General features: G+C 40.8%; 1 protein-coding gene and 1 non-coding gene across 4 annotated transcripts; one reads left to right on the top strand and one right to left on the bottom strand.

The window, feature by feature from the left end:
- The first annotated feature begins 57,091 nt into the window (after positions 1-57,091).
- PAPSS2 (3'-phosphoadenosine 5'-phosphosulfate synthase 2) lies at positions 57,092-136,930 on the top strand. 3 transcript variants are annotated; one of them, XM_057531411.1, is made up of 13 exons: positions 57,092-57,329; positions 108,052-108,169; positions 112,043-112,278; positions 113,872-114,010; positions 114,562-114,680; positions 114,813-114,926; positions 117,193-117,304; positions 123,582-123,787; positions 130,172-130,225; positions 131,391-131,526; positions 132,869-133,137; positions 134,218-134,447; positions 135,025-136,930. In XM_057531411.1, exons 1-13 carry the CDS (start codon positions 57,300-57,302, stop codon positions 135,164-135,166), a joined length of 1,905 nt encoding a protein of 634 aa, XP_057387394.1. In that variant the 5' UTR covers positions 57,092-57,299; the 3' UTR covers positions 135,167-136,930. The 3 variants fall into 3 exon arrangements, with proteins under 3 accessions (XP_057387394.1, XP_057387396.1, XP_057387395.1); XM_057531412.1 differs by lacking the exon at positions 57,092-57,329 and adding an exon at positions 86,357-86,398; XM_057531413.1 differs by lacking the exon at positions 130,172-130,225 and having other exon boundaries at positions 57,094-57,329.
- Positions 129,227-129,353, bottom strand: LOC114237608 (U6atac minor spliceosomal RNA). The gene has a single exon (XR_003623137.1). It is a non-coding gene; the product is annotated as a U6atac minor spliceosomal RNA (small nuclear RNA).
- Positions 136,931-144,179: the final 7,249 nt, after the last annotated feature.

The following is a 144,179-nucleotide window of genomic DNA, read 5'->3' as shown; positions in this document are numbered from 1 at the left end:
AAGGGCAAAAAGAACTTCAAAGAAACTTAAATTATATTCAGTAGCCCCATTGTTAGTGGTTATATTGGTTTCTCTAAAACACACATATTTAATAGCTCTGTCTACTGAGGCCTAAAAATAATGACAACCCAGTAGTAAAGACTAGATTGTGTTCTCCAAATGCCATCTCCCACTAGAAGGAGCCAGGGCACATTGGAGAAATGGCTGATTCCTGGTCTGGGGCAGGATGTACAAGATGATCCTGACATATTTTTTGTGCCCAAAGCAAGGAAGTTCTCAAAGACCAATAGGATCATGTCAAAAGGACTGGAGCCAACCTACAGGGGCTTTTAACTGGCAGGAGATGAGACAGTTTGGGCACCAAAAAGAATAACTGTAATTGATTGAAACACATTGAACGTAGAAAATTTGAGTTCATAATGATACTTTTAAAAATTCAAAAATGAAAAAAAACATTCACCATTGAAGGTAGTCGGCACACTAACACCATACTTTGAAAACTGGTCATTAAAAAGAAAGAATTAGACATTTACCTTGCCTTGTACCAACTGCAGTCTTATTTGCAGAGTTACCACGCAAGCCTGGGACTGCCCACTTTTGGAATTCTTCTACATGCAAGAAAAACCCTTCTATGTTTAACTCCCTTTATGGGGGTTTCTGTTATGTACAACCACACGTGATCATAACTGATACAACTTATATAAATGAAACTCTACATTTTCTTGACTATTGAGGTTGCTTTCTTCCCAAATACCTAGACCTCCTTCAATCCTTGCTCACTGTACAGTTCCCTCTGTCAATCCCTTCTTTGAAATAATAATTATAGATCAGGGATGCATACTTTCAGCTCAGAAGAGGAACTGGACAGACTCTTGGTCCACAACAATAAAACAGACACAATGTCCATGGCAGCCTTTCCATGCTGAATGTATCCAGAAGAGAAATAAAAAATATTTTCAGGATGATGAGGAGGAGGAGAAGAGAAAGATGGTAACGAGAATTTTGTGAAATAGTGACTCGTGTAAAAGTAGATGAAAGACCACACTCTAGTAGCCATGCTTTGAAAGGACCTGGGGTATCAACTTCAGATTCCACTTAATCAAAAGGCTCTGGGTCAGTCCTAGGGTAGAGGATTTCACATATTTTATCTGATTTAATCACCACTGTTGTAATCTCAGGTCTATATTTTAGCCATGAGTTTCCCCCTCCATCAAGCTCTTATCAATTTTAAATAAATGTCAACATTTACTACCTTTTTTTTTTTTTTATCATCAGTCTTCTCTGGAAGTGCTAATGAATAGTTAATGTAGCCAGAAGCAAAACAAGAGAAACCTGTTTGTAGTAGAAGGAATAATGGAACTCCAAAGATGGCTATGTTCTAATTCCTAAAACCTATTAGGTCATATGGCAAAGGGGAATTAAGGTATCAGATAGAATTAAGGTTACTAACAAACTGACCTTAAGAGAGAGCGTGTAGCCTGGATTATCCAGGTGGGCCCAATATAATCACATGTGTTCTTAAATGTGGAAGAGGAAGGCAGAAGGGAAGGTCAGAGTGATGCAACGTAATGAGAACTCGGCCAACTGTTGTTAGCTTTGAAGATGGAAGGGGGCCATGTTCCAAGGGATACGGGCGGCCTTGAGAACCTGGAAAGAGCAGGAAAACAGATTCTCCCTTAGAGCCCCCAGAAAGGACTGCAGCCCTCGTGACACCTTGATTTATCCCGGTGAAACCCATTTCAGACTTCCAGCCTCCAGAACTGTAAGATAATAAATTTGAGTGGTTTTAAGCCACCAAGTTTGTGCTAATTTGTTATAGCAGCAATAGCAAACTAATATACCTGTTTGTGGTCACAAACTGAAAACAAAAATCACTACAAATGATCCAGCAGATTGGGTGCCTCAAAAGTGTGATGACAGAGGAGTTCAGAGCAGTCAATCTGATGGTGGCCTGGTCTTTACTGAACCTGATTGTGAAGATATAATGTGCACTAGCTGGTAACAGCATTGGTGAAAGGTCATTCATTCTTGGCAGAGGACAGAGGGAAAAGGCAAGCAGGTCAAAGGAGTCTAAGAAGCTATTAGAGATACTGGGTATAACTTGAGTCCTAGATCCAGGACTTGCTTTGACAAGGAATTACTGTAATAGCTCAAACTTTAACACCCTTTCTACAGCCCACCTTCCTGTCTATGACTTCATCTCTACATGAGAGGTAAAGAAAATGTCTCATTTTATGCCTATAGTTTTCCCTCTGTAGGTCAGTTGTTTCTCCTGTATGTAGGGCACTTCAAAATTTTTTGAAACTAAAAGAAAATTTAAACAATATGTCTAGGTGTTCATTTTTTTCTTACTTTTCATGTTCGGGTATATGATGGGCTCTTGAATTCCACGAACTGTGATACATCTTCATATCAGCAAAGTTTTCTATTGTTAATTTGTTGCTTATGTTTATTCTGGCTTGTATTTTAGGAATAATTATTATCTTGAATCTCTAGTCTCTGCTGTACATATTTTCACTCTCAGTTTTTTCTTTTTTCTTTTTTTTTTTTTTTTTTGACCGCACCACGCGGCACATGGAACTTCCCGGACCAGAGATCAAACCCGTGCCTCCTGCATTGGAAGCACGGAGTCTTAACCACTGGACCAGCAGGGAAGTTCTCAGTTTTTTCTTGTTCCCTTTTTGTTTTTTTTTAAACTTGAGTAACCTTCTCTACTCCACTTCCTCCCACATACATGCCTTCCTCTCAGAAACACTGTCCCCAGTGTCCCAAGAGCCACAGAGTTAAGATAACAGATATTCAGGGGGATAGCACTGCTAATGGGTCATTCTGAAGTTAACAGTGCAACATTCACATTTGCACATGGTGAGGAAAACAAATGCCATAGAGTGAAGCTTGATTAATAATTATAAAATCAAGGAGTTGAGAGCACACACTGAGAATGAATACTGAATTTCCAGCCAGTAGATCTTTTAGGTAGAAAACAGATGAAAACAATGAACAAATAAACAGATGAAAATCAAACCATTCATAAAAAAAATTGGTTATCTCTGTTTTTTCTTATGCTTCTTTCTTCTCAAGCTCATTCTCCAAATCACTGCTTCAGTTTTCTTTCCTGTCAATGTGTGACTAATTCTGTGATTGTATTTATAACTTTTTTTTTTACAATAGTCCCGTCCTCTCATACAGCTTTTGATTTCTGATTCCATCTCAGCTAGCTCCTTTTTTAGTCTGTTTATTTTCTTACCCATAGTTCATCTTTTATTTCAAACATCCATATTTTCCTAAATCTTATTCAGGGTACAAACCTGATGTTTTCTAAAATTAGGTTTCCTGTAGGAATATTTTCCAAACACAAGTTATTCGGAAAACCTCAAGTGCCAAATTCTCTGTCATTTATGTTACGAAATGTTTCATAGGCTCCCGCTACCACATTTTAAGTATTGATTATCCTTGAAAAAGGAGAACTGTATTCAGCTCTGGTGAATGCCTGTAAACATGGGGCAATGGTCAGTGTTAGAATCCTCTGGCTGCATCTTAGACTGGAGGACGGGATGGGCAAACCCCCTAGCCCATCTTTCTGTTAGCTTGCTGATTCCATTTTATTCTGAATCTGTTCACTCTAAGGGATAAATCCCCTGGCCCTTACAAGATAGGGCTTCCAATCTTCAAAACTGATCCCCCCACCCTCGGGGGGCAATCATCTCTAGCAGTCTATAGTTCTGCCCATATTCACCATCCCACGTTTCCCTACTTAGAGCCCCTCGGTTATGTCCCCGGGCTTCTCATTCCAGGCTTCCTTCCATAAACGTTCTTCCTGACATCTGACAGATGGCTGGGCAGCATTTCTAGTTTGTAATGCCACTGTAACTTTTTCATCTCCTCTCTTTGGGTTTGTGAGTATTTTATTGATAATAGGAAACAGGAGAAGGATAATCAGTATTGCTTGGCTTCTGCTCTCTGGAAGCTTTGGTTGAGAATCAATGGAGACTTTCCTGCTGGGCTTTCAGAAACTTTCCCCACTTTCTAATTTGCCTTGTCTCCCAAATAGGAATCCTGTGCTTCAGATCTCCTGGTTTCTTCCTCTCCTCTCTGAAACACCACCCTTATTCGTAGCCACCCTCTTCATAGTAGTTTCCTAAGATGGGCTCCCGCAAAGCTGACTCCAAGATGGAGCTTAGGGTGCAGGGGGTTACTAAAGAGAGCTTGAGATCAACACCTATGGAAGGGACACAGGGAAGCAGGATTAAGCAGAAGTTGAACTAAGACACAGTCCCAGCGAAGACCTCAGGAGCTCTGGGGATGGAATGGCCCTTTAGATATCCCACATTGGGGCAAGAGGGGCAGGATTTTATATCCTCAAATGATCATTCTTCAGATGTGGTATGTCCTCGGAGAAGACATGACCTTGGGTGAGGCAGTTTAAATAGGGTTGACAGCTGAAGACATCTTCCAACAGCACTCCCAGCATCTGAGGGAATAAATCCCTCATTCCTGAAGGGGAATCTGGGTACCGTAGCCCAGGGTCTACCTCAGGCAGTCGTTGGTTAACACAGCAATACTTTGGCCTCTCGAGTCTTAAGGAACCAAATTGAAATAACACAGAGTGCCATCTTTCATTGGGTTGATTTAGGTAAAAGGCACGATTATAGGGGCTTCCCTGGTGGCGCAGTGGTTGAGAGTCTGCCTGCCAATGCAGGGGACAAGGGTTCGAGCCCTGGTCTGGGAAGATCCCACATGCCGCGGAGCAACTAGGCCCGTGAGCCACAGCTACTGAGCCTGCACGTCTGGAGCCTGTGCTCCTCAGCAAGAGAGGCAACGATAGTGAGAGGCCCGCGCACCGCGATGAAGAGCGGCCCCCGCTTGCCGCAACTAGAGGAAGCCCTCGCACAGAAACGAAGACCCAACACAGCCAAATAAATAAATAAATAAATAATAGTTAAAAGTGCTAATAATTAAAAAAAAAAAGGCACGATTATAAAGTTCTTGCAATCAATTAGAGTAAGACGACAACCAGATGGCCTTAGATTAGAACCAGAATTGTTTAGAGCACTTCAAGCTAAAAACATTTTTAAAAAATTTTTATGAGGTATAATTGACATATAACATTATATTTGTTTCAGGTTACAACATATGATTCCACATTTGTATATACTGCAAAATGATCACCACAGTCTAGTTTAACATCTATCACCTTACACAGTTCCAAAAAAATTTTTTTCTTCTGATGAGAACTTTAAAGATCTACTCTCATAGCAACTTTCCAATATGCAATACAGTGTTATTAACTATATTTATATTATTATAACTATATATGTTTATATTATTTACTAAAGACATATTTTATGACAATTGTTAAAGAAACTACAGAATAGTATTAGATAAATGTAATTCTCCAGTGGTAAGTAGTTAAAACTAATTAGGAATTGCCTGTTTTGAGAGAAGACCAAGAATTAATACAAAGACTCGTGGTTTTGCAAAGAGAATTTATGTTGTCTCTATAATCTCCCTTCCTGTTATACAAGAGCCTGAAAGTAAAATGATCACAAATTTTAAATACCTATGGAAGAGATTTTTGTTTCATTCAACTGTGAAGCGAATCCCCCATTTATGTCCTGTCACCTTACAAGTCAGCAAGGCCACATGAATGGAAACTATGACTTAGTTACTTGGTATATGCTTCCTCAGAGACAGTTAATGACTAGAGATCAAAATAATTCGAATCAGGGATTACAAACCACATGCCTGCAGAAGACTGGGAATGGAATGGCAGTGCCTTTGATTTTTCAAGAGAAGCTAGAAATCCAGATTTCTATGTGAAATTTCCAGATTTTTTAGTGTGGGAAATTAATTCAAACTTTAAAAAAGCACCATGTGAGTCAAACAATAAATGTTATAAGGTGAAATCAGCTATGTAGGCTGCCAGACTGTGACCTCTGAGTTCAGCCTTTCATCAGAATCCTTTTTGGTGAGGTTAATGAAAGTTGCGATACAAACAGAATGATGCTGTAGTTTATTATAATAGCATTTCCTTCAAAAACTTTGTTATAATGTTACCTTGGCCCCAGGATATTGTTGTTTAAATAGACAAACAACATCAAGAATATCACTAATATGCATTAAGATTATAAGTATATATTCCTTTGTATTTGGCAATAGTTCGGGTGAGTAAAAACCTTTAAGGCTTTTGACCGAAGGCCATTATAAAACTCTTAGAGACCAAAAATCTGGTAACTTTTGCTCTTCAAAGTTAGTACTGACATGGACTCATACTATTTCATATTATCAGTATCTCCTTTTTCCCCTGGCAATAACATTTCCCTATTCTTGAGAACCACTCTTCCTTTTTCAGTCATGTGATTCCATTGGGAGCTGCCATGTTTTTGTCTTGTGCTGATTTCCTGTTCACTATTAATTGGTCAAGTCCTGAGTGTCTGACCCAAGGCAGATGAATCAGAGTTCCCTGAGAAAAGGAGTCAGGCCCTCTCTGGTGGCAGGAGCTGGCAGAAGCCGTGTGGAAGAAGCTGGTCTGCAATGAGAGAGAAGAAAGCCTAGCTCACCTGCAGAGAAAAGCAGAGCAGGGGGACTTCCCTCGTGGACAGTGGTAAAGAATCCGCCTTCCAATGCAGGGGACACAGGTTCCATCCCTGGTTGGGGAACTAAGATCCCACATGCCCGGGGCAACTAAGCCTGCGAGCCTCAACTAGAGAGCCTGCATGCCGCAAACAGCAGAGCCCACGCGCTCTGGAGCCTGCACACCACAGCTAGAGAGAAGCCCGCGCGCCGCAACGCACGACCCCGCATGCCGCAACGAAGACCCGACACAGCCAAAAATAAATAAATAAATAAATTTAAAACAAATAAATGTGCTTTCCTTTAAAAAAAGAAAAGAAAAGCAGAGCAGGTGATGGGGAAAGAGAGAGGGAGTCTTGGCTGCACTTGTAACCCTGGCTCCAGTTGTTTCTGAGACCTCGCTGCATCCCTATACTACCTTCAGTCTGATTGTTCACAAAAAGATGCTCAACAGCACTTGTCACTAGGGAATACAAATCAAAACTACAATGAAATACCTCTTCACAAACACTAAGGGGCTATAATAAGAAAAAGACAGACAATAGCATGTTTACGTGAGAATGCGCAGAAATTGGAACTCACATTGATGGTGGGATTGTAAAATGGTGCAGCCACTTTGGAAAACAGCTTGGAATTTCCTCAAAAAGTTAACCATAGAGTTATCATATGACCCAGCAATTCCACTCCTAGGTATATAACCAAGAAAATTGGAAATGTATGTCCACACAAAACTTATACATGAACGTTCATAGCAGCATTATTCATAATAGCCCAAAAGTGGAAACAACCCAAATATCTATCAACTGGTGAATTGACAAATAAAATGTGATAAATTCATACAATGGAGTCCTATTCAACTTTGAAAGAAATGCAGTACTTAACCATGCTACAGTGTTTATTAACCTTGAAATCATTATGCTAAGTAAAAGGATCCATTCACAAAAGATCACTGATTATATGAATGCACTTATATGAAATGTTCAGAATAGACATATTCATAGAGAAAGACCCAGAAGATTAGTGGTAGCTAGAGGCTGGAAGGAGGGGAGAGAGGAGAGTGAATGTTTATGAATATGGAGTTTCTTTTGGGGTGGAAAATATTCTAAAGTATTGTGGCAATAATGGGTTCCATAACTCTGAATATACTAAAAACTACTGAATTGTACACTTTAAAAGGATGAATTTTATGTTATAAGAATTATATCTCAATTAAGCTGTTATAAAAAGCAACTAGGTATAATTGCTTCACAATAATTTTGTCTCTTTTTCAGAAAATGACAGTATGTCATTTAACCAGCCTATAAGAAATCTAATAACTAGCAAGAATCAACAAATTCATATAATAACCATCAGCAGTTACAACGTTTATCACATAGAATGAAGAATGCGGTAGATGAAAGGCTGGGAATATAAAAAGGGGCTTAAAAAGACTTAGAAGGTGGGGTTCAAACAAAGTCCCTGCCCCAGGTGTGGTCTGGTTCAGGAAGGAGGCTCTGTGTCAGGGCCACCTCATCCGGCTCTGTACACGGTTCACTGCACAAGGGCACAAAGCTAACAGGGAAAAAGGGTTGAGCTTGGTCTGTTCTCTGCCTCCAAAGCCACGTGCTCTGATGTACCTCAGGGCGTATCTGTCCAGAGAGGGCACTTTTTCCTAATCTTCACAAAGATGCCATGTTTCCTAGTGGCTGCCCTCAATAAAGAATATAATAAAGCAAGAGGCAAGTGGTGACAGACACCAAAGAGGGTAGTCACCAAGTTAAGGAAGTCTTCCTGAAAAAAGGTGAGATTGAATTGGACCTTGGGGAAAAGGTCTGATTTGGATACAAAAATAGGTCCAGGGGGAGTGAGGGGGACATTGGAGTCATTGAGAGAGGTGATAGAAGCTAAATGAGGAAGCTGGAATGCACAGAGCATAGTCAGGGGAGGTATGGGGCCCCGTCCATCCACTTAGCAAATGCTTACTGAGCACCACTGGGGGCCAGGCCCTGCGCTAAGCCCTGGGACCAAAACATAGCTGAGGCACAGCCTCTGACCAAACATCTGCTAGGAGAGAGGAACCAACAGTCACACCACAGTGAGATAAATGCTGACGGTGGAATGTTTAAAAGCTTCTAGGTTCTCTACAAACAGAGAAAGAATGATCTAGGTAAGGAGTACTTTTTATTCTGCAGATGGTCAGGAGAAAATCTTGGCCAGTGAGTGCAGCAGGAAAAAAATATAACTGGAAGTGCTTTCCTATGTAAATAAAACTGATTAGGAACTCTGATTGGAACTCTGATGGATGTTAGACCTGGGAAATAGGCTCTCTGAGGCTGATTTATTTTATGGCTATTTAATTGTCCCCAGGCTATTGTCTCAGATCAAATTGGGTATGAAAACACTCTATAAATGGCATGTCCTGTGTTTCATTTTTGCTTGAAGAAGTTGATTTTTTAAAAATTCTTCTTCCAACAAAGATCGTGTGGCCCAGACTCTGAGGTGGAAAAATAGATGGCATCTCTATGCAGGGCTGGGGAATGGCAAAGTAGAAATGTTGAAGAGTCAGAGGAATGAGGAATCTAGCAATGAGTCAATTTTTTTTTTTCATTATTTATATCCTGGAAGTTTTCAAAAATAAATTTTAACACATTATGGAAATGTGTGAGCATATTTAATTCAGCATGAAAGGGAAGGCAAATGAAGCAAAAATATAGGTGATGAATATGAAAGCTGAATTAAGATGCTTTGGGATGCATGTGGTAAAAACCCATCTAATCTAATTTTAACCAAAAGGGTGATTGAATGACTCAAGTAGGTAAGAAGTCCAGGAGTGTATCTAACATCAGGTAAGGCTGAATCCAGGAGCTCAGAAAATGTCACTAAGGCTAAGTCTTTTTTTCTCTTGACTCTTTTTTTCCCTTTCTCTAGTCCTGTCTTTTATTGTATTGACTGCATTTCTTTTTTCCACATTTCCCTCTTCTACTGTTTTATATATGGGTGTGCATGTAAGTGGTTACTTTAAAATATTTAAACACATAATTTACTCAGTATCTCTATTCTCCAAGCACAAAAAGACACAACTTACTTTTACTTCTCTCTACACTATTCCTCCCAACTCCCGTGTTACTACTCTCTGAAATTTTGGTTCCAGCTTGTTTTTAAACACATAATTTTAAAAACTTATTCATTTTGATTTAATACTATATTTCTGATGATTTATTTGCTCACTGTGACTTTTGCACCCTTCCTTTCGATTTACTTTTCTTCTTGCGGGAAGTACACCCTAGTATATTTTATTCAAAGAGAATCTTTGGAGAGTAAACTTTCCAAATATTCATATGTCTGAAAATGTCTTTATTTTGTCTTTCCACTTGGATAATAATTTGGCTAGATACAGAATTCTGGGTCCAAAATTATTTTCCTTTAGCACATTGACTGCTGACCTCCAGTGTTGCTGATAATCTCATTCTCATTCCTTCCTTGTATTATTATGTCTTTTCCCTCTGATAGCTTTTAGAATGTTCACTTTATCTTGGATGCTCTGGAATTTTACATGATATACCTAAGAGTGTGTTCTTAATTTATTCTCTTATACCCTTGATGGGAATTTTCTATCTAAGAACTCATTTTCTCCCTACAGTTTTGGGACGTTCTTCCTAGTATCTCTTCAGTATTATCTCTTCACTATTTCTTCTGTTCTCTGCTTCTGACACTCTATTATATAGGTATTGGAGGGTTTGGATGTGTCCTCTTCTCTTTGAACTCTTCTTTAACATTTTCATTCTCTTTATTCTGGGAGATAATCTTTGTTTGACCTTCCAGTTTACCCATTCATTCTTCAGCAGTAAAGAAGCTGCTATGAAGCTCACTTTTAAATTTTTTATTTCAATAACTATATTTTTGTTTTAACATTTCTAGTTGATTCTAGTTCTAGCATGTTCTAGTTTCAAACTTTCTCTTGTTTTATGGATTTTATTCCCATCTAAATTTGTTTCTTTGAGGATTTTGAGAATATCCTCATTGGGGAGCTCCCCCTTCCCACTCCCAGTATTCATTGATACTGAACAATAAAAGTATGTCTATGAATAGATTAAATTGAAATAAATGTCCCAAGAACTAGAAGCTTCTAAGGGTTGGAGAACCAAGAATATTCTCCTCTCCTCTCTTTCTAGTTTCCATCTTCTCAAAGGATAGCACTTGGGAATGAAATAGAGAGGTTTCTAAAATGAATTTGACCCACTTAGAAATAGTTATAAGAAATTATATTCCTCCAGAGAAGAACTAGGAAGTTATTTTCCTTTTTCTCTTTCCTTTCCAATCTTGATAAAAAGCACAAAGGACACATAAATCAAGATCAAAAGTTTGCAGATGAAATATTATGACAAGGCAGACTAAGACAACAAACATACAGAATCACAATGACCAGTACTCTTGGCATCCACAAGTTTGCAATCTGAAGCTTAAAGAGTGACACAAAACCAGTTACAAGATGTGAGAGTAAATTGTGTCTTTAACATTTGAAATCGGAGATCAATAATCAGGTAAAACTGTAATTTGGATTTGGAAGAGATTTAGCTTCTCCGCCTTAATAATTCTATTTGAAACCTGAACTTTGCTGGGAGGGCTAAGTAATTTGAGTTTCTTAAGGCTACACTGAGAAGCCTTGAGTTTTGCTTAATTGTTTCTCAATATGGAACAAAAAAAAACCCATGAAACAACTGGTTTTGATTAGGTGGAGTGAACATTTAGACCTGCTAATGTGGAAACATTCTATTACAGCCCAATAAAACGAACTGTCACTTAGATAATTTCATCATTGCTAATTATATTTCCCATTTCTCCTTTTGCTCCAAACAGTATTTTACTCTCCAAAGTTCATTTTTCTTACAGTTTGACTTGTTCCTTCTTTCAGAGATAAAACATTTAGGAATAATCATTGATAAATATAAATTTGTCTGACATCTTAGAAATATCATGGAGCAGGATGGAAAACCTCTGAACTATTTAGTTTGCTAGGTGTTTTTTAGCTTATATATTGTTCAAGTAACCTACCTCCTGCATCACTTTAAAAAAGTAATGCATTTTGCTAACAATAAATTAGCCATTGTCAGTGTTAAATGACAGACTTAAGTAATTTTTGTTTTGTTTCGTTTTGTTTTCTATGTGTCTTTTGCAAGAATTGTTCTTTCATGATGTCATGGAAGAGAAAAAAAAGTTATCAAGAAGCTTGGAAGCTTGCTTTGAGTTATAACCAGAACCACTATCAAAATATGTTTGTTCACTGGAAAACCTGTTTTACAAGTGGATTTTCATTGTGTTTTGGGGAAACCTTTTGTGCCAAATGAGTCAGCAAAAACATTTTCTAAATCCTGTTGGAACCACAACCTGAAGTTACAATGATATTTCAAAATCACATTTTGTTAAGAAATACCTTGTACAGTAAAAATGATGGATGTATGTTAAATATATTTATAATTTCATCTATTTAAATGAACCACTGTGCTATATAAACCGCTGGTCTTAGGCACCGGGTTAGAACACAGCTTTTCAAAAATTTATTTCAAAGCCTGAGAAGGGCTTCCCTGGTGGCGCAGTGGTTGAGAATCCGCCTGCCAATGCAGGGGACACGGGTTCGAGCCCTGGTCTGGGAGGATCCCACATGCCGCAGAGCGGCTGGGCCCGTGAGCCACAATTGCTGAGCCTGCGCATCTGGAGCCTGTGCTCCGCAGCGAGAGAGGCCGCAATAGTGAGAGGCCTGCGCACCACGATGAAGAGTGGTCCCCGCTTGCCACAACTGGAGAGAGCCCTCGCACAGAAACGAAGACCCAACACAGCCATAAATAAATAAAAATTAAAAAAAAAAAAAAAAAAAGAAAAACATGCCTTTAAAAAAAAAAAAAAAAAAAAAAAGCCTGAGAAAATCAAACATACCCATTACTGAAATCCGTCCTTTTAGTCTGTGAAATGAATTGCTTCATTGAAACCTAGTTGTTTCTACCAAATCCCCTTGTTATCCTTTGGCTTTAAATGGATAGACAGTTTTAGAATTTTCCAAAAGTGATCACAGAACTGACTCAAGCCTTCTGAATCTGTTGGACTAGTGGTGTTTTGTGGTCTGGCTCACAAACGTTAAGGTTACTCCAGTCTTCACTAGAACCACAAGTCTTGCCCTTGGCAGATTTAAATATTCAATTCAATTTTTCAAACATGTGCTAGAAGAAGAAGGGAGAAAGGTGATAGGAATAATCCGTGCCCAAGGTCCACAATTACCTCTCACAATACCTTGTTAAAACAGAGTGTCCTTCTGATTTTGGCAACGTGCTGGATTGTGCTAATGCCAGATAAAAAACAAACATTCTGGTATCAGATAAATTTCCTAATTACCATTTAGATGGTATAGTCCATATGACTCTCTAAAATATTTGCCTCTCTAAAATGTGTAGGTAGAGAGGGGCCACATTATTTTTAAAACAAACACACAAGCAAACAAATAAATAAATAAACAAGCTATGGGATTACCATGAGAATCTCAATAAGCACTCATGTATGAGCATAGTGCTAGATACTTATTAAGCACATAATAATTGGTTAAATACCAGTCCAGTGCCTTATGCTTTATAGGTGATATCAATTAGCTATTGCTGTATAACAAACTATCTCAAAACTCAGTGGGTTAAAACAGTGACCATTTACTGTTGTTCAGGAGTTTATTAATCATCTGAATGGTTCTTTGGTTGTGGATGGACTCATTCATGTATTTGTAGTCAGCTGTGGTGCGCTTGTAGACAGCTTTTCAGATTTTTGGATGGGCTCATTCATAGGTTTGAGAGTCAGTAGGGTGCTGGTCTAAGATGGACCTGACTGGAATGAATCACTCTGCTCCATGTGGCCTCCCATCCTTCAGCAGGTTAGCCTGGGCTTGTTCACATGGCAGTCACAGGGCCCCAGGAGATAGATCAGAAGCAGGCAAAGCCATTTGGGGCCTAGGCTTTGAACAGATACATCATTGCTTTGACCAAATTCTGTTGTCAGAATTTTTGCCAGAGCAAATCACAAAGTCAACCTGTATTAAGGAGGTTGGGGAAATATTCTCCATCTTTTGGTGGGAGTGACCAAGTTACATTGCAAAGTACATGGATACGTGGAAGGGTGGATAATTGGAGCTAGTTTTGCAATTAGGCTGCTACATAGATTTTCAATTAATGTGAGAGAATATGTGAAAGTAAGGGAGTTCACTTATAAGCTGCTGAATAATCATGTTTGTATTTGGGGTTTCCATTTCCTTTAAATTTTAGGTTTGAAGTTTGGGTTCTTTGATTCTTTGGTGGTGTGCAACAGAAACTGTAGGTAGCAGGACAAAAAAAAAAAGAAAAAAGAAAAGAAAGAAGAAGATATATAGAATATAGGATAGCTCACAGAATCTAAGGATGAGCTTCAGCAAGGACAGGAACCCTGGATCACCTAGAATTTAGATAGCAAGAATTAATCCATTCAGGGCACTGCCTTGGGTTTCAGATTTCCTGGAGAGAAAGTCCAGTTGGCCTCTGGATTAGCTGCCCAGGCCTTGGTCAAAGGAAGGCCAGATACCTTGATTCTAAAGTCTTACCAAGAGTGCAAGAAAAGAGGCTGGACAGTTCTCCAAGATAAAATGGAATTCACTACCAGATGAAGGGAATTCAGGGCAGGCAAATACAACAGTATCCTCTACAAAGTTTAAACAGCTTAATCCTAGAAAAGCAGATCTGGTAGTGGTTAAATCCCTACTGGTGTGGGCATGGAGGAGTCAGCTGTCATGTCCTTTCTTATCACTCTTCCCAGTAAGTAAAATTTAGGAAGTAGCCAGAGGCAAAGGGTGCAGATTATGCAGAGAGGGAAGATAAATTAGAGGTGGCTTTCCTCTACCCATTCAACGACAGGCAACCACTTACTTCTTTAATTTAATTCTTCATCTGCCCTGGCCTGATCAAAGCATAGTCTACAGATAGCAGCCTTTGCTCTGCTTCAAAGAACGTGGGAAATGTATGGCCAAAGAGAGAAGATACTTAGGAGTCGTATTAATTTAGGAATGCTTCTGGCTGCTGGTGACTTTACTCATAGGACACTTATTGTTACTGAGTAGGAAGTCCCAAAGTAGTGGTCCCAGGGTGGGCCCAGAAACTCAGCAGAGTCCTCTAAGGACCCCATCCTAGTGTAGCAGCAGTGTCTCCTCATAGCTACAAGATGGCTGCTGCAGCTCCCAGCATCATGTTCTCACAGGACAGCATCTCTAGCAGAAAGGAGAGAGGAAAGAGAAAAAAAAAGCTTTTGCTTTGCTTGACTCCCTTTAATTAACACCCTTCAGTGTTATCCTTTAACACCCTTACATCTTATTGTCCAGAACATCACCATCCTTAAACCAGTTACTATAGAAGTGGAAAGAGGTCACCACAACGGGCTTAGACCAATTTTAGTTCAATCTCTCAGGTTGGGCACATTGCCTCCGACATTTATGGTGCCTCCACTCACATTTACTTGGCCTTGTCCCTAATTCCAGCCCCAAAGGGGGTCAGGGCTGGCTTCATGGGACATGGGACCTGTGTAGTTGCACAAGGCCTCTAGTTTAGAAGGGCTTGGTTTAATGCTCTTCTGTTGCTGTCTTGAAATTCTTAATAATTTTTTAACAGAGAACCCAGCCTTTTCATTTTGCACTGGATCCCACAAATTATCTAGCCAGTCCTGGCTGGGGTGGGCATAGGCCTTGACTCAATTCTCCCCGACAGCCCTTGCTGCAAGCAGGCACCCATGGGTGTGCTCAGTCAGCTGGTGGACATGCATAGCTTGGAAGGGTGGTGGGCTAACACCCCCAAACTCTAACTACTGCAGCACAGAAACAATGGAGAAATGCTCACGCGTCCCATCCTTCAGGGGCATTCTGCACGCTTCTTAGAAGGTCCTGGTGGAATCCACCTCCATTGCCCACAGCAGTGACCTTGATAACATACTCTTCTATTGACTTTTCTTCTTTCTCTGTCCAACTCTACTCAGGCCCTCATTCCTAGTCCCTGGAATCACCTTCCAAATAAATACTTGCACACTAGTCTTGTCTCAGGCTCTGCCTTCGGGAGAATCCAAGCTCAAACACCATCCAAAAAAATCATGGTTTGGGACTTCCCTGGTGGCCCAGTGGGTAAGACTCCACACTCCCAATACAGGGGGCCTGGGTTCTATCCCTGGTCGAGGAACTAGATCCCACACGCATGCCGCATCTAAGAGTCCGCATGCCACAAATAAGAGCCCACATACCGCAATGAAGATTCCGTGTGCCACAATTAAGACCCAGCACAGCCAAAATAAATAAATAATAAATAAATAAATAAATAAATAAATATTTTAAAAAAGAAATGTTTAAAAAAAAAATCATGGTTTCCTGTCAAGAAGAAGTGTATATGGCTGTTTGTCCTTTGGTTAAGCAACACCAACAATGTCAGTGATAGTTCTTGTGGGATAATAAAGGGGAATCACCCCAGATCCTGTATCCCTGACTTGCAAAAAATAAATCTAACGTTTGTTGAGTATCTACTGTGTGCCAGACACTGTGCTGTTTTTAGATCTATTCTCTTATTTCAGCTGCACAACAGCCATATGCAGTAGTTGTCCTTATCTCCATTTTACAGATGAGAATACCAAGGATCAGAGAAGTTGAGTGATTCCCCAAGGCCAGTAGGTGGAAGACCAGGAATTCAAACACAACTTATCTGGGTAGTCTTCCCACGGTGTCACCCTACTGAAAGGAAAGACATTAGATCTATGGGCCAACTAACCGGCAATGTGGGGATATGTGTGCAGCCATGCTCTGAGCTTTGTGATCACTCATACAGTACAAAGCACTTCCTGAAGAACAGCTAGTGGGCAGGTATGCCAGCAAAGGGGCAGGCTTTCCTCTTAGTTTTTTTTTTTTTAATAAATTTATTTATTTTATTTATGTATTATTTGTGGCTGCGTTGGGTCTTCGTTGCTACTCTACGTTGCGCTGCATGGGCTTCTCACTGCAGTGCCTTCTCGTGGAGCATGGGCTCTAGGCACACGGGCTTCAGTAGTTGTGGCACGCTGGCTCAGTAGTTGTGGAGCCCAGGCTTAGTTGCTCCGCGGCATGTGGGATCTTCCCAGACCACGGCTCGAACCCATGTCCCCTGCATTGGCAGGCGGATTCTTAACCACTGCGCCACCAGGGAAGCCCTTTCCTCTTAGTTTTTGATTCTTCTATAAAATTTCACAGCACTGTTTCAGGAACAGAGGGTGGTGGCCGGCACATTGCTCATGCATTTTCTCCAAACCAGTAGGAACCTGGCAAGTGTATTTTCCAAGCCTGGCTAGACAGATCGTTCTATTTTGCTTTGTCACTTTCAAGAGAGTATTCTGCTCCTTCACAGACTCAGGGCTGTGTAGCAGACTACATTTATAGAGTGTTCTGGATAATGAGGTCAGGCAAACATTTGAAGAGACAGATCACAGACTACAGGGACACCACTGTCTTTTTCCAGGGCAAGTGGAGAAAAGAAATTGGACACTGGACCAGACAACGTCTGCGGTACCAGCTGAATTGGTAAAGTGAGCCAACGCCTGGCTAGCAGTCAGGGACACAACTGAAGAAAGAACTGTAACATTATTATTCTCGAAGGATGTATTTTTAGTACACAGTATATAAGGTGTGACCCTCTCCTGTGGAGACATACAGAATGGAAATTTGCTTAGTACCAAATTGCCACCACATGATGAAGAACTGAAATGAGTTAAAATTATAACTTCAGAGAGTTTTCCAGTAGAGACTTTCAGATTAGCTTTTATTTTAATCATGTATATAAATTCCTTTGGTATTCTTTTTTTTTTTTTTATAAAGGATATTTATTTTACTTTTTTTTTTTAAAGGAATTCCTTTTATTTTTATTATTTATTTATTTAGTTAGTTTTGGCTGTGTTGGGTCACACTGTGTTTATGTGCGAGGGCTTTCTCTAGTTGCGGCAAGCGGGGGCCACTCTTCATCGCGGTGTGCGGGCCTCTCACTATCGCGGCCTTTCGTTGAGGAGCACAGGCTCCAGACGCGCAGGCTCAGCAATCGTGACTTACGGGCCCAGTTGCTCCGCGGCACGTGGGATCCTCCCAGACCAGGGCCCGAACCCGTGTCCCCTGCATTAGCAGGCAGACTCTCAACCACTGCGCCACCAGGGAAGCCCTGGTATTCTTAATATAAACTAAGATTTGATATGTCAGTACCTCTTGCTGATTTTCTTATATCCATTTCCCTGAGGTTTCTTTCCTGACTGGCATCTAACAAGACACCAAAGCAGCGACCTCTAGCTTTGTTGACTGTGGTCCACATCCCTAAAAGCCCTCGTGTATTATTAATATCCAATATATGTATATTTACATATTTAGAAACTATATCCCTGTCCTGCTGCATTACTATTTTATGTACAATATGAAATAGGCCAGAATTAAAATTTAAAGGATAAGATAAAGGTTAAACTGTCTTAAAGGTACTTTTAAATTACATTTTAATTAGTGACAGTACAAAAAATTGTTTTTGCTAGTGAGAGCAAGATGATTAAATACACTTCTTTCTTTAAAAAAAAAAAACAGTTTGTGGACTTCCCTGGTGGTCCAGTGGTTAGTACTCCGAGCTTCTACTGCAGGGGGCGCGGGTTCAATCCCTGGTCGGGGAACTAGGGTCACACATGCCGTGCAGTGCGGCCAAAAAATAAAACAAACAAACAACAAAAAAACACAGTTGTGACTCTGTGATGCTGCAGTTCAAAATTTTGGACCAGTTCAGTTTATTACAATACTTGTATTTTTTAAATCTTTTAAAAATTGAGATATAATTCACATACCATAAAATTCACCCTTTTAATTTATACAATTCAGTGGTTTTTAGCACATTCACAAAGTCATGCAACGATCACCACTATCTAATTTTAGAATATTTTCATCACCTCCAAAAGAAACCCCATACTCATCAGCAGTCACTCCAATTTCCTTCTCCCACTGGCCCCTGGCAACCACTAATCTATTTTCTGTCTTCATGGATTTGCCTATTATGGACATTTCACATAAACGGATTCGTACAATATATGGCTTTCTGTGTCTGGCTTCTTTCACTTAGCATAATGTTTTCAAGATTCATCCATGTTGTAGCATGTATCAGTACTTCATTCTGTTTGATGGCCATATAATATTGTATTGTATAGATATACTACATTATTTCTTCATCAGTTGTTGCACATTTGGGTTGTTTCCACTTTTTGGCTATTATGAATAATGCTGCTATGAACATTTATGTACAAGCTTTTGTGTGGACTTAAAAAATTGCCTGTGCAAGCTTTTGTGTGTACTTAAAAAATTGCCTGTGCAAGCTTTTGTGTGGACTTAAAAAATTGCCGAGTCATGTGCTAACTCTATGCTTAACCATTTGAGGAAATGCCAGATGGTTTTCCAAAGTGGGTGCACCATTTTACAATCCCACCAGCAGTCTTATGAGGGTTCCAATTTCTCCATACCCTCACCAGCCTTATTACTGTCTGTCTTTTTATTATAGCTGTCTTAGTGAGTGTGAGTGGTATCTCACTGTGGTTTTGATTTCCATTTCCCTAATCACTAATGACGCTGAGCATCTTTTCATGTGCACGTTGGTAGTTTGTATATCTTCTTTGGAGAAATGTCTATTCAAATTCTTTGTTCATTTTTAAGTTGAGTTATTTATCTTTTTATTGTTGAGTAATAAATTATATATTCTGGACACTAGACCCTTATTGAATATATGATTTACAATTTTTTTTTTACCTTGTGGGTTATCTTTTCACTTTTTTTTTTTTTTTAATTTTTATTTATTATTTATTTATCTATTTATGGCTGTGTTGAGTCTTCGTTTCTGTTCGAGGGCTTTCTCTAGTTGCGGCGAGCGGGGGCCACTCTTCATCGCGGTGCGCAGGCCTCTCACTATCGCGGCCTCTCTTGTTCCGGAGCACAGGCTCCAGACGCGCAGGCTCAGTAGTTGTGGCTCACGGGCCTAGTCGCTCCGCGGCATGTGGGATCTTCCCAGACCAGGGCTCGAACCCGTGTCCCCTGCATTGGCAGGCAGATTCTCAACCACTGTGCCACCAGGGAAGCCCCTCTTTTCACTTTTTTGATAGTGGCCTTTGAAGAACCAAAGTTTTTATTTTGATGAAGTCAATTACCTCTTATGTTTCTTTGGTTTCATATGCTTTTGGTGTCATATCTAAAAAACTAGTGCCTAATCCAAGGTCCTAAAGCTTTACATCTATGTTTTCTCCTAAGAGTTTTATACGTTTAGTTATTACATTTAGGTCTTCAATCCGGTTTGAGTTCATTTTTGTATATGGTGTGTGGAAGGAGTTCAACTTTATTCTTTGAATGTGGATAGCTAGTTGTGCCAGCATATTGGTTGAAAACACTATTCTTTCCTTCATTGAATTGTCATGGGAAGCTTGTCAAAAATCAACTGAACCCAGGGACAGGACAGGAATAAAGACACAGACATAGAGAATGGACTTGAGGACACGGGGAGGGGGAAGGGTAAGCTGGGACAAAGTGAGAAAGTAGCACTGACATATATACACTACCAAATGTAAAACAGATAGCTAGTGGGAAGCAGCCGCATAGCACAGGGAGATCAGCTGGGTGCTTTGTGACCCCTTAGAGGGGTGGGATAAGGAGGGTGGGAGGGAGACGCAAGAGGGAGGGGTTATGGGGATATACGAATGCATATAGCTGATTCACTTTGTTATACAGCAGGAACTAACACAACATTGTAAAGCAATTATACTCCAATAAAGATGTTAAAAAAAAACCAACTGACTGTAAATGTATGTTTTTTTTTAACTCTCAATTCTCTTCCATTGATCTATATGTCTCATTACCTGGTTCTTAATGTATGTCTCTGCTGAAACAATAACTCACAAAGATTCTTAGATCAAATGGAAAAAAAAAATTCATCATTGGCTCCTTTTACTCATAATTTTCTATCACATTCACCAGTTGTGCAAATGTTTGGCTGAAGATCTGGCTAGTGAATTTCCATCTTTTCTGATGTCTGTGAGTTGTTCTTGCAAACCAATAGTTACACATTGCATTTTTCCCCTTTTTAACACATATATACAAAACTCACTAAAACTCTTCATTTAGAAGATTTTTAAAACAGGTTAGCAAATTCTCCTTCCATATTTTCAAAAGTGCAACTGTGAGAGTATTTAGACAGTGTTATTACATTTATGTAATTTTAGCAACAAAAACTGCAGGACAATGGATACATTTTCAAAGATTCCTTTACAAAATGTTCTTTCCATACCTCACGTTTACTAGCTTGCTGTTTAGAGGGGACCTAATTTCTTTCTGTAAAGATTGTACTAGGAAGTGTGAGAAATGTCAGCTCTTCAATTTTATTGTTACTTGTGTTTACATTATTAGTATCCTCTTCAACCTGTGGTTTCTTTGCAGTAAATATTTTTAAGCTAATGTCCACTTTGAGAGTATGTTAGTTAAAACTTCATAATATAATCTGTTGGGTTTTTTCTTTTTATTTCATTAGTTTCTTCTACTTTTATTATTTCCTTCTTTCTAGATTTTTAGGGGTCATTCTGGTGTTCTTTCTCAAACCTACCAAGTTGGGTGTTTTTAACTTTTAACATTTCTTTTTTCTAATGTGTTTAACTTTTCTTCAAAGAGTGGCTTTATTTGCATCTACAAATTTGGATAGTATTTTTAATATTACTCGTTTTCAAGTATTTTCTAATTTCCATATAATTTCTATGTTGATCCATAAACTACTTAATAGTACAATTTTAAAATTCCTAATATATGGGGGGGGTCTTTATTTGTTGTTTATATTGATTTTTAATATGGACGCATTGTTGTCAGAAAAAGTGATCTTCGTATTACTAATTCTTGCACTTTGTTGAGACATGTTCTGCAGCTTAATACCTGGTGGATTTTTGTAAATATTTGCCCAGAGTTAGCCCTACTGCAAAGTTTGAGGGCCCAGTTTCCACAGAAGACTGCCCTCACTTCCCACACCCACTCTAAGGAGTTTCAGCCAACTACAAAGTTAACAGGAACAGTCCCCAAGATTGCTCTCACTTCTGACACCAACTGCAACTTCAGAGGATCCCAAAATCACTCTCAGATTTAATACCTTGCGCAGAGAACTCATAGAACTCACTGAAAGTTCTTATGCTTATGGTTATGGTTTATTACAAGGAAAGGATTAAAATCAGCTAAAGAAAGAGACACATTGGGCAGAGTTTGAGGGGTACCCAATGCAAAGCTTCCATTGTCCTCTCCTGTGGAGTCAGGATGCCTTACCCTCCTGGCATCAATGTGTGACAGTGTGCAAAGAGTGTTGCCAACCAGAGAAGCACATCAGAACCACAGTGTTCAGAGGTTTTTAAATTTTTTAATTTAATTTTTAAAAAAGTTTCAGATGTACAATGTATTGATTTAAGAAGTATTCAGGGACTTCCCTGGCAGTCCAGGGGTTAAGACTCTGTGCTTCCACTACAGGGGGCACGGGTTCAATCCCTGGTGGGGGAACTAAGATCCAGCATGCCGGACAGCGCAGCCAAAAAAAAAAAAGAAGTATTCAGAGTTTTTATTGGGGCTCCATTGTGTAGATGTGATTGATTGATAGATTGATTGATTGCCCACATAGTTGAACTCAGCCTTCAGGTCGACCTTTACCACGTGATGCAAAGCGCCCACTCTACGTGTTCTGAGAAACAACAGGAGTAAAGCTTAGGAGTTAAGTCTTGGAATTTTCTCATTTCTAGAAACCTTCGTTTAACCAACTGAATCTGGCCCAAGTTTTTCTGGCCCAGGTCCTACTCTCCCCAGTGGATAAAAAGTCTCTTGAATTACTCTCAGTTTGAGAGCAGACTTTCTTTTGTAAACCTGATCAATAAAGAAACTAGATCTTTGTAAGAAAAGCCAGTCCCTGTCAAATTCTTTTAGCTTTACAGCAAACATAAAATAATACTTTCTCCTGTGGCCCTTTTTTCTGACCTTCAGTTTGAATAATTTCCTCTTCGCTGTATGCTTCATAAAAACTTTGCTGCTGGGTTAGAGCACTTATCAGATTCTGTTTTCCTTTGTGGTTGTTTATTTACTCTTCACTAGACCGTGATTTCCTACTTTATTTATTTTTGTATCTGTGGTACAGCCTAATCCAGAGCAATGACTACTGTACTGAATGAACTGGAGCTTTGAGATACAAAGGACTGGCAGGAATAAGAAAAAGTCACGGTTGGTACAAAGTTTATCTAGATCAAGTCACTGGTATTTCTATAAGAAGGTGGACTCCAAGATAACACAGAGAAATTATCTTTTTTTTTTTTTTAAGATTTATTTATTATTTATTTATTTATTTTAGTTACTTTTGGCTGTGATGGGTCTTAGTTGCAGCACGCGGGATCTTTGTTGAGGCATGCGGGATCTTTCGTTTTGGCGCGTGGACTCTTCGTTGTGGTATGCGGGCTTCTCTCTAGCTGTGGCGTGCAGGTTTGCTTTTCTCTAGTTGTGGCGCACAGGCTCTAGGGCACATGGGCTCTGTTGTTGTGGCACGCGGGTTCCAGAGCGTGTGGGCTCTGTAGTTTGTGGCACGCGGGCTCTAGTTGAGGCACGCAGGCTCAGTAGTTGTGGCGCACGGGCTTAGTTGTCCCGCGGCATATGGGATCTTAGTTCCCCGACCAGGGATTGAACCTGCATCCCCTGCATTGTAAGGCGGATTCTTTACCCCGGACCGCCAAGGAAGTCCCGAGAAATTAGCTTTAGATATGTGTCACAATTTAAAGAAACATTTTGCTGTTGTAAACCTGACACTAACAGTATTATAAATCTACTATACCTCAATAAAAAAAAAAAAGAAAAAAAAAAAAAAAGGAAAGGACACCTCAAAAGAAATAAAATAGGAAGAGTGGAGATGTCATATTGACCTCTTCATGGTAAGGTTAAATATTGCCCCCATCTTCTATTCTTCTTGGAATTATTTTTCCTGTTAATGTTTAATCATCTGTGTTCCTACAACACGTAATTCCTCAAAAACCTATAAACAATAAACATCTATATGAAAAAATAGGTTTTTAAAAATATAGAAATATTTTGGAAGAGGCAGCAAACAGATTGTCCAAATTCTTGAGGTCAAGTCGTAGTTTCTGCAATCCATGTCTTTAAAAAAATATATTTTTACAACTAGAAAAAAATACATAGACTCATTTAAACTTGCTTTCCATTCTATAAAAGGGGACAATAAGTTCTATTAAGTTTGTTAAAATATTCTTTTCTTATAATCACTTCTTGTATTTTAAGGGCAGTTTTTTAAAGTTTCTGTTTAGGAATTTAGGAGATACTAATCAAACAGTCAATGTCTGACTACATACTCAGAACATGTGTGGTGTAAGTGCCTAATATTAAACTTTTTGATTGTAATGTAAGTGCCTGACATTAAGCTTTTGGTTGCTGAGGCATCCATTTCAAAGACATTCATCTCCGATAAACATATTGCCAGCTGTGTGAGGAACTTATTATAGAAACAACTAGATAAGGAACCAGGTTGAGCACCACCCCCATCCATGAATTCCCCCCTTTATTAATATATTTTTAAAAAAATTTTAATTTTAATTTATTTTTGGCTGTGTTGGGTCTTGGTTTCTGTACGAGGGCTTTCTCTAGTTGCGGCAAGTGGGGGCCACTCTTCATCACAGTGCGCGGGCCTCTCACTATTGCAGCCTCTCTTGTTGTGGAGCACAGGCTCCAGTCGCGCAGGCTCAGTAGTTGTGGCTCACGGGCCTAGTTGCTCTGCGGCATGTGGGATCCTCCCAGACCAGGGCTTGAACCCATGTCCCCTGCATTGGCAGGCAGATTCTCAACCACTGCGCCACCAGGGAAGCCCGAATTCCCCCTTTTAGAAAGCCCTGGGTGACCTAGATAACTGACCACTTGAGGGGTCTGCTTCTCCCTTCCCACACCTTATTCCTACTCTTATGCCTTAACTTTGCCAAAAAAAGAGTGAACTCATGATACCTTTGGTACCCCACCCTTGAGCACTAATAAAAGCAGAACCCCAGGTCCATGCTCCCTCCCTCTCTCTCTACCCACGACCTTGTGTGGCCTTGTAGCACGCCCTGTACCCTCCAGGACCTGTGAGTAATAAATCTTGTTCGTCAAAGTTCCCTGATGGTTTTGCTGAGATGTGTCCTGCAATCATAATAAGAACCAAAGAAGGCAGTCCGGTCACAACATTGGCCCTGGTGATGGGGGGTGGGGGAACGTCTGGCCAGTCTGGAGACTGAATTCAACCATGTGGGTGATCAGTCAATCAACCAGTCATGTCTACATAATGGAGCCCCAGTGAAAACCCTGAGGCTCGGATGAGCTTCTCTGGTTGGCATTACTCCATGCACATTGTCACACATCAATGCAAGATTGTAAATCCAGCAAGAAGCAAAGGATGCAAAGCTAGGTCCTAGGCAGGAGCGATTCAGGCCACCCTTCCAGAACTGGAGCCAGGCCACAGACCCCTGTGAGGACCCCGTAGGTATGAGTTTCAGAGCTCTTAGGGGCATATGTTTGGCCCCACGGGCATGGGACAGAGGCCATAGAACACTCTTCAGAGAAGAAAACAGATACATGGCCAAGTGGGTGTCAGTCCAGGTCCTAGACCAAAAGGGACTTAGAAAATTTCAAGGAAGGCACTTCAAAGTGTGGGAGCCTGAAGGGGCAGGGCTGGGGTAGAGGCCCCTCTTGCTCTGGTGTGAGGGCAGTTACCACTACCGAGAAACTGTTTCTTTCAGAAATGCTTGCCTTTTGCATTAGTTGAGTTCTAATAGCATCATTCCGCACCTCCCCCTTGGAATTTCTGTGAATGTATGCTAATTAAATTGGAAAGCTGAGTACAGCAAAAATAGAGATTTTTAAACACTAGGCTATAAAATCCTTATCTTCTCTAATTCTTTGAGTTGTTAACCTCTAGTCAGCTTTCAAACTTTCAACTGTATGCTCTAGGGCCTTTCACATCTGCAAATCCTCTTTCTAGAATCTTTTATGCGCTATACAGATCAAATTTCCCTAGAAGGATCCTTCCTTGCCTATGTTATTTCCATTTCCGGGAAGTGTTTTACATCTGCGTTGCAAAATAGCAGTCATGCCTCCTCTCACTTACCATCCCAGGATAAATGTTACTTTCCTGACAAGCAGTTTGGATGCCTTCCAACCCCCAAGGCTCTATGCATCAGTCCTTACGGAAATCCTTTTCCCTTCCAGACAAGATTGTCTTCTCCAGTACAAAACGGATTTTGTACTCTTTTGCCCTATCTCAAACTGCCTTCCCCCATATTCTCTAGAGGTCCAATTCTTCTAGCAAGGAGGTGGAATAAACCATTTCTGACCTGCCACAATCATCCTCTCCCACACCCTTGCTGGATTACTATTTCCCCTGTCTCCCTGCTTCCACGCCTTTGATCATGTTCTTGCTTGCACCTGGAATTCCCTCTCCGTTACTCCCCTTCCCCTCAAGTCACCTCAAAGGAAGAAGAGCACCAGTTTATTCACAAGGCCAAGTTAAAGTACTGTCTTTCCAAAAGCATGATTGTGACCATTTACCTTTCAGAAGAGTCTAATAAAAAAAAAGCACAGAATTTCTCCACATGTCAGTAAAGATTTCCAGCTTTAACCAGCCCACATGCTCCAGGCCAGCAGATAGAAGTTGAAAGGGACACAGGTTTGTACCCAGCTACCAGCTGAACTTGGTGGCAGGGTATTGGAAAAAAAAAAAAAAAAAAAGGGCACAAATCACATGGAAGGATGTGTGGGAGGGGCGAAAAATAAAAGACTGCCTTCTCATAGAAATGTGTTCTTAAAATTTCTACAGGTAGAGCTGTCAGGACTGCATATCAACTTTCATGGGCCCGACACATTTTGGGCCTATGGGTCTCCTCCTACCGTAATGCATGTTCATGGGTGCTAAAACTTTCCTTTTTCTCTGATATAAGAAAAATAATTATTTTCTTCAATCCCAAGTTCATTTTTTTCTTTTGATTTTAAAAGAAATTTAAACAATTTAGTGAGCCTCTAAAGTATTGTGGAGGTCTAGAAATTATGCTTAATGGATAGTTAGCCCTGAGACTGTATCTTACAATGTAGCATAAAAGACATGATTTGGTATAGTGTTTTAGAGCTGTAATCCAGGATCCAGGCTGTCTGGGTTTGAATCCTGTCTCTGCCCTTCTCTAGCTGTGTGACCTCAGAGGAGTTATTGAATATCTGTCTTTGTGACTCAGTTTCCTCATCTGTAGAATAGGGATAATACTATCATAGTTTATTGGGTTATGGCTAAGGTTAAATGGGCTAATATGTGCTAAGACCAAAAACTGACACACAGTACTATATGAGTACTATAAGTGTTAGCTATTATCATTATTAATTATTGTCAATGTTAGGTGCTTAATCAATATATATTTAATGAAACAACAAATATTCTTCTTATGCCAAGGTATTATTTTCAGCAACATCAAGCCACGTTAAAAGAAGGATTTTAAATCTGGACATAATTATTTCTATTTTTGAGAAAGAGGAAAAGAAAACAAAACCCTCTGGGAGATGAGGCAAACCCTTGACAATATATGAATGCATCTTGTTCTGAACATTATTGAAATCCCAAACTCTTTTAAGCTGGAAGCATTTAAGAGGCCATCCTTGATTTATATTAAATTAGTGAGCAACTAAACTCTCTAGGTCCTTTTTATATGAAAAATGATCAAACCAGGTTTTCTCCATTTTTTACTTCCACAGTTCATTTTATAAACCTGGTTGGAGAGCTTTACCTTATTATGACTACTTCACATCTCACTATTAGACTAATAGCTGTCTATTAAATCTTGATTTTCTTTTAGCAATCACATTAGTTTTCCCACCCATCCTTTTACCATATAAAAACTTGATAAGCATAGTTTCTCTGATCTCATGTAAATCATTAACATATATCTTATCTAGGGCAGGGTCAGACCACTCATCTAAGAGATTGCTTCTGGGTTGACATATTTTGGAGATACAGTTACCCAAACAGTTTTAAATGTCCTGATTACCATCATTTAGCTCAAATGTTTTGATCTTAGCTACAGTGTAATCAGGAAAGACTTTGTAACAGGCCGATTCACATCCACATTTAGCTTGTCTAGGCCAGTAGTTTGCCCAGACATCAAAATTGCCTTTCAGAATCTCCTCCTTTAAAACATAGATTCCGAGGCCCCACTCCTCTGACTCTTGAGTCAGTAGGTTCTAAGTGAGTCCTGAGAATTAGTACTTCCGTTACGGCCAGCGCCTGGGAACACAATGCTCTTCCTAATCCTAGTGTGGTTTGTAGATCCGCAGCAGCAGCTGGAAGCTGGTTGGAAAGACAGAATCTCCTCTCCTACCTCAGACCTCTTGAATTGGAATCTACCGATGATAGATCCCCAAGTGATTTGTAGGCACCTCAAAGTTTGAGGAGCACTATGTAAGCCATTCCCATAAGTTAGCTTTCTAGTTACTCAAGAAGAAGGAGAAGGAAAGGGGGGAGGGGGCGGGAGAGACGTTCTCCCTCCTCCGCTTGTTTTACATTTGGACTTGGACAAATTATTTCACCTCCCTTTACCTCAGTTCCTTTGTCTATCAAATGGGCATGGTAGTCATCCCTACCTCACAAGGATGTTGTAAAGATTAAACGAGTTAATGTGAAACACTGAGAACAGTCCCTGCCCACAGTAAGCTCTCAGTGTATCTGTTCTGGGTTAAAATGTTCCCCGCCCCCCCACTCCCAAAATATATTGAAGTCCTGACCCTTGGTGTCTGTGAATGTGACCTTATTTGGAAATAGAGTCTTTGCAGATGTGATCAAGCTAAGATGAGGTCATTAGGGTGGGCCTTAATCCAATATAATAGGTGTCTATAAGAGCAGGAAAATGTCACCAAGGACTGACAGCCACCACCAGAAGTTAGGAAGAGACAAGGAAGGATTCCCCTACAGGTTTCAGAGGGAACATGGTCCTGCCAACACTTTGATTTTAGACTTCCAGCCTCCAGAACTGTGAGACAACTCTGTGAGATCCAGTTTGTGGGACTTTGTTACAACAGCCTTGGGAAACTAAAACAGTATCTTAGGTATAGTAATTATGGTTGTTACTATTATTACTACCAAGTGCTGGCACTGGGGAGACTGTGGTGAAGAAGACCCAGTCTCTGCCCTCAGTTAGATTATAACCCAGAACTGTGCTGGGAGTATAGTGATGAATGGCTTGATACCCATCTGGGGTTCGGAGGAGAACCACAGTGGGAGAACAGCTGGGAAGGCACTAAGCATTCTTGAGGGTCTAGAAAGACTTTCCAGGGGAGATGCGATCTCTGCTGAGGGGCCGGTAAGGTCAGGTAGGTAAGAAGGCTACTTATACTGTTCCAGGCAGACGGACGGTGTTTGAAGACCCTGAGATGAAAGAGATGACATAACATCTCTGAAACCACATCTGCCATTTCTTTCAGCCTTTGGTCTTGTAGGTCACCTGGAGATGAGAAAATGAGTTCCTTTTACATGGCCAAGTATCCTCACTTTTTCTTTTCCACCTGGAGCATCAGTTCTCCTCTTTAGAGTGAGTGCCCTTCACACTTCACTTGAAGACTTTTGTTGGAAAGAGGACTGTAAAACGGTGCTTGAGTGATTCTGTCATCTCACTTTGGCCCTCCCTCTTTCCCTCTCTTGTTCCAGCATCGTGCTGCCATGTCCTTCTGTCTACTTTAGTATTTTCATGCAATCTGGGTTATAGTCTCCCGATACTTTTCTGATAAGGGATATATTGGTTTTGGGGATTTGTCCTTAGTTAAGCAATACATCTTGACTCTTCTAGGTTTCTGTTGTGCGTGTTCTTTCAAAAATGTTCCCTCATTAGAAAGCTACCTATTTGGCCACACTTTTTTCTTTAGAACTATCAAGAAAATTGCTTTTATTCTCATTGAACTCATTTGCAGCTTTATTTTTAGTATTTTCATTTTACTATTTTCATTTTTAGAAACTTGCATGCCTGTTGAATATATTATTCTCTTTGGGGGCTTCCAACCATAGATTCATATATGTCTTCTCTATAAGAAGACATATATGTTCATTCAGTGAACATATATGTTCATTGTTCATTCATTCAATTAGTATTTATTGAGCATCTACTGTGTAACAGGCGCATAGAACCCTGAACAAAGTGATCCACATCCTTGTAGAGATTACAGTCCAGTGAAGATTTGTGTCTGGTTGGGTCATGCATTCTTAGGGGGGGTTGTTTTTCAATATTATGAACCCTAAGGTGGCACAGAGTCTCTGTCAGGATCCTAACAGCCAAGGAATACAATAACGAGATGGTGTCCTTGAGGATAGTCTATGAAGGGACTGTTTACAAGGTTGTGGACAGGGTGAAAAAAGCTAAGGACTAGCAACAGCAGGACATCAGTTACCACTCCTGTGTCGAGGTCAAGGAGAGAGCTGTAGCTGAAGGTCAGGGCCTGCCAACAGGAACAGTGCAGCCAGTACCAACCTGCAGCCTGGCAGGGAGGGAGCAAAGGCAATAAGTACTGTACCTGTGATGGTTAATTTTATGTGACAACTTGGCTAGGCCGTGGTACCCAGTTTTTGGTAAAAGAGCAGTCTTGATGTTGCTAGGAAGGTATTTTTTTAGATGGGATTAACACTGAAATCAGTAGACTTGGAGTAAAGCAGATAAGCCTCCATAATGTAAGTGGGCCTCATCTAAGTAGTTGAAGGCCTTAGAGGGAAGAAGACTGAGTTTGCCAGAGGAGGAAGGATTCTGCCTCCAGACTGCCCTCAGACTCAAGACTGTAGCAGCTCTTCCCTGGGTCTCCAGCCTGACGGCCTGCCCTGCAGATTTTGGACTTGCCAGCCCCTACAATCATGTGAGGCTCGCTCGCTCTCTCTCCCTCTGTCTCTTCATATACATATATATATAACACATACATATACACATATATATAAACACATGGGTAATACATATATGCATATATATACATACATATATAATTACATATTTGCACATATGGTTCTGTCTCTCTGGAGAGCCCTGAATAATACAGTACCTAACCACTCCTTCTCCCTTTGGCTTCCCACCAGCGCTTGCCAAACACAACAAGCGAGCTGGGGGAAAAGGAACCCGTGGATGCTGTCTGCAGAGGTCAGCATCCTGAGGCACAGAGTAGGGAGGAGAGGGTGGATCTGATCTGGAAGGCCAAATCCAGATTGTCAAGACAGCTACTTTCCCACAGAGAGGCCTTTCAGAGTACCAATCTGGCCATGCTACAAATGGCTTAAGTATCTTTCACAGAATGGAGCAAAGCTGAAGCTTCTGGCCCACATGGCTGGCTGCATCTTTTATGACCTCGGCCCTTCCTTTCGCACCAGCCTAGCCTCCTGCCTCTCCACCACCTTCTACTTTATGTTTCCGTGGTAATTCCCTGAAGCACTTATAATTCCCTACCCTGAGCAGGTGTTCTCACGCTGCTGTGCCTCTCTGTACACACCACTCCATCTGCCTGGGCTGCCCTATGCCCCCCATCCACTGGCAGAGTCTTGCTTATCCTGCCAAATCCAGCTCACGTGTCACATGCCTTGTGAAATCTGTGAAGTCTGTCCTGTTTGCTTGGTCCCAGAATTCCCGCAGCTTCCCTCTCTGTTACCTCCGTGGCATACACAGGATTCACCGATCACCCAGAATTCAGTTATTTGTAGAGCGCTCTGCCTTCCCCTGCACTGCAGCACAGTGAGGACAGAGGTGCGTGTGGTCCCTCTCCACGCCCCAGCTTCCAGCTCAAAGCCTGCAAACGACAGAGGAGGTGAGCGCCAGCCCCCTGTGAAGAGGCTCCTGGGCTTCTCGCTGAGATGTTGGATGTTCCCCTCTTCTTGGAACAGTTTCCAACGACAACTCTAGCTTTTTAAAACCCGTCCATTCTGAATGTACCTGCATTTCTGCACATCCTACATTTTGAGGCAGCCTAGGAAATGCACTGCAGATTTCTTCATTGGCAAGTATCTGATGTCAACCTCACTCATACCAACTACCCACAGTGTGTAATGAAACACACTGAGCTACATTCTTCAGCTGCTTCTGGCAGAGTGAAGTGCATAAAAAGCAATTCAACAGTTGGACAAGGCTCTCTTGGTTCATCTCGTCCTGAGGTCTCAGCACCGAGTCGAGCTGTTCTAAAGCCCTTTTCAAAACTGTTTCGTCAGTTGGACACTAGAGATTCATTTCATGGGGTTCTGTTAAGGGAAGGGTTGCACTCGACACACAGATTTCTGTGTGTGTTGGGGGAGTGTGAGGGGAAAACATAACACGTTTATTTAGTTCAGTTTTTTTTAGTACAAGCCTTATTCATGTTTCCTTGAAATAAAATATAATGTCCAATTTCAAATCAGTTTCCAGAATCTCTCTAAGCATAATGTGGAATTTCCCACTGCCAGTAAATGCTGAAAGGCTGTATTTCAAGCTGAAGTTCATTACAAACACCACCCCACCCACCAAGAATGAGCCTCTTTTTGATTGCTTAGGAAGGCTGGGCTTAAGAACAGAATGGCTAAAATAACGACATAACAACGGAGAATAAATTAAATACAATCCTGCTAGGTTAGTAAATTTTGTACCATTTCACGTGTTTAATACCTGAAAAATATTATTCCACAGACATTTAACTGGTGATGTGCATGTACTAGACACAGAGCTGGTAGATGAGAGGACGCCCAGTGAGATGTTTGTTTCAGGGCACAGGGACATCTGGCACCTCACAGTCAAGTATAACTTAAACAGGAGGAAGGAGAGATTTGCTGAGATAAGCTTGGAAAGCTTTGCAGAGAGAGTGACATTTGAGCCTCGAAAAATGGTAGTGTTTCAACAAGTAGAGATAGGGGAGAATGTCATTCTAGAAAATGGGAACAATGTGGGCCAAGGTATAGAGTGGGTCACATGTGGGGACCCCTCAGTGTAAGGGGGCTGTGTCTACAGCATTAGGTGCATTGGGACAGGTTACTTTGGGGAGATAAGGCTCGAAATATGGCTTTGCAATCACATCTTCAGGGACCCGAATGCCTCTATAAAGAATTGTAGTCAGGAGGCAGTAGGGAGCCATGAAAAAGTTTGGGCAAGGACATGGCATGATCTGATTTGTGCTTGGGGTCAGCGACTCTGGGAGATAGGAAGTGTAATGGATGGATTTAAAGAAGGGTAAGTGGGGAGTTCCCTGGTGGTCTAGTGGTTAGGATTCCAGGCTTTCACTGCCGTGGGCCGGATTCAGTTCCTGGTCAGGGAACTGAGATCCCACAAGCCGCGCAGTGCGGCAAAAAATAAAATAAAATAAAGAAGGATAAGTTGAAGAGCTCTCTTCATGTTTATAACGTTTCTTTTTAATACCTTACTGCTTAGACTTTATAGCTTGTTACACATTAACAGGTACAAGTTGTGTATCCATGTCCTCCTTCCTCTCTCCAAAGGCAGGAATTCTGCCTCAGTGAAATTATTCCCTCCTCCTCTCCTTAGGATGATAATCCCTACTATTATAATACATGTAGCTTCTTGTGTGCAACTGACTTGAGTTTTGTGCCCCTTCTAGTAAAAGTTAAGTTTGTGTTGTAAAATATTTACCTATTTGGCTTAAAATTGAAATGTGAACTTTTATTTTAAGATATGTGAATTCTTTGATCTAGCAATTCCATGGATGGAAATTTGTCCTAAAGAAATAATCAGGATGGCCACAGAGATTTATCTCTAAGGGCATTCATCTCTGTATCGCATATAATAGTAATAAACTGGAAGCAGCCTAAGCATCCAAGAGGAGATTGGTTATGCAGCCAATTAAATATTTTTTGAAAAATGTCTAATAATATAGGTAAATGTTATAATGTAGTGTTGAATTTAAGAAACAGATAACGAATAAATATGATTCCTTTTTTTTTTTTAATTTATTTTATTTATTTTTGGCTGTGTTGGGTCTTCATTGTTGTGCGTGGGCTTTCTCTAGTTGCAGCGAGCAGGGGCTACTCTTCTTTGCGGTGTGCGGTTTCTCATTGCGGTGGCTTCTCTTGTTGCGGAGCACGGGCTCTAGAGCGCGGGCTCAGTACTTGTGGTGCAGGGGCTTAGTTGCTCTGCGGCACGTGGGATCTTCCCGGACCAGGGCTCGAACCCATGTCCCCTGCATTGGCAATCGGATTCTTAACCACTGCGCCACCAGGGAAGTCCCTGATTCCATTTTGAAAAAAAATTTTTTTAAAGAATTCATGGAGAAAGATTGAAAGAGTATTGACCAAAATTTTAACAGTGGATATCCTTGGTTGATGAGTGAGTAACATGGGTGATTTTTATGTTATTCTTTGGCTTTTCTTATATTTTCTAAATTTTCTATAATGAGTATGTATAATTTTTAGTTATTAGGAAAAAATGCTACTTAAAAATTGCTTTCATGCTAGAGGGTAGATTACAGTTCAGAACCATTCTTAGTTCCTTTGCATCTCTTGAATGAGTCTGGGCTTCAGAGTCTTTATTTGAATGAGAGGATTAGTTCCATAAACTCTAATACCATTTACAACTCTAAGATGTCTCACCACATTTTCTGTGCCTTTCTGTGTTCCCACAGCACCAGGTACCTACCTTGTCATAGCACCACCCATCACAAAGTAACTTAATTCTTATTTAGTTACCTTATGTCTGCTTCTTCCAGAAGGACCCAAGCATCTTAGAGGAAGGAACAGTTTTGTATCACCTCTATTTGCCAGGAGCATTCTGGTTTCAAGTGACAAATATATTACTCAAACTGACTTAAGCAAAAAAAAAAAAAAAAAAAGAAAACTAATATTAGTTCCTAATGCTAAAAAGTCCAGGGGGCGATCTAGTTTGGGTGTAGCTGGATCTAATATCCAAATGATGGTACCCAGACTCTGTCTCTCTCTGCTCTACTTTTGTTTCTGTTGGTCTCCTTGTCAAGCTACTGGCCCCCTCACATTCTCATAGCTTCAGTCTCCTTTGGAGGGAGGTCTTTATCTCCTTGATAGTTCCACAGAAGTCCCAGATTGCTTTTCTTGAGTTCCATGCACAGCACTGTGGCCAGGGGCTTAAAATTTCCAGTTACTCCTCCTGTACCTGTGGTTGGTGGTGGTCATGGGGGGCAGGGTGCAAGGCTAGTCGCTCTTGAATGAACCACATGAACCAAGAATACGGAATGAGTGTTTTCCCAAAGGAAAATCAAGATGCTGTCATCAGGAAAGGGAGAAATGGATTCTGGGTGAGTAAAAATGACAGCTATATCTCCTTCCATTTGTATCTCTAGCACCTTGCACTGTCCCTGGCTTCAACTGGGTGAGGACTCAGTAAAGACCTTGTAGAATGAATGAAGGATCAATGTAAATTGTCATTTTTTCCCCCCTCAGAGAAACTTAAATCTCACCCAATTCTGATCAGCTGGGTGTACTCATGTTTTCTATGATTGTAAATTCTGGCTCGGACAGTTTTTCAAATAGTTTTTAGTCTTCACTACTAATAGAAATTTGAAGTTGTTTTTATGAAATCATTTGCCTCTTCAGCCTTTATTACATATTCATTTTCTAAGAATCAAGTGAGAGTTTCTGTTGGATTAATGTAAAATGAGCATGACCATTGTAACTCTAAGTTCCAATCCAGGCACAATTATTAACTGATTCATACTTTGTCTTTGAAAGACTGTTGGAAAATTGTTTTCAATAGTATGTGGGAAACAGTCTAACTCAAATATGGACTACTTTACTTAAAGACTGCAAAACTTTCTTGCCGGAAAAGAAAAAACAAAACAAAACAAAACAAAAAACCCCAAAGAATAATAGGAATTCTATTGCTCACCACTCTGCTTTAATACAGCTTTAATACAGGTGAGATGCAGGAGTTTTTTTCTCTTGTAATTGGACTTCCTTTTTTTTTTTAATTTTTGGCCTCACCACGCAGCATGTAGGATCTTAGTTCCCCAACCAGGGATCAAACCTGTGGTTAAGGGAGTCTTAACTGCTAGACAACCAGAGAAGTCCCCATATTATTATTTTTTTAAGTTTAATACAAGCACATGTAAAAAAAAAATCAAACAGTACAAAAGAACATGCAATGAAAGCAAGTCTTCTATCCCTGATTCCTCTTCAAAGAGGCAACCACTACTAATAGTTTTTTATGCATCTTTCCAGAGATATTCAATACAAATATGTATAAGCATATCTGTATGTACTTATCTCCATAGCTCCCCTTTCCCTTTTTACATAAATGGTAGTATCAGTGTACTTGTCATGTTCCTGGTTTTGTTCACTGAATACGTCTCACAGAGAGTTCTATATTAGAAGATGGCTCCACCTTGTTCTTTTTAATGACTGCCTAGTATTTTAATAGAAGACTATACCATAATCCTCTTAGCCATTCCTCTACTGATGGGCATCTAAGTTGTTGCAGTCTTTTGCTACCTCGCCAATGAAGGCTTTCTGCTTCAGCTGACACAAAGTGTTTGCCTTTTATTAAAAGGCATCACTGGGGAACATCCCAAAGACTAAATAAAAATAACAGTAACAAAGAATCTAAAGCCATGGCATTGGCAAAGTACCACTTTGTAGTTCCAGGTAAAGTTCTGAATGCTCTAGTTTTCCTGGCAAATGGTACCTCTGTCCTCCCACTCTATTTCTACCTATTCCTGTTAGATGTTAAGGGGAGGGGTATTTTATTCTTCCTGAGGTAATTACCAACCTCAAGTTCTGGAACCCTGCTACTCCCCAGAGCAGACCCTGACACTCTAGAACCAACTGATTGAACTGAACTGCTCTTCTGGGCACCCAGCTGACCATGGCATGCTGGAGTGTAAATGTTGACAGTTGGTTGTGTCTTTTTGTTTTTTGTTTTTTGTAACGCAAGTACCTGACCTTAAGCTTTGATTGCCACAGAGAGGCATCCACTTCAAAGATGGCTATCTGGAATAAACACATCGCCAGCCACAGTTAGTTAAAGAGCCAGACCACCTCTCCCTGTTGAGGCTCCTTTGTTTTAGAGATCTTGGTTGATTTTGATAACTATTTGCGCCATTTGTTTTTCTCTTTCCATGCTTTAAATTCCGCTCTTATGTTTTAAATTCACCAATAAGGAATCAGACCTCAAAACCCTAGGCCTTGACCACAGGAAAAGCAGAATCCCAGGCCCTCACACTCTCTCTCACTTTCCCTACCCGTGACCTTGCTGTGTGTTCTTAAGTGTGCTGTGTAATTTCCAGGTCCTGTAAATAATAAACCTTTATTTTTTAAGCGTTTCCTGGTGGTCATTGCTGAAGGACATCTTGCAATCATAATAAGAACCACAAGGGCTGGTCCAACCACAACATCGGTTATTGATAATGTGCTGAGACCAGCACATTAACACATGCCAATCATTGATCTGTGTATGAAATGATAGGCCAGGTGGGGCAGACCTGGACAGACTTCCAGAACAGTGGCCGTGGGAGAGTCATCAAAGTGGGACCAATTCCAGAGTTGTGAACTGGGCTCTGCACTCTCGAACGCTACTCTTCCCTTGGGAGGGGAACTTATGAGCTGCCACCTCAATCACAAAAAGATTCAGGGGGCTTTGACCTCTTCTTGGACCTGTCTGAGGGTCTTTCTACTGAAGCTTACTCAGCCCTCTGTAAGTGGTTTAGATACTTCACAATGGAGTCATAACATACACACATTTACCTTGCAAGAATTCTATCGCGTGTCTCATGTGTCCTTAGCAAAAAGAGAAAGAGAATTCAAATAATGCATGAAACGGCCCTGCTAGTCTACCTGATGAGTATCCGCCCAGAAGTAGATACAGCTGTGCCTGAAAACAGCAATGCTTGTCATCTGAAAACTTCAGGAAGACTGTGGGAGTGACTGCAAGGGTTTGAGCCAAAAAGTCAAACTGTTGTTCCTGGTGTTGGTATGAGAGTGGCAATAGAAGAAAGAGGGAGGAATTCATTGAGAGTAATCAATGAAGAGTTAGAGAATCTGTTAAAATTATCTTCAACACTGACCACACCAAACCATGTATTTTTATGGAATTGTACTTGGTTTTGCATTTGAAGGATTTTCAAAGTTACCATTGACTAGATATGAAACGTACCCTTAATGTGGTTGAACTTAAAGCACATTAGGTCTGACCCCACCATATCTCGTTGGAACTTCTCTGAGCCTCACAGGGATAAAGTAGCATGCCAAAATTCATAAGCCAATACGTGTCCAGAATTCAAACTGGTGCTGCCAGCAAGGCCTGAAGACGTAGCCTCTGCACTTTACTGTGTCCTCATTTATAATTCTATTACCTACATAACTGGGAGTATGTGGGTGGCTCTGGGGTGAATAACCGACTGGGTTTACCCAGGACTAAAGGGTTTCCCAGGACTTAAAATTAGGACATTCCCAGGCTAATTGTGATGGCCAGTTACCCAATTTGGGTTTTGAAAGGCTCTGAGTCACATGATGTGACCATCCCATTTCATTGATCTATCTATTTGGCATGCTTCCTCTGATATTCTGTGACTGGACCTTGTTCTGAGTGATAGGCTCAAGAATAATGCCTTGAAGTTTAAAATGGGCCCTTTAGAGTCTATGAGACCTAAGACAAGCCATTTGCAATGGACTTTGAGCTCTCTTCAAGTTTTTACTGAAGTCTTGAACTCTGTTAAAATCAATACTTTGATAATGCATGTAATCACTGACTGATTCATATGCTTTATAAATCTGTTCCCATGATTTGCTAGAGGTTGTGTTTTGTAACAAGGTGAACAAAGCCAGTGACAGGTGTTGTATTGCAATACCTTTCCCGTGAGAGGGGAAACTAAAGCAGATAAAAAACTATGTGATGGGGCTTCCCTGGCGGCGCAGTGGTTGAGAATCTGCCTGCCAATGCAGGGGACACGGGTTCGAGCCCTGGTCTGGGAAGATCCCACATGCCGCGGAGCAACTAGGCCCGTGCATCACAACTACTGAGCCTGTGTGTCTGGAGCCTGTGCTCACAAGAGAGGCCACGACAGTGAGAGGCCCGCGCACCGCGATGAAGAGTGGCCCCTGCTCGCCGCAACTAGAGAAAGCCCTCGTACAGAAACGAAGACCCAACACAGCCAAAAATCAATCAATCAATCAATCAATCAATCAATCAATTTATTAAAAAAAAATACTATGTGATGGATAGGAAGTTCTACAAAGAAGTTATACAAATGGCCAATAAGCACATGAAAAGATGTTCAACATCATTAGCCATCAGGGAAATGCAAAGCAAAACCACAACGAGATACTCCTTCACACCCACCGGCACGGCTCTAATAAAAAAGATGGACAGTAACAAGTGTTAGCCAAGATATGGAGAAATTGGAACCCTCACACCTTGTTGGTGGGAATGTAAAACAACGCAGCCGCTTAAGAAAACAGTCTGGCAGTTCCTCAACTCATTAAACATACAGTTAGCATATGACCCAGCAATTCCACTCCTAGGTGTGTACCCAAGAGAAATGGAAAGATATGTCTACACAAAAACTCACACATAAATGTTCATAGCAGCACCATTCACAATGGCCAAAAGGTGGACACTACCCAAATGCCCATCAATAATGGGTAAAGAAAAAGTGGTATTTTCATACCATGGCGCCATGAAAAGAAATGAAGTACTGATGCATGCTGCAACATGGATGAACCTTGAAATATTACGCTAAGTGAAAGAAACCAGACTCAAAAGGCCACATATTTTATGACTCCAGTTGTATGAAATATCCAGAATAAGCAAATCCGTAGAGATAAAAAGTTGATTAGTGGTCGCCCACTGGAGGATGGGGGAATTATGGGGTGATGGCCAACGAGTGTGGGGTTTCTTTGGGGGATAATGAAAATATTCTAAATTTGATCTTGGTGATGGATGTACAGCACAACTCTGTGAATACACTAAAGTCCATGGAATTGTACACTTTGAATGGGTGAATTTTATGCTATGTGAATTATATTTCAAAAAGTTGTTAAAAAAAAAAAAAAGAAAGAAAGAGGAGATTGTTCTAAGCCTTGCTTCTGTCTCACGGCACAGCCAAGACCACATTGCAAACCTCCTGACTCAACGAGGTTACATCAAACTCAAGTGCAACAAGTTGCCACCTCATCAGCCCCTCCCTCCGTGTCGGCTGGGGAAGTTCCAGGGATTTTAAGTTCCTTTCACTATGGAGTAAAAGTAAGTGATGAATCACCTACCCTCCTACCACAGGCAATGGCAAGCCTGAAAAGAACTCTTGTTTGCTGAGTTTTTATCATTTTCCAGTGCTTTGGTTGAATCTATAGGAATATCTTTAAAGAACTCTCCCAGGAAGGAGAGTTTATTTATGATTTTAAAATAATGCTTAATTTATTCTCTGTACCCTGGAAGCTAGCAAGGAAAGAAGTTTGGTCAATAAAAGGCTCTGATGCCTGCTTTTCTATAGAAGTCAAGCTTCTTCCTTTGGACTGATATGAGATTTCTGATTATTCAACCTGGGCAGGGCTCAAGATATAAGTGCAAAAACACCATCTCCAATAAAGGGTTTGCTAAGCAAACTGACATTATGAACACATTTTCAAGGACTCATAAACCGACTTAAGAGAACAAGTTGTCTTAAAAGTTCTCCAGATGAACATATGCGAACAAAGCTAGTAAATAAAAATGCCCCTTCCCTAGTGGGTGTCTGTCTGGACACATAGTACAGGAGCTGGGAGTTAGTTCTTGTTGTTGGAGGCACTTGAAAAAATTTCAAAGGAATATCTTTTAAAGCTTTAAGATAAAAAATTATTGATAGTCTCTAAAGCCACTTAGTTTCCTCTTTTCACTTATGCAGAATGACTTTTCTACTAACAACTCCAAGGTAGTGAACATTGTTGTTTAATACTTTTTATTAAAAGGGTATTTCATGGACGTCTCTTGTGGTCCAGTGGTTAAGACTCCACTCTTCCAACGCAGGGGGCGGGGTTTCTATCCCTGGTCGGGGAACTAAGATCCCACATGCCGTGTGGTATGGCCAAAAAATGATAATAATAAATAATATATTAAATAAATGAAAATAATTTTTTAAAAAAGAGTATTTCATGCACAGGCATGGGAGGGGTTGCATGCATAGCCAGATTCTCTGGATTTGAATCCTGATTCTGCCATTTACTTAGGTACTTAACTTCTTTGTGCCTCATTTCCTCTTCTAAAACAAAGAACATAGCAATATTACCTGCTTTATTGGTTGTCCTGAAGGTTAAGTAAGTTAATATATATGTACAGCACTTAGGATAGTGTCCAGTGCTATGTGCATTAGCTTCATTGTCATGACTTAGCCAACTGTACGGTGGGCCTAAAACAACAAATTAATCTTAGCAACTCAACCTCACTTTTTTTGCACCACCTTGGGAATTTGTATTTGTAAAAAAACCCAATAATTAGACCATCAATGTGTTTAGCTAATGCTTTCTCATCAGAATTCTAATATGAAAAAAGGTGTCTATGGCCAAACGGATTAAGGAATAGAATGGGTAAGTAGGACTAAGTTTGAGAATGTTATTTTTTTAGGCAGGGAAAAGTTTACAGAATCCCACAGATGATTTTTTTCCATACTTACTTGGAAAATGTCCTAGGAATTAGTTTGAGACCCTCAAAACTCCACCATTTTGGGGAATGTTTGTATCTGGTGTGAATCTGCTACCTAAGTCAACATCGCTGAGCTTGTCATGTGACAAATGAGGTAAAATAATTGCTTCCTATTAGAATAGCATTTAAAGATTTTAGATATAATAATTTCGAACTCCTATTAGACACAGGTGCTTTTTATGTTGCAAGTACATACATGTTCAACTTATTAGCATTTTATTTTTGGTTCTATTCAAAAAACATCCCCAAGATGGCTGGCTCATTTTAATGGAGGCAAACATTTCACATACCAGTGTGAACAGAGAAGTGAGTAGTGAGTATGGGTGGAAAACATTTAATAATTAACTGAGATAGGAGGACCAGATTCTCATTTTGTTAAAGCCCTCTTTGCACTTCATGATGCAGTAACATTTCGGGATGGAATGAATATTGTTGATATCACAACTCCTTTGGGTGCTTTCACTCATCTGTTTTTTCTATAAGGCTTACTCTGAATATGGAGTGATCCAGTGTTTATGCTGCAAGTCTGAAATAATACCATTCTTTTCAACTACTTGAAAATATAGAAATATCTTTTGTTCAGAACTCAGAATATGTGAGAGTGATATATTTCATCCAGAAAGAAAAAAAATTCAATGTTCTAATCCCCACATTTGAAAAAACTGGTTGTTTTTCTGAAAGGACCATGCAAATAAAATTACAGGGAATGCAGGTATAGTTATAACTGAGTTAACAATTTACCCAAGAGGCAAAGAGGGGTAAGTTGCTTTGAAATTTCATGGATCTGAGATAGTGATCTGATGCATTGCTAACCGTTAGAACTGAAGTATGTTATTGTTTCAAGCCACTGAGGCCGTGGCAATGGAGTGAAGAGGGAGCACAGATCTGGGCTGGAATCCCAGCTGAGGATGGTGGGTCTGTTTGACTATAGAAATGGGCAAATGCTATAATCAAGGCTTGCTTTGTTTGTCCAGAGCAGAGGTCAGGAACCTTTTTCTGTAAAGTATCAGAGAATAAATATTTTAGGTTTGCAGGCCATACAATCTCTGTTGCAACCACTCCATTCTGCCATTATAGTCAAAAGCAGACCTAGAAAATATATAAGTGAATGACTGTGGGTGGGTTTCAATAAAACTTTACTTACATATACCAAAATTTGACTCTCGTATAATTTTTCACATCACAAAATGTTATTATTCTTTTGATTATTTTCAACTATTTTAATTTATAAAAACCATTCCTAGTTTGGGCCATACAAAAATATGCAGGCCATATTTTGCTGATTTCCAGTCTAGATTTAAGATAATAATGGTGAAAATTTTAATAATGAATACTAAACTTAAAAATTAGTCATGTTTGTAGGAGTTGATTGGTGTCTTGTGGGGCTGAGGTGAAAGGACCCTTTGCTGACATTCAGAGCTTCTGATCTGAGAGTCTGCTGGGTGATGGAAAAGTCTCCTGGAATTTCTTTGAGATGCACACTGCAGATGCAGCAGCCTGGCATCAGAGGTCCTTTGTTCCCTGCTCCAGAGAATCTGATATTCTTGTGACAGTTTTTCTAGGTCTGTGCTTCTACAGTGTCTGTGCTTCTTTACCTCAAACCTCTACTTCCTCGTGAATTCCATTGCTTCATGGCAACTGCTTAATGGCTTTTCTTGGTTTTTCTTTCCACTTCTGCTGCCAATACTGAATTCCTCTCTGTCTCACATTTAAAGTTTTGCCTTCTCCAAATTAGGAGCAGTTGCCTGGCCCTGTCCCGGGCTGCGTAGTTCTGGGTGTGCAGGCACGTTGGACCTAAAGTTCCCACATGGTCCTTTTTTCTGAGCATGGGCAGAGCTCAGGGCCATCCTTATGCTCCTTCACTATTAATTCCAATTATAATATCTCTTTCTCATTAAAAAATGGTCACATGCTCACATGCTTTTTAATCATTCCTCTTTCTTTTTTGTCTCTTTCTACCTCTTCTTTTCATTTTAGACTCCAAATAACAAAATAAAATATGACTCTTAACCAAGAGAGTGATAGCAAGGAATACTGCTAGTGATACACTTTTTATAATTATTATTATTTTTTACTGAAGTATAGTTGATTTACAATGTTGTGTTAATTACTGCTGTACAGCAAAGTCATTTAGTTATACATATATATACATTCTTTTTTGTATATTCTTTTTCATTATGGTTTATCATAGGATATTGAATATAGTTCTCTGTGCTATACAGTAGGACCTTGTTGTTTACCCATTCTATAGATAAAAGCTTACGTCTGCTAACACCAACCTCCCACTCCATCCCTCCTCCAACCCCCTCCCCCTTGGCAACCATCAGTCTCTTCTCTATGTCTATGATTCTGTTTCATAGATAGGTTCATTTGTGTCATATTTCAGATTCCACATATAAGTGATATCATATGGTATTTGTCTTTATTTTTCTGACTTACTTCACTTAGTGTGATCATCTCTAGTTGCAGCCATGTTGCTGCAAATGGCATTATTTTGTTCTTTTTTATGGTGGAGTAGTATTCCATTGTATGTATGTACCACATCTTCTTTATCCATTCGTCTGTCGATGGACATTTAGGTTGTTTCCATGTCTTGGCTATTGTGAATAGTGCTGCTATGAACATATGGGTGCATGTATCTTTTTGAATTATAGTTTTGTCCAGATATATGCCCAGGAGTGGGATTGCTGGGTCATATGGTAGCTCTATTTTTAGTTTTCTGAGGAACCTTCATACTGTTTTCCACAGTGGCTGTACCAACTTACATTCCCACCAACAGTGTAGGAGGGTTTCCTTTTCTTCACACCCTCTCCAGCATTTGTTATTTGTGGACATTTTTAAAATATAAATTTATTTATTTATTTATTTATGGCTGCGTTGGGTCTTCGTTGCTGCACGCAGGCTTTCTCTAGTTGCAAGAGTAGCAGGGGCTACTCTTCATCACAGTGAGCGGGCTTCTCATTGCAGTGCCTTCTCTTGTTGCACAGCACGGGCTCTAGGCGCACAGGCTTCAGCAGTTGTGGCACGCAGGCTCAGTAGTTGTGGCTCGTGGGCTCTAGAGCTCAGGCTCAGTGGTTGTGTTGCACGGGCTTGCTCCGCGGCATGTGGGATCGTCCCTGACCAGGGATCGAAACCATGTCCCCTGCATTGGCAGGTGGATTCTTAACCACTGCGCCACTGGGGAAGTCCTGTGGACTTTTTAATGATGGCCATTCTGACTGGTGTGAGGTGATACCTCACTGTACTTTTGATTTGCATTTCTCTAATTATTAGTGAAGTTGAGCATCTTTTCATGTGCCTGTTGACCATCTGTATATCTTTGGCAAAATGTCTATTTAGGTCTTCTGCCCATTTTTGGATAGAGTTGTTTGTTCTTTTGTTGTTGAGCTATATGAGCTGTTTGTATATGTTAGAAATTAAGCCCTTGTTGGTCGCATCATTTGCAAATATTTTCTCCCATTCTGTAGATTTTCTTTTCATTTTGTTTATGGTTTCCTTTGCTGTGCTAAAGCTTGTAAATTTGATACACTTTTATTAATTTTTAAATTTTGAAATAAATTTAGACTTACAGAAAGATTATAAAAATTAGTGCAGAGAGTTCCCATATATTCCTCACCCAGCTTTCTGTAATGTTACTATCTTACATAACCATAATACAATTATCAGAACTAAGAAATTAACATTGGTTATATCTAAATAAAAAGAGAGAGAGACAGAGACAGAGGGAAAGAGACCAGAGAGCTCTCTCTCTACACACACACACACGCACACACACACACACACACACACACACACACACACACACACACACACACACCAAAGAAAAGCCCTGTGAGGACACGGTATGAAGCCAAGAAGAGAGCGCTCACCAGAAATTGCACCCAACTGGACCTTGATCTTGCCCTTTCCAGCTTCCAGAACTGTGAGAAAATACATTTCTGTTGTTTAAGCCACACACACAAAAGAAAAGCAAAGACAGAAAAGAAAAAAAGAAATTAACACTTGTACAAAAACTATTGACTTTATTAGGATTTCATTAGTTTTTTGACAAATGTCCTTTTTTTTTTTTTTAAATTTATTTATTTATTTTATTTATTTTTGGCTGTGTTGGGTCTTCGTTTCTGTGCGAGGGCTTTCTCCAGTTGCGGCGAGCGGGGGCCACTCTTCATCGCGGTGCGCGGGCCTCTCACTATCGCGGCCTCTCTTGTTGCGGAGCACAGGCTCCAGACGACGCGCAGGCTCAGTAATTGTGGCTCACGGGCCCAGTTGCTCCGCGGCATGTGGGATCTTCCCAGACCAGGGCTCGAACCCGTGTCCCCTGCATTAGCAGGCGGATTCTCAACCACTGCGCCACCAGGGAAGCCCTACAAATGTCCTTTTGATGTTTCAGGATCCAATTGAGGATCCCACATATCATTCACTGGTCATAGCTCCTGTATAGGTGTCCTATGCTGTGTAACAAATTACCACAAATTTAGTAATTTAACACATATTTATTACCTCACAGGCCGCTTATAGGAGTCATGGCTTAGCTGGGTCTCTGCTTAGAGTCTCACAAGGCTGCAATTAAGGTATCGTTAAGGCCTGGGTTCTTATCTGGAGGTTCAACTGGGAAAGAATCCTCTTCTCAGCTCCCTCAAGTTGTTAGCAGAATTCATTTTCTTGTGGTTGTAGGATTCATGGCAGCTGGCTTCTTCAAAGCCAGAAAAATAGAGAGAGACTCCATTGCAAGACAGAGGCTGCATTTGTATATAATCACAGGGACATAGCCAGAATCACATACCTCCCATCACTTTTACCACATTCCATTGGTTAGAAATAAGTCACAGGTCCTGCCCACACTCAAGGGGAGGGGATTACACAAAGGCATAAATACCAGAGGGAAAACTATGGGGGCCACCTTGAAGTCTGTCCAACACATCTCCTTAGTCTCCTTCATCTGTGATGGTTCCTCAATTTGTCCTTGTCATTCATGACCTTGACCCTCTAGAAGAGTACTGATCAGTTATTTTGTAGAATGGTCTCAATTGTGTTTGTCTGATGTTTCCTCATTAGACTGAGATTATGGATTTTTGGCAAGAATACCACAGAAGCAATATGCCCTTTTCACTGCATCAGATGAGGAGGTACAAGATGTTGATGTTTTATTGCTTGTTATGATAACCTAGATCATATGGTTAAAGTGGTGTCTACTGGATTTGTCCACTGTAAAATTACTAATTTTTCCCCTTTTTAATTAATACATATCTTGGGATGTAAACTTTGAGACTATACAAATATCTTATTTTCCCCTTGAATTTCCAAACACTAATTTAAGCATTCTTTGGTGGATTTGTCTGCAACAATTATTATTGTGATGTTCCAATGGTGATTTACTATTTCCTTCATTCTTTATACATTTATTATTTGGAATCTCTCTGAAAGAAAGGTTTGCCTCTTCTCCCCCATTTACTTATCCAATAATTTATTTATGTTAGTATGGGCTCTTAGATATTTATTTTTTCCTATGAGTTATAATCTAACACTATCATTATAGATTTTGTAGCTCAAATTGTTCCAGCTTTGTCCATTAGGAGTTCTATCAAGTGGTTCCCATGTCTTTTTTTTTTTTTTTTTTTTTTTTTTTAATTTTATTTATTTATTTATGGCTGTGTTGGGTCTTCGTTTCTGTGTGAGGGCTTTCTCTAGTTGCGGCAAGTGGGGGCCACTCTTCATCGCGGTGCGCGGGCCTCTCACCATCGCGGCCTCTCTTGTTGCGGAGCACAGGCTCCAGACGCGCAGGCTCAGTAACTGTGGCTCACAGGCCCAGTTGCTCCGTGGCATGTGGGATCTTCCCAGACCAGGGCTTGAACCCGTGTCCCCTGCATTGGCAGGCAGATTCTCAACCACTGCGCCACCAGGGAAGCCCTCCCATGTCTTTTTAACATGCCCTTTTCTTTCTGTCTCTCTCCTTCCCTCCCTCCCTCCCTCTCTCTTTCTTTCTTTCTCCCTCCTTCCTTCCTTCCTTCTTTCCCCCCTCCCTTCCTCCCTTCCTTCCCTCCTTCCTTTCTTTCTTTCTTTCTTTCTTTCTTTCTTTCTTTCTTTCTTTCTTTCTTTCTGTTCTTCTTTTAGCACTTCCTTACTTTCTGGCACCATAAGATGCTCCAGCTTCATTTTGTATACTTTCTGCCTCAGCTCTGGATTCAACCACTTCTCCAAGGAGCCCTGGTTCCTTTTATTGGAGAATGATTATTTAGAAATCAAGATCTGGGCACTAGGTGTACTCATTGCTACTGTAATGCCATTGCTTTTAGACCCTCTCAGTGGACAGAGCTAGGAAATATAAGCATGCATACTAACACATTTATATACACATATCTATATTTCTATATCTACCTGTCTGTATATATATTAAAAGCCTGTGAGTTCACGCTAATACCTCTGATTCCAACCCAGCGCTAGCAGTTTCATCCTAGCTTTCCCGGCTCCTCATTTGTAATTTTTTTCACTGACAGTGAGAAAGCTGGCTCTCATTACCCATAATATATTTACCTATTTGTTCGAACTTAATACACATATAAAATAGTCTCAGAATTGCTAACCCATATCCCTGTGAGAAACAAATTTACAAACTAGAGAACGGTGTTTGCATGCAGTTCTTTTTGTCTTTAGCTTTACAGTGGGCAGTCAAAATACTCGTTTTCTAATGTAACATAGGTTAGTTCTTTGCCACTGTCTTCAGTGTGGTCATGTTATTCATTTATAATACATTTATGTTCATATTTTACCATTTTTTAAAATTAATTAATTTATTTATTTATATTTATTTTTTTGGCTGTGTTGGGTCTTCGTTTCTGTGCGAGGGCTTTCTCTAGTTGCGGCAAGTGGGGGCCACTCTTCATCGCGGTGCGCGGGCCTCTCATTATCGCGGCCTCTCTTGTTGCGGACGCGCAGGCTCAGTAATTGTGGCTCACGGGCCTAGTTGCTCCGCGGCACGTGGGATCTTCCCAGACCAGGGCTCGAACCCATGTCCCCTGCATTGGCAGGCAGATTCTCAACCACTGCGCCACCAGGGAAGCCCCCCATATTTTGCCATTTGTATTTTATTTTGGACTTTCCCCACATACAGTTTTTTTGTTTGTCTGTTTGTTTGTTTTTAGTTCACATTCAGGAAAATTTACTCTTTGCAGTATACAGTTCTATAGGTTTGACAAATGCCCAGTCAGGTATCTGCCTCCACAGTCATGGGACAGAACTATTAGAACAGTTCCATTGCCCCCCAAACCCACCCGTAGTGCCCGTTAGTAATCAAACTCTTCTCCCAACCTCAACCCCTGGCAACCACTGATCTGTTTTTTAATCCCTGGAGTTTTGCCTTTTCCAAAATGTCATTTAAGCAGAATCATGAAATATTTGGGGGGGGGGTCTGGCTTTTTTCAGTTAGCAAAATATTTTTGAGATCCTCCTATGTATGTTGTTTTATGAATCAGTAGTTTCTTCCTTTTCATTGCTGAGGACTATCCCATCGTATGGATGCACCACTAAAATGTAGTACATCCATTCACCAATTTATTCATTCACCATTTGAAAGGTAGCTAGATGGTTCCCAGTTTGGGGTGATTATGAATAAGCCTGCTATAAACATTCATGTACAAGTTTTGGTGTGAACATAAATTTTCATTTCTTCTGTGTGAAACTTTAGGAGTGGGATTGCTGGGTCACGTGGTAAGTGTACGGTGATATACCTTTTTTAAAAATAACAGTTTTGTTGAGATATAATTTACATACCATCAAATGTATTATACAATTCAATGTTATTAGTACAATCACCACAGAGTTGTGCTACCATCACCAATTTCTAATTTTTGGACATTTTCATGCCCCGCAAAGAAACCCCATGCCCATTAGCAGCCACTCCCAGTCCCCTCTTCCCTCAGCCTAGGTCTGACTTCAAGCCTAGGATTCTTTTGGTGTGCCCTGTACACAGCTCTTTAATGGAGCTCACCCACCCTTGTATCACAGCTCAGAGAGCCGGTGAAAGACCATTTGCAGGTAAGAGCCCTATCTAGTCTGACCACTCTTGGAAGCAACTTCCCCCTCCCCTGACTCCCCCAGAAGGATCCTTCAACCGGGCTCTGATTTCATTCTTTAAGTCGCTTGTTCCCAAAGTGTGGTCTGAATTATGTTTGTAAGGGGAAAAAAGGAATGTTGTTTTCTTACTTTAAGTAAATAAATTTTAAAAAGTAACCGAGTGTAATAATCCATACCATTCCTCCCAAACAAGAATAATAGAAGGGGGTAGGGTGGGAAATTTCCTTTATAATTCCATAGGAATTACTGTACTGCATGTGTGAGATTCAAGAAGCCTAAATAGATGAGATACCATGTGCTAGAGAAGAAACTTGATCGTTGTATCAATTCTTCCCAAATTAATGCATAATTTATTTATTAACAATTCAATAGAAGCCCTATACAATTTTAGGGAAGCTTAATAAAATAATTTAGTAATTAGTCTGGAAGAACAAATGACCAAAAAGTTCCAAGTTATAATTTATAACTGATCTGCTTCTCATAGTGGCTCCCTGGTGGAGAATCATAAGGATTTATTACTCAACAATTGCAAGGGGACACCCCTGCCAGCTAACATTTTGCATAATGGAGGAAGCACCACACACCAATAGAAGAAAGGATAGATTTTTCAATGAGTAATGTTAGAAAAAATGATATGGTGGGACAATATTTTCAAAATATTAACTGATTTTTATACCTAATATTCCACTATCCTGGTTCTCTACCATTCACGCAAGACCATTCTGGGCTCAGGATAGAAAGCAGAAAATATAACGGGGGTTTTCTCCCGGTTTTAAAGCCTAAAGCCCTTAAGAAAAAGAAAGAGCTCGGAATAAACAAAGCATCTGGGAGGAAAGCACCAAGGTCTAATTAAAACCCCTCAACCAGAATTAGAACTAAGCGATCTTATGGAAGAATTCCCAGGATGGGATTCAGGAATGTGTGTTTTTATAAATGTAAATTTTGTGCACCCGGTGGGCTAGATTAGTGGTCCCCTACCTGGCTGCAAAGTGGAATCACCCCCAGGGTTTAACATATTCAGAGCAGGGGCCCCATCCCAGAGATCTGTAGATTGAGAGGGAGAGAGGGAAGTCCAGGAACCTGAATTTTTTTTTTTTTAAGCTTCCAATGTGATTTTAATGATTAGTCAGAGCTGAGAATTCCTGGTAGTCTATTTCCTTCCTCGTTAATCCTATAAGACATTTTATTCACTGTAGTGGGATGATTTTTAAGAATATTATCCAAGGTTATCTCCCCAACACACCTTTTTCTTCTCTTTCTACTTACTTTCAAAATTTCCTAGAAAAAAATTAAAACATACGGGTGAGTTGGAAGACCTATATTGAAGGCAATGATCTGCAAACTAGACCGCCAGGGTGAGAAACTCTGGGCATGGGGGAGGGGTAGCAGCCTGTAATTTCACACAAGTAATCTTGATGCAGCCTCACTTCTGAGAACCAATGATTCACTTAAAGTCAAACTTTGAAAACTTCTGATGCCTGGGGCCCACCCCCAGATTTTGATTTAATGAGTCAGGTGTGTGGTGTCCTCAGATGGTTATAATACACAGTGAAGTTTGAGAGCCCTTGGGGCTTCAAAAGAACTTCCCCCTGTTCAGAGCGGAATTTTCTTTCTAAACTAAAAGTGAAGAAAAGAAAAACAAGTGTATGTAGGGGCTGGATTTAATGAAGAAAAGACAGTGTACACAAGAATAGGGGGATTTCAAGGTTCAAGCCTAAGTTTGTTTCAGCAGTGCATATTAATAATTTGGGCCAATATTTATGATTTTATTATAATGGGACTGTTGCCCCATTTATCTTTAGGAGCCTAAGATTACCCCTATGATTATAGTTGTATTTTTAGTATTTGATGATTAAAAATATATGAAGGTCAGGAAATGAATTTGATAACATTGTGCGTTTTATTCTTTACTGCAGCACTTAAATACATTTGAAAAATAGAAATATATATGTAGAGCTATTACGTTTTAAGAAAATGCTTAGCATCCATAAAAACTTTCTTATAATACTTTCAGGATTATAAAACTTTCTTTCTAAAACTTTCTTATAAAACTTCCTTATAATACTTTCAGCCTGAGGCTCATAAGTTGGTGACTGTAAAGGATTTTTATACTTTTATCTAAAAGAGATGGAAAGAGCGAGAGAGATTATATTGATTTTTTTACTGCTTATCTTCCTATGATGTGACTGCCCAAATTTATAATAAAACCCTTCCAGAAGGTTTGGGACCCACGAATAAATTATGTTCAACATATTATATTCCAATTCTTTGCAAATTAGCCATCCATTTATGGCATCTATGATATTCCCTAATAATTATAATATTAATTTATTACATCACCATATTTCTCAGTTATGTTGAGAACACTTACCATGTAACCCTGTATAAGTTGTTTCTAAATGAAACATTTCTGTTTTTCTACAATTATAGACAAATTTCCCAAATTATAACTCTAATTTCTTGGAATGTCATGTTTTGTGATATTTTCTCAATTTTAGGCCAAATATCATGATTTCCGTTTCTTTCTTCTTTTTTTTCCTTCTCTCTTTCCTTTATTCCTTCTCTTCTTCCTTCCTTAAAAATATTGTCTTAAAATCTACTAAGTTTAGTTGGATTTTTCTAATAATTTAAATTTAAGTTAAATAATTTGTTAATTAAATAGTTAATAGTTAAATAATTTAAGTTTAGTTGGATATTTTTCTAATAATTTAAAGGCTCTGAGTGACATAGATCAAGTTATCTTTCACCTTGCTAAACATCTTTGAAAAGAACCTGTTGAAGACTGAAAATGCAGCCAATTAATAGACTCAAGTAATTGATTTGCCTGCCATTAAACAAATGCAACTTGTTTCCACTGAGGTTTGTTGAATATTGGAGTGAATTTTCCTAAATACCCTAAATGTTTCTATTTTGCAAAATGTGTGCACATACTAATAAATGTACTTCTTTTTAAACTAATACAAAGAGTAGATAAAAAACTATGTACTGGATTCCACCCGAGCAATGGCAGAGGAGCGTTACTTCTGCCTGGAAGTGTGGGCTTTTCCTCTGGTTGCCTAAGTTCTGTGGGCGGCCTTTTGGTGATTGGGTCAGAGTTGTGCAATCTGGCTGTCAGCAGCTTGTCTCTGCTCTACCTGGGTCTTCAGTGGCAGGCTGAGGCACTTGAAGGAGGCACAGGGGATGGCGGGGTAGGAAGTGAATGCTTCATGCAGCTGGGAACATCAGTCCAGGCAGCCTGGACCATCAGTAGGGTGACAGATCACTCTCCTATCTAGCTTTCTTTTATCCTTGAAACGCAGGTTAAATTATCACCACCCATTGGAATCTCTTCGTAGTCATCACCTTTGTGTGTGTGTGTGTGTGTGTGTGCGCGCGCGTGTGTGCTTTCCCTATAACTTCGAATATCCCTTTATTCTGGCACTTAATCACATTCCCTTGGAATTGTTTGTGTACATATCCATCTCCTTCACCTCAGGACGGTGACTTCTCATCTTTGGACACAGCAAATGTCTCAATGACTAATGAGTAAATACAAGGCCAGCCACATGGCTAATGCACCCCGATGAGCATAAAGAGAACATGCAAAACCACGTCGCTGCCTGATTGTACATGGCACGTCCTCTATTACAGCCTTCAGCCTTGCCCCACTCTTCCGTTGAATCTCCTAAGCTCAGCAGTACAGATACTTGTAATTTTCTGAACATACCGTGTTATTTCATGCGGCTCTCTGCCTTTACATTTTTTTAAAATTAATTAATTAATTTATTTTTATGGCTGTGTTGGGTCTTCGTCTCTGTGCGAGGGCTTTCTCCAGTTGCGGCGAGCGGGGGCCACTCTTCATCGCGGTGCGCGGGCCTCTCACTATCGCGGCCTCTCTTGTTGCGGAGCACAGGCTCCAGACGCGCAGGCTCAGTAATTGTGGCTCACAGGCCCAGCTGCCCCGCGGCATGTGGGATCTTCCCAGACCAGGGCTCGAACCCATGTCCCCTGCATTAGCAGGCAGATTCTCAACCACTGCACCACCAGGGAAGCCCCTGCCTTTACATTTTTGAATTTACACATACCCTCACTTTGGGGAGGGGAAGGCTGGCAAAACCCTACCCTTCTTTCAAGTCTTAGTTTATGTATCATATTCCCCAAGAAAAAACCTGACATCTCTTTCCATTCTCCCTCCTTTCAAAGTTGAACTCTGTGCTCCCACAAAAATCCTTCCTTTTAACTGACTGGCCAGTTTAATCCACGCTCTCCATTTCTTCTGGAAAAGATAATGACTGATGCCCACAGCACACTCAGTGTTCTTTGACAGTAGGACACACTGGAATGCCCACACACTTTAGCACCTCCACTCCCTACGCTGGATGCTTACTGAGATCCGTTGTGTTTATTCCCAAACCTATTTATGCCACTTGTACCTATTAGTGTAACTAAGTAATTTAGTTAGATGTGACTTAAGTGAATAGCATATGAGAAGGAAAAAAAGAGTTGTGTTTTCCATGAGAATAGATGGATGCTTTGGAAAGACCCTTAATTTTTAACTCTATAAAATTTCAAACTGGAAATTGTTGAAGATGCCTTATGAAAGTGGTTTTTGGAACTCCCACCAGTGTACTCATACCACAAGAGAAGCCTTTAGCTCTACATCAAAGATTAGTGAAGTGCATGTGTTTTAGTCAAAATAAAATGTCTAAGGTATGCATGTATCATTTTTACCTGTCCCAGTAATATATTGTAATGTACTTGGGTGGGGTTGGGAGGAAGAGACTGTCTCCTTCACTAGATTGTTTCTTGAAGGCAGGGACCATGTCTTGCTTGTCTTGGTAGTACCTGTGCCTGAGAATGGGAAGAATATTTGAATCCTAGAGGACTTTCTCTACGGACTTCTTGACCCGAAGGAACTGCTGCACTTATTTCTGTACACGGGGTTTCAACAATTAGGTCCCTTTTATGCATTACAGCCACTAGGGGGCAATGCAACTGCATTCCTTTGGAACGGCCAATCCAGGGAAGATGGCTCCAAGCTAGATCCCCTAAAATGTGATGAGCCTCCCTAAAGTGTATTGGGGAACCTGCGGCATAAACATCTCACCAACACCGTCATTCTTTGTATATGTTTCCCTGTTTATTTGGGGAAGCTGACTCCATTTTTTCTAGACAATGAAAGGACCAAGTAGTAATCACCACCTCATTAAGTTAGTTATTACAGCTGAGCCAATTCCTGGACGGAAGAAAACAAAAGAAAAACAGGAAGAAAATTTTGAAACCCTCATGCAAATGTTGCGAGTAGTATCAAGGATTGTAAATTGGTACAGTGCAGGCCACAGTGTCTTACAGTGGAGTCTCAGAGGAAACACTACTGAGAAAGTTATGGAGAGTTTGTCCAGATGACTGAACAGATCTCAACCCTTCCTTCCTTCCCCTAAATGAATCTCCTCCCAGTTCTGATGTGCTAGATTCATAGACTTCAAAAATTAAGCTGCTAGTTGCTCATATCTTTCCAGAAGGAATGTCCTCTCCTAGGAGTAAGAGGGTAGTGAGAGGAAAAAGAATTCCAAACATCACCTTTAAAAGAAAGACCCTGGGAAAATAAAAAAGAAAGATTATTTTACTTTTCAGTGAGCTGCCATGCTGAATTACAACTAAACTGATGATCTGTGAAGTTAAGGGATCTTAAACATCGCAGTTTGAGTCCAAGGGAGCTGAGGCCTCCTATTTCACACGTCTTTGGAAGTAATGAAAGAATATCTGTTCCAAAGTACTCTGTTTGAGAATTAATTAAATCTAAAACAAGATAAACAGTCCAGTTTGCAATTATCATGGGGGTTTTGAAGTAGTTGAACTAGAGGCTGAGTGATTCACTGCATCTGGGGAGCTGACTGACCTGGGTTTGAGTCTCAGCACCGCCCCTAACTAGTGAGGAGGGTCAGATTACCTCCCCTCTCTCAGCACCAGTTTTGCATTGGCCATCTGTGAAATACAGGGAGAGGGAAACTGGACAAACGATCCCAAAACCTCCCCCAGGTCTAAACAGTCATATATTTCTTTTCCAGGAAGTTGCCCTTATGGATTTGCCCTTAACGTCCTTCTGTTTCAGCTTTTAAAGAGGCAATATGAAAAAAACCAATCATGCAAATTGCTATTTCTCCATCAACACTTAATTTACCTTTTATTTTAGGGCAGGATCTGGCAGCGTTCAAAATATGGTTGGAACTGATACCGGTGAATTTCTCCAATAAAATTAGAACGGGATGTTACTGTTTAAACCCCCAAAATTCAAAACATGCTAGTTTGTGTGCAGAACAGAAGCTCAAACCCGGCATTTGCCCTCTAGCTGCTCATATCTGAAGGGAGTGGTGGCAGCTTGCTCCAAATGAGTGAGAAAATAAATATACTGATATTTCAAGACTGGACAAACATGTAGGCTGCCTTTTAAGTTTCTGACTCCTGATTTATTTATTTTTTTCCCACCTTCCCATGGAGAAAGGCAATCAATGAATGAATATTCAGATCTTTAGTGTCTGTCTGGAAAGCTGGCAGTCTTCCAGAAATACAATTAGATATGAAAGAAAAGTTCCAATCCTCACCTCCTTAGGCTATCACTTCAGCCTTTTCACAGAAGGAAGACCAAAGTTGGAATGGGCAGTGTGGCCCTTGGGCATCTTCATGGTTCTTTTGTCAGTACTATCCTATTGATCTGTTTGTCACATTGTGCAAGGAATTAAGGTACAGAGGGGTGTGAGGCCTTGTGACTGCCCTCAAGGTGCTGTCACTAACCAGAGCTTCTCCTTCCTTACTTTTGCTTGTCCCAGACATTTGAGTTAAAAGAGTTGCCCTCTGATAAAACCTTGGAGCCCTAAGGTGTAGTCCATAAGCCTTGTCAACTTGTGCCTCCTCTTACTTTTTCGCCTCAGGGCCCATCCTGGTTGCTGAACACACGGAAGTACTATAGGAATGCTTTGAGGGAAGGACTGAAACAAGTGGCGGGGCTACTACTGACCATTTTCCCGGGCTGGCCTTGCTTACTCAACTTTGTGAGTAGGAGCAGAGCCTCAGCTGGCCCATGTGTAACAGGAGGAAAATATTGTGAGCTCCAAAGGAGTGAATGCATGTAAACCCCTTAGTCCCCTGAATGGCGCATAAGGTGCAGGCAGGCGCTACGCCTCCTGATTTCTTCTTCTTCTTCTTCTTCATCATCATCATCAACATAATCATCATCGATGCTGATGCTGGTGTAGAAAGCCTGGACTGTGGAGGCTGACGGCCTGGGTTTGAATCCCCTCACTTGGAAGATAATCTTGAGAAAGTCTGAAAGCCTCAACTGCTTCATGGGAGAAAGTAGGACTCGATGCCTGGGTCAGGGGGCGCAGGAGGCTTAAGGCAAAGGTCAGCGGAGTGCAGAGGGAGGACCAAAAAATGTTAACCGTCGCTGTTATTACTGCATATGAAGACAAGCTGGGCATCGGTGCCCACTAAGGACCATGCCGACAAGCCTGGCGGTTTCAAGCAGGTCCCAGAGGCAGGAAGCCTTCCTTGGAGAGGCGGGGGGGTGGGAGGTGGTGGAAGCTCAGGCAGCCACTGGGAGTGGGAACGCAGAGAGCGAACTTGACCTCCGACTGCACGCGGGGCGTGTCCGTCCGAGCCCCCGGCTGCAAGGTCCTGCCTCCGACCCGGGCTAGCGGAGCCGCTCCCGGGCGTAGGGGGCCGGGCCCGGGACCCCGCCCAGGAGGCGGCCGGGTCCCCTGGGTTGGGCGCTGCTGGCGGAGCCGACGGGGCGGAGAGGAGCACGGCGGGAGGAGGAGTAGGAGGAGGGGGCTGGTCAAGGGAAGTGCGACGTGTCTGTGGAGCCTTTTTATACCTCCTTCTCGGGAGTCCGGCAGTAGCCACTGCCGCCGCCACCGAGCGTCCTAGCGCTTCCGCTCCCAGGAGCTGGGCTCCGACTTCCAGCGCGCCGGGCATCGCCGCAGCCAGCCAGCATGTCGTCCGGGGTCAAGAAACAGAAGACGGTAGGCTTCGAGTCTCCTGCCTTCCTCCTCCGCTCCAACCCCGGGACGCTCGGAGGCGAGCAGCCCCGGCGCCGAGGCTGGGGCGCGGGGAGGAGGAAGAGGAGGAGGAGGGAAGCAGGAGGGCGAGGCTCGGCCGGGACTCCCGGGAGAGCCCTTGCCGGGCAGTCCCTTCCCGCCCCGCGCCTCTGGGAACCTGCGCCCCGTGGGGTCGTCACGGCCGGGACAGACCTCCGGAGCTGGCAGAGTGGGTCCCAGTTAAGAGAAAGGACCAGAGATGGGAAATTTCCTTAATTCTCCAAGAGCTTTTCCAGACCCGTCTTTTCTTCTGAATGAGCTCCGCGCGGGTCCAGCGGGTGGTGGGCTGAGGGAACTCGGTCCTGCCAGGTTTGGTCGCAGGGCACACGTCAGTGACAGTCATTGGGGTTTTGTCCACGGAAACTCCTTGGATTGGACTTTCATGACGGACATTCATAAAGGAAACTACGACCATCTAGACGTAAGGGAGGAAATTGCATTTCTACACTGGCAGGACTCTCGCTTGATTCAGCTCCCTGTTGGAATCGGGTGGCACCTCAAGTTCAGTCACGGGGGGCCCCTCAGCTTGGTGGAGTGAGATGAGGGGACTGCTTTGAGGAGGCTCAATTTTATCCAGAATTAATCTGGGCCATCCCCATTGTGGGAAATAGAGGGTTCCTCGAAAAGTTCCTTTCCCACTTAGTGATAGGGGCTCCTATAAATTTTGCATCCTTAAACATGGTAACAGTGATCATAGACTCTTAGAGTCGGAAACAGCCTTGTAGCCAGCATTTGGGCCACACCAGGGGTGGTCTGCAAGCCTTGTTCAGATCCCAGCCAGCAGTCTGACTGCTGAGCACTCATCTTTTCACTACCACACTACAAGCCTCAGATGATTATGGTGGTTAGGGAATGGGCTGACCTCTCTCAGTTAGACTTGCGCTTGGCACATAGTAGGTGATCAATAAATAAATGTTTATTACTATTATTATATAATACTTATTACTGAAATATCTTTGAGGTGTATTTGTGGCAGGCGGCGGGAGAGGTGAAAAAAACATGAATGGGGGAAGGGGAGTGGAGGGGCCATGCAGGGGCTAGAAGTGTGGACTTCAGCAACAAGGGGAAGGGAATGGGGGCTCTGTGGTTTCAGGGAACCACACTGGACCCGCAGGAAGATTCAGGGGGAAGGTGGCATCAACTTGAGAAGGCAGAATGGTCGGGGTCCAGTTGCCTTTTATAGGAGCGATTTTAAAGTGGAGAGACTCTCAGTATTATATTTGAAAATATTGTTAAGTGCACATCACTTATGTTTTATTCCTATTTAATTTTATTAATTTCTGTAAAATTCTCAAGGGTATCTTCTAAATGACAACCTGCTGTGGCACTTAGTAGCCTTTTATATCAGTGAGGTTTTAATTCTTACCTCCTTGCTTGCATCAAGAATTCCTTCCCAATGGGGTTGCTTTGTCAAGCATTAGTAATGAAGGGACAGGTGGTCTTTCCCCTTCATGCCTCCAGTCAGCAAGAGCCTGTGAAGAGAAAGGTTTGAAAACAGGGGTTTTACACACTGATCGCGGCAACTGCACAGACAGAGAAAGTGAGAAATTTGAGGTCCGGAGGGTTTGCTTTTTGTGTTTACACATTTGGAACCTTCTATTTTTTGTTTGGAGGTGTGTGTGTGTGTGTGTTCTACATAGGATGAAATTAACACCTGAAACAGCTAGCAGGACTTGTGAACTTTTATTTAGCCAACATGATTATAATCCAGGGCACCAGCACACGTTCCCCAAAGGGGCGGATAGATAACTATTGGGTAAAGCAAGTCAGCTGTAAATGCATATGAAATCTCTCAAGCTTTAAATGTTAACTCAAAATGTGTTTTGAAACTTTGCAAGCCAAAGCAAAATCTGTCCACATGTGTGACCTCTGAACTAATCAATTATTTGAGAAGTGAGTCTTGCTGATCTAGGATGGTTTCCTGGAAGGGAGGCTGGGCTGATCTTTTTAGGGACTCGCAGAAATCATTACATTATGTTCTCTATTGTCAACAGAGGATGGTCAATTCACACCCCAGGTACTGCAGTAACTCCAAATATTTGTTGAGCCCCTACTGTGTGCCAGCCAGGATACTGGGGTGAATACATCTTTCCCAGGGTTTTTTTAGCCACACTCTCTGGATGAATATAGCCTTTCAGTTCAGACCAGTGTTAGAGGAGTAGGTAGTTTTGGTTTAAATGTGAGAAGGTAGGATGATTTTCTCACAAGCTTGAGAAAAATAAAAAAGGAAAGTTTCTTTTATAAGGGAAGGTAGCACATTCCTCCTGTGTTAGGCATCCTTACCATGGTAACCAAAGACAGCTACGTGTCACAGCCCTCCCTCCGACCCTTGATTTACTTCCAACTCTGGCCACCTCCCATCCCGTCGACACACACATAGATCCCAGGAGAAGGAAGGAGGCAGACTGCAGCCAGAGGACTGGAAAGAAAGGCAAAGGCCTGGTCCTTTCTTCTTGCATCATGTCCTGGATTAGCATTTTTCAAGGCCCACAGACAATGTTATGTCCTGGAGACAACCAATCTAAAAAAGTCAACTGAGATATTAAAATATTTTCCAAAGGGTCAAACAAGCCAGTGTTTGGAAGGGAGTGAAGGGCTACTGAAAAGTTAAAGCTCTCCCTAAATGTAAGTGATTATCCACCTTTTTATTATTTTAAAAACTCTGTACAATATTCCATTATTTTCCTGGAGGTAGCTACTTTTAAAACTATTTGAAGATGCTGTGTAAGGCAAGACATGAATTTCCAGATGAGCAACCATTGGAAGGAAGGAAAAACAAGTGCTTCCCAGAGTCCTGGCCCTAAGCTGTGCTGTATTTCATTTCATCCTCACAGCAGGCTTCACCCCAGAAAACCGAGCCTCACCTCTAGGGGAGGAGAAATGCCAGGAGCAGGTCAGGATTTAAATTCAAGTTTGTCCAACTTTGAAGCCCCGGCTCCTGCTCCCTCTGTTTCTCTGGCCCATAAATTTCCTCGTCTGTAATGACTTACCCCTTACAACTGTTGTGAGGAGTAAGTAACTTCTAAAAACTGTCTTGCTCAGTTCTAGGCCCATATGCAGTTGCTACTGTTATTATTTTTATTACACCACACTCTCTTGGTTTGCCCAGCAAGGAGAAGAAAGCACAGGTCAGACCATTCCAAAGGCTCAGTAAACAACAACCATAAGAATATTTAATAAAAGCAAACAAATACAGAAGGATAGAGGTGATGATTTGAATTCTAATTGTAAAAAGCTGAATAGAAGACAAAGGTTGATAATTAGTGTGGATGTACCAGAGTAACCCAAATAATCAGCAAGATTTTGCCAACAACCTTGACCAAGAAAGGCAATCTATATATAAGTAAATTTTAGACTAATTTCTCTTCACCCTTCCTGTGCCTTCAACTGTTTCCAGATCCATCTTAAAATTAATGTTGTCTGATTCATGCTGTTTTTCCATGATCCTCTCTTTGCACTTTTACCTTAAAGATAAATATCATTAACTCTGAGTTTTTTATCTCTGAGATAGTTATCTTTATCTTTCAGCACTTTGTCTTCCTGTTAATGCACGTGGCTCTCTGGTTTGCTTAGGGGATAATTAGGCTGAACTCAAACATGGAACCTTTAGGGAATGAGAGTCTGAGAAAGGAATCAGTGATGTCAATTTCAGTCCTAGGAGATTACTGTTTATTTCAAAACCTGTCACTAAATAGTAATGGGCACTCATCTTTGTGTTTGGAAGTCTCTGGAAAACACAGAAACTAAAAGTAAATAAACATAAATATAATGGCATTTCAACTAACCTTTCATCCCTTAGGTGATTTGCTCATCCGACAGGTGAAGTGGCACCTGTCCCCAGCAACTTTGCATAGAGCCTGGCGCTGAGTAGGTGCTCCATAAATATTTTTTGCGTAAACGGCTGCAGAATTCATTAGTGAATGAATTTGTTTTTAGCATCTCTACTTTGCTTAGATTTCCCCCACGCCCCTCTTACCTGTCTGCTCTTGTGTGCTTGCTTATTTTTGCCTGGATAGTCATCATTACCACTGAAAAATTACCTGTAGGGATTCTTTGAGGCTTAGGATGAATGGCCTTCCCCCCACCCCGCCAACCCCCTGGAGGATTTGCTTTTGTTTCTGCCAGGTGCCTGGTGGCACTACTAGCCTGGCACCACTTTGACCTAAACTTACCACTTAAAGTTTTTTAGACCAGCCAGGTGATGTGAATTTGAGCTGCAGTTTTGCACACAGGGACCAGCTGGTGAGTACAAGTCCTCACGGACTGCCCCCCTGTGCCTCCTTATGTAAACTTTCCATGTCACGGCCATTGTCCCTGCAGTCTTTCGGAGTGGGAAGTGGGTTAATTCTGGTTCACTCTTATTTTTAGGGGTTGACTCTTGGGAAACTCAGCTTAGTGTAGACAAAAGCCTTTGTATTCTCCCCACTTGGGTACGTTCTAGGCTTCGATTTCTGTTTCACCTCCCCTGTGAGGCTGTCAAAATCCATGCACATCTGCCCCTATCAGGGCAAAAGTGCCTCCCTGCTTGCTTACCTCTTAGGTTCTTGCTTTCCCGCAGATTTTGGCCTGGTAGTTCCTTACTATCTTGTCGGGTATTTGATGTTTCGAATTAGATTATTGTATATTATAGCCTGCACTTTAAATTTGTTTTTATAAAGGATTGGATTGTATAACCTAGACCATCATTGCTGGAAGCAAAAAATCTCTGCCTTTTCTTGATTCCTGTGTATCATTAACATTTCATATCATACCTTTCCCTTATTATACCTATAACATTCTTATAAAAGGAGTACTTTAAGAACAAATAAACTTAAGTCAGATTGCTAGTCAGAAATATTTAATTTAATCCCTTTTTCCCTACAAAGTGCTAAGGTCTGGGCTGGTGGGGGTGGGGGGAGGTGAGCAGTGCTCACCTTGTCTTGCGGCCTCTGCCTTACGGGCATCCGTAGAGATGTGCGTTGTCCTGTCTCATCCTTAGTGTTGGTCCAGTTCAAGTGCATTCCTGTCTGAAAGCTCCTTCAGTGTCAGCACCTTTCCTTGCTTCTCCCATGCTCTCGTGGGTACACTGAGGTCACTGTGCTACTCCAGCACAACTCTGGGGGAAATTCGGCTGGTCTGTCTAAGATCTTTGACGTTGCCCCCCTACTCCCAGAAGGGTGGGAACTGTGCTTCTGCTCTGGTGTGACCATGCTGGGACTCTGAGGGGCTCGAGGGGCTGCTGGAGTCTGTCCCTGCTTCCTCTCCCTTGGGATCTGTTGAGGATCAACAGCACACCCAGTGCCCCCTGCTTTCAAAGTCCCCAGAGCCATTTGGCTCCTCTCACCCCAAGCCCAGCACCAGGCCCAGAACACCACTTCCCTTCTCAGACTCCTACTGGCAGCTAAGCTCCCTTTGCTTCTAATAAATATTAAACAGAACTTTTTCAGAAAGGTTAATTAACATTAACATTGGATTCGTGACAAATGTGGTCTTATTGATCCTCTTTCCTGCCTTTTGATCACCAAATAATTTTTTTTCAGTTTAGAATAAGTTGGCACACAAGATGGAAATATTTTTTTTCTCTCTGCAGAAGAGCCATTGTATTAAAACTTAAAATCTAACTTGCCTCTGATAACACATGGTGTGTAAAGTGACTTTCATCAGTTGGCTGGTGTGACTTCCTTTAAAATCTAATCAGCAACTCTTTCTGTATTTCACATTTACTCCTGAAGTTGATTTTGCTATTACTGGTATTGTGAACACATGTGTGCAGCATAAACATGGCAAGCTCAATCTAATATCTGTCTAGCACCAAATATTAAATTTTGGCAAAAAAAATGTGACCTGTTATCAAGCTTTTCTAAAACAGTTACATAAATATATCAAATGCTACATCATTAAAAGTGATCATTTCTATGCTAGGTTAATATTTGCTTTAAATATCTAGTTAACATCTTTATATGGTTTGTTATAAAAATATGGATTTTTATCCACCAAGCATCTATGTCCAGTCTAAAATTACAATTACTTTTTTTTTCCTTTTTAATGCGTGCTGAGTGTGGGCTTGAAAAATTATTTGCAGACTTTGCTTGGAGACGTAAACCACCTACAGTGTAGTCTGAGATTTTATCCCCATTACTTCATTCATCTATACCTTCCCCAATCATTTATTTGTGGATAATTCATGCTTTCTCAACTTTTAGCAAAATAGGCAACTAAGATGTTGGTGATGATTTTTATTTGTATATATTTCCTACTGTTAAAAACCTGAATTAACTTTTTCATCCTCTGCTGTGATTCCATTGTATATTATTTTGTTTTCCTTTAAGAGCTCTAAAAACTTTTCCTTTTTTAGTTCGTGTCAGATCCTCACTTACGTATTTGTTCACTTCATTCACTCAACAAATATTTTTTGAATGACCCAACCAGGACCTTTCATTGCCATAGTTTACTAGAGCTACCAAACCCTTATATTCTTTTTTTTTTTTTAATTTACTTATTTATTTATGTTTGGCTGCATTGGGTCTTCGCTGCTGTGCGCGGGCTTTCTCTAGTTGCGGTGAGCGGGAGCTACTCTTCGTTGCAGTGCCCAGGCTTCTCACTGTGGTGGCTTCTCTTGTTGCAGAGCATGGGCTCTAGGCACGCGGGCTTCAGTAGTTGTGGCACGCGGGCTCAGTAGCTGTGGCTCGCAGGCTCTAGAGTGCAGGCTCAGTAGTTGTGGCGCACAGGCTTAGTTGCCCCGCGGCATGTGGGATCTTCCCAGACCAGGGCTCGAACCCGTGTCCCCTGCATTGGCAGGCGGATTCTTAACCACTGTGCCACCAGGGAAGTCCCCAGCCTTATGTTCTTTAATTATAGTTTTTTAGGCCGTTCAAACACTGTCTTTAAACTATTCAGAACATAGCGTTTACTGTTTCTAACTGCAACACCCCACCCACAACTTGTATATTCTTTCAACCTTCTGCCCAGTCAGTATTACAGTGGCCTTGGGCCAAAAGCAATAAAATTTCCAACTGATTTTTCATACATTTTTTTAAATCCCTTTTTTTTTCTCCTAAATTAGAAATTTAAATTATTTACTTTTTATTCAGGCTGTTCCTACTTTAAAAACGTATTTTTTAAAGAACCCTAGCACTTTACTTCTGGAAGGAAAATTAAGAACGCATGTTCAAGCCGTTCAAGTTGATACACAGTATTTCAGAGCTTTGCTAAGGCCCCCGACCATCTTCCTGGCCAGCTGGTTGGTGATAACCACCACTGAGCTGGAACTCTGAGTACCTAACTACAGGCCTAGCACTTTTCTTTTTATTGTGTGCCCTTTGAAAGAGGCCCTACCCATTTTCTATAGCTTTGTTTTTTCTTTTACATACTGGGAAATAGTTTCCATAAATTAAAAAAAAAACACGGGCTTCCCTGGTGGCGCAGTGGTTGAGAATTTGCCTGCCAATGCAGGGGACACGGGTTCGAGCCCTGGTCTGGGAAGATCCCACATGCCACGGAGCAACTGGGCCCGTGAGCCACGACTACTGAGCCTGCGCGTCTGGAGCCTGTGCTCCGCAACAAGAGGCCGCGATAATGAGAGGCCCGCGCACCGCGATGAAGAGTGGCCCCCACTTGCCGCAACTGGAGAAAGCCCTCGCACAGAAACGAAGACCCAACACAGCCATAAATAAACAAAAATTAAAAAAAAAAAAAGTGCATGAAAATCTGAGAAATTATGAGTATGTCTTTCAAAAAAAAAATACAGAATTGCTATCATTCTAAAAAAAAAAACACACACAACACTCCCAAGTTGGTTATCAGAGAGTCACAGTTACACTTTTTTTTAATAAATTTATTTATTTATTTATTTTTGGCTGTGCTGGGTCTTCATTGCTGTGCGCAGGCTTTCCCTAGTTGCGGCGAGCGGGGGCTACTCTTCGTTGCGGTGCGCGGGCTTCTCATTGTCATGGCTTCTCTTGTTGCGGAGCACGGGCTCCAGGCACGCAGGCTTCAGTAGTTGTGGCACGTGGGCTCAGTAGTTGTGGCTCGCAGGCTCTAGAGCTCAGGCTCAGTAGTTGTGGTGCACGGGTTTAGCTGCTCCGCGGCATGTGGGATCTTCCCAGGCCAGGGCTCGCACCCGTGTCCCCTGCATTGGCAGGCGGATTCTTAACCACTGCGCTACCAGGGAAGCCCCACAGTTACACTTCGATTTAGCTTTAGCATCTTGTTTTGGTATTCTGGAGATAGAAAACATGCACCGGAGAGCAGTGTTTGAAAAATGTAACTTTACCATTTTGAAATATTTTTCATGGGCCAGTCTGTTTCTCTTTAGAAAATTCAACTCATACCCCCCCCCAAACTCCCCAACCTCACATACTCTTCCTTAAACCTTCTCAAACAGTTTATTTTATCAAAAACAAGAAAAAAGATAATAATGATTGCATAGTGTGCAATACAGATAAAACTATATTTGGCAAAAGTTGGGGCAAGTTCGGAATTTCCATTTTTATCTCTAAATCCATTCATTTTCATTGTTTCCTAAGTTCATGAAGTACCATGAAGTCGATCACTATAATTGTGTGGTCCTGCCAACTAAATCTACCTAATTGCTGAGTTCCAATAGAGTCATTTCCTGAATTATATGAATAAGTACAGCTCTTGGGCCATTGTGTCACTAATACAACAATGTTTTGAGTAGTTACTAAAAAATAAAATTAAAAAATTTGCATTCATCTACTGTGTTTAAATTAGCCATTTGACTAAGAAGAGATCTAATAAAACATAGAGATTACAATTCCAACTATGGGATTTGCATATTTATCAGGAGTTTTGATTTTTAGAGCTTGTTTTGTTAGAAAATTCCCACTCTGTTGTGACTTGTTTATCATCTGCATTGAGAACTTCTGATGTGGCAGGCACTGTTTCCAGAGCCTGCCTGTGCATTAACTCATTTGGTCCTCACCATCTCCTGAAGCAAGTTTGTGAACAAATAGTCAGGAGGGAACTCATTTAACTGAAGTAAATCTTTAGAGAGTTCCCCACAGGAGAAGCTAAAACCTTATTAGCTCCTCTGTAGTTAATAAGTTGTTTATTTCATGGAGGGAATGAGACAAACGCCAAGTAGCAAACACAGCAGGATTGGGCAACTAGTAATATATCACTGCTTCATTTGTAAAATATTTTGGCAGCTGCCTACTGCTGATATCTCAAGATAATAATAAAGAATTCTATTGAGACATTCCCTAGCACTTTTGTAAAAAGAGTAAGTGGCATACACTTGCAAATGCATGTTACCCTTGCCATCACACACGTTTCTTTCTTTATGGTGACATAAAGTGAATAATTGGAAAATAAATTTTCTTTGTGCTCAGACTCAAGAAGTAGGGGTAATAGTTTTTATTGCCTAGTTTTACCACTAGGTCAGTATTCAACAAATGTGAACAGAATGATTTGTTTCCACTAAAGCTGCTAATACTTGAGACAAGTTGTAACAGTGATTTGTCAATGAGAAAAGGAAACCAGGCCACCCATGTGTTTTTCACAAAATAAAAACTTGACCTACCTGGAAGTCAAGGCTTAAGGATGTTGGCAACCAGATAATGCTTCCATTTCACTGGGGACCAATGAGGAGTGCCTGGAAATTGTGAGATCCTAAATGGCGCTTTCCATGACATTTGGAAGAAACATTTGGGGAGTTTGTCTCATTCTGTCATCATAGGTCGGGAAAGTCTAAGTTTTCAGCAATCCTTGGCCATAGCCTCATTGACAGCCACTAGGAAGACCTGGATTCTGATTCCCAGGAGACCACTGTGTAAAAGGCTGGAGCCCACGCTCAAGGGGAGAAGAGCGGCGTTGGCTGTGTGTAGTTGTAGGGCCTGAGATCGAAGTCCTTTCATAGAGAGGTTACCTTATTTAAATGAAGGAAGTAGTAGTGACAGTAGAGAAATTAAATCACAGAATCCATGCTTTCACAGTGTGAGACACCTTGGGTACAAAATTCTGTGAAAAGGATGTGTTGCCTCTGCTTAGTTAGCCATTCAGTGAATGGAAAAATCTGGGTCATCATAAACACCTGACTTCTTCCATTTTCTTCTCAGTGTTGAGGCTCGGGTTTAATAAGTCCTTTAAACATCACATTGTGATGTTCATTCTTGATTAGGTTAAGAGCCTCCCTCAAGGTTGAGGGAGGTACCTTGTTGATCCAGTTGAGTTCCTTAGACAGGGGAAGGGAACAAGCATTTATTCGGGGACTTTCCATACAGTAACTCATCTCCTCCTCACAGTAACCCATGGAGTAGTTGATGTTCTTATCCACATTTTATAGTTGAGAACAGTAAGGCTTATTGAGATTAAATAACTCGCCTTAGGATGCATAAGTGTGAGTGGCAGAGCTGACTCCCTCCTAAATTCGAACGCCATGTTTTCAATGATTCTTTTTTTTTTTTTCATTCGTTAATGTAATAGATGTCATGGATACTACAACTGTCAAAATGAAGATTATTCTGATGATTGAAACATACATTTAAACTTTGTGGATGTAGGTTAACGCAGTGAAGAAACTGAAAAGATTAAGTGGTCGCTTTGAAAGGGATTTTCCTCAGGTGCTTTTTGGAATGTTGTATATAATCTTTAGAAGATGTGGATTTGAGCAAATGCCATTAAAAGGCAATAAATGTTAGTTTGGCTGACGCTTTGCGGCCAATTTTAGGAACGGTAGTGTTTGGAATCGAACCCAACATTTCACCTTAATAATACAAAGCTTCAGTGTTCTAGTGGGTGAATGCATATACCCAAGAAAAAGTGTCCTTAGAAATAATTGCAGTGACTTACATGTAACTCTAGACCTGGCCTTGTTCATTATGTGGGCGCTGCACAGTCAAGCATTCATGAGTTACAAGTTCCCAAAGCCCCACAAGCTACGGGCCTGTTCTCTGGATGTACTAGAGGTTTCATTGACATTTCCACAGCTCAGCACAGAATTTTAATCTTTCATGGTTCAAGGAGCCTGTGTCATATACACAGCCTCATTAACAGAACCAATTGCAAAAGAATATGAAGAAAATACACAGAGGTAATTAAACACAGCCTTCAGTGGAGCACTTACAGGGCTGGTGTTTAGAAAGGCAGCTAAGACCTGTGCTGAACACTATAATTGTGTGGTTTAGAGCATCTTCTGAAGGCAGTTACACATTTCTAGGAGACTTGATTTGATGTGTATTGTGTTTCCATGAGGGCAATTGCCCCCTCCCTGAATTATAGCAGGGTTCCTCTGGGTCTGCATTAATACCTTTCTTTCATCATACTCATCAAGGCTTATTCATAAATTCTTATTAATTATCCTAGCCGCTCTCTAGAATGGGTGGGTATAAGGATTACAAATCTTTACTAAAATAAAGAGATGGGATAAATTCCCTACGCCTTCTGGTGAGCCCATATAATAGTAGAGACAACCCAAGTTTGCCAAGTTCAGTGGCCTAGTTCTTTGTTTTGTCTCCAAGCAGACAGAAGCTCAGGGACACCTGAATGATATTTGGCATGAAGGCTTTCTTATTGGGATTGTACCAAGTTAATTGTGTGCTGTGAAACACCATATGGCCTCATTTTCATTGGGACATCTAGTGCTGTAAACACTACAATACATGAATTAAGTGATTCAGCTAATTATACCCACTTTTTTATACGCTTCTAAAAAAATAGCACGTGATCCTTGAAATAGAGAAGGTTGTGTATTCAAATTTTATTACCATTTTTTTGGTGTTGTGTCTGTATGTTTATTTATTTATTTTTTAATTTATTTATTTTTATTTATTTTATGGCTGTGTTGGGTCTTCGTTTCTGTGCGAGGGCTTTCTCTAGTTGTGGCAAGCGGGGGCCACTCTTCATCGCGGTGCGCGGGCCTCTCGCTATCGCGGCCTCTCTTGTTGCGGAGCACAGGCTCCAGACGCGCAGGCTCAGTAATTGTGGCTCACGGGCCTAGTTGCTCCGCGGCATGTGGGATCTTCCCAGACCAGGGCACGAACCCGTGTCCCCTGCATTGGCAGGCAGATTCTTAACCACTGCGCCACCAGGGAAGCCCCCTGTATGTTTATTTTAATGAGGAGACTGGAAACTAAACCATTTCTTTGCTGCTAATTCACGCTAGATTACCTTCGTATTTCCATGGGACATACGAATTCTGAAGCCGTGTCTGTCTCCATGATAGCACCCTGCTTGGATCTGTGTATATTTGCATATAAAGTATAGAAGGAGTTATTACCTTAAAAAGCTGATTTAGACAGAGGCTTGAGGAAAGAGAAGGGTACAAGAGTCAAGGAGATATCTGGAGAAAACTTGATCCTGTAGACCAGCAGTTAAGAAATTATGTCCTGTGGCCAAATCCAGCCCCCACCCTGTTTTGGTATAACCTGTAAGCTAAGAATGGTTTTTAAATGGTTGGGTGAAAAATCAAAGGAAGAATTATATCTCACAACATGTGAAAAGTGTATGAAATTCAAATTTCAGTGTCCATAAATAAAGCTTATTAGAACACAGTGATGCCCATTTATTTACATGTTGTGGCTGCTTTCACTGCAGAGATGAGTATTTGCAATAGACTGTATGGCCTGTAAAGCTGAAAATATTTATTATCCGCCTCTTTAAGAAAAGTGCGCCACCTCCTGCTTTTGACAATGGGGGGCCAGTGTTCAGTTCTGACTGACTTAGGTCAATGGCCTGTCAGCACATCACTCACATCTGACTTCAGAAAGCTGAGTACCCAGCTCTACTTCATGAGTCCCCAGTTGAATTGTGTTTGGTGTATTGCCATTGTTTTGTTTTAAAAAAACATTATTTTTTAAAAAGTTCTAGGGAACTCATTGCTATGTCTCTTTCAATGATATTATTGAAGATATTGTTCATTAATTACAACGCATGATATTCTCTTTATAAAGATCCATGGGAGAAATACCTCTTCAGTCTTAGTACCAGAAAGGCTGTATTTTTTCTGAGGATTTGTGTGTGTGTGTGTGTGTGTGTGTGTGTAATCCTTTGGAAACTGTGCATTCTGTGACTGTCCAGCTTTATTTTTGCCAAAAAGCTCGGAAGCAAATTTGTGGCTCACTTTCTATTTTTGCACCAGCTTCATGCTTGGTATCATTTCACTTTATGCCCCTTATGTTGTTTTTTCTTTTTCTCATCCACTCAGAAGTGAGCTTTTGCTGTGCTTTATGGATCCTGTAAGTCACTGTACGTGTTTTAGGAACTATGCAGAACATTAAAACATATATTAAATTAAAAATAAGATGCATTTGAACTTTAGCTCCAGAAACTCACAGGGCATTCCTTACGGTCCCACCTCAGAGAGCCCTTCACCTTTTCCCTACTGTTTTGTGACTTTCCAGGGCTCTGTGTCTGCAGGACGTTATGGAAACCAATCCTTGCAATGCTTATTAAGTGCTTTGTGGTCTAATGTTCTATCCTTGCTGGAGGCTTATCATCAAACCCCCTCAAGGTGGATACAGATATAGATCAGAAGTTCTTCATCTGGAGTCCAGAGGATTTAGGAGGGTTGTGAACTTGGATGGGGAAATTATTTTTATAACCTATAATAGAAAAGTCTCACTTCCTTCAATGATGATCACAGACAACAGATCATAGCAGTATTAACAGTACCTGTGATTATATCAGCAATAGAAGTTACAGATATTTTCATATCATGTAAGTTGTTGCCGATATTGCTGATGTCATGAAAATAACTGTGTTCTTTATTACTTCGAAATTAAGATGATTACTATAGCTGTCTACCTAAACATCAGGATCTTGTTATTTAATATGCTGATAAAGAAGGACATTTATTACTGTCCTGTAATTTTAAAAAACCATTTTGATAACTAATTCATTTTTTTTTCTTTGCAGTCCTTTGTGTTTTATTTTATGCATTTAAAAACATTTTTCTGAGAAGGGGTCCATAGGCTACCAAAGGAGTTCTTGACTCAAAAAAGGTTAAGAAAGCTCTGTGCATGGGTACACCCACGCAGGCCCACACACACAGTTTTTACAGGCAGTTCCAGAGGGTTCACAGATGCCCAGACAAGGCCCATGTCTAATATGCAGTTTAAGAACTCAGGCCCTATTGGCTAAATTCCAAGATAGAAGGTCACATGAGGGAGGGTTTTTATTTTGTTTTATTTTCTGAGGCCCAGTTCAAATGAATCACTTCTAAGAATCAACCTACGGTGCTTAGTCATAATCTTAGTCATAGTATTGATTCTGGCTGTTATCATTTAGCATTATCTCTTTCATCCAAAAAGCAAGGAATGCACATGTCTTCATAAAGTAATCTCTTGGCTTTTGCCATATCAACTCTTGATGTTTTTCAGTGAGAAATTAAAAACCTACCACTTCACACTGTTTGATTTTTAATTTCTATTGAAAAGAGCTTTGAGTCTTTGAATGGTCAGAGCTTGATATGTATGTATATCATAAATTTGGAATTGGATAAAAACTACCAGTACCACCAGATGTTAATGACATAATACCTTTCATGTTCTGTGCCTTGAATGTTTTTATTGCTGATGTCTTTACTAATCAAGCATATTTTTTTGTTCATGAAGCCACAGTTCATGTGAGAATATCATTCTCTGCTGATATTTGTGTGTTGTACACCCCTGGTTAGGATTTGCTTTACACTTGGACGGCTTTTATGTTTTTTTGAGTTCCATTTCTTGTGCCAGTATTCTGAATTCTCCCCTTCATTTATTGAGATCTGGGTGGGACCTTAGCGATTATCTAGTCTGGTGTTTCTCAACCCTGCTACACTTTACAAAATATTGATGCCTGGACACCACTCCCAAGAATCTGATTGAATTGGTCTGTGTGGGGTTCTTTAAAAGCTGGGTAAGAGGTTCCTTGGTTCTGCCTGCCTTGAGAACCACTGCCTAGCTTAATTCCTTCCCTGTACAAATGTGGGGCATTGTGACATGCCCGAGGACCTCCAGCTAGCTAGTAACAAATGGGTTTTCTCTACTTCAGAATGCTATTTGCTCTTTTCAGATTTTTTTTTTCAAAAACGCTAGGCCATTTACCAGCTAACGCAGACTTCTGGGATGGCTGCATTCCTCACAGAATATTTAAAATTAAATATTACAGCTGGAATGTTTAAAAGCTTGCCACCCTTGTCCTATTTTAACATTACCTAATGAACAGACAGCTTTCTGGAAAAACCTGGAGATCATTCTTTCTTAGTCAGTTGTTCCTGGCTGTGGTGACAACTTATCCCTGGAAATTTGCCCCATTCCTAAATCACAATTAAGAGAGTGGCTTGTTTTTGTAAGTAGCTTGTGATTCTTGATAATGTAAGTCTCCAGATCTTACTGTTGAACCTGGCACATTCCAACGGGAATAAATCTAAAAAGATTCCCTTGTCACATTTGATGGCCTTGAATATTAAAGACCCACATTGGAAGAACTCTCCAAAAATCAGCCTGCCTTTCCATTGTGATTTGTCAGTGTAACTCTAACATTTCTAGGAAAAATATATAAGTACCTCATGGGCAGAAATGCTGTCCGTTTATATATTTCATACTTATCATCTGAATTTACTAAGAATGAATCAAATTAATTTATAACCATCTGCCTTTTCCACCCAAGCTAATAAACCTCTTGCCTTGTTTTGTCTCATCATGGATTTTGATCAACTTTATTTATCTCATTGGGTTTAAAAATTAATAATGCATTGCCTTATATGGTACTTCTCTTCATAGAGATTATTCATTCTTCATGTAGTAAATGAAAGGAAAAAACAGATTTAATATAGATATTTGACTTAAAAAGATTAGATGACTCAAGCTAATGCAATTCTTTTTCTTCTAATTTATTTTTTATTGCAGTATAATTGATTTACAATGTTGTATTAATTTCAAGTGTACAGATTTCAGGTATACTATATATATATTTTTTTCAGATTCTTTTCCCATATAGGTTATTTCAAAATACTGAGTATAGTTTCCTGTGCTATACAGTAGGTCCTTGTTGGTTATCTATTTTATACATGGTAGTGTGTATATTTTAACACAAACTCCTAATTTATCTCTCCCCCTGCTAAAAATGGCAGTTCTTAAATTAATGGCAAGTTTTCTGATCTACAGTTGGTTTCTTTAGGACAGCAGCTTTCTTTTTGTTTCTTTCTCCTTCTGTCCCTTTTTTTGTTAATTAATTAATTAATTACTTTGGTTGCGCCGGGTCTTAGTTGTGGCAGGCAGGCTCCTTAGTTGCAGCATGTGAACTTTTAGTTGCGGCATGCATGTGGGATCTAGTTCCCTGACCAGGGATCGAACCCGGGCCCCTTGCATTGGGAGTGTGGAGTCTTAACCACTGCGCCACCAGGGAAGTCCCCCTTCTGTCTCATTTTGAAGTGAATTTGGTTACAGGTATTTTGAAAGCAATGTGTCCATATATATTAAACCTAAAAGAATTAAAATTTTCCTTTTCCTATAGTTCTGCTATAAAACTATCAAGACAGAAAATAAATTTCACCTACAGCAGGTCAGAACACCTTGGAATCAAAAATGACACAGTGGACTTCCCTGGTGGCACAGTGGTGTAGAATCCGCCTGCCAGTGCAGGGGACACGGGTTCGAGCCCTGGCCTGGGAAGATCCCACATGCCTTGGAGCAACTAAGCCGCCTGTGTGCCGTAAGTATTGAGCCTGCGCTCTAGAGCCCGTGAGCCACAACTACTGAATCCCACGCGCCTAGAGCTCGTGCTCCCCAATAAGAGAAGCCACCGCAATGAGAAGCCCGCACACCACGACGAAGCGTAGCCCCCGCTCGCCGCAACTAGAGAAAGCCCGCACACAGCAACGAAGACCCAATGCAGCCAAAAAAAAAAAAAAAAAAAGACCCAGTGCCTTCTTTAAAAAGAAAAAAAAATCTGATACAAAAATGACACACTAAATGGCTTGTCCTCTAGAGAAGAACAAGAAGAAAAGGGAATTCTGCACTAAGCCCTCTCACCAGCCCTGTATAGAATCAGCACCGAGAACTGTCAAGTAAATTGCCTCCCCAAGGAAGCTCTGTGTTTCTCTTCTAGATCATCTTCATTTTTGCAGGCAATATAATTTCGAAATTTTGTAGAGTAGAATCCCTTTATCAAGTTATTACTGGAGAGCTATCTGCTATCTTTTTATAGGATAACAACATTATCTACATAATATATAAGGTTTATATTATATGCATGCATGTGGATTGTACTTTGAACCACTTTATGTCTAGGGCCGATTCTAGATCTGTACCTGCCAAAGGATGAACATTAAAAAAATGTGATCACAGAGTTGAGAAAACAATCTCTTTTTTTTAAAGCTATGCTTAGCCTTATGAATATAGATAAGCATTTTAATGTATATTTTAATAATTAATTTTGAAAAGAAAAGATTTGATGGAGCAACGATTTAAGCAATTAAAAAAAAACCCATAAAACTACGAGAAAAAAATATGGATCTTTTATGATCTCACAGCTGAGAAGACCTTTCTAAGTGTGACACAAATTCAGATACCACACACACACACAAATACACAAACAAATTTTTAAATTACCTGCCAAAATTTAAAAAAAAATTAAAATCAAATCAAAAGACAAACAACAACCTAGGGGAAAATTTCTAATTCAGAGAAGTTCTGCTTTCCAAAATATACAGCACTCCTACAAATGAGTATTTTAAAAAATCAGCAATTCAGTAGAAAAAAAGGTGGAAAAAGAACATGAATTTCACAGAAAAGGAAATACAAATGGCTCTTAAACATATGAAAAGATGCTGAATCTCATTATAAGAAATACAAATTAAAAGTATGAGATTGAATTTTTCATCTATCAGATTGGCACGGGTAAAAACTTAAGCCAACATGTTGTATTGGCAAATGTGTGAGAGAAGAAACAGTCTCATACATTGCTAGTGGAGATGTATATTAGTACAATCTCCATAGAGGTGTTTGGAAATATCTATTAAAATTAATATTGAGCATATTCCTTGAACTAGCAATTCAAATTCTGGAAATTTTTCTATAGAGATCTTGCAAATGGGTAAGATGATGTATGTGCAAGGATATTCTTGGCAACATTTTGTAACAGAGGGTTGGAAACAACCTAAATATCAATCAATAAGAGGATTCTTTAAGTACATATTATGGACTATTTTGTTATTATAATATATGCATAGTACAGATTAATTTGTCACTGTTAATAAAGAATGAGTCCCCTAATTACACCAATATGGAAAGATTTCCAAGCATTTTGTTAAGTAAAAAAGGCCTGGTGCAAAACAGTGTCTATAGCCTCGTAACATTTGGGAGAAAAGGGAAAAAAGATGCATATAGTTATAAGTGCATAGAATATCCCTGGAAGAATGCATAGTAAATTAATAGTATTATTTTTTTTTTTTTTCCACACACACACACTGTATTTTATTTTTACAAGAGATAGATAGACTGACACCAAGCATTGTACATGGATGACCACAACAAAAGCAACAATGATTGCAATTACCAAACATGAAACACACTTATACTATGTCATAACATTGACATTCAGTCCAGTAATCCTCCACTGTAACAGCTCCTTTACTTTGCAGTGAAAATTGATTTGTATAAATTAATAGTATTATTGCCTCCAGCAAAGAGAACTGAGTGGCTGGGTAGGAGATTTACTTTTCAAAAAGAGAAAGCTCTATCTATCTATCTATCTATCTATCTAAATAGCAACTGTGAAAAGTCTGTGATTTTATCCCAGTTGCAATCTAATAAGTTAACTTGCCATAGTTGCATGGTTGCTGGCAGAAAACAAGACTCCTGAGTCAGAGACAAAGGGCTTTATTACTCATAGCACAGCAATCAGTATGAGCATCAGTGTGTGTTGGTTTCTCTTGCCCCCATCTCCCAAGCGGGTGACATGGGTGCATCTAGATGGATATCCGCACAAGCAGTGAGTTGTATTATAGGAGAGGAACTGTAAGTGAAGGGAACCTGAATCTTTTTTATGATGGGCAGTGGAGAGGCTGACCCTTTGCTCTGGAGGAGACATTATCTCTCTCATCCAAGGCCGTTCACTATACAAACATCCTTGAAAAGATAGTATGAAATAAAAGGCAGTTAACACTCTACACATCAAAAGATGTACAGAGACACAAGAGAACAGTGGAGAATTGTCTGTCTCTTGTTTATTTGTAAATATGTGCATTCATATACATATATGAGGTTTGAAGGCTAACAGTAACTCCTGATCAGATAAATTGTGTGGAGTGTGAACTCATTGGTTATTGTTCAGATTACTAGGCCTGGATCTGGTGTCACTTAATTGCCTCCATCAAAGAATGCTATGTCCATCCACCTCACTATTCCATTATATATATGTGCTACATCTTCTTTATCCATTCATCTGTTGATGGACACTTAGGTTGCTTCCATGTCCTGGCTATTGTAAATAGTGCTGCAATGAACATTGTGGTACATGTCTCTCTCTTTTTTTTTTAAAATTTATTTTATTTATTTATTATTTTTGGCTGCGTTGGGTCTTCGTTGCTGAGCGCGAGCTTTCTCTAGTTGTGGCGAGCGGGGGCTACTCTTCCTTGCGGTGCGCGGGCTTCTCATTGTAGTGGCTTCTCTTGTTGCGGAGCATGGGCTCTAGGCATGCAGGCTTCACTAGTTGTGGCTCGCAGGCTTCAGTAGTTATGGCTCACGGACTCTAGAGCGCAGGCTCAGTAGTTGTGGCGCATGGGCTTAGTTGCTTTGCGGTATGTGGGATCTTCCCGCACCCGTGTCCCCTGCATTGGCAGGCGGATTCTTAACCACTGCACCACCAGGGGATCCCCCATGTCTCTTTTTGAATTAGGGTTTTCTCAGGGTATATGCCCACTAGTGGGATTGCTGGGTCGTATGGTAGTTCTATTTTTAGTTTTTTAAGGAACCTCCATACTGTTCTCCATAGTGGCTGTATCAATTTACATTCCCACCAACAGTGCAAGAGGGTTCCCTTTTCTCTACACCCTCTCCAGCATTTATTGTTTGTAGATTTTTTGACGATGGCCATTCTGACTGGTGTGAGGTGATACCTCATTGTGGTTTTGATTTGCATTTCCCTAATGATTAGTGATGTTGAGCATCCTTTCATGTGTTTGTTGGCAATCTGTATATCTTCTTTGGAGAAATGTCTATTTAGGTCTTCTGCCCATTTTTGGATTTGTTTGTTTGTTTTTTTGATAGTGAGCTGCATGAGCTGCTTGTGAAGTAAGTCAGAAAGAGAAAAACCATATGCTAGCACATATATATGAATCTAAAAAAAAGAATGGTTCTGATGAACCTAGGGGCAGGACAGGAATAAAGATGCAGACGTAGAGAATGGACTTGAGGACACGGGGAGGGGGAAGGGTAAGATGTGACAAAGTGAGAGAGTCGCATGGACATATATACACTACCAAATATAAAATAGATAGCTAGTGGGAAGCAGCTGCATAGCACAGGGAGATCAGCTCGGTGCTTTGTGACCACCTAAAGGGGTGGGATAGGGAAGGTGGGAGGGAGACGCAAGAGGGAGGGGATATGGGGATATATGTATACATATAGCTGATTCACTTTGTTACACAGCAGAAACTAACACAACAATGTAAAGCAATTATACTCCAATAAAGATGTTAAAAAAAAAAAAGATGCTATGGCCACAAACTCCATTCTGCACCTGGTACACTATCTGTAACTACAAGTAATTGGTCAGGAGGGGCCCCAACTGAGAGTGAGAACATGTATGAATCCACACAACTCATTCTCCCCTACTGTAACAAACAACGGGAGTTGCCACCTTGGGCATTTGTAGTACTCTCAGATTTGGGAACTAGACCCATTGTTTTTCTTTAGCTCTGGAGTGAATGCTAAAGAAAGTGCTTCCTTTATTTGGCTTCATTTAGCTCAATTGCACACTGAAATCAGTTTTAGGTCTGTGCTTTGCAAAGTATGAATTGAAAATGGGTGGTGGCGGGGAGGGACTTTCTTGGCTTTGGCACCTGGATAACAAAGTAACCCAGGAACAGGCTTTTATTCATCAGTGGAACACACTGGATTTGTGTCTCAGAGTTCAGGGTGGACCAGCAGGAGTCCTGGTGGGTCTGTGGAGGGATGAATTAGCGTCCTGTTGGAAAGGTGCTGAGCCCCTCCTGAGTCACCTTGAATGCCCTCTTTTTGCAGCAGCCAGAGCAATGGCCCATATTTTTAAACTTTTTATTTAAGTATCGTATATAATATATGTATATGAATATATATAAATCTTAAGTGTCTGCCCGATGAATTTTCATAAAGTGAACACACTTGTATAACCAGCACACACATTAAGAAACAGAATACTGTCCGAATCCCAGAAGCCCCTTCCAGTCACGAACTCTCCCTCCGAAGGTAATCATCTGATTATTTTTGCCTGGTTTTGAACTTTAGAGTATGAATAGAACTGTTTATCATACACGCTGTGTATGGCTTCTCTTGCCTCAAGTTATATTTGTGAGAGCCCTCCATATCGTCTGTACTGTTAGTGTGTGGTTGGAATTTGTTCTTTCTCATTGCTGCATAGCAGTCAGGGGTGATTTTGTTCCTCAGGGGACATTTGGCAACGTCTGGAGACATTTTCTGGTCATTACAACTGGGGCGAGGGAAAGTTGCTGCTACCCACCCTACAATGCACAAGGCAGCCGTACAACAGTGGCCCAAAATGTCACTAGTGCTGAGGCTGAGAAACCCTGCTGTATAATAATAATATTCCATCATGTGAATATACCACGATTTATTTACCCACATATCCCTTAGAGCCTCGACTTCAGCATTCATGACCATTATACAGCTCAGGCCTGGCTTCGAAATTGTTGAAACTATGCTTACCACAGTCTCATCAAAATAAAAAAATTACCAAACAGGATATGCTTTTTACATTTAGGATAAGTGTTAGAATCAAAATGAAATATTATGTCTAGTCTTGGTCATAGACAAAAGTTGTATATTTTGGAATCACTACAAGAATTTAAACAGATTCTCAATGAGAGAATGAAATGGGCTAAATCAAGTAAAGATGTGAAGGACTATTGTTAAAAACAACTTTATTGAAGTATAATTTACATATCATAAAATTCACCTAATTTAAATGTACAATGGAAAGATCCCTAGTAAATTTATAGAATTGTGCAACCCTCACCGCAATCTAATTTTAGAACATTTTCATCACACCAGAAAGATCCCTTGTGCCCATCTGTAGTCACTCCTGTTCCTAGCCTGAGTCCCAAGAAACCAACAGTTTACTTTCTGTCTCCAAAGATTTTCCTTTTCTGGATGTTTCCTACAAATGGAAACATAAAATAGGTGGTCTTTTGTGTCTGGCTTCTTTCACTTTGCATAATGTTTTCAAGGTTCATGCATGTTGTAGCAGATATCATTACTTTATTATTTTTTATGGCTGAATAGTATTCCATTGTAGCTGTGTGTCACATTTTGTTTATCCATTCACAAGTTGATGGACATTTGGGTTGTTTTCAGTAGGGACTGTTATGAAAAATGAACATGGAGGATTTTTCTTTTAATTGAAGTATAGTTGATTTACAATGTTGTATTAATTACTGCTGCATAGCAAAGTGATTCAGCTATATATATATATATATATATTATATATATACATATATTATATTATATATTCTTTTCCATTATGGTTTATCACAGGATACTGAATATAGTTCTCTGTACTATACAGTAGACTTTGTTGTTTATCCATTCTATAAATAAAAGCTTACATCTGCTGACCTCAACCTTCCACTCTATCCTTCCCCCAACCCCCTCCCCCTTGGCAACCATCAGTCTGTTCTCTATGTCTGTGATTCTGTTTCTGTTTCATAGATATGTTCATTTGTGTCATGTTTTAGATTCCACATATAAGTGATATCATATGGTATCTGTCTTTCTCTTTCTGACTTACGTCACTTAGTATGATAATCTCTAGTTACATCCATGTTGGTACAAACAGCATTATTTCATTCTTTTTTATGGCTGAGTAATATTCCATTGTATAAATGTACCACATCTTCTTATCCTTTCATCTGCGATGGGCATTTAGGTTGTTGTCATGTCTTGGCTATTGTCAGTAGTGCTGCTATGAATATAGGGGTGCATGTATCTTTTTGAATTATAGTTTTGTTCGGATATATGCCCAGGAGTGGGATTGCTGGATCATATGGTAGCTCTATTTTTAGTTTTCTGAGGAACCTCCATACTGTTTTCCACAGTGGCTGCACCAACTTACATTCCCACCAACAGTGTAGGAGGGTCCCCTTTAACATGCAGGAGTTTGAAGCATAGCTAGGTAAATGGCAAACACAAGTAGACTTTTGAAGAAAGGATATGATTCTGGGTCAGATAATCTGTATTATTTTCAAGGATAATTTGACCACTTAAAAAAAAAGAATAGGAAGGGGAAAAGACTGGAGAATGATACAAGGAATATTAGACTTGCAGGAAAAGGAAACCTCTGACATTTACCCATAGAGACCCTAGCACTTTTGAAGGCATTTTATAACCAAGTAGCCTAAACTACAGGGCAGCAAAGCTCTGCCTTAAGGCGAAGGATAATAGATAATTGGTTGCACTAAGAGAAGGTCATTAAACATGCCTCATTTTAATATCTTATGTTAAAATAAATCATAACTCAAAAGGAGAGACCATTACCAGAATGGATACATATGGGACCAGCATATCCATTAACAAAGAATGGTATAGAGAAAGGGGCACTCAGGTGAAGTCAGGGCTTATACTTCATAGGATTGTGAAGATCACAGACAAAAGCAGCATGAGAGTACTCTTTAAATCATAAGGCAATCTCTACAGATATTAGGGCTTACCCCTTACTAAACAAAGTAAGACCCCCCAAGGCTAAGCATATGGAAATTGGTCATTGAGAGCCAAAGGAATTACCTAGAGGTAGAATTGACTCCTCTGGAGCTGAATTTGTGCCAAACACCAGTGGAACGGGGAGCTCCCAAAGTAATGAACCCCTAACCCCACCCCCTTCGCCTTCACTGAGGGTGTTCAAACAGTGGGAACATATTCTTTAGCCACGTGGGATCGTGCGGCTTCATGGAATGGAAGTTGTTCATTTTATTAGACCTGAATAATTACGCAGTAGGTGTAGGTGTGAGGGGTCAGGTGAGAATGGAGAGGGTCAGAACACTTGATATAGACAGGTTCCTTCTCCTTTCCTCCCCTTCTCCTCACTCCCTCCTTCCAAGGCATAACTTTTTTTATATAAATAAACAAAATTCTTAACATAGTAACTAAATCTCTTTTTTTATGCAATAGAATAAACAAGATAAGGGACTTCTCACATTACAAAAAGACATCCTTCTCAAGGATTTGTTTATACAGCATTACATATACAACATTATATACTCAATAAGGCAAAATGAAGCTGAACTGTTTAAAAAATTAAGGTAAAGCAAATCTTATAAGTTTTTTTTTCTCATTTTACTAGAAAGGAGGCTAAACTATATCACAAGTTCAAGTTCATATTGTTGGCAAACCTATTAGTGTTTTCCAAGCTTATTTGGCCAATGCCCACTTTTTTGTTCCCACGGAAAACCATAACCTCTCGAGGGACAATCTGGAGAACACAGTTTGTGAAATGTTGATATGGCCAGACTTCATTTATGGTTCGCGCCTTATTTACATTACAGATTGAACTCTCAAATGAATCAAATTGGTTAGTTTAGATGAGAAATTGAGTAACACTTCATTCCCATTCAACAAACTACCAGATTTTTCTTTCTAGTGCCTCCGATGAGGTAAGTTGGCTCTACTATTACTGACCATAAATAATATGACATCTGGCACCACTCGTCAGCCAATTGCACTGCTGCACCCAAATGAATTATTTGTCTTGAAATCTTACCCTCAACGTTCTAATCACCCAATCTAAGTTGAATGAATATTTGTTGTCTTTAGTGTGTGTATATTCAGGCTTAATCTGGCACTCTGGCTGCCAGAAAACACGTAATCTCTGTAAATAACAGAGAAAACAAAATTAAAGTCTAATATTGGAAAATGTAAATGACATCCAAGCTTTTGAAATCATATTTGTATCATGTCATTTCAGAGAAATTCAAGTGTGCATTTGTATCCAGGTTCAACAAATGTCCTGTACGAGAGAGAAAGAGAGAGAGAGAGAGGAAAGAAGGAAGGGAGGGAAGAAGGGAGGGAGAGAGTAGAGGCAAGGGGTGGGTGGGGAGGAAAAGGAAACACAAAAACTATAACTTTTGCTTCCCTGATCCAGGTTCCCATCTTGGGAACCTGGATCAGGGAAGCAAAAGTTATAGTTTTTGTCCATAAAAGATCTGTGTTTGCTTAAGTTTTGTCCATAAAAGATCTGTGTTTGCTTAAGTTTTGCTGAGTTAGTTTGTTCCCGTGGGTCTTAACTGAAGAGCAAAGCATAACACGCAGCACCCCTCCCTGAGTCCTGCTGGCACAAATCAACAAAGGGACAGCTTGTGAGGTAGGTACACAGAATCCGGTTGGCGCAGCCTTGAGGCTGATTTTTCCAGTTGAACCAATAAGACCTTTGTTTTTTGAGGCAGATTTAATAAGTGACATCCAAACAGGGCGTCCTTTATAATGTACACTCCGAGAGGATTTCCCAGGGCTATATAAAACCACCTTAACTCAATGGGAGTCGTTCTCTAAAAGCTTGAGTTGGCGCTTTAAGATTAAGTCCTTAAGATGGAAAGTGCATATGTGATAATCACGCAGAATATTTGTAATAGAGAAAAGTTATGAAGCACGGCATCTAAAAATAGGTTTGAAAAAGAAAGAAAATATTTAGAAAAACAAGCATGAAACGATAAAGAGCAGTCCCACCATCAACGTCAAACCATCTGCCTCAAATGAAGCTACTGCTGATAGTGTCGCTATTAGAAGATACGCAGAGCATCTAAGTGGGGATGGCTGCAGTGGTCCTTTTAGCCTCCTCTGCATAGGTAAGTGGAGGGGACTGAGTGAGTCAGAAGAAGGAGGAGTGTAGAGGAAAAACACAGTCAGATTGAGAGGTTGAGAGGGACAGCCGAGGCATTGACTGTGCCCGGAGTGAAGACGAAGCATCTGGAAGCCTCTCTTGTTCATGCAAGGAATAGGGATAGAGGGTAAGGAGGCTTTTAAGCCCTGAGATGCAGTTTGTGCTTTCTCCACAGATTCTGAGGGTAGTGCAGAGTATTCCTAATTGTGTAGTTCCCACATGCAAACTAGGCCCAGAAGCACAACAGTTCAACAAGGTGGGCCTTGTGTATGTCTGAGGGAATAACGCCTCACATCCACTCTGTTTCCATCACCTGACAAGAACCAAACAGAACTCTGTGGTGTAAATTTGCATTAGTGTGCAAAGTAGCTGCATAACGATCCTGCAAAATTGTGGTTGGAAATATTTTGTCTTGGTGTGGATTCATGAAGGTTTAAAAACACGGTCAGGCATAGAGAACAGACTTGTGGTTGCCAAGGGAGAGGGGGTGTGGGAGGGAAGGACTGGGAGTTTGGGATTAGCAGATGTGAACTATTATATATAGGATGGATAAACAACAAGGTCCTACTGTATATATAGCATGGGATATATTCAATATCCTGTGATAAACCATAATGGAAAAGAGTATATATAAACAAAAAAAAAGGATGTCAATATATGTAAAAAAGAAGGCATGATCAGGGAACCAGTCTCACCAAGAGCTACTTTCAGGTTCCTCCACTTATTCAGAAACATTTTGCTTATACTACATAGAAGCAAAAAAGTAAGAGTTGATATGCAGCCTGCGCAGCCATTTTGAATCCGTTTATAGTCACATTGTATCCGTACATGTCTACAAAATGCAGCAAAATAAAGAGTTGTGGGGTGATCTTAATGCATGATCAGTGAAGACTGAAGCCAGCCCATGGGGTTAATCCGGTTAAAAAAAACCCTAGTCTTTCCCCTCCGGACCTAGATTTTTGCCTTGACTAGCTGGATAATTGTTGCAGGAGTTTCCTTCTGTCTGCCTGTGTGAAAGCAGCCATGGGGTATGTGATTGAATGTAGAGAGTTTGTCATTCAAGTTGTAGTTGCGAAGGTAAGCCATGTTCTGTGTGGGTCCTCAAGGAATGGTTCACTTATGCCCATCACAAGTCTAGTTCACGGTGTGACATGTCAGTTGCACATTCAGCTGTCTCAGGAGGTCCACCTTGTCTTTGAACACTACACATTATTTGCTTTGCCTGTTTTTGAGCTCTAGATAAATGAAATCATACAGTATGTACTCCTTTTGTGTCTGACTTCTTTCAACATTGTGTTTGCAAGACCCATCCTTATTATTGTACGTCATTGTATATCGTTCATTCTCGTTGGTGTTAGCATTTCCATTGTGTGAAACACCGTGATTTACTTACCAGACTACTGTTGAAAGGCAGTTGGGTGTCTTTCAATATTTATAACAACCCTGTGAGGTAGGTGCTATTATTCTGTCCATTTTGCAGATGGGAAAACTAAGGCTTTGAGCAGCTTTAGAATTCATTTATCTCAAGTCACACAGGTTACTGTGGTCTAGCCAGACTTGAGCCCAGGTCGCCTGACCTGAGAGCCCGGGATCTCCACCCTTAAACCTATTTCTTTACTGAAACAGTTCTTTGATCTGTTTTTTGTCTTCTGTCGTTTTAAATGATTCAGTTGTGAACCTATGGGAGCTGGACCAGGAGACAAATTTCTGTCACCGGACCACACATGAACTCATCCCTCCCCCTGAGACTAAAGCTTTGTTCCTAGGTCAGGTTTACTGAGCTTAGCGTAAGGGCTTGCCCAGGTGGTTCCAGTAGTTCACCTGATGTGTCCAAATCCCTTGTAAATGCTGTGTGTGGTCTCAAGCTGGGCTCCCCACTTCAAAAATATATTTAAGAGCTGAAGAGACTCTTGAGAGGAGAGTGAGCACATCTATTGTGTTAGTATATCTCTGGCTTTAACTGTTTTGGTTCCATGATACATGAAGAAACCTGAGGACTGTTTTGGGGTTTTTTGTTTGTTTTTTCTATATTGAGGAGTTTTTTTTTTTTTTCCTGTATTGAGCCTTCTCTGGCTGTTTGTAGGAAAAGAAATGTCAGTTCATACTTTATTTTTTAAGAAAATTTTCACAAATGCGTTTTTCTTCCTGTTGCTTCCTGGGAGACCTTCAAGTGAAGGCTACAGATTAACATTGGAGAGAAAGACCAATTTTCTAGCCTTGGGGTCAGGAACCCAGTACAAGGAAGTTTATAGGAGGCCAGTTTTTGGCCTCTGCCTGGATGGAAATGGAGGAGCATAAACGGGACCACCCTCTCCCGAATTCCATCGTTAGTAGTAAATGAGATGTTCTGCTCTTGCGTCTCTGCGTGACCATCTTAGAACAATGCAGAAGTTTGCTGGATCTTTGGTGTGATGACAGGAGAGAATACAGAGGAGACCTGCACCTCCCCTCAGAGGACAGACAATCCCTACCCAGGAAGGCAGCTCATCCACTTTGCCTTCCTGCTCTGGAACATACGGGGTAATTTTGACAGCCTTCAAATCTGGATGGAAGTTTTGTTTGCTTGTTTTCGTTTTGTTTTTAAATGAAAAAGTTGATTGTTTATATATGTATAGGTAGGTTTTACAGATTTTTAAAAGGCATTTAATAAAAGTTAAATGTGCGGTCCACCCTCTGTAGAACTTCATCCTTTTCTTCCAGACACTCTTTTCCGCTGTGGAATTTGTGAGCTGTGCTAGCCAGAAGAGCAGCAGTTTAAAAAAAAAAAAAGGCAGTTTTACTCATTGGTGGTTAGAGGGGGAGGGTGCAGCTCTTTAAAAATGTCTGAATTCAGTCTTTCTCCATTTCTGAAACTGCCTTCTCCTCTCCGCAGTGTCTTCATAAAGTCATCCTCACGCCCCACCCCACACCCCCTTGCCCTGCCAGGATTCTGTATTCCATCTCAGCCACTCCCCTAGCCAATGAACCTACTCACCACTAATTTCAAGGTAATGTGGGAAAGCTGTATTTCTTAAGATAGAGTATTAGGTCTTGCTGGAAAAAAATATCTAAACTTTGAAAAATATTATGTCTGACATTTCAGAACTGGCTGTAAAACTCTAGTCTCTTTAGGTAACACATACTGTTCTCCTATAATGTGTTTGTCTTTAGCAGTTAACAGTTTGCAACCAAGACTTTTAAGCTGTCCTTTCCCCTCTGATTGACGTCAGAGAAGAAGGGCATTCCATTCCTATAAATTATTGAAAATAATTTATAAAGAGAGAATTTCATAAATGGAGTACAAAAAAAGAATGAGGCACAGAGATAAACATCTTCAGTGTTCAAATGGCTTATGTATGTAGTAAATGCAAGGCTAGAACTTATTTTCTGAGAAGTAAACCCCTAGTAAGGTGGCAGATAAAATACAAGATTTCCAGTTAAATTTGAATTTTAGATAAACAACAAGTAATTTTTTAGTATAACTATGGCCCAAATATTGCATGGGACATGCTGTATTTTTATTTGTTAAATCCGGCAACTCTAACAAAAGTTTTCAATATGGTTTCAGCACAATTTCAATCAATTAATATTTTCTGAGCACTTTCTGCCTGATGGTTAGGCTCAGAGGTGGCCTCAGGCAGGCCTTGTGTGTGTGTCTTTCACCATTGTACCCACAGCTTCTAGCACAGTCTTTGGCATATAGTTAGTGCTCAATGAATATTTTTTGAAAAAATTAATCAAAGGAATAAAAGAAATCTAGAATATGATGAATTTATGACATGTGTAACCTAGGTAGGAACACAAGCTCACATATATAACAAGCTAATGTGACTGATGCTATCTTATTTTGGATTTTATCTTGTTAATTTACTTACTAGACTAGCTCATTTATGTAAAGGATCCAGATTCTGAATATGTGAAAGTTTACTCCCACTTCGAAAAGAAGTGATAACCAAACAGGAGGTTGAACAACAGTCTTATCTAAATTTAATGCAGTCTTCTTAATTATCTATTTAAAACTGCCCTACTGGACATATTGCTACCTATCTTCTTTCACATACACTTTTGTTCTAATGTTCTAATCAAATAAGTCATGTATCTGTAACACATTTATTTCTGACAGGATTGAATTTGATCAAGAGGAAAATGAATGTGTACTACTAGTCAGGTATAACATTGAGCCATACTATAAAGTAAAAATTATTGATCTGTATTGTTTCTCCAAGGAATTTATAACTCTTTATAACAATTTCATTTATAATAGCACTAAATAAAAAAGTTGATTAATATAATATTTTTCTAGTGTAAAAATTAGGCATATGGAAATTCTTATTGTTCATTGTTAGTTTCACTATTTTGCAAAATATAATGATATAACACACAAGAAAATTTAATCATAAATTCAGATCTCAGGATTGTAAGGACCTTAAGTATATTATTTATAATTGAAGCTATATATTCTTTCCTCTTTTTTTTAAAAAAAATATTTATTTATTTGTTTATTTAGCTGCGCTGGGTCTTAGTTGTGGCATGTGGGATCTTCATTGTGGCATGCAGGCTCCTTTAGCTATGGCATGTGGGCTCCTTTAGTTGCAGCATGCAGGATCTAGTCCCTGACCAGAGATTGAACCCAGGCCCCCTGCACTGGGAGTATGGAGTCTTACCCACTGGACCACCAGAGAAGTCCCTTCTTTCTCTTCTTCAGAAGAAAAACCTGAAGAACTATAGAAATTTGCAAGGAACAAAAACCCAACCACTCTTATTTATTCAGACTTCCTTGTGAGACTGACTGAAACAACCCTCTATTTTTCTCACTTGCTTGAAATTGTACTCAATTGAATTATACATTCAACCCTACCAGTTGTGTCCAAGCGGTAGTATAACCAGAAAAAGTTGGAGTTCCAATTGAAAGAAAAGACTGATAAATTTAACTATATTAAAAAAAAAAGTATGGCAAGCAACACCATAAATAAAGTTATAAATAACACCATTCACAAAGTCAAAGTACAAAGAGCCACTGGAAAGATTTCCTAATATATAAAGAGTTCCTATAAATCAATGAGAAAAAGACCAACAATGCAATAGAAAAATGGGGAAAGGGTACAAATGAGAGTTTGAAAAATAAATAAAGGAAATACAGACAGTCCTAAACATAACAAAAGGTGTACAACATCACTCATAATAACAGAAATTCAAACTAAAATCATATTGAAATACCATTTTTATCTATCAAATTGGAAGAAATCCAGAAGTCTTGATAATGTACTCTGTGGCAATGCCATCGGGAACCTGGAACTCCCATGTATTGCTGGTGAAAGTATAGATTGGTATAATCTGTAGAGAGTGATTTGATTATATGGATCAATATCACAAATGCCCATACTGATTGACCTAGTAATCTCACTTCTAAGAATTACTCTCATAGACATATATTCACAAGTGAGAAATCAAGGTAATTCATTGTTGCATTGTTTGTAGTGGTACCAAGTTGGAAGCCTTTGAAATTTCTATTAAAAGGGAGCTAGTTAAATAAATTATGGTATATCCATACAATGGAACAATGTGCAGGCATAAAATGCATAAGAAAACCCTCTGTATCGATGTGGAAAGATCTGCCAACATAGATCTGAAGCAACAAGGTGTGTAATAGTGTGGAAAGAAGGGTTAAACAAATAGTATATACATGTTTTAAAATTTACTTCTATTTGTATAAAGAAACTGACAGGATATACAAGAAACTAATAAAAGTGCTTACACATTTTCAGAGGTAGGGAGGGTGGAGATGGGGCAAATGGGTGATGGGCGTGAAAGCAAGACTCTTCTGTATACCTTTTTGTATGTATATATTTCAAGTTTGTGAGTCATGTAGATATTACTTACTTAACAACTAAATAATAAAAAAGAGAATGGCATTGCATCGGCCCAGAAGCAAGAGACAGCTTAAACTCTGCGGGGAACTTCAGGGATTCAGACTGACACCTGTGTGTAGAGTATGAAAATGGAGAGTGTGAGCGATGAGAGGAAAAGACGCAGGAGGTGCCACGGAGGAGGCCTGATCACTGAACTGTGTCAGAGCTGGCAGGGGGGAAGGAGTCAAACCAGGGGCGCAAAGGTGATTTCTAAGTCTTAGAATGAACAGACTCCCTGCAGAGGAGGGAGCCCAGGAATGGATCCGGGGAAGGGCCCAGGTGATGTCTAGGAGCCAGATCTAAGTAGAAAGGGATGGAGGTCAGGACTATATGTAATGAGATAAGCAAGACGCACATCTTCTAGAGCCCAGACTGTATCCTCTGGGGTGTGGGGTGGGGAAGGCTTCTTCTAGGCAGCATTCATGCATTCTCATGCTTTGCCAGCCAGCCCCAAACACACCTTTACCAAGAAGCCATGGTGACTTCCGACAACTTATTTGCCCCCTGTGGTCTTATTTCTAAACTGTGCTTTTAAGATCCCCAAAGATTGCTCGACTTGGAATAAGAAAACTTGGATCTGAGACGCTGAGTGACCAGCTGTTATGACCTTGGGTAAAACACTTTGAAACTCGCATTTTTGAACCTCAGTTTTGCCATCTGTGAAATAGACATGAGGAGACAAGCCATAGTCTGCTGTTTTGTGAAGCTCAGGTGCAGCTTTAGAAACTCTAAGGTTTCTGTGACAGGTAAGGGACCGATCACTGGCACTATTTTTGTCTATGCTTCAGTCAATAGACACAACTGCGCATTCTGCACCTAGATAAGATGGCCATGCACGGTTTGCTCTGTGCTGAGTTCGAAATAGCAGGGCATGAGGAGGTTTCACAGCTGGAAAGTAAAGGAGAATGCCCTGGAGTTTTGAGGGAAATCATATTTCTTTCTACACTACATGTTTCAGGGAAGACTGAACAGAGGGAAGCACTGGGGCAGTCTTCATAATTTTAACTATCATCATCTGCTTAATTATTATTATAATTATTTTACTAGTAAGTGAACTATTTTAATTATCATTAATAACAGCTATTTGTCTCCTTTTAGCTAACATTTAGTGAGGGCTTAACTACTGGCCAGGCCCTGTGCTGTTTTATGTACATTTTCTTATTTAATCCTCATATGACTTCACTAAGGCAGAAAATGTTATGAAAACTATTCTACAAAAGAAGGAATGGAGTGGTTAAGTAATTTGCTCAAAGGCACACAGCTGGCACCAGAAGAACCAGGATGCCCTACCAGTCACTCTGACATGGAGCCCACGTTAACCTTTATGCTGTTCTGCTTCTTTAAGGGAATATACATCCGGTTGAGGGTGGGAGAAAGAGCGTCTGTCTTTCTGCACTGTGAGTTTTATTCATATTGTTAAATTCATCAGACAATACTAACAGGTTTGGCTGCCTCCAAATCTGTAACTCAGCCAAGATTTTGAAAAAATGTTTGACATTCTTATCACCCAATCCTACCACCTGGGCAGCCATGTTCTTCCAAGACTATCTCAGCCCCTGGCCCTCTACCTCTGCCCGTAATACACATTTGAATAACGAATCAAATTTTGTGAACTATCATGGGAATGAAAAATTAGTTTGCGTAAAAATACTTAACATTCATTCAGTAAGTTCTAAACTCCTATGATATTCTAGGTACATGGATTCCACGACAAATGTGGGTAGAGCAGACTAGCAAGTTCCCAATCTGGTGAAGTAGACAGACATGTCAGTAAATACAATAGTCCCTCCTTATCCGCTGTTTCACTTTCCGCAGTTTCAGTTTCCCGAGTTGAACCATAGTGTGAAAATATTACATGGAAAATTCCAGAAATAAACAAGTTACAAGTTTTAAACTGTGCACTGTTCTGAGTAACATGGTAAAATCTTCCACTGTCCCGCTCCATCCCATCCAGGATGTGAATCATTCCTTTGTCCAGCATGTTGGTGCAGTATAAGCTACCTGCCCATTAATATAGGAAAACACATAGTATGTATAGGGTTCAGTACTATCTGCTGTTTCAGGCGTCCACTGGCGGTCTTGGAATGTATTCCCTGCAAATCAGGGGGGACTACTGTGACCATAATTAACATAAGTTCTCTAGTATCGTTAGTGTCTCCTAGATTTGCCTGAGCATTAAAATCACCTGAGGCACTTTCGAAACAAAACTACAGGTTCTTGGGCCCTACCCCAGACCAAATGAATCAGAATCTCTTGGGGAGAGTCCTGGGAATCTGTGTTTTTAACAAACACCCTCTCAGAGTCTTACATCAGAGTCTTAAGTAAGTTTGGGAAAGGAACTATTAGTAGAAACAGGATACTATGGTGTCAGAGGAAGAAGCTAAGTCTGTCTGTGGGTGGGGAGATTAGCCAAAGGCTCACAGCAATGTTTACGCCACACATTCATGAGTGAGTAAGAGACAAATCGAAAGAAGGGCACTCCAAGCAAGGAGAATGTGGGTGAAAGCCCAGAAGAACGGCGTCGGGGGGGCTTGTTCTGGACTGGTGCATGGGGTTTGTGTGACTGGTTCATGGAGTTCAAGGCCACAAAGGGCAGTAGGTAAAGCTGAAAAAGGAGGTCATGGCGCCAAATTGAGGTCTCTGGACTTTACCATAGAAGCCAAAGGATTTTAAGCAACAATTTTACTCTGGTGGCAAAGGAGAGAATAGCTTGAGAGAGATGAGGAGTCCAGTTTGAAGGCTGTCAGGGAGGTTCTCGTGAGTGATTAGCTAACAACAGTGAGATGATTTGAGAGGCATTTCTTAGCTAAAATTGACAAGACTCAGTGATAGATTGATTTTTTTTTAATGAGGGAGGGGGCAGTAGGATGTCTCCTAGCTTAAATAATAGATAGACATGTGGACCATTACAAATGATGAGGATTATGGGAAAAGGAGTAAGGGGTGATGACAAGAAAATGAATTCTTGTTGATGCTGAGTTTCAGTGGTTCTGGGTGACTATACCTGCTAGGCATTTAAATATTGATATTTGAAGATAGAGATTTTGCAGTCCATAGCATATTGATAGTAGACAAAGCCTTGGGAACAGGTGAGAGTCACTCAGGGATGTATAGGGGAAGAGTGGAAGGGTGCTGGAGAAGAACCCTGATATCTAAAGGGATGTGGAGGAGTGTGTGAAGGAGCCTATGGAGGAGAGGTGAGAAGGCAGAAAAGCACAGGGATAGAATAACATCTTGGAAGCTAAGGAAAGAGGGAGTTTTCCAGAAAAGAGTGGTCAGTGGGATCAAATGGAAGGGAGACATTGTTTTACGGATTCTTGGCTGCTCAGTTTCTGCTCTCAGTGCCTTGATTTGGCAACTCTAGTACAGTTTCGACATGAATCTCCAATCTAAGGACTGTGTATGTAACTGACTGGGTATTTTGTATAGCTTAAATTCTTAAGAGAATCTCATTGATTCAGCCTGTGCATTGGTTCCACTTGGGTCCATCCATTACAAGCAGCGATGTCTGGGGAGAGTAGTTGGGGAGGTTGAGTCTGTAGCTGTGGCCAGGCAGACTCACTAAGTAGAGTATGCAGGGGAAAGAGATCAAGTCAGATAAACACTGAAGATCTTGTCAGGGACGATCATTACAGTGACTACTGATTAGGCGCTGTTTTAAACGCTTTACATGCAGTAATTTGATCTGTTTGAACCTACTGCTGGGCATAGAAATCATATTGCAATGGATTAGAGTCCTTTACTCCTAATAATGACAGTGAGTCTTGAGAAAGGCATTAATCTGGTTCTTACACAATTGCCCTTTGTTTTGTGCTTCTTTACAGAGGCAGAAGCCTTCTCTGGGTCCACTCTTTTTTTTTTTTTTAATTGAAGTATAGTTGATTTACAATGTTGTGTTAGTTTCAGGGGTACAGCAAAGTGATTTATATATATATATTATATATATATATTATATATATATTCTTTTTTCAGATTCTTTTCCCATATAGGTGAGTATACTTCCCTGTGCTATAAGTAGGTCTTTGTTTCTGGGTCCACGCTTAATGATCAAATGGAAGACTGCCTTCTGATCTTATTTCCTTTTCCTGAGTTCTCTTAATTGAATCATGAAAATATTACACATAAAAAGAAGTCTTTGAGCTGGGCAGATACGACCACACGAGCATTCTGAGTCGGTTTACTCCAGAGCTTGATGGGTTTAAGTGACCTCTCTTATCCTTAGGAATCTGCCTCACTGTGAACCAAGAATATAGGCAATGTAGCAGATGAATTTTTAATCTGATTTTTTTTGAACAGAGAGTAAACAATGTTTTCATGTAACAGCTTTTTGATGTAAACTGTTCAGAATGGTGATTTCAGGCCATTTCAAGCTGATGGGCTCTTTTAGTTCACAATAGTATACATTTTAGTTGCCTGTCTCTGGATTGTTTATGTTATATTTGTGAAGGAAAAACCAGTGATATAATCCATGTGAGGATGTGCTCACAGACGATGTGGTTCATTTAACTTATTCAAGCAATGCATTAAATAAGTGTCCAGTTCTGTATTCTATTGGATTTAAGTGTTAATGACTTAGATTTCAGCACTAACTGAAATATGTTAGGTCCCATCAGCTTAATTGATTCTCAAAGAATATGGGAAACTCACCAGAACTATAATCACAAATTGTTATACACAGTTCCTTGATGCAAATTTCAAAGAATATTTTACAAATGCATTTGTGAATGGGAGTTCTGTTTATTATAAGGTTTGGACTGCTTTGGCTGTTTTCTGTAGTGATGGCTGTGAGAAGACTTAGGACATGGCAGGTCTCACTTTAAGAAGGGGGTAACCTTCTGCAGGATACAAAATTAATGCACAGAAATCTCTGGCATTTCTATACACTAATGATGAAAAATCAGAAAGAGAAATTAAGGAAACAATCCCATTTACCATCACAACAAAAAGAATAAAATACCTAGGAATAAACCTGCCTAAGGAAGCGAAAGACTTGTACTCAGAAAACTATAAAACACTGATGAAAGAAATCAAAGATGACATAAACAGATGGAGAAATATACCATGTTCTTGGATTGGGAGAGTCAATACTGTGAAAATGACTGTACTACCCAAAGCAATCTACAGATTCAATGCAATCCCTATCAAACTACCAATGGCATTCTTCACAGAATTAGAACAAAAAAATCTTACAATTCGTATGGAAACACAAAAGACACTAAATAGCCAAAGCAATCTTGAGAAAGAAAAACAGAGTAGGAGGAATCAGGCTCCCGGACTTCAGACTATACTACAAAGCTACAGTAATGAAGACAGTACAGTACTGGCACAAAAACAGAAATGTAGATCAATGGTACAGGATTGAATGCCCAGAGATAAACCCATGCACATATGGTCACCTAATTTATGACAAAGGAGGCAAGAACATACAATGGAGAAAAGACAGCCTCTTCAATAAGTGGTGCTAGGAAAACTGGACAGCTACATGTAAAAGAATGAAATTAAAACACTACTTAACACCATACACAAAAATAAACTCCAAATGGATTAGAGACCTAAATTAAGACCAGCCACTATAAAACTCTTAGAGGAAAACATAGGAAAAACACTCTTTGACATAAACCACAGCAAGATCTTTTTTGACCCACCTCCTAGAGTAATGGAAATAAAAACAAAAATAAACAAATGGGACTTAGTTAAACTTAAAAGCTTTTGCACAGCAAAGGAAACCATAAACAAGACAAAAAGACAACCTTCAGAATGGGAGAAAATATTTGCAAATAAAACAACAGACAAAGGATTAATCTCCAAAATATACAAACAGCTCATGGAGCTCAATATCAAAAAAACAAACAATCCAATTAAAAAATGGGCGGAAGACCTAAATAGACATTTCACCAAGGAAGACATACAGATGGCCAAGAGGCCCATGAAAAGACGCTCAACATCACTAATTTTTAGAGAAATGCAAATTAAAACCACAGTGAGGTATCACCTCACACCAGTCAGAATGGCCATTGTCAAAAAATCTAGAAACCATAAATGCTGGAAAGGGTGTGGAGAAAAGGGAACCCTCCTGCAATGTTGGTGGGAATATAAATTGATACAACCACTATGGAAAACAGTATGGAGGTTCCTTAAAAAACTAAAAATAGAACTACCATATGACCCAGCAATCCCACTACTGGGCATATACCCTGAGAAAACCATAATTCAAAAAGAGTCATGTACCACAATGTTCATTGCAGCACTATTTACAATAGCCAGGACATGGAACCAACCTAAATGTCCATCGACAGATGAATGGATAAAGAAGATGTGGCACATATATGCAATGGAATATTACTCAGCCATAAAAGGGAATGAAACTGAGTTATTTGTAGTGAGGTGGAGGGACCTAGAGTCTGTCATACAGAGTGAAGTAAGTCAGAAAGAGAAAAACAAATACTGTATGCTAATGCATACATATGGAATCTAAAAAAAAAAAATGGTACTGATGAACCTAGTTGCAGGGCAGGGATAAAGATGTAGACATAGAGAATTGACTTGAGGATACGGAGTGGGAGGGGGAAGCTGGGATGAAGTGAGAGTAGCATCGACATATATACACTACCGAATGTAAAATAGTTAGCTAGTGGGAAGCAGCGGCATAGCACAGGGAGATCAGCTCAGTGCTTTGCGATGACCTAGAGGGGTGGGATAGGGAGGATGGGAGGGAGGCTCAAGAGGGAGGGGATATGGGGACATATATATGCATATGGCTGATTCACTTTGGTGTACAACAGAAACTAACACAGTATCGTGAAGCAATTATACTCCAGTAAAGATCTATTAAAAAAAAAAAGAAGGGGGTAATCTTCTTAGCCATAAAGGTGGCTATAACCACAGTTTAGAATATGTCATTTTACTGAGTAGTGATACTAAAGCATATGTGCTGATGAGGACCAGAGTTTGTTTAAGGATATCCACATCTGTCAATCAGCCAGCAAAATATTTATTAAACTTGTATTATTCATTCAACAAGTATTTACTGAATACTTAATGAAGTCCAGCTACGTCACATTTGCTTCCTCTTTTTAATCCTTGCAGCAGTTAACAAGAATTATAATCCCACAATTTTGGGAGACTTAGAGAGGTTAGGCTTAACTCATTCAAGCTTTTAGTGGAGCCCGAAGTTGAATTGACTCTAAACTGTCCAGCCTCAAAATCTATATTATTTTCTCTTAGCTGGGCCCTGTTGGGAAATCAAAGCTGTATAAGCTACAGCCCCCACCATGTAGGGTTGACAGTGAAGTCTAAAATACAAGTCTCTAAGTCTATAAAACATCAGATATAAGTCTAAAATATCCAGGATCTAATGGGGACAGGAGTTTAGCAGAGAGGCATCAAGGAAGGTGATTTGAACCCACAGGGTTTGTGCTGCTTGTTTTTTTTGGCCACACCATGCGGCTTCCAGGATCTCAGTTCCCTGACCTGGGGTTGAACCCGGGCCATGGTAATGAAAGCCCAGGATCCTAACCAACAGGCCACCAGGAAACACCCTGTGCTGCTTGAAGAACAGGCAGTGTGTGGTTAGGTGGAGGGTATGAAGAGATTCTTCCAGATAGGATGGGCCGAATGAGAAAAGGTGCAAAGCCAGAATGAGCTGTGTTCAAAACCTCCTGCTTGGAATAGAAGTTCTGCAGTGTAGAGTAGAAAATGTTATCGAAAAGGTCGCTGGAGCCTGCAAATGAAGGGCCTTAAATTCCAATCTAAGAATTAGGACTTTATTCTGTGTAAGGACTTCATTCAATGCGGAGCCATTGAAAGTTTTGAATATAAAAGCATGATTAAAGGGTGTTTTAGAAAATTCATCCGATTGTCAGTTGGAAGAGGAAGTGAGAGAACTAAAGATTATTAAAGGGGTTCTGAGCCAAGGGATGGATGTGATGGATGCTTTACAACCTTAGGGAGACCAAGACGAGCAAGATTCACGGGGGAGGGGCTTCCCTGGTGGCACAGTGGTTGAGAATCTGCCTGCCAATGCAGGGGACACGGGTTCGAGCCCTGGTCTGGGAAGATCCCACATGCCACAGAGCAGCTAGGCCCGTGAGCCACAACTACTGAGCCTGCGTGTCTGGAGCCTGTGCTCCGCAACAAGAGAGGCCGCGACAGTGAGAGGCACGCGCATCGCGATGAAGAGTGGCCCCCGCTCGCCGCAGCTGGAGAAAGCCCTCGCACAGAAACAAAGACCCAACACAGCCATACATACATACATACATACATACATACATACATACATACATACATAAATTAAAAAAAAAAAATTCACGGGGAACTGTGCTGAGGAATAAGGTTCAAAAAGCCGGGCCAAGCCACGGGGATAGTTATTCATGACAGTGGAGGGCAGTCCAGCCAAGAGGAGACTCCAAATTATCGTCAAGAAGACAAGCAAAGGTCAGAGCTGGAGAAGGCGTTCATAGCATCCGGAGGTCTGAGGAGTGAAATGTGATTGTATATGAGAAGCAAGCCAGGAGGACCTGGAGCAAGCTCTGTTGGAGAGGGTGACACAGATGAGGCCACTGCTTCTGGACTAAGACTGAAGACCATCTGGAGGCCTGCTCACCACATAATGTGGAAATAGGCCTGAGCACTAAAGTGGAAGTCATGGTAAGGGTCTAAGTCAGGGTGTTAACAGTGGAAACTGGAAGAAAGATCCTTATATGAGAGATACTGTGAAGAAAAACAGGACCTGTAGATGGATGATACATAATTAGAGAGGAATGAGAGCAGGGGCTCCTATAAGCCCTCAGAGTCATTTTAAGAACAAGTCATGTTCCAGAGATTAACTTGGAAATGAGTTATGCAGGCCTTGGAAAAGCTTCATCAAGAACCTTTCTCCATCAGGAAATGTTTTTTTAAAACGGTCAGTCTAACGTGCCAGGAATACTGCTACCCCCAGTATAACCATGGAATCTAAACTTCCCCTGTCCTCACTCACCATCTTTCCACCTGCTTCTCAGTGCAGGTGTGAGCTGTCCCCAGCCAAATCGCTGAAGGAGGCTTTTGGGTCCAGGTGTGAAGATTTGTGAGCATCTGTGGGTGTGTGAACCCCTCTCCTGGAGGTCCTGAGAAGGAACTCCACACACATACACCCCCAACTTCCAGCCACATATTTCTCCATTCTGGGTCCACTCTAGGACAGTATGCAATTTCCGGATTCTTTGGTCCAAAAATAGTAACTCTTTTACCCTGCAATAAACTTCATCTAATCGCTTCTCTTCCACTTTTCCTGCTTCTGAAGCAAAAAAACATAGCCATTTTGAGGGTTTTTTTTTCTCCCCTAAGGAGTTTCAGATCTCCTTTTTCCTCCTCCTTTTTTATGTTATTTACTCACATCCCTCCATATGGAAGATTAAGGGGTGCATGTGTCATAACAGGAGGTTTGGGAACATAAAGAGGGCTGAAAGAGGCTGAAAGAGAATTAATTCACCTCCATTTTGGAGGGACAAAAGGGGCTCAGAAGAGGGCACTGCTAGGTTTCATCAGTTTCTTCTAAAACCAAGATCTTTCTTTCTTGTAATATTTTAGAATGTTGCCATAAACAATGTGGGTATATCACAACTTATCTATGTATTTCACTCTTATCAATGTCTTACCTATTTATCTTTCTGTCCTTCGTCTTTACTCCATGATGTGCTTATAAAAGGATTTCTCAAATAACTCCAAGTAATTTTAATCCTTAAATTAGAAGTAAAACAAGAGAGTCAGTGATTTTAAGAAATGTGATCAGGAAGGATAAAGAATCCAGCAGTGCAGAAGCCAAGGTGGTTTATAGTGTTTTGTTTATTGCCAAATCTTGTAAAAATGCACTCTTTTCAAAAATAGACTTTATTTTTTAGAACAGTTTTAGATTTATGGAAAAAATTGAGAAGATGATACAGAATTCCCATATATCCTGCACTTAGGTTACACTGTTACTAACTTTAGTGTGGCACATTTGTTACAATTAAGGAACTGAAAACACATTATCATTAACTGAAGTCCATACTTTTTTCAGATTTCCTTAATTTCTATCAAATATTTTTTTCTGTTCCAGGATCCCATCCCACATTGCATTTAGTTGTCATGTCTCCTTAAGCTCCTCTTGACAGTGACAGCTTCTCAGACTGTCCTTGTTTTTGATGACCTTCACGCTTTGGAGGAGTACTAATCAGTTATTTGGTAGAATGCCCCTTGGAGTTGGCGTGGTGTTTTTCTCACGGTGAATGGGAAATGACATAACGTGGTTGCTACGTCAAATATGATGTCAGGCCAGAGCAGGGATCCTGCCCGGTCCGCCCAGTGCGCTTCCCTGCCCGATTGGCAACTCCTAACAATTGTACCCCTCGTGGCGCAGGCCTCTCTCTGTCCCCGCGGCGTCGAGAGGGCGACAAGGGGGGGGTGTTGGCGCCCGGGCTCCTGGGTTCCCTGGGTCCGGCATATAGATATATATTTTTTAGAACGGGATTTATGTTATTTCCTCTGTAACCTGTTTTCGCATTTGGGCATACAGCATGATATAGTTTTAGGTCAATAAATACAGATGTGCATATTCAGCATATGGATATGCCATAAGCTATTTAATTGATGGAAATTTTGATGGCTTCTCTTTTAAATAATATTATTATGAACATCTTTAGGTAATGATTCCTTTTTCTGTATTATGATGTTGATGTTCTTTGAGAATTAGCGAGACTAGCAGGGGAAATCATAGTGAGGCATTGCATGTTCTCAGCAAGACTTGAATAATTTTATTTCCATGGAAAAATGTGTTTTAAAATAAACTAAAATTGAAAAAAACACTTTTAAAGAAAGAGCTTTTTTTTTTTTTTTTTTTGGCCACATAGCTTGGCGGGATCTTAGTTCCCTGACCAGAGATCAAACCCGGGCCCCAGCAGTGAAAGCACTCAGTTCTAACCACTGGACTGCCAGGGAATTCCCAAGAAAGAGCTTTTTATCTTCAGAATTTTAAAACATATTACAGAGCAACAACTATCAGTACCATAGGTGTCCACACTAAAAGTAGAAAAATTCTGTAGAAATACGTAAGAATATATAAACTATAAATACATAAGAATTATAAATATATAAGAATTCTAGAAATAGATTCAAACTACTAAAAGATTTTCAAAGTAATAGGGAAATGAATTATAACATATTTTGAGATCACTGGACAATAATGATGGAAAAGAAATAAAATTGACCCATGTAAGCACATGACACATTATTAAAATGTCAGATGTATCCAAATAGAATAGTTTAATCATAGTTTAATCATATCAAAATAGATGTCTAAAGAACATATTTGGCTCAGCTATGATGAATGATCAAATGGAAGACATCAAAGACAACAGGAATATTTTTATATATTCTTAAAATACCCTTTAATATGATATAACATATTACAGATAATATATGTGATATATAATAAAGTGTATATCAAAAGGAAAGTGAACAAAAAGTGTATATTATAATTAATAAATTTTTTACTATACAAAATACAGAAAAAAGTACCAGTATGCTTTTGGCTGCACCGCGTAGCATGCAGGATCTTAGTTCCCCAACCAGGGATGGAACCTGTGCCCCCTGCAGTGGAAGCTCAGAGTCCAAACCACTGGACCGCCAGGGAATTCGCGCACAATACATTTTTAAAAAGTGGATGAGGTCATTGCCTAGATTGTCCTTACTTAATACCAAAAGAGACAAACACACAAATATCATAAGTAACTTACAACATGGAAAAATACATATTCTTACAGTAACTAAATAGGTACGAAGTAATCTAGGGGGAAAAAAACATTAAAACTGCAAACATAACAAGTTAGTTGGAATATTTAGAAACAGGTATATTGTGGTAGCCTGGTAACTTGGCAGTGTCTTTCTGGAAAATGAACTGGCAATACATAATGAGACTTACAAAATAGTTTATAACTTTTCATACTCAGTTGTTTCACTTTGGGCTATAGACCCCAAGGAAATACTCTGAAAGGAAAGAAATATAAATAGATATTTGTAATGGTAAAACATTTGAAGCTACTCAGGTTAAGTAATGAAAATGAAATGAGAATGAGCTTTTGATTGTTTACATTTTTATGTAGTATCAAAAGCCATAATATGCATGATACCATTTAGTCCTCAATGAGGAAGCCGTGACACAGAGGTCCCGCAGCTGGGACTGAAAACTAGGAGTTCTGTCTGGGCAGGAGTAAGACCTGCACTTGGAGTCAGGAAGCCTGGCGGTGTGTTCTGCATCGTGCAGGTGTGGGACTTCAGCCAGTAGTTTAAGGATCTGCAAATGGGTCACAACGCGCAGTCTCCTCAGCTCCCGGGCTTTGAACGCTAAGTGAGATAATGGCTGTGAGAATGGAGCTCCTACCATGAGCCTGAGAGGGTGATTACTGAGGTTGCTGCTTTCTGCAAACAAACCTTTAAATGAATCTTCAAACTGCACACCGAGGTCAGGGAGGTTTGGGACACTTTTAATTAGCAAGACAGCAATGAAACCATAGCCCAACAGCAGTGAGGGCCAAATTCAAAGGCAACAGCAGAGTTGTCATTAGAGAAGGAAAGTGGATTTGTTTGCACTGCGGGGGAGGCAGGAGGGTGTAGAGGGAATTCAAATCCACTTACTTGTTTTTGATTGAAGACATTAGGCACACACCAAAAGCCTTTGAGCACTGAGAACCTCGTAAACTGACCTGCGCTTTCCAGCTTCCTCATTCCTCCAGCGCCCTCTCTTTCATAAGCCTACTCACTGTAGCACAGGCTCTGATTTGGCTCCAAGGGTGCCCCGCCCCGCCATGAAATCATCTGAAGTCTTTTCCCCACGTAGCATCTTTTCTTCTAGTCACGCAAAACCAAGGCCTGCCGTGACCTAGGCTATCCCACCCTGAGTTCCAGAAGCTCCTTCATACTCCCCTTTAGGCATCTCCGATGGGAGTGAGGAGTGGATCTGGCAGAGATAACTCACTGCAACCCTAGGCTGGGTGATAAAGTCCCATCTTTAATAGCTCATGAGGCTAACCTGGGGCAAAGGCCATCCTCATGCCGGTGACCAAGCATTCATGACTGAGACAGCCAGCAGGAGAGCAGTAAGTGTGGGGTGGGTAGAACAAGGAGGCTTCAAACTGGTGCACCTTGGAGAGGCATGTTACTGGCTGGGCTTTGGGTCAAAGAAAATGATAATCAGAACGGCAACAATATCCTCCTGTGCTCCTGTGCGTGCGTGCGTGTGCATGTGTGTTTGTGATGCTTCACCACTACAAAATTGCTTTCCTATCCATTGTCTGACTTGATCATGAGCCCCACCTCCCCAGACTTGCCTTAGAGTGGACCTAAGCCTTAGAACACTTCTAAATCTGGGTGACTTAGGCCTCAAACTACCATGATGTCTCCAGAGTAGATTAATGCCTCCTGGGCCTCATGAGCCTCAACATCTTACCTTGTCATGTATTTTCTTTGATACTTTATATAGAAAATTATTTAATCCATTCAGCAGCCCTATGAGGAAACTATTCTTAGCCCCATTTTACAGAACAGGAAATGGAGGTTTGACAATGTTTATCACTTGCCCAGGGTCACTGAGCAAGTAGGTTACGAAGAGGGTTTCAAACCCCTATTTGCTTGACGCCAAAACCCATCCTCATGCGACTCCTGGGAGTTTTTCTGGGTCAGTGACCTGGAAGAAGGTAGGGATTTTTGCATTTTTTTTCCTTAGGAACCCAGAATAGAAGTATGCCACCAACTTTGTGGTTTCTGGGCCACTTCCGGTTAAGTGTCAGTGTTAGACGAGGTGCCGTGGACGTCTGTGTGCTCCTTTTCTACTCACAGGGAGGCAAGCATTTGTTCTTTAACATGTGCTTTGCTTTCCGTAGAGAGAATCCTTTTTCTGACGGCCACTTTCTTTCCGAAGCTTAGAACACCATATGCTCTTAAGAAGGAAGCAAGGGTTTCCACAAGGAAAAGAAAAGTTTTCGGCTGCCTCACCCCTTTGCAGTTCAAATATCCTTCAAAACATCTGCTTCTATTTTATTTGTTTGCCTTTTGGAGAAAATCAAGGGTAAATGTGAGATAAATAAGAAGCAAAATATCTTCCTGAAACAAACAAAAAAACCCCAATACCTGGCCATCTGAAAAGATTTTATTTGTTTGTTTAAAACATTGTTGAAGTGATAGAAAATCTGGACAAACACCCATGATTAAGATGCAGTTAATAAAAACCAAAAGTTCAGAGATTAACTATTACACACTGTAAGAGAGTAGTTCCTTCCGGTGGACGCTGATGGTTTTGGAAAACCAAGTGCTTGTTGGGGAGGCAATTAACAAGATCATAACAAAGTTTCCACAGAAGACTAGCAAAGCCTGGAGTTTATTCTGGATCTCAGCCTCTAGGGAGAAGGAACAGCCAAAAGAGAGGAAAAAAACCCATCTCTGTGGACAAATTAAGCACTGGGTGGCATTCACGTGCACAGGTGGGCAGCAGCCCCTTAAGTCAAACGTGCTGTGATGGGATCAGAGCCCTTTTCCACAAACGCAGCTGTGCTGAACGATATCATTCCACCATCTGAATCTTTTTTCTTTTTTCTTTTTTTTGGCTGTGTTGGGTCTTCGTTGCTGCGCGTGGGCTTTCCCTAGTTGCTGTCGGAGGGCGGGGGGGTGGTTTCTCACTTCAGTGGCTTCTCTTGTTGCGGAGCACAGGCTCTAGGCGCACGGGCTTCAGTAGTTGTGGCACACGAGCTCAGTAGTTGTGGCTCACAGGCTGTAGAGCGCAGGCTCAGTAGTTGTGGCTCACGGGCTTAGTTGCCCCGTGGCATGTGGGATCTTCCCAGACCAGGGATCGAACCCATGTCCCCCTGCATGGCAGGCAGATTCTTAACCACTGTGCCACCAGGGAAGTCCCCCACCACCTGAATCTTATTAGGTATTTTCGTATTTGCTTAGTTTTTCTTTTTTAATGGTTCTTTTTTTGCATGTGGTAAAACGTACATGTAATGAAATACCCATCTTAAGTGTACATTCCATGAGTTCCGGCAAATGCAAACACCTGTGTACCTCAAGCTCTTATCAGGACGTACAGCATTGCCATCACCCAGAGGCAACTGCTGTTCTGACTTTGCAAATTAGTTTTCCCTGATGGGGGACGTCATATAAATGGAATCACACGTAGGTTTTTTGGGTAAGACTTCATTGACTCAGCAAAATGTTTTCATTTATTATCATCCACGTTGCATATATCAGTAGCTCATTCCTTTTAATTGCTGATTAGTATTCCATTAGAAGAGTATTCTATAATCTGGGCGTTTTGTTTTGTTGTTGTTGTTATCTATTTTCTTATTTGATGGACACTTGGTTATTTACAGTTTTTGTCCAAAAAAGTTGCTAATCATATTCTTGTACAAGTCCTTTTGTGGGTATAAGTTTTAATTTCTCTTGAGTTAATGTCTATGAATGCAATTGCTGAGTCCTGAAGGGAGGTAAATGTTCGGCTTTATAAGAAACTGCCAGGCTTTTTTCTGAGATGGTTGGACCACTTTACACCTCCACTATCAACATATGAGAGCACATGGGCTTCCCTGGTGGCACAGTGGTTAAGAATCCACCTGCCAATGCAGGGGACATGGGTTCGAGCCCTGGTCCAGGAAGATCCCCCATGCCGCGGAGCAACTAAGCCAGTGCACCACAACTACTGAGCCTGCGCTCTAGAGCCCATGAGCCACAACTACCAAAGCCTGCGCACCTAGAGCCTGTGCTTTGCAACAAGAGGAGCCACCGCAGTGAGAAGCCCGCGCACCACAACGAAGAGTAGGCCCGGCTCGACGCAACTAGAGAAAGCCCACGCACAGCAACAAAGACCCAGTGCAACCAAAAATAAGTAAATAAATAAAAATTAAATTAAATTAAAATTAAAAAACAAACAAAAGCATATGAGAGCCCATCCTTGCTGACTTTAGATATTATCAGTAGTGTCTCATTTTGGTTTTAATTTGCATTTCTCTCATGACTAGTGACATTGAGCCCTTCTTCATGTGCTTATGGGCCATTTGTGCATCTTCCTTTGTGAAGTGACTGTTCAAATCTTTTGCCCATTTTTATAAAGTGGGTTGTCTCTTTATTATTGAGTTGCAGGTATTCTTTATATATCTTCATGTCAGAGGACGGAGGGAACACATAGTGCCCACTGAACTAAGAAGGCATCTTGAGACTGAAAAAAATGAGGCAGGCAACTCCATATAATCAATGGATCAGTTCATTATGGGGTAACTTACTCACAGGATGGGATCAGGATTGTGTCGACAACCATCCAGAAACATTCACAGCTGTACTCTGTGCCACCGCGGGGCCACTGGGACAATTTTATATTAACCTAGAGTATGGGGGTAGGTACTTGGAAACAGGACGTGCCTTTCTATGTCAAGACTTACGAATGGGTAACGAATTTCGTGGGCATCAGGAATACGTCAGTGAAGGTTTTCGTCATTGTTTGGGGACTAACAGGGCATAGAGGAGAGGTCACCTGGTTCTAATGATTATTAAACAATATGTATTAACTACAAAGCCCTCGATGACAGAGAAGTGATTCACTTTACATTACAGTCCCTGGCAGGGTCAGCAGAAGAACAGGAGAGACTGTAACGGCCCAAGATGGCTTCAGTTATGCTAACAGCCATACACTTCATACAGTAGAGAGATATATGTCTGAGACCCTCCCTCTCCTCTGAGGGGCCCAGTTACTTGATCTTTTTGTCTGTATTTCCCCCTAAAATGTTGCCAGGAATTCTGCTTTGTTTAGTACTATATTCCCAGTGCCTAGTATGGCCCCTGGCACTTAGTAGGAGCTCATTTACATAAACATTTACCGAAAGAATCAATGAACGAACAGATGAACTGACTTGTGGGCCTGATATCCACACACAGTGTTCTTGAATTTAATGGCAGTGATTAACAAGGAAATGGAGAGAAAGAAAATTTTAATGTTATCCTTGAGCCATAAAGTGTACTTGGCACAAAAGACTCAGGATACCTTCAGGGGATTTATTCACGCAGGGAAAATATGGCTAGAATATCTCATGGACTAGCCTCATTTGTCCCCCTTTATGAATCCTCTCGTGCAAGCCACCCCTGCTGTCTACTATGTCCCGACCCCTTCCAAGCCTTGGGTTCTGACCAGGTTTGTTTGATGGATGATCAGAGCGTCTAGCCTTGGAGAGTTTTAGGTAACTTAACCCAGCCGATCCCAGCTTTCAACACCTACCTCTTGGCTCCCGCTGACACTGATAATGCTGTTCCCTGCCAGCTGGCCCCTTTGTTGGGTTCTGTGCCTCACTAGCAGGCCCACCCCACGGGTGTGCACTGCCTTTCTGAGCCCCCAAGGGCCAGCAGGGGGCTCCTTCCTCCTTGGTCTTGAAGTGGTTTTCCTGATCCTAATCCAGATGGCTCTCCTGCTGCAGCTATACACTGAATAATCATTGTCAGCATCCGCATTTGTAGGGAACTTGGCCATTTACAGAGCACGTTCCCATCCATTATCTATATAAGCCTCCAAACAGTCCTATTTGTATTCCCCTTGATTTTTTTTTCCCAAAGGAAAGGCATAAAGAGGTGATTTAATTTGCTCCAGAATGTAAAAGTTGCCCTCATGTGACCCAGAGTTTTCTAAGACTCTCTGGGTCTTGCTCAAAGAATATTGGAGCTTTTTTTTTTTTTTTAGCTCTGGTGGGTATACATGTACAGTGTTTAAAAGCCTTCATAGATTTTTACAGTTCAGCCACTTGGATTACATCTGTCATTAGAAATTTAATTACCATACCAGAGACACATATGGGCAGTTCTCAACCTTTTTATTTTTATTTAACCATCATTATGGGTTCCCCTGACCCACCCCCTCCCCCCTTGGATCACATCTTCACATATTATTTTTTTAAATGTCCACCACTAACTGTATTTATTGACTCATTTTACCTTTTTTTATTCATCAGACATGTACCTTCCAGTCAGAGTTTAGGGTCAGGATCAGATAATCTGTGCCCTCACGGGGCTGATTTTATTACAGCCAAAATAAAGACATTCGAGATTTGAGTTAGCCTCCAAGACTAATAACTGGTACATTTCCATTTCTTCAGGCCTTTTTGAAAGATTAAAAAGTTCATACACTGACCCTTGGGAAAGTGGAAGCAGATTTCAGTACTTGTGAAAAAGGAGTCCTATTTCGGGGATCAACTCTCAAGTTGCTGACGTCTGTGTCTGGGTGGGAGCAGGAGGGGTATAATGGCCTCTAACCCTTTGTTCTGTGATCGGGGCCTCTCCCAGCTCTCTAGAGAGGAGCTCAACCAGCCTCACCCTATTATTTCCTCAGTGGCTGGAGTATTTGGGCTGTTTTCAGTTCATGCCCATGGGACTTGGGAAGAACATGCATTTACAGAAACAAAGACATTCCCCTAACCATTACCTAAAGGTACACATTTTAATATGTCATGGAACCAGAACTTTTACATTGCATCAATAATTGCCTCATTCAAATTATACTTTCAAAGGGCGGTGATGAGTATGCTAAAGGCAGTGTCTGTTTCTAAATTAGTAGAGTTAATTAATGTTACTCTGTATGCCAATTATAAGAAAAGGAGTTTCTGTTAGGGAAGACTATTTATGTAATCTGTTATTTTATTATTTTATTATATGTATACATATGAGATTTATTATTTTATTAATTGAATATTGCGCTTGCTCCTGTTTTGTAGGAGACCCAGCAGAAATCCACCAATGTTGTGTATCAGGCGCATCATGTGAGCAGGAATAAGAGAGGGCAGGTGGTTGGAACAAGGGGTGGATTCCGAGGATGTACCGTGTGGCTGACAGGTATGCTGTGTTGAGATCTATATATTTTTTAATGGAAAACTGATGGTGACACACAATTTTTAGGAAGATAGTGTCACATGCATATTACATGTGTATTTCAACATTAGAAGGAGGCTGAGAGCTGTAATAGAAAGCTTGGGTGTTAGTCCTAACTCTACCCATCAGTGAGAAATAGGACTTCCATCAAGTCATGGAATGTCTCTAGTTCTCTGTTTTCACCTCTTTGGCAGGAAAGGATGGGACAAGTTGATTATGACATTCCCATTCAGCTCTAAGGAATTCTGTAATTCTTAATTTCATGCCCAAACACATTTACTGGCAGTTATGAATGGGGCTCTCCTAATTTGACATCAAGCAATTTGGCTGTCCATTAGAGATATTCTTTATTCTTTTCTGATGTTTTAATATTCTAGGGAGCTCTTTTACTTATTTTAAAAAATTAAAATCTCTGCAAGAAGCAAAACTAATGTTTTCTGTGTAGCTGAGTCTTGTCCCTTGTGTATAAAAAAAGAACTCATTCCCACCGAGGTGACCAAATGAATCTCCCTTTTCTTGTGTTTTTATAGCCCCAGACTGTCAAAGCTAAGGGCTAGTGACAGAACTGGAATTAGTCCTCGGCTGTTACCTTATACTCTTGAGTACAAGGTAGAGGAATTTGATTCCTGGGAATGCAGGTCCGACATAGGCTGGACTCAAAAGAAAAAAACAGGTTCATGTCGTAGACATAATATTTCATATGGAGATGAACTCAGATGCAAAGATATGTTTATCCAGGTTATGAAATCAACTTACGTGTTACTGTTTGCTCACAAATACTAATTTATTCTAACCTGAAGATAGTTCTAAACAACACAACAAGCGAGGACCTGCCTTGCGTCCTTTCTTGCTATTCTGAGTCTTTCCTATTCCTGTCTAAAGCAACCTCATTCTTCTCTTTCAAGTTATTTCCTAGTGCCTGTGGCACTTGCCCTTGGTTTCCGGGTTTCATTCATCCCTGGAAGAACAACTTTCCCTGCTTCCAGGGTGAGGCTGGACAGAGGGCAAGGAGGCTGCTGTGTTCTAGAAGGCAGATTCACCTGCCGCAATTCCTGATGTTTCCCCCGCTTCCTCTGAGAGACGTGACGTGCAGCAGTGAATAAAACAGCGTGCTCCAGACGGTTTCCTCTTGCTATGTGTTTGCCTTCATGAGATGTTTTGCCTTCATGTGTTTGTCCAAATTTTGAATCAGGACATACCCACAGAGTCCATTTTTCTTAATGTAAAACACCCTTGAAAAGACAAAAAGAACAGGTAGAAGAGAAAAAAAAAAATCTCAAGGGTATACTTCCTCTGTCTTTTCTTACTCTCAAAAAGTCATCTTTTCCCAGTTTATTTTTTTTATAGACTTTTACTTTTTTTTTTTTTTAAGTATTTGTTTATTTATTTATTTATGGCTGTGTTGGGTCTTCGTTTCTGTGCGAGGGCTTTCTCCAGTTGCGGCAAGCGAGGGCCACTCCTCATCGCGGTGCGCGGGCCTCTCACTATTGCGGCCTCTCTTGTTGCGGAGCACAGGCTCCAGACGTGCAGGCTCAGTAGTTGTGGCTCACGGGCCCAGTTGCTCCGCGGCATGTGGGATCTTCCCAGACCAGGGCTCGAACCCGTGTCCCCTGCATTGGCAGGCAGACTCTCAACCACTACGCCACCAGGGAAGCCCCCTAGTTTATTTTTTATTATCATATTACAGATGTTGGATATTGACCAGGCAAATCAGGAGAAACCAAATACTTCAAATCTAGAGAGTTGGAGTTGGGTACCGGCTTCACCTACATTAGCTGTGTGATTTTGGACAAGCCAACCAACCTCTCTAAGCCTCGGTTCCCTTATTTGTAAAATGAGAATAAAGATAATACCTGCCTCATAGAGGTATAGGTAGAACAAAATGAAATAAAGCATATATGCACTTAGCACAAGTCCTGGTCCCTAGTAAAACTCTCAGTAAATGTAATTGGTGTTACGTCAATGTATTAAAATAAATGTTCCAATGATCTATTTTAATACAGCTAACTGTGTTAGAAATTTCTATTGTTTCTCTCATTTTCTGATGCAAGAGAACGTACCAGAGATTCAGGAGTCCCATTTCTCCTACCCCACAACTGGACATAACTTTTAAGAGGAATTTATCACATTAATTTCTATCCAAATGAAACTGAAATACATAAAGATGTAATAGACAATGCCTTGATTTACAAAGATTGCCAACACATTCTTCACGTAGCCATTTCTTCTAATGATCCTCTGTCAAAGCCAAGGGCATGACTTTAAAACATAACTAAAAATATGGAAAATACTTGTTTACCTTTCATATATCACCTTTCTTTCCAAGTCTCTCCTGCATCCCTTCTTTACTCTTACTTTTTCTTTTTCCTCTTTCCCCCTGCTGTCTTCTCTGTATTAACAATTTCTTGACTTTCTTTTCTGCCCCTGTCCTGACTTTTCCTCTTCTGGGTGCTGTCTGACAGTGGCTTAGCATCAACTGCATTTTTCTTCAGGTTCAGAGATCTTTAGAACAACTGAATTTTTAGAGGGCTCCTTTTCCAGGGTGGTTCAGATTTTGAGCTCTTAAGTAATTTTGGCGGGTAGCATTTCGTTCCCTTTCTCCTTACATTCTCCCTCATGTAGAAATTATAGTGTGTGTTCCCAATCACTGTGCTTTGAAGCCATGGTAAAAGGCACCTTGTAACTCCACTCTCATGTAAAGACTCCAGACACCTAAGAGTACATGGCAACTCTAACTACATCTACAGCGTAGCTGACGGTGGTTCTCCATCTTTATGTTTTGAGAATCATTTTGGAAAATCTTGAAAACCAAAAGGAGAGTATGTTGGTTCTCTTGTCAGATGGGTGCTTAGCAGCACCTACAAGGGAGGTGGGCCTCCCAGTCTCCAAGGTCTGGCTGTCCCTCCCTCCAGCTGATTGCTCTCATAAGGGGATATGAGGACACCACTGCCGGAGCCTCTGATTTTTTTTTCAAGAGAAGCCATAATCTGAATTTGTATGCACAACTTTCTAATCTATCAAATACTCTGCGGGCAAAGTGTTACCAACTCAGGTCCTTGGACTCCTTAATCAAGAGAAATTGATAAGAGGCCAGACAAGGAGTTCAGGCAAGGCTTTATTGAGGTCCATGCTGCAGCATGAGGGAGCGAAAATAAGAAGCAATTGCTCTTGCTCACTCCTGAGGTGGGGCAAACCGGTTCCTTAAATGGGATGCGAGTAGGGGCAGATGGGTGGTCAGGCTGGAGGGGCGGCTTAGGCGGTCGGCGGACCCCCTTGGTGGTGGTGCCGTGTGCAGGAATCATGCGCAGTACCCTGCTTTTGCTCCCTGCACCCCAGAAATGGCAGCTGGTTTCTGGCCTTTTTGCATCTTATTGTTTATAATTTGCCCCAGCTGTGGCCGCGTGCAGGTATTTTTAGTCCCTTACAGTTTCTTTGTACTCTGTTGCTCCAGGAGACGTTTGTCCAGGTGCAAGCACTCTGGTAAAGGGTCCCAGGTCCCAGCCCATCTCAGAAGCAGAACACACCAAGGACCATACATAGCCTGCCAAGGTCTCCCTATTGATGAACCCCTTTTGCTTTGAAAGGCTATAATCCTAACAAGGGACAAATAGTTATTTCAAGATTTGAAAGAAATGCTAGTACTTGACTTGTAGTAAACTTTGCTTTTCCTAGACTTGAATGGTTTTGATTTGAGGTCAATCCAGTGATTGTAATGAGGGTTTAATTATGCTTGAATTAGGTAAAAATTAGGATCAGTTCACAATTAGGTTCAGAGCACGATTTATTATCTTAAACAGTCAGAGACAGTGCCTGTTCTGTCTTGCCCATTCTGAACAGGTCTCTCTGGTGCTGGAAAAACAACGATCAGTTTTGCTCTGGAGGAGAATCTCGTCTCCCACGCCATCCCTTGCTACTCCCTCGATGGGGACAACGTCCGTCATGGCCTCAACAAAAACCTTGGATTCTCTCCTTGGGACAGAGAAGAAAACATCCGCCGGATTGCTGAGGTGGCCAGGCTGTTTGCCGACGCTGGTCTGGTCTGCATTACCAGCTTCATTTCTCCTTTTGCAAAGGTAAAATGCTTTGGCAACGCACACAACTGCCACGCACAGCGCCGGTGCTCTCAAGCTGCCAGGATGAGGAGCCAGCGGAGGGGAGGACAGAGGAATGTCATACTTTCAGTCTCCCCCACTGGCTCTCCCTCCCCCACTTGCTCCCTAATTTCCTCTCTTTAATATTGGTTATATAAAGAGAGTCCCTTCGTTTCCAGATGCGAGGGCACCAGGTGACATAAACCCTTCCACTTTCACAATGGTAAGGTACACTTGGCCAGAGTTGAAAGGAAGAGAAAGTTAAACAAGAAAAATTTCCAAAGCTCGGTAATTTTATTGGGTTGGCCGAAAAGTTCCTTCGGGTTTCCCTGTCCCTCTTAACCGAAAAACCCGAACGAACTTTTTGGCCAAGCCAGTATTTCTCCAAAAAGTCAGAGCTTAGCTTACTAAAGAAAACAGCAGTTCCTCACCAATGCATCAGGTTATGTGTGTTCAACGTTGAAATCAACGAGGTGGAGTGTTACTCCTCTTGTTTTAAAACAGGAAATTTCTGTGAATTACATATAAAGACACTATGTACTTTGAACACATCCTTTGAATGAAATGCTCTTATATTGCCAGCCCTGTCTTTTGGTTGGGATTCTTTCCCATTTTTTTTTGTTTGTTTGTTCGCTTTTTTTTTTTTTTTGGAAAGTACTTGGGAGAGTTGTTTACTAGAGTGAAATTTCTGGAGTTTCTCTAAAGGGCTAGTTTCCTGACACCTCTGAAGAGCTCAAACCCCAGGGTTATCTTAAGGTCATGGACGACCAGAGCACACAGTATTTTGTGATGAAGAATTTCATTATGAAACCTCTTCTTACATTCTTTTTTTTTTTTAATTTTTTTTTCTTTGCCAAGTTTTTTTTTTTTTTTAATTTATTTTTGGCTGCATTGGGTCTTTGTTACTGCACGTGGGTTTTCTCTAGTTGCGGTGAGCGGGGGCTACTCTTTGTTGTGGTGCGCGGGCTTCTCATTGTGGTGGCTTCTCTTGTTGGGAGCACGGGCTCTAGGCACGCGGGCTTCAGTAGTTGTGGCACGTGGGCTCAGTAGTTGTGGCTCATGGACTCTAGGGCACAGGCTCAGTAGTTGTGGCGCACGGGCTTAGTTGCTCTGCGGCATGTGGGATCTTCCCGGACTAAGGCTTGAACCTGTGTCCCCTGCATTGGCAGGCAGATTCTTTTTTTTTTTTTTAATTAATTAATTAATTTATTTATTTATGGCTGTGTTGGGTCTTTGTTGCTGCGCATGGGCTTTCTCTAGTTGCGGCGAGTGGGGGCTACTCTTCGTTGTGGTGCACAGGCTTCTCATTGCGGTGGCTTCTCTTGTTGCGGAGCACGGGCTCTAGGCGTGTGGGCTTCAGTAGTTGTGGCATGCAGGCTCAGTAGTTGCGACTCGTGAGCTCTAGAGCGCAGGCTCAGTAGTTGTGGTGCACGGGCTTAGTTACTCTGCGGCATGTGGGATCATCCATGGACCAGGGCTCGAACCCGTGTCCCCTGCATTGGCAGGCGGATTCTTAACCACGGCGCCACCAGGGAAGTCCCTCTTCTTACATTCTTAAAGGTAATTTTTTTCCAGGATCGTGAGAATGCCCGCAAAATCCATGAATCTGCAGGACTGCCATTCTTTGAGATATTTGTAGATGCGCCTCTAAACATTTGTGAAAGCAGAGATGTAAAAGGTCTCTACAAACGGGCCCGAGCTGGGGAGATCAAAGGTAGGAGAGCCAGTTCAGCGGTATCTTTGCCACTTACTTATGCCACCAATTCTTATTAGTCTGTGCCCAGAAATCTGTCTGAAGTTTCAAAAACTGTTTTCCAAAATTGCATATAGTGCACACAACTTTTTATCAAACCGTAATATCTTCAATATGTCCGTGGGCTAGTTAAAATGTGGGCTTGTATTTTTCAAGAACTATCACCCCAGCCACAAGCAATCAAGTTTACAGAACTAAAATGGATATGTGTATGTGCCTGTGTGGAGGAGGAATCTTTCAGTTTTCCTCCTACTTGTTTTCCTTTTCCATTCTAATCCGCTGCAGAGGGCTTGGACTCAGACAGATTTTGTTGATAATCGGGGCTTTCTGTATTGACAACACAGCTGTATATGTTCTTATCTATGGCTAGAGGGCAAGGATAGCTGTTTGACCTTTTCTGTTTTAATCTGAATACAGCGGTTGAAAACATTATTGCAACGTGTGTCATGTCTTATTGAGTAAAAAGATTGTTCTGTTGGTGCAGATGTGATTTTCAGCCTTCTGCCTTGCAGGGTTTACGGGTATTGATTCCGATTATGAGAAACCTGAAACTCCTGAGCTTGTGCTTAAAACCAATTTGTCCTCGGTGAGCGACTGTGTGCAGCAGGTGGTGGAACTTCTACAGGAGCAGGTGGGTGGACTGAACGTCTTTTTTTTTTTTTTTTTTTAATAGTTTTATACAGTCATAAAAGATCATCTGTTTACTGAAGTGTTCTTTTTATAGTTTTCATTCCAAACTGTTACCAAGTCTGCTTCATTTCAGAACATTGTACCCCACACTATAATCAAAGGCATCCACGAACTCTTTGTGCCAGAAAACAAACTCGACCAAGTCCGAGCTGAGGCCGAAGTGCTCCCTTCGTTATCAATTACCAAGGTAAGAGGGTGCACACTGGCTAATGGAGACTTAGGCTTAATGTCAGTCATTATAGTCCATTTACAATTACTCTTAATGAATAAGGAAGGTAGGCATAAGGAAAATGCAATGCCTATAAAGAAAAACACTTAATTTTGCCAATTTTTTTTTACCTCTTCTTCAAGAAAATCTCTCATCAAGTGTTGCCACAAGGCAGCTGATCAATGCCATGTACAGAGGCAGACTGGGAACGTAACTTCTATATTTGCAGAGGACAGTTTTATGTGGTTGTCATTATACCTTCAGTTATGCCAGCGTGCAAGCATTAGGCAGTAATTATTTGTTGGCAGTTGCTGAGAAAATAGTTTGTCCAGAATACAGGTGTTTCTTGGACCATTGAGAAGGAATTTGAAGAAAACAAGAAGCAACCCTGATCTAAAGTGACATGAATGCCTTGATCTTTTTCCTGCTCTGCACATCCCACTCTTCCCTCATCAGGGAGAGTCCAGTCTGAGGAGAGGGAGCTTTGGTTGCATTGATTTTGCTACCTAGAAGATGTTACGATGCAATCCCAGCAAACAGCCCTGCAGATGCCTTCGCCTGTTTACTGGTTAGTGTTAGTTGGTTCATATAAGGTGATCAGGTCTTCACTGGTAACCTTTTGGTATCCATTAAAACCTTGGACATTTTTTTTTTAATTTTTTTTTATTTTTGGCTGTGTTGGGTCTTCGTTTCTGTGCGAGGGCTTTCTCTAGTTGCGGCAAGCAGGGGCCACTCTTCATTGCAGTGCGCAGGCCTCTCACTATCGCGGCCTCTCTTGTTGCGGAGCACAGGCTCCAGACGCGCAGGCTCAGTAGTTGTGGCTCACGGGCCTAGTTGCTCCGCGGCATGTGGGATCTTCCCAGACCAGGGCTTGAACCCGTGTCCCCTGCATTGGCAGGCAGATTCTCAACCACTGCGCCACCAGGGAAGCCCCTGGACATTTTTTTAAGAGGCAGAGTACATTGGGAATGTGCTTCAGCTCATGAAGACCCAGGCTTTAGTAAGTCATGACGAACTTATAAACACAATAAATTCTGAGTTTTCCAATGCTCCAGGCAGGTGAGAAACACATAATTATAATTACAGTGTGGAATAATAGTTCCAATAACAAAATGGTCTGCAAGGTACAGAAGAACTTCAAAGAATCTAACGATTAATTCTTTTGATCCTAGGGGTGACAGGAAAGATTTCAGAGCAGTGACCCATGAGCTGGGTTTTATTTTTATTTGTATCTATTTATTTATTTATTTTGGGGGGGTTATTTTTTTATTTTTATTTTTTGAGCTGGGTTTTAAATGACGAACAGGGTTTTCAGGTAGAGGGGAGGATGGGCTTGAAACCACGTGTGTGTTCAGACTGCACACTGTCTGGCACTGTGGGTGACTAGGCCCCCAGGTGGGGAATGGGGGCAGGTGGACATCCCTACATGAGCCCCTGGGGCCAGAGCTTGAAGGCCTGTCAGTATCACGCTAAGAATTTTAGACGTTTGTCTTTTTTTAAAAAAATTTATTTATTTATTGTTTATTTTTGGCTGCGTTGGGTCTTTGTTGCTGCGCGTGGGCTTTCTCTAGTTGCGGCGAGCAGGGGCTACTCTTCGTGGTGGTGCGTGGGCTTCTCATTGCGGTGGCTTCTCTTGTTGTGGAGCACGGGCTCTAGGCGCACGGGCTTCAGTAGTTGTGGCACGCGGGCTCAGTAGCTGTGGCTCATGGGCTCTAGAGCGCAGGCTCAGTAGTTGTGGCACACGGGCTTAGTTGCCCCACAGCATGTGGGATCTTCCCGGACCAGGGCTCAAACCTGTGTCCACTGCATTGGCAGGCGGATTCTTAACCTCTGTGACACCAGGGAAGTCCCTGGACATTTATCTTAGTGTCAATGGTTTGCTCACTTCAGTCAAATAACTAACACATTTGGTGAAAAAAATGTAGCCAAACCAGAGTTTTTGTGGAAAAAAGAATGAACAGTGAATCTTCAACACAGTTGCACATTGTAAGGATAGATACAGCCTAAAGTGTTCAAAGAAATCATCCCAATTTGAAATCTTTTCACCACTCTCCCACAGAAAGTTCTAGACTCAAACTTCTCCAGCCCCTAGATCATGGGTCAGCATTACATATGGAAATGCTTAAATCATAAAAGGTTCTGCCTTCATTCTCCTGTCAACTGAATAAGAATGGACTGCCCTGGGGCCAGATGGCTGGAAAATGGAGCTTATGGAAATGTTCACCTGCTTTTTTGTGTTTTGCAGCTGGATCTTCAGTGGGTCCAAGTTTTGAGTGAAGGCTGGGCCACTCCCCTCAAAGGTTTTATGCGGGAAAAGGAGTACTTGCAGGTTATACACTTTGGCACCCTGCTAGACGGTATGGGTTTTTGTTTTTTCGTTTGTTTGTTACTCTTTATTATTAAAGAAAAAAGTATTTCTCAGAAGTTTTCACAGGAACAAGAAATGCTAATCCTTGGTTTGTAAATCCTATTGTGAAAATAGTTCGATTATTTATGGTGTGTCCAATTATGTATAAACTTCCATTTTTAGGATTTTTTTTGGTCATCCTCTAAGGATTATTGATTACTTAAAGCTAAGGCACCATAAAATAAAGGTTTGACTTGCAGACAAAGCCAAGAGAAGGTTAAGTCTTCTTCACCTCCACCTGCCCTTTGCTGGCCTTGATATTCAGAAGGCAGTGGACAGTCAGAAGTACCATTGGCAGCTGCTTGGACCATCCTGGGGAAGCCAGGATGAACTCAGCACTCATTGCTGACTTACAGGATGCCTCCCATCCTCCAGCAAACATTACTGCAGCAGCTGCTTTCCTTGGTGGATAATAAAGTGTCGATATTCATGCCCATACATGAAATATATTAGGATGGCTTCATCCACTAAACTCTAATAGGGGGTGTTAAGGAAGCTTTCTGAGCAGAAGCTGAATGGCTTTTAGAGAACTGCTCCTGTCAAGGTTAGAAGGATGTCTCATTCAGAAAACTTCCAGATCCTTCTCTGATCATTTCCTTCCTAGAACTGTCTTGACCTTATCAAATAGAACTTATTTATTTCAAGATCTTGGGGAATAGCTGATAAGTGGGGGAGGGATAGGATAGAGGCATACTGAATTTGTAATACTGAGCAGGGCTGCAAACCTTCTAGGAAGAAAAATCAAATCAGATGTTCTTTCCTGAGAAAGATGTTCATGTTCTAGGTTTGTGCCTCTGTCTGGGGAATGGGGCGTAAAGCAACCCCAGTTGTAGTTAGGTTTCAAAACTCCCCATACCCTCCAGAAGCCTCCTTAATTCCTACGTAAGTCAATTAATAAAAATACATACCAGGGATGTAACATGCTGCCCACCTCTACCTAAGTAGAGGCAGAATATCATAGTGGATAAGAGTGAGCTGTGGAGCCAAACTGTCTGGGTTCAGGGCAAATTGCTTAAACTCTCTGGGCCTCAGTTTCCTCATCTGTAAAATAGGGATGTTAATAATAGTACCTACCTCAATGGGATGTTGAATGTTTAAAAGAATACAGTACCTGGTCCAATAGTAAATGTTCCATATATTAACAACCCCCTCACTGCATAAAATTAAAAGGACTTCAAAGTCTTGAACAGACCAAGTAGCTTATCTCTAGTCACATCCGTTTGGAAGTAGCACAGATAAGATGTTCATCAGCTAGCCAATAAATATTTATTGAGTGTCCTCGGATGTCAGGGTTTGTTCTAGCTGCTGGAGATAGATAATGAAGACAAATATGAGCTTGCTGGGACAGGCAGTGCAGTTCATCTTCTGAATGCTAGTCCGGAGGGGTTTTCCCGCCACATCAGTGGTTGTCAAACTTTTTTTTTTTCAAGTCATAACTATTTCAGTGAAATCTGAGGCAATATATACAACAGATGAAAATGGAACTGCTCCTTTGGAAGAAGTGGGCTCAGTCTTTCTCCCACCTGGACAGCAGCCCTGAGGGTGTCTAGGGAAAGCCGGTTGAAACACTGCCCTCTACCACACCATGACAGTCTCATGACAGAGCTTGGCTCAATGGCTTTTGGACTGAGTAGACACGGTTAAATTCCAAAAATGATGTCTCTCTGTATCAGAAGGTTGGGCAAGGTATCATTTGTATGGATATCATTTAATTTTAACCAATTTATGAAGTTTGAGTCACCACCATTGAAAATTTGAAATAATTTTTGTAGCCATAGACATGTGGCCATTTTCATCTACCATTAAACAATTGCACATTTCTTGATCACCTACAATCTGCAGGTAAAATTGTTTCTATTCTGACCCTGTCTCCCAAAAGTATTTTGTTGGTTTTAATTTTCTCAAAGGTTCACAATTTCCCCCACAGTAAAAAAATAAAATAAAATTAGCTCAGTCTACTCAGTCGAAAAGCAAAATCAAACATTTTTTAGTGTTTTTGATGATTATATAGTGTGAGTTACTCCCTATATTACTCAAGGATCTATTTTCATGTCAGTGTATTATTATTATTTTATTTATCACTGGATATATAGTTTGGGGGGGCTGTCATAGATCCTCCAATGATAAATGTCACATCTAAATTTAAAAATGGAACCTCAAGCTTATGTTCTTGACTGGTGGCATCCAAGTAGGGTTAAGACATAGCAGCCTTGTGAGACCTGATCATTTAATGGCAAGTCTTCTGCGGCTCTGACTTTCCAAGGCAGGGCTTGAGAGCTTTTCTATATACTGCCAGCATTTATTCAGCACATAATGTGTTCTGACCCTGGTGCTTGACATAGGACATCACATTTAATCCAGATAATACCACTGTGAAGGTATTTTGTCCATATGAGGAAATAAGTATTGGGAAGGTTAAATAACTCACTTGAAGCCTGGATTCAAATCCAGGTTTTCCTGGGATGGGCATACTTTCATGTCCTGTAAACATCTGGAATTCTAGGACGTTCTAAAGCAGTTTGCCTGTATACCTCCCAAAGCCTGGTTTGGAATCATCTGACAGTAGTTATAACGTCACATATTTGTAAGAGACAACTTCTTGCTTAAGTTGGAGGGGCTATTGACATATGTTATAATTATTTAAAAACATAATTATTTAAAAATGCTTTTGGATTGTATTGGACAGTATTCAATACAAATTCTGGTTTCACCAGCTTTTCGCTGTCACATATGCTCTATTTTTAGAAATAGCAGTAACAAAAAGCTCCGTATCTTTGTATGTTGTATGTATGAAACTTCAAAGTAGGAGTTTGTTCCTTGTCATTGTTGCTTTACTATTATTTTGGTGGAAAGTTGAAAACAATATGTTTCTTAATTGTGTTTGTATTTCTCTAGGCATGTTCCTTCCTGGTATGTACTTTAACTTTATAAGTAGTAAAATTATTATAATTAGATATGTTATATTAACTAGAAATGGTAAGGACATAACCAAAAAAAAAAATCTAAATGAACCAGTTGGAATTGCTAACAGTTCATGATCCAACCAGTTAGAATAGAATAATGCTGCATTCCTCTGTTGATAGGAGTCCAAGTAACAGGAAATTTCTGGATCAGATGCAGCTGTTGTTTATAATGTTTTATCTGGCTAACAAATTAAACTTGTTTCTAAATTTCTGTTGCACATTTTGTTCCTGAGATTTTAAAAATTTATGATCCTCTCTGTTAATTACTTCTACTGAGTGTTGGTCCCCATTTTGTTTCACAAATCTGGAAATTTTTTTCTATTGCATTTATAAAACATTTTTAATTGATGAAGGATAAATCAATTTTAGATACAATTTAAAGTGGATGCACCTGGTTGGATTGTGGATAATTGTACTTCGTTTGTGATGAGTAATTATGCATGAATTTAATTTCAAGCTATGACGATTGATAGTTATAAACCTGGGAATAAACACGTACTCGCTGCAATTCTAAACTTCTGCACTGTACCAGAAGAAGAAGGTAAAATTCTGAAGATATCATTTATCTTGAGTATTGTTTTCATCATTGTTGTTTTTCCTTGAAAAAGGCTAATTAAGCAATATAAAGTATTTTAGTTTTTGCCCAGAAATAGTCCCAAACAAATGATAAGCATAGCTACAAGGTTAAAACAACAGGCTTGAAAATTATTTAAAGCAAAAGCAAGATTATTCAATTAAACATGAAGTTAAGTGTTGGACTAACTGTGGCTAAAACACTACGATACTCTTTTCCAAAAAGAGTTATACTGCAGTAAAATAATCAGGGTGGTTCCCACCAGAGCCGAAGCACATGATAGAAAAAGGCCGAAAGCCCGAGTCAATGTTTAAAGCTATGGAGGCTATTTCAGCACAGAGTTAAATTGTAGGATAATTTTATGTATTAGAAAAGTTGATTAAGATGATAGGGAAACCCCAGTAAATCTGCTTTTACCTGTGTGGAGTTGTAGCTACAGGTGTATGAGATCAGTTGGCACTGTTACTCGGTAGAACTCCCACAACATCCCACAGATTAGTCTCTTGACAACCTGTCAGGTAGTGCTGTTTCCTTAGTTGGGATTTTCACTCAAGGCCAAGATGAAGGTGGATCAAAGGCTACGTTGCGCTGGAACCTAGTGGACCAAAGGAGGCAATGGCAACAAGCAAGTGGAGTATTCTTTGGATTTCAGCCCAGAGTAATTGATGGAAGGCAGCACCGCAAGCATGTTGCAGGCAGAGCTGGGTTTCCGCCAGCATCCAACCCGCCTTTTGCTTTGCATCTTGTTTTACTTTATTTTGGTCAAGGCACTCTTTGTAAGCAGTGTGGTCATGCTATCCACAGAAAGCCTCTTCCCAGCAACGCAGGGATATACATATTATTTATGATCCCATTTTCCAAGTGGAGAAACTGAGGACAGAGAAGGTGAGTGACACAGGTAGTAAATAGGAGATTGCTTGGCTTTGAGTTCAGTGCTCTCTGCACAGGGCTTGCTTGGACTACTCTTATTGTCTGTGAACTTTGAAACAAAGGAGTTACTTGAGTGAGGAAACTCATACTTTCTGTGTACAGTATCTTCCTTGTTGTTTATGAGGCTCCCAGAGCAGGTTGTGGGATTTTATGATGGATGGGATTTCTTTATTGCTGGAAGTTGCTGTATATATCCTGTGACATTCTTTATGTCCTAGTAACTTTTGGACAGTATTTTAAATGTGCAAAGTGATATGCCTGTAGACTTTTGTTTCATAGCTAATGGGGGAGTATTATGCCCCAAAGGAATAGAACTCAGATCTCAGATCTTTAACTCTATCAGAAGTGGTCTAAATGTTGGATTTTGAAAGTTAGATTTAAAAGACTTCATTAATCTATGGTACATTTCCTCCAATCCATAAATAACAGCATTTGCTTCCTCTTTTGGAAATCCTGAGTTTGTAGTAAGGAAGAACAAATTTTACTCCACATTGGATCTGTTTCTTTTACTTTAACCTTTTTATTCTATTGCTTTTACAAGTTAATCCCTAAAGGGATGTTGCCTATAAGCTTAAATTATACATAATGGCCCATCTCTGGGAACCCTGCCTCTCATGTGATGAAGTTTAAGCTAAAAGACCTTTGTTTAGCTCGCAGAAAACATCCTGACTAAGCCCACCTGTGAATGACCGCAGGGAGGAAGAAATTAACATCCCCTCAGAGTCTGACCAGAACCAGAAAATGTTTGACTTTATCCCCTCCCCTTTTAGTATAAAAGAAGCCTGAATTCAGGGAAGGTGGTTCTTGGGGACACTAGTCTACCATCTTCCCGGTCTGCTGGCTTTCCAAATAAAGTTGCTATTCCTTCTCCCAACAACTCATTTCTCCATTTATTGGCCGGTGGAGCGGCAAGCAGTACGAGCTTGGGTAACAAGTTGAATGTTTTTTTTACTCACTTTCCTTTCGTTCCCTCTGAGTCTTGAACTTGGGAACTCCCCCCAAACCTCCCTGATGTTCTTTAATGTTATACACTTAATTCTGTGCCCCCGTTTTCTCACTGTAAGTACAACTGAAAGCCTGACATATTTGCTAGAATGTTAGGGCACCATTACAAAAGGGGAGAAACAGCTGTGTGATTTCTTTTACATTATCTGGCTTCACTAAGAAATCATAGTCATCCCTCCCAACCTGAAGGGGGTTGGTTCCAGGACCCAATGCAGATACCGAAATCTTGGATGCTCCAGCTCCACAGTCCAACCTCTGTATCTGCGGGTTCCTCATCCACGATTCAACCAAAGGTGGATCCTGGATAAGGTTCGCTATCCACGAGGTGGTTGAATCTGCCGGTGTGGAATTCGCAGATATGCAGGGCATTGCCCACGTTTATTTTATCTAGTTGGATTTTTAAAGACTTTAAGCTTCCTAGTGTGTTGAGGTCAGGACCAAATTTTAAAAAGGGAACTCAGAAGGGAGCCACCCCCTCGGGCATGGTCCTCCAAATCACTTACTGAAGCGACCCCTACAATTTGAAACAGCCTACTTTTCACAAACGCTGCATCTTTTGCTTTGAGAAGCCTCTTCTCAAAGGATTTATCACAGACGCTAGAGAAGCTAGTGCAGCCAGCATAACCTTGTTAGAGTTAGGTCTTAATGCCTTTTGCAGGAAATGTCTGGAAGAGACATTGTGCGCGTTTGAGGCCTCTTTGAAGGAGCCCACACCTCGTATCCCACATTCACGCATCGAATGGCTCTGTCCACAGACGGAGTGATCAACATGAGCATCCCCGTCGTGCTGCCCGTCTCTGCGGACGATAAGACGCGGCTGGAAGGGTGCAGCGAGTTTGTCCTGACACACGGAGGACGGAAGGTGGCTATCTTACGAGACCCTGAATTCTACGAACACAGAAAAGAGGAGCGTTGTTCGCATGTGTGGGGCACAACCTGTGCAAAACACCCCTACATCAAAGTAAGTGGCATAATCTTTGGAAGGTCTTTTTTTTAACTTAGGATAAAAATAATTCTTTTTAATTCCTTCGCGAAGGGCTTAGAAAAACTGGGGTTAGATGAAAGAATGCGTTTCTAAGGGAGGTCTTGCAAGCTTTGCCTGGGGAGATGTTTTTAGATAGGGCAAAGAAATGACTTTCTGTTGGAGGGCTGGTCTAAACGGTCTCTTGAGCCCTCAGATCCTGTGATGGCTGACTCCCTCAGCTAAATGGGAAACAACTGGACTGGGGAGATAATTTAGTCTAACATCATGAGGCAAGAACCAGAATCATAGCTGTGCTATGCACAGAACCACAGCCAGAGCCTGCAGCCCTGTCCATCGTGAAATTCACAAGGGAAGTCAATTTCTTCATACAGAATGGATCCAACTAACCTCTGGAAAGAGGCTGGAAGTTCATGCTCTGTGGCTGTTGTGGGGAGGGGGATGGTCGGTGACATTGTTTCAATAAACAAAAAGCACAGGTAGCGGCAGAGTTTCCAGAGGGAAAATACCACATTTTCATCGGTGGATATTTTTCAGATTGAAAAATGTGTTCATCTGATTAGGATTATTTTGGAGTCAATCTGCCTAACGGCAAAATAGACTAAAACTCCTCAGCCTCCTTCACAGCTTCTAATTGTCGTTGGTGATGGGGTGGGATTGCAGGGAGTGGAATTGCTGGGTGTGGTTCATTTCCCATAAAGAAAAATATGTGAAAATGAATGCAAAAGCAATCCCTTATCCGAGATTAGAGCATTAGGGTTGAAATTAAAAAAGACATATACTAGTGATTCCCTAGCTGGAGTAACTAACTTTCAGAAAGTTCAAAGGTAATAGGGAACCATCTGAGACCCAGGAGACTCTAAAAAGCCTTGTGGTTGGACAAGGCACGTCCTCTCTCTTGTCCTCAGTTTCTTCATTTATAAAAGGAGGGGGCCAGACTCAGTAACTCTGAGATCTCTTCCAGCTCCGTGACCGTACACAATGGATGTTTGAATAAACCTGTTCAAATCTGTCAGACAAACTTCCCTTTGGTTTTGTTTTGTTTTTTTCAGTTGTGAAATGTTGCAGAGTAGGGAGGGCTTTTGCAAGGCCCCTGGTGGAACACAAGAGGTCAGTGGGGGAGCAAAGCAGCTTTTCATTTATTGGACACAACTAGCCACCCTGCAGATAAGCTCAGAGCCATCTGAACATTTTCTCTCCAAGAGGCTGGGAGACAGGCCTTGAAGTTACTGGACAATAGCTATTTGAGGAATTGTGTTCTGAGCCTTAATTATATCTTTGTCTCATTCCTTTTCTGATCATAATCCTTTAGGTTTGGGCTCTTATCTGCACTCAGTGACCTAAAGAATAGTGGCCTTTCTTCATGCTCAGGTATTTCCACTCTCAGGGCCTAACATCCACATATACATGGTTAGCACTAAAAGAAAAAAAAAAAAATCTAAGGAAGCTCTTAAGCAATTATTTTTATTTTGTCTTGCATCATGTGCTGGCAGTTGGAGGTCAGAATTTTTTTAGATGGCAGGAAGAGTGGTGGTGTGATTTGTGGCCTTGAAAATATAGTCAGTGACTGTAGCATTAGGTCATTAGAAGGACTCTGTAAACATTCCCAGTGAGCTAATGGTGAGAAATGGGCCATGGATAACCAGAGAGAAAACCACTCACCCTGTATAAGCTACACTTGGAGCACTGAAGGTGTGTTTATGGGAAAGGAACTGTCTTCACTGTACATTTTTTAGCACCTTGAAATTCACAGTAAAACTTAAACATGGTGTTTTGGTTTTAGAACCCCAAACCTTCCAACAGTAATTTCTTCCAAAAGTAATTATGGGCCTTCTTGTGTTTCCATGTGGCACTGGGAGTTATATTTGCATGGAAAATGGTCAGAGTCACCAAGGAAACGGTCTGCCTCTGTTGCATAGCCCCTCACTGCAGTTACCCTGACCTTCCATTCAAATCCTCCCAACCCTCTCTTTCACTAATATGGAACCAACGTGACGTGTCCCAGATGCGATCATGAGGAGAGAAGCAGGTGAAACTCGTAAAAATAATGCTTAATGTTGCCTTTCGTCCATGGATCTCAAAGCTTTTTCAAATGGTAATTATTTCTCACAATGTTCCTGTGAAGCACCTAAGAATCATTACTCCCATTTTACAGATGTGGAAACCAAGAGAACAGAGTATGACTTCTCAGTGAAGGATAGGAATGAGAGTTTCTATATCCTTTAGCCCTGCAATGAAGACCACATCGTTAGTTGGAACAACAGAATCACCTGGGGAGCTTTAAAAATTACCCATGACCGGATCTCTCCCTCACAGACTTTGATTTAATTGGCTTGGGCTCAGTTCTGGGTGTTGTGGGTTTTGAAGCTCCCTGTGATTTTAATATACTGCGAAGGTTGAGAACCATGGCAGTAGATAATTATCCACAGCTGTTTCTTGTGTGCTCCACCTGGATATATCCTGCAAGCATCTCGCACTCACCATGGGCAACTTCACCCCAGCCTTGTCCCCCTCCTGTGTCCCCCACCTCCGTGAACAGCTCCGCCATCCAAACGGTGGCCCATGTCCAAAACCTAGATGTCATTCTTTTTTCTTTTCTTTTTTTATCATAAGATCAACAACATTTATTTTCCATAATGAATTTCCTCAGTTTTGAGTGTACATCTCCTGGCATTCTGAAAAAAATACATATTTTCTGTGTTATTTTCAAAGTATTATTTTATTTTTTAAATTGAAGTATACTTGATTTATAATATTGTGTTAGTTTCAGGTGTACAGCAAAGTGATTCAGTTATACGGGTGTGTGTATTCTTTTCCATTAGAGGTTATTACAAGATGTTGAATATAGTTCCCTGTGCTATACAGTAAATCCTTGTTGTTTATCTATTTTATATATAGTAGTGTGTTTCTGTTAATCCCATACTCCTAATTTATCCCTCCCCGCCACTTCCCCCCTGGTAACCATAAGTTTGTTTTCTATGTCTGTGAGTCTGTTTCTGTTTTGTAAATAAGTTCATTTGTATTATTTTTTAGATTCCACAAATGAGTGATATCATCTTTGTCTTTCTCTGACTTACTTCACTTAGTATGATAATCTCTGGGTTCATCCATGTTGCTGCAAATGGCATTATTTCTTTTTTTAAAAAAAGTTTATTTTATATTGGAGTATAGTCGATGTACAATGTTGTGTTAGTTTCAGGTGTACAGCAAAGTGATTCAGTTATGCATGTGTCTATTCTTTTTCATATTATTTTCCCATATAGGTTATTACAGAGTATTGAGTAGAGTTCCCTGTACTATACAGTAGGTCCTTGTTGATTATCTATTTTATATATAGCAGTGTGTATGTGTTAATCCCAATCTCCTAAATTACCCCTTCTCTTGCCACCTTTGCCCTTTGGTAACCATAAGGTTGTTTTCTAAGTCAGTGAGTCTTTCTGTTTTGTGAATAAGTTCATTTGCATCATTTTTTAAAAGATTCCACATATAAGTGATATCATATGATACTTGTCTTTCTCTCTCTTACTTCACTTAGTAGGATAATCTCTAGGTCCATCCATGTTGCTGCAAATGGCATTATTTCATTCTTATGACTAATATTCCATTGTACATATATACCACACTGGACGTCATTCTTCCTTCTTTCTTCTCCCTTGTCCATTCAATCACCAAGTCCCAACAGTTCTGCCTCCTAGGTATTGCTTGAAGTTGTTCACTTCTGTTGCACCTTGGGCCAGGGCACTTAATTTCTTCCCCGTCTCTTGCCCTACTCCCCTCGAAGCCCCTCTCCATTCTTCAGCTAGAGTGGACCGTTCAAGCTTTATTTGGGAGCTCACATAAAGCTATGACTTCACCTTACCACCTCTAACCACCACCGCCCAAGACAGTCCCCTCCAGCATCTCAGCTGGTCATTATATCCTCCTCTGTCACACTTTTGCACATGCTAGTCCCTCAGCCTAGGACACTGTTCCTTCCACTCCTGCCTCCTCACTTTCTCTGTTACACCTTCCCACCCTCAGCTGCTCCTCTCCTTCTGATGTGCACGTCCCCTCTTCCTCTCCAGGTTGTTTATTTCCGGTCTTCCTTTCCTTGCCCTCTTTCAGCCTGTTCACAATAGCTTTCTTAGTCTTCATCCTAGTGTTTGAGCTCATCCTCTCTCTTTTTTGCATTCCTGTTGTCTGTGATTCCAAGCCCAGTTCCTCTTTCGCTGCTTCACTAGACTCCCTTAAAGCCTGTTCCTCACACCTGTGTGTCCAGTTCTGCAAACTCTAGCTGTGGTCCCACACCTGCCTTTAGCAGGAGGCTTGGAAGGAAGTGGGGACTTACGGGCCACAAAGCCCTTGGAAATTAGAGCCACTGGACCTCCCTTCCTGATAGCTGGACCACAGTGTTGGGGACAGTTGAGCCACCTTGGGGACAGAGATGCTCTCTGTCCCTCCTGATCCCAGAAATGCCAAAAGCATAGTTTCAGCATTGTTCTCCGGATATATTTTTAGGCTGGATGGTGAATGAAACAGGTTCAATATTGCCTTTGCCAATAGAACAATAGAGGGTGGACCCCTAGTGCCCAGACTGAGTTACTGCATGCCCAGGGATTTGGGGTAACTCAAAATTTTATCTGAAGTTTAAGCAATGAGGAGAAAGTAAATGTCTAGGTATGGGTATTTGACAATATTCTTGTTAAGTGATTTTCCTGAGCACAGAGTTTAGAAGGGGGGCCATGAAAAAACAAGCAAATCCCTTGCAAATCATCCTTTCTCTACCCAGGGCTTCCTTTGTTTCGGGGGCTGTCCTGTGCAATGTAGGATATTGAGAAGCATTCCTGGCCTCTAATCACTAGATGCCAATAACACACCCTTCCCCACTCCAGTTGTGATGATCACAATTGTCTTCAGATATTGTCAGATGTCGCCAGGAGAGGCAAAATCGCCCTCTGTTGAGAACTCTGGCTCTAGCCCAACCTCCCATTCCCTGAAAACCTCTGGAATGCAAGTCATTGTAAACTCCAACATCTGGCCATGACAGGAAATTGAATCAGGGGTATACCATCACCACCTTGATGTCTTCTGAATTGGTGTCATAAATCAATCAGCTTTCTCTCCCCTTTTCTTGCCTCCCTCTTTTCTGCCGACATTACAGGCTGGCCACACTGTCCTTGGACACTGCAAAAGGCAGTTATGGAATTTGATCAGGGGAATGACTGCACAACTATGATTTGACTGAGAAGTAAGACTTTCTGTAATGTTTGTCTCAATGACTGAGGAGAGACACCTGCTCTCAGTCGTAACTTGTTGCACTGCAGCATCATATGGAACATATTTAAGTTTATAGAAAAAACAAAAGGTTGTCATGTTTTTCTTTGTTCAGGATGAGATAAGACGAACACATAACAATGTATAAGTTTCAGATGTACAACATAAAAACCATGGTTAGATGTCACAAAGTAGGTGGCAATGCATTACCCATATGTGTGTTGTCAGGCCTGGGGCCTCTTCCATCCATCCTTATCAAGGAAAGTGCTAACCCTCTCCTTTCATCAAACACTGTCAGGCCTTTCTTTTTCATTACTTTGACCATTCTTGACACCAGGTTCACACCTAATATTTGTGCGACCCAGGGTAACAATATGAGCTGAAGCCCGATACCATATTTAAAAGTTACTTATCTAATAAACTTAAATATGTTTTGTCTTTTTACTTTGGCAATATGCCTTGATCACAATCTGGAAGGCCAGGTTCAAATTTAGGCTTCTCGGTTCTGTACCAGAACATGGTAGTGTGTGGACAGTTGGCTCTTGGCCTGCAGCCAACCCTTCCTTCTCTGTCTATGCTTGGCCTTGCCACATGCCGTGGAGGACCTCTGGGTCTGCCTGTGGGCACCCCAGGCTGAATGTCCCAGGTACACATCTCACGGTGGAGAGTAAATGCAGACTTCAGGTGGGCCTGCCCACCAGGGTTTCCTTGCCCTGACAGAAGGGGCACAGTTGAAGACGCCAGAGCTGGGCCATCTGAAGTGTGGGACAATGTATAGATGGTTCTTTCTAAGTCTCCACGTTCTGTTCCTTACCCACCCTTTCCTGAAGTCACTTTTTCAACTGAGACTGGGTATCGAAAAGTAGAGTATTTATAGTGACCTCAGTGAAAAATGAGTCTTGTCTACCATCTATCTGTCTACCATCTATCTATTTACTTACTTAGGTAAAAAACATGTAACATAAAATTTACCATCTTATCCATTTTTAAGTGTACTATTCAGTAGTGTTAAGTATATTTACATTGTTGTGAAACAGATCTCCAAAACCTTTTCATCTTTAAAATCTGAAACTCCATACCTATTAAACAACAACTCTTTCCCTTCCCCAGACCCTGGTATCAACCATTCTATTTTCTATGAAGTTGACTACTTTAGATACCCATGTAAGTGGAAAAATACAGTATTTATCTTTTTGTGAATGGCTTTTTCACTTAGCATAATGTCTTCAAGTTTCATCCCCCTTGTAGTCTCTGGCTGGATTTCCTTTGTTGTGAAGGCTGAATGATATTCCATTGTATGTATATCATTCACATTCATTGTTCATCCATTCATCTTTCAATACATATTTGGGTTGCTTCCACCTTTTAGCTATTATGAATAGTGCTGCTATGAATATGGTTGTGCAAATCTCTGTGAGACATTGCTTTTAATTCTTTTGGATATATACACAGAAATGGGATTATTGGATCATGTGGTAGTTGTATTTTTAATTTTTTGAAAAAACTCCATACTGTTGCACCATTTTACAGTCCCACCAACAGTACACGAGGGGATTCTCCACATCCTTGCCCACACTTGTTATTTTCTGGTTTTGATAGTAGCCATCCTAATGGGTGTGAGGTTGCACTTCTCCAGTGATTAGTGATGTTGAACATCTTTTCATATCCCTGTTGGGTTGACCATTTGTACATCATATTTGGAGAAATGTCTATTAAAGTTGCTGATTTTTAAATTAGGTTATTTAATCTTATATCAAAGAAGAATTTCCACATGATAGAAAAAGGCTATTCAGATACTCTTCCCTTTTCCAACTACCTATCTGTAGTTGAATTTTCTTTACATATTTCAGCCAAAATAACATATTGCCACAGAATAAATGCAAAAGTAGACATGAGAATCCAGCTGCCTTCTATTAAGTCAGATAATGAAGAGATTTGCAAACGTAAAACAATGCCATTTTTCTCTTGTTTTTGGAAAATATTTTTCAGTAAAAAATAAAATGTTTATGTTAATATTTAATAAATAATAAATATTTTATTGTTAGTTTTAAGTCAATAAATATTTTTAAGGGAATTAAGTTTTAATTTCTAATACAGAAAATTATAGCTATAACCAATGTAAACAAAAGCTCTTTGCAGGTCCTCAATAATTTTTAAGAGTAATAAAGGATTTGAGAGACCAACAAGTTTGATAAATACTGTGCTTGAAATGTTGAAGAACTGAAGGCAGTTCTTCAAGTAAGCCAAGATTGGTTCAGAAGAAGAAAAATTTTTAGATAAAATGGAAAACAGTATTAATCACTAACAACTTTAATAACGGTCTTTCTAGATGGTGATGGAAAGTGGGGATTGGCTGGTTGGTGGTGACCTTCAGGTGCTGGAGAGAATACGGTGGAATGATGGGTTGGACCAATACCGCCTGACACCTCTGGAGCTCAAACAGAAATGTAAAGAAATGAATGCTGGTACGTAGCCTGGCTCTACGGCATTTGTTAATACTCCTAACCCTCCTCTGCTTACAGAGTTAAGGATTATCAGCAAACAGCATGTTCATAGTTTTGAAAAGCTGAAAACTTTTATCATCTTCTATTGATATGTCTGTTGATATGGAAACACCTTATAAAGTTGAACTACAGCAATATTATGCAGTAGTTAAAAATATGCACTGATCCAGAAAGATACCCCAAATATATCTATTAAGTAAAAAAAGCAAACTGCAGAATGGTATGTATAGAATAATTCTGGAAAACAAAATAAAATGTAATAATTGCTTTAAAAACTCAAACCTACTTCTGTGTGTAGCAGAAATCTCTGGCAGCATGTGCACCACACTGCAGATGACAGAGGCTACCTCTAGGGGTAAAGCGGGACCAAGGGGAAGGGAAGATTTTCACTTTACATATTTTGAAAAAGAGAGAAAAAGTAATGATAGGATGATGGATGATTTTTTTTTAAGTTATTATTTATTATTTATTTATTTTTGGTTGTGTTGGGTCTTCGTTTCTGTGCGAGGTCTTTCTCCAGTTGTGGCAAGCAGGGGCCACTCACTATCGTGGCCTCCCTTGTTGCGGAGCACAGGCTCCAGACGCACAGGCTCAATAGCTGTGGCTCACGGGCCCAGCTGCTCCGTGGCGTGTGGGATCTTCCCAGACCAGGGCTCGAACCCGTGTCCCCTGCATTGGCAGGCAGATTCTCAACCACTGCGCCACCAGGGAAGCCCCGATGGATGATTTTTAAGTTCTGTTTTGGGCTTTTCTGTATTTTCTAAGTTTTCTATGATGGATATACATTAATTTATTTCATAACCAGAAAGAAAAATTAAGGCTCTCAGGAGTTCTTCACTAATTGGAGTAGTTTTGAAGATTTCCCTAAAGTGAAGAAGAAATATTTTTATATCTTTAAATTGTTAAACTTTTGCACAGACCCCAGAAAACGTTCCTTATCAATAGTCACTTCCCAGGGAAATGAAGCTGGAGCAGGGTGCAAGAGGACTGATTAATACTGGCCCCTGCCTGAGCCTTGGTTTGTAGGAAAGGTCCTGGCAACAAATGTGTTCATTTCTGAGTCAGGTTCTCCCTTTAGGGCTTCCTACCTTTGTGTCCTATTCCTGTCTAAGCAGCCTGGCACTGGTTGGTACCTTTGGAGTAACACCCCTAAAGATCCAGGTGGATTCTCCAGCCAGTCCTTAAAAGCAGGTGGACGTAACAAGTTCACTGAACAGTAAACACAGCTGCATCTTCTCCTTTCTGTCCTTGCAGACAGTACATGCATGTCTTTGACCTTGGTGCTTCTGCTTTCCTTTCCCAGATGCAGTGTTTGCATTCCAGTTGCGCAATCCTGTCCACAACGGCCACGCTCTGCTGATGCAGGACACCCGCCGCCGGCTCCTGGAGAGAGGCTACCAGCACCCGGTCCTCCTGCTGCACCCCCTGGGCGGCTGGACCAAGGATGACGACGTGCCCCTGGACTGGCGGATGAAGCAGCACGCGGCCGTGCTCGAGGAGGAGGTTCTGGACCCCAGGTCCACCGTCGTGGCCATCTTCCCATCGCCCATGTTGTATGCGGGCCCCACAGAGGTGCGCAGCTCCCCGGGCTGGGCTGGGGACTCAGGAGTACAGCATCTGATTTTACTTAGAAGAGCCAGTGAGCTTCTGGGATTCTTCTTCATGAGCAGATTCTAAAACCTTCTGGTCTCTTTACTTTATCCAACTTAATTATGTTTCCATATAGTATCTGTGAAAATGCTAGAAACACCAAATCAAACCTGTCACACACTGCCTTTGAGACTGGAAGTTGGTATGTGAACGAGGTGGATAATACGGCTTACCTGGGTTACAGGGCAAGATGTATCTAGCCCAGTATTTCAGAAGTTCCAGTCACTCTTAAGTGATTCACCATGCTCGGTGAGCTATATTAGAAGGGAGAAGATGTCTTTAAAACCTTAATGTCTCCCTTTCATCATAACACACTGAGCCTATCAAACAGAGACTTTCTGTGTCCCACTGCACCACCAGTGTAGTGGATTTCAAGTTTACGGGAGCTATGATGAAGTGAAAAGGTCTCAACTCTTTGGAATGCTCCAAACTGAGTTTGATGAATTAATTCTCTTCAACCAGATCAAAGTTCCAGGCCCCTCGCTCTCTTCCCCATCCTTTATATTTCTATCTGAGCTCTAAGGAGGGCAACTTATTTTGAAATCCCAATGCTGTGTCGAAATGGAATCAATGTCTGCATATGAAGGTTAATTAGCTCATTACTGGCAGTCAGATGGTAAGAGATATCGGAGTTTGTAATTTCCCTTAAACTGTGATTTATTTTGAATAGGGAGGAACTGGGAAGTAAAATCCACATAGTTCTGTGGAACAGTACGATCTGAGTAAGTGTTCCTGGTCTGTTAGTCTGGAGAGGTTAGGAAATATAAACTCATGGTCTAAGAGGGAGGATTCTTATCTTTAAAGCTCCTATATCCTATCCAATATAACCAAAAAGATGACAAGGGCAGGAGTCTTGGACACCTCACTGACTTCCTTGCAGTTATTAGTTGACCCACATCGCTGAATTACTTCCAAAGCAGAACAAAGGGGTGTCTCCATAAACAGGGACCCCACAGGATTGGCCAGTGATGACCAGCATGTCCTTTCTGTGATGTTTCCTAGGTCCAATGGCACTGCAGGTCCCGGATGGTTGCAGGGGCCAATTTCTACATTGTGGGCCGGGACCCTGCAGGAATGCCCCACCCTGAGACCAAGAAAGACCTGTATGAACCTACTCATGGGGCCAAGGTCTTGACCATGGCCCCTGGCCTCACCTCTGTGGAAATCATTCCATTCCGAGTGGCTGCCTACAACAAAGCCAAAAAAGCCATGGACTTCTATGACCCAGCAAGGTAGGTTTTCAGAGGAAAATTCTTTAAATCAACATCTGTACAGCTGGAATGAGGAGGCAAAATTTCAGAAAGCTCCCCAGTGCATCTCCACATGCTCCTTATTGGAATGAGAGTCCCTTGAAAGCTAAGACCTGGTCTTGCACATTTCATGTCCCCTGAAGTTGTAGCACAGCCCCTTGCATATAGCAGATGGTCCATAAATATTTCTTTTTTAACATACATTCCTTGAGCATGCACTGAGTGCCTGGCACATTATGTGAAAGGAAGTAAACACAGAAAAAGATTTCAATGAGCATTTATAGAGCACGCATCACGCTCAGAGCTCACACAAGTAGGCAGAGCTAACAGAAGACGCTTCCCATGAACTGAGTAGGTGTACAGTATTGAATGGGTAGCTGCCATGATTTCCCTTTCTTCTGCCAGTTCCTTTACTGAAGATTTAGTGAATTGCTTATTTTAGAAGATGCAGCATTTTACAGAAAGAAACAATGTGGTCTCAGAACCCATCCTACTCCTGGGATCTTTAAGGTAGATGTTATTTACCTACGCTGAGTTCTTTGTTGCTACCCTCTGACAGGCACAATGAGTTTGACTTCATCTCAGGAACTCGTATGAGGAAGCTGGCCCGGGAAGGAGAGAATCCCCCAGATGGCTTCATGGCCCCCAAAGCATGGAAAGTCCTGACAGATTATTACAGGTCCCTGGAGAAGAACAACTAAATGCCCTTTAGCACCAGAGTTTCTTTCTGAAGTGCTCTGTGATTTCTTTTTCTATTTTTGTGATTAGATGCTTTGTATCCAATTGCTTCTCAATGATTGACTTTAAAGTTAATGTTTTATAATGAGGTAAAAATGTTCTCTATAATTTAAAGTCAACATATATATACACACACACACACGTGTGTGTGTGTGTGTGTGTGTGCATATAAAGTAAAACTGAAGACCAAACCTTAGCAGGTAAAAGCGATATTATCATTTCAGAATGAAATTTTAGTTGTATTTTCTACTGCGTCTGAGCAGTAGGTCCCAGATTTCGTAAAGCTTTGACCATGTGTCTAGTTTACTTGCCAAAAAGTAAAGCATGTCTCCCAGCTTAAGTCTTGCCAACCTGCATTCTCCCATGTCATATACCAGTAGTAAAAGAAATCAGATGGGCAGCCCCTTCTATACAGTTGACAAAAAAAGAAAAAGAAAAGAAAATCTCACCCCAAATGAGGAGTGGCTCATGTCAAGATTCTTGCCAGTATTTCCCTCGTGCCCGTATCCAGCCTTACTGCCCAGTATCTTAGGTGCTGAAGTATGACCTGACTGGAGAAACCAAATGTGTGAAAATGTGAAGTTAATCTCAGAGATCTATGCAACCTAGTTCTGCCACGGAAGTTATATTATCTAAGAAGAAGAGAAGTCTTAATATTTTTCTGTGAATAACATAACTCCAGTTAAACGGTGTCTTTTAATTAAATAGCATACAGGGCTTTGATGAAAAGATTTGCACCCACGCCTCAATCTGGCAATGTTGTGGAGAGTTCAATTTTTCTCCTCTTTGCTGTGGTCATTGTGTCTATGGAGAGGCTGCGCCTATTACCTGCAGCGGCATCAGCTGTGACCGAAAACAGTTCAGACCATCAGACTAGCGAGCTGCTGGAACCGGACAAAAACGCAGGAAGCTCCAAACTTTTCATCTTACAGGTGACCAAACTAAGACGATGCACAAGCACAGGCTTCATGAGCTATGAGCACTGTAACAAAAGTGCCAAATTGGCATTTTGGAAGTGCTGGTGGCACTGAACGAGCACCCAGGCCCCTTGACTCCCAGGCTGGTGCTCTGTCTACCCTGTACAACACAGGAGCTGGACCTGGTTTCCCTCAACTGCCTAACAAAACTCCTTGAACAGAGGGCACTTACCAGTCTTCTTGGATGCTGTAAGGTCTGGAGTTTTCTAAACCCAGCTGATTTTATTGCAGTTGAAAAAAATACTTTCCCAAAGACTCATGCTGTTCTGAAACATGCAACCTCTGATGGCTTTACTTTCTGGGAGGCAATCTTGCACCTTCTGCATAATTCCTCGTTACTAAGGAATGTATGAAGAAATAGTACCTTTTGTACATAGGTCTCTCTGGAAGAGACTTAAGACTGGAAAGAGAAAACTGTGATTTTTTTTCATACTCAGTTTTGTTTTTTTAAATGCTAAACCAAGCTAATGAAAGTTCTTTTGAGAATAAATCACAGTGGCCACAGCAAAGTATGACTATCTTTAATAGCACACTGCCTATATTCATTTAATCAGAGGTCCTTACTGCCTTTTTAAAAAACAGCATATTTATTGAAAACATGAGACAAGATGTAGGTGCCTTAAACAATGTATTTTGTGATTTTTTAATATATTTAAAACTGCTCTTCTGCTTGAGTACCACTTAGTGCAAATGATTATTTCTATGTACAACTGATGCTTGTTCTTATTTTAATAAATTTCTCAAAATGAAGGCTGAGTCTTTTCTGCATCTCGTATCAAGTGTGCGTTGACATCTGTTGGTTGAAGCCCTTGTGACTTTGTATAATTGGAGAGAACAGCAGCTCTCTTTCAGACCATAATTAAGAGACTGTTTACCCTTGTTCCTGTCATTTTTTAAACTGTGCTCTCGATGTGAATGACACATGGTTTCAAGCCAAGCACTACAGTTCCTCAGGGACCTCACCCCAGGATTTCAGTGCATTGGGATCTGACAAACTTTCAAAATTTTTCCTAACTTATTGTTCCCTTTTCTTCAAAGTGCCTCCACAGAGTTTCACCAGCAGGGTTAGAAGTAGTTGTGCTTCTTCCACAACTCCCACGCCTCCACTCACCTCAGCAGTTGCTACTGGTGTATGCAGAAAGGATACCTGTTTCCACCCACACTTTCAGTGGCCTTCAGACAGGCCTGCAGCTTTGGGGCTGTTTCCCTCCTTCAGTCCCTGCCTCTCTTCCATCCTGAAGGCTTCATGCAAATTTTTGTTCCTGTCCTCACTCCAAACAAAACTGGTGTGATAGCCAGCTCAAAGGTGCCACTTGTTCCCACTTCCTCTTTCTCTCCAGATCCTTACTTGCTGGCACCTGGACAAAGTAGAGCAGGGAATGTGTAAGTACATAAAGATATAAGTGGTGCTGAGGGAGTATGCCATACTGCACAGGGCAGTGCAAAGGGCATATGTAAATCACTCATTCAGATAATGGTGGACTTACAAATCTATCAGCATTTATATCAGGCCACAAGATTCCTTTCCAATCCATCTTCCCTGCAAGAAGAAACAAATCTCAGTGATTTGAGAACAGCAAGTTCATCTTAGTTTCTTCCTCATCTTCCTCCTATTACCTGACTTTTAGGTCTAGCATGGATCGTGAATATACTTTCCTGATAGGTAAGTAATCAGGAAATTAGAGGAGCACCAGAGCAATCAACAATGTGTGAAGGTTTGATAGAACACTTTTGCCTTTGAGATTTGAATGATACAGGTTTCTATTATTTATGTATATCCCACTACCAATAACGCACAAATTATCAAGAATTAACTATATAGATATTGAAAGAGTAACCACTAATTTTTTATTCTCCCTAGCATTAATTCTTTGGTCAATATTAGCTATTATTGGGCCACTCATACATATTCACCAAATGATTAAAGTGATGTATACAAGCAATTCACTAATACAATACTCCAAAGGTGCCTATTTTTTTTGCTTATATTGTAATTTTATTGAAATTATTACCAAAAATAAATGGATCAATGACGAGCTTGGACATTTTAGTCTGATAAAAACCTAGACAAAATACTTTTTTACGGGGCTAGGAAAGAGTGATGACGCAAAGAACTCTTGACAAACTGAGAAACAAGCCTTTCGTAGGTAAGTCTTGTAGTTCTTCAATGGCTTATCTTTAGTAACGGAGGTAACCTCCCCTACCTGCCAAGCCATTAGCTTTTCCATAGATTTCCTCATTTGGATTAACTGCAGGAAAGACCAGTCTCAATCAGTAAGAAATCTAAATTATAGAATGTTTTAAAAAGTAATACAGTTTTATTACCTTCAAATACATAAGCGACAAACAGAGGGGCACAGCTTTTTAAATGTCATAACATGTATTTTTAATTGTTGGCAGCAATAATACATACTTTTGGCAAAGTTCTTAAATAGGGTTGGCTTGTTTCAGAAACTCAAACCTGCTCTGCACCTATTTTACTAAAACGTTTGTGAAAGCTCTTACATACTGTAATGTATTAAACACACTTATGGGTAAAGAAAAATCTTGATTATATTTACTGCATAAGCCTGTTTTCCATAAATAGTTCAAAGGTAAAGTTCAGCTCAGCACAGGTTTAAAAAATAATGGCCTACTTCCATGTAAACAACTCCAATATTGATCTGGTCTTTTAAACTAGTTAAGAGACTGGCATCTATAAATGTATTCACCAAGAAGAATCTACATTTATGGAAGATATTAATTCCACCAACCACTAAAGAGGTTGTACCCCAATCCTATCCTCAAATTATAAAAAAATTATATAAAGTAGCAGATCTTTGGACATTCAAAGTAAACAACCAACGAAAAAGCTTACAGCTTCAAAAGAGCCAAAGAAACACATTTAATAAACAAAAACACCAAGTACCTGGAAGTGTCTATGACTTTACCTAATGGCATGTTTCATAACTTATGCCTATTAAAACAAGTCCAGAGACTTCCCTGGTGGTGCAGTGGTTAAGAATCCGCCTGCCAATGCAGGGGACATGGGTTCAATCCCTGGTCTGGGAAGATCCCACATGCCACGGAGCAACTAAGCCTGTGCGCCCCAACTACAGAGCCTGTGCTCTAGAGCCCATGTGATGCAACTATTGAGCCCACGTGCCACAACTACTGAATCCCATGCTCCGCAACTACTGAGCCCCTGTGCTGCAACCACTGAAGCCCGTGTGCCTAGAGCCCGTGCTCCGCAACAAGAGAAGCCACCGCAATGAGAAGGCCGCGCACCGCAACAAAAAGTAGCCTCCACTCGCCGCAACTAGAGAAAGCCTGTGCGCAGCAATGAAGACCCAATGCAGCCAAAAAAAAAAAAAAAAAAAAAAAAAAGGCTCCATTCTTGAAGACTCCAATTAAAAAAAAATAAAAACAAGTCCATTTACCAAGGCTGACACCCATCAGTAGCTAAGAAAGTCACCCAGTTTAGAAGTCCTGATGATCAGGTCAGTATTGCTATTGCTAAGGCCCCAAGATGTGGCCGTGTCTCTCAACACGGCCACTGTTGCATCAGTGTGCTGTTTAGTGAAAACTGGGATGGGAACTTAAAGCACATCTATTTCAGCATTTCCATTATTGTACAGATAAGGAAATGGAGGCCCAGAAACGTGAGATGACGACTCTAAGGACGTGATGACCTACAGACATAGTCACTTGCTAGTTTCCGAGGCATTTTCATATGTTTCTTAAAACGATAACAGAAGGTACACATTATGATTTCCATTTACAGATAAGGGAACAGACGCCCACAAAAGTAAAGAGATTCTGCCCAAGGCTACACTGTGCATGCGCTCTCTAGCGCACTCTCTAACATAGAGTTCCACAACTGGGACTGAAACTTACAAAGCTGAAAATGAACTTTGCATGACTTATAATAAATCCCTGCACAATTTCTTCTGCTAGAATGTAGAAGGATGCAAAAGACTTGCACTTCCATATAGTAACAAGAAAAGGCCAGACAAAATAAAAATAATACTTTTCCAGGAGACTAGCAAAGAACAGTGGATGCAAGGACTTCTTCATTAACTGACTTCCAGGCAGAAATAAGCCCTTCCGAAATGAGCAGAGCCTTGGTACTTTTTTTTTATACTAGGGTAGACTCCTGAGAATGGATATAGTGTGTGGAAGAGCAGGCCTGCCTTGGATGGAGAGACTTTGCAGCCATGTGGAGAATTCAGCCAACACTCAGACAATAGTGACTGAAATCTGGAAACACATTTAAAAACAAACTGCTAGGCTAGACAAGTCCCCTTCCCTGGATTTTTCAGAGAAAATGGCAGAAGAGGGGCTCAAAGTCTTGTGCATTGCCAGAACCCTGTCAGAACTGAATACGGAGAAAAACCACAAACATCTGAACCTGCACCCAAACCCCTCCCAGCTCAAATACTGCCAAGATCAAAAGGCAACTAACTGCCTGAGAGGGTAGGGGTTGGGCTAAGCCTGGTCTACTCAATCTTGTTAAAGCTACAGCCCAGACTCAGCCTGACTAGACTCTAAGAGAAATGGGAATGATCAGCCCTTCACACTAACTGCCTATCAGAGGAATGGGCTTGTATTTCCTGGAAATAAAACAAAAACCCATATTATACTTCAGTCTCCACTGTTCTGTTTTACACCTACTATCTGGAACAACATAAATTACAAGTTAAAAAGTGATCACCTGGCTGCAGAGTTGGGCATGCCAAGTAGCAATCCATCATCACGTGGTAAAGCTTATGGGACTGGACCAAACAGTCCCTAAAGGCCTGTCCACACAAACTGTAATGTATATTGCTCGTATGTCCAGCATGCCCACCTGAGTCATAATACTGCCCTTGGCAGTACTGGCCTCGTGTGACCAGCTGGTCATTTACCACTTTCTTGTCTAGCCACGTTCTCCACAATACTCAATTTTCTTTGGATGAAACCCCACTATCCTTTTGCAGTTGACCAGTAAATCCAGATACAGTTGGCCCTTGAACAACGGAGGGGTTCGGGGTGCCGACTCTCTTCACAGTCAAAAATCCCCGAATAACTTATAGTCGGCCCTCCGTATCCACAGTTCCCCGTATCTGTGGTTCTGAACCTGCAGATTCAACCAACCGCAGACTGTGTAGTACTGTGGTATTTACTACTGAAAAAAGTCTGAGGATAAGTGGACCAATGCAGTTCAAACCTGTGTCATTCAAGGGTCAAGTGTACTTTTGCTCTCAAACCATTTAAGCCAAAGGAGTTCCTGAAGGGTCATTCTCTCAAAGCTCCAGAACTGCCAGGAGGTGATTTTTGACCTGGCTTTGCACACTTCCAGGATTTTGAATCTTGAATGGGGCAATTTAAAAGATAAACATCTGGAGTTCATTTAATCCAGTAGAGGAATAAAAGCAAGATTCTTAAGCAATTCCTGTTAAAAAAACTTCTGGAGCTTTCAGAGTTCCTAACCTAAGTCCAGTTCTTCAGCTTCCCTCTGATCTTAAGAGCTCCTCATATCCTTCAAATAAATCCTTTATTGCTTAGGTCAGCTAGAGTTGATTGCCTGCAATGGAACCCTAACTGGTACTCTTCACAAGGCTATGACTGTGGCCCGGTAGACAATGCTCATCTCCCTCAGACATGTCTGCAAAAGGACTTTGTTTACTGGATGATATATTACCATCCCCTGTTGGAGTATCTTGGTCATTCTTAGAATTTCTGGAAGCTATGTACCTTCAGGGCAGTGAGGCATACTCCACTGTGTTCTATTCTCAGCTCCAAATCTTGCATGTTGGTAATTATTTCAACGTTTGACTCTAGTTTTAAAATTGAGCTGTCATGATTCACAAACCTGTGTCCTTGATGCATTCCACAGCAGCACTAACATTCACAGAAACTGTATCTCAAAGCAAACAAGCTTTTATCTAAAATTGTTCTCAAGCAGATTTATAACAGTAAATATTAGACAATCACAAAAATATACTCCCAGTTCAGTGTTTTGGTAATGAGACCCTTATGCGGTGTTAGTATTAACAGTGTAAAATTCACACCAGTGTTAACGAAGGAGGTTTTATTTTTACTCACATGCTAAATGGTTTTTTTAAGGTTTGATCTCATTTGCTTTTGGCATCTGTGCTATGCAGGCATACCTTGGAGATATTGTGGGTTTGGTTCCAGACCACTGCAATAAAGCAAATCTCTCAGTAGAGCAAGTCACACAAATTTTTTGGTTTCCCAGTACACATAAAAGTTATGTTTACACTGTACTGTAGTCTATTGAGTATATAACAGCATCATGTCTAAAAAAACAATGTACATACCTTAAAAAATACTTTGTTGCTAAAAATGCTAACCATCATCTGACAATGCAGGGTTGCCACAAACCTTCAATTTGTTTAAAAAAAAAAAGAAAAGCACTATTTGTGAAGCACAATAAAACAATGTGTATACCCTTACATCTTTTCCTCAATACAATTTCATGAACATGATGACCTGGACAGAATTTTCACCTATACATGTACATAGAGCTGTAACTTTTGACAACATGGATGGACTGAGAGATTATCATATTAAGTGAAGTCAGATAGAGAAAGACAAATATATCACTTCTATGTAGAATCTAAAAAACAAATGATACAAATGAACTTATTTACAAAACAGAAACAGACGCACAGACAGAGAAAACAAACTTACAGTTACCAAAGGGGAAAGGGTGGGGGGAGGGATAAATCAGGAGTTTGAGATTAACATATACACACTATATATAAAATAAACAACAAGAACCTACTGTAATGGAATATTACACAGCCATAAAAAGAAACGAAACTGAGTTATTTGTAGTGAGGTGGATGGACCTAGAGTCTGTCATACACAGTGAAGTAAGTCAGAAAGAGAAAAATAAATACCGTATGCTAACACATATATATGGAATCTAAAAATAAAAAATAAAAAAAAGGTTATGAAGAACGTAGGGGCAGGACAGGAATAAAGACACAGACGTAGAATGGACTTGAGGACACAGGGAGGGGGAAGGGTAAGCTGGGATGAAGCGAGAGAGTGCATGGACTTATATATACTACGAAACGTAAAATGGATAGCTAATGGGAAGCAGCCGCATAGCACAGGGAGATCAGCTCGGTGCTTTGTGACCACCTAGAGGGGTGGGATAGTGAGGGTGGGAGGGAGATGCAAGAGGGAGGAGATATGGGGATATATGTATATGTACAGCTGATTTACTTTGTTATAAAGCAGAAACTAACACACCACTGTAAAGCAATTATACGCCAATAAAGATGTTAAAAAAAGAAAAGAAAAAAAAGAAAAGAACCTACTGTATAGCACAGGGAACTATATTCAAAATCTTATAATAACCTATAATGGAAAAGAATCTGAAAAAGATTTTATATATACATAAAATACATAAATATATAAAAAAGATTTATATATATTTATATATACACACACACACATATATCTATATCTGAGTCACTTTGCTGTACACCTGAAACTAACACAACATTGCACATCAACTATACTTCAATTAAAAAGAGAGAGAGAGAGAGCTGTAACTTTTGAGACGATTAGAGAACTCTATCTTTGATAACTAAATTTATAACAATTTCAGTAATGAAGGCTCTCTAAATATTCTGTCAGCTCTAAATGGAATGATTCTATGGCTTTATTTGAGGCTTCCAGTTGGTGCTGGGATTTTAGTCATGCAGGATATATGCTTAGCGTATCAGAATTCTATTCAATATTCTGACATTGACCTTAAGAGAAGCTAAAAAGAGAATTATAAAATATACATCATCGAATTCATTTCCTTTATCCAGAAGAAGATGTAACATTTGTCCACAAATAAAACAATTCTAGTTTAAAAAAGAAAAATTCCTACCAACGAAATTCCTACCATTTTTATTTAGGCACACTCAAAGCTTGAGACATCCTCGACTCCAAACCTTCAAGTTATAGCTACTAAGTAATGTTAGATTATTGTGATCATATAGAATATTTACAT

Source organism: Balaenoptera acutorostrata, chromosome 16 (genome assembly GCF_949987535.1).
Source record: "Balaenoptera acutorostrata chromosome 16, mBalAcu1.1, whole genome shotgun sequence".
In the NCBI taxonomy this organism is placed as follows: Eukaryota; Metazoa; Chordata; class Mammalia; order Artiodactyla; family Balaenopteridae; genus Balaenoptera; species Balaenoptera acutorostrata.
The sequence above is the reverse complement of the archived record's forward strand: the minus strand, read 5'-3'. Positions and strand labels throughout refer to the sequence as shown.

Coding starts and splice junctions, on each gene's coding strand:
- PAPSS2 (XM_057531411.1), top strand. CDS start 57,300: ATGTCGTCCGGGGTCAAGAAACAGAAGACG. Junction 123,788..130,171: donor CAAAACACCCCTACATCAAA/GTAAGTGGCATA, acceptor TCCCTTCCCCAG/ACCCTGGTATCAACCATTCT. Junction 134,448..135,024: donor GACTTCTATGACCCAGCAAG/GTAGGTTTTCAG, acceptor ACCCTCTGACAG/GCACAATGAGTTTGACTTCA.